A 144179-nucleotide genomic window follows, 5' to 3' on the forward strand; every position below is an offset into this window, starting at 1 on the left:
GTAGACACAGCCAGTAACAGTACTAATGAAAGTTTCTGTGTTTGGAAAGTAATCTAGAATCAAATTCACTGGATAAAAGATACAGTATTTTAACACACCATTATACCATTTATCCTAACTCTACTCAGACTTCTGAAAATATCCAACACATTGGGAGCTTGCTAGGAAATTCTTCATCAATTGTAATATTGCAGCTCAGTACTATCTCTTTTGCATTGCCAACTTTTTACTGGGCTGTTTGGATTGGAGTTGTCGTGATTACATTGCTTTATATGAGAGTAAGTGTCTTCTCAACCAACATTAATGTAGGTAAGGGTAGTTAAGGTCCCTTTTACTCTACCACATAGCCATTCAGATAACCCTTTCTCAGATTCCACTTACTGCACGTTTTTGTGTACCCTATAGTTTGTATACTGATTCTCGTTTTCACTGCTGAAGGTCTAATATTATGATATCGAATGCTAGATAAGCCTAACCCACAGCATTTCTTCAATTGCAGAGGGGAAAGTGGATGCCTTTCAGGGAGGGCTGGGTACAGGAGCAAACAGCTCCCTGAAGGAATGAGAGGGGTCATTGTGTAGAACGACAGAGGATATCTACATACTCTGACTCCCAGCAATGATGTTGGCTTAGAAGGATTTTATGTTAAAAAATATTTTTGTAAGCTTATAACTAGTTCAAAGTTATTTTTGTGCGATTTCTCACTTGCATACGATTCATAGAAATATAGTTAAAATCTCGTATTTACTGAAACAGTAGTACATCCCAACCTTGCAACTTCCTCATGTTCCTAATGCAAATTTCTCTAAAGAAAACTCTTATGTGGGTCATAATCACATTTTTTGCAGCCTAAAATGCAAGTAAATTAAATCGCTATAATAATTTGCACCAGATGCACAACTAAAGGTCTGTAAATAATTAACTGAAAGTCATCTACTTAATATACCTAGTATTTAGCCAGTAGGACAGGAAACATATTTACATACATTTCTAAAAAAAAAGTCAATTACCTTTTTGATGGAGTGAGTCAAGCACATAAAATTTGGTCACAAGTTTTCTGAACCTGTATCTAAGTGAATTTTCAGCAAAGGTATTTTAAACTTTAAATGCTGAAAGCAATTTATCATGCATACCTGAAGAGAGTTGATTTTGTAAGACTTGCGTATTCCTGTTGAATTAGCTCTAAATCTGGTATTTATTGAACACATGGGGTTTTCTGCCAAACCTCATCCAATTTGGTGACATCAGCAGATGTGCCAAACTGCATAACTATACCATCTCCATCCCTTTTCTATCTATTTATGAGAAGCTCTACTAGGCAATGGAAACATGCTTTTTATCTGAGACAGTTTTAACACTTGTACTTCAAATAGCTAAGATAGCAGGGATTTTTGGTTTGGTTTCTTTACTATTTCTTTGCTTCAAAACTTGTAAGGAACGAAGCAGATGTGTTTTTATGAGACTACTTCTTCTTAGAATAAGTTAAGGACTGGCTTCCAAGAGTTATGATCTGCTTTAATTTCTTGTCTAGACATATTTTTATATTGGAAAAGAGAAAAGGAATGCTTATTGTTTTTTTCATATTATGTCAATATTTTGATTAAAGCTCTGTTAAATTAAAAAAACTAAAACCCACCTTCCATTAGCAAGCAAAGTCATGTTCTGTGATGCAAGCAGTTGTTCTAAGTTCAGGATTTTAACTCTCATTGCAATAATCTGATATTCATATGACATTCAAGCACTACTTGCTGAATCTAAGAATAGAATTTTGTCCTGGTGAAACTAATCGGAAGGGAGTGACTGATACTTTTGTCAAATTATACAAAGAGCTACCTCAAAAGTTGTTAACAAACTCTTTTTCATGGAAGAAGAATTTTACTGGAGAAAATTCGATAACCAGATTTCTCCTGAAAATTTTTTCCATACGCAGTGCCTCTCAAGTAATTTCCATTGTCTTTCTTCACATATAGAAAGAAGTTCAGTTCAGACTGTTTTCCTGGACATGGTGTTCTGCTTCAGCTGATACTTGAAAAACCAAATGAGAAAAATGCAATGAGGCATGATGAGAAAAATTTCCAAAGATTTAGAACATGGGTTCCAAAAGTATGGTCCAGATGTAAATTGTCACAGACGTGTAGACCTTAATGGAATTACACTGATACACGCCAGCTGAAGGTCTAACCCAGCATGTTCATAAGAATACTCAAATGTGTGAAACTGGGCTTCCAATCTAGTATAAATTAACTTTCTTGGACAAACTAGGTCCCATTCATTTGGAAAGAAGCTCCCTGTAGTTGGCATTCATTTTAAAAACATTTTTAAGTACCTTTTACAGGGCTTGATTCAAGCCCAATGAAGTCAGTGGAACGGCTCCCCTTAATAGGTTTGGATTCGGGCACATCATGAAAACTGTTTCACCATATGTTTCAATGACATTTAAGCTCCCTCACCCCGTTTGAAGAATTCTTTATTCAGCTACTCACAGCTTGAAATTCTCAGCTCTTTTGACATTTTTGGTTAATTCTGCTCTTGTTTGGAAGAAGCTGGAATGGGAAGAATTTAGTCAACTTTTGAGGCTAGGAAAAATAATAAGCATTCTGTGGTTGGTTTGAGTTATGAAGAAGTACTAATCTTTTCAAAGCTAGTTTAATTATCATTTCCCAAACCTTGATTAAAAAATAGAATATAATAGATATGCCAAAGCTAGAGATCGAGCAAAGTCTGAAAATATTTTTACAAATTTATTTCGTTTTGAAAGAATGAACAAAATAGAACCCAGACCCTACATTTTGCAAGATCAATCCTTCTTTTTGGTATTCACATTGGTTGTGTTTACAAGTCCTGTTTATTATGAGATCATTGTCCTTGGAAATTATGGTAATACACCACTAGAAATATGATAATATTGATAGAAATATCAGTATTGCTAATACTCTTACTGTAATAGCGACAGCCATTTGGTGGACTATTCTGGCAAGATCAGTGTGATCCAGTGGGGAAGCACAGATCTTTGCATATAAACTTTCTAAGCATCAACCCATCTTTAACATCTTAAAATCTCCTGTGAACTGATGAACCTCCAAAAATAAAAACTAGTTATTACTAGAAAGAGTAAATATGAAAGGAAAATAAGAAAAACATGTGTGTACAAAATTCATGTCTGGTATTCGTTTTTTGGCATTACGATGCATTAGCCAGTCTAAAACTAAAAATAAAGAAAAGCTGAAAGGAATCCTAATACGATGGGGTTTTTTGAATTGCAAATTGACATAGATGTGTTATGAGGAAAAATATCTGAGGCAGGCCATCTACCAGTGTGAAACAGTGAGTGTACACTGCCAGTGATATATGAATCCCTTTACACAGGCTCAGTTTGTTTATTCAGTAGAGGTGGATGAAGTTGATTCATGTTAGTTTTTGCTGTCAAATCATTGCAATTTCAAAGGCATGCCAATGAAGCTATACACAAGGAATATCTTCCTGTGAAATAGGGAGCAGTATCTGTGGTAACAGAAATATTTACACCCCCCCCACACACAAACACTTCCTTAAAAAAAATCTCTCAAACCAGAATCGCCCCCCCCACCCCCAACTGCAATAGCCATTTGAATAATAACAAAGAAAGAAAAAATAGTGTGATTAAAGGAGTTTTTCAGCTACTGGCTAGTCACCTAGGGCTTAGGGGTTTTGTCTTTAATTAAAAACAGAGTTTGAAGACAATATTTAAAACAAATAGTTTTTGTATTGTGTTGTTACCATATATGCTCAATTGTGGAACATAGTGCAGAGTTATGAATAGTGGTACTTCAATTTTGCCTGTCAAGGAACCTTTATACTTCTTCACAAAAATGTTTAACACCTAACAATATTCCTATGCAATGAAGTACTTGCACCCAAAACACAGACACCTCACTGTTTTTACGTAAAGATGCCGACTAGCAGCGATAGGATTTCTAAAGCACCTGTGTACCTAACTGGCTCTCACAATCTCTTAGATAACTTCTTCTTCCATAAGTGCTTAAGGCTGCATTGGCGTACTATCTTCCAGGGCAGCTGTGTCCCTATTTCCATAAGGAAAGTCATCGTTTTTAGTCGTGTCACGTTTGTGATCAGTGTGTAAAGTGTTTCAGTAAAATCAAACAAATTAGTTTAACCAGGAGGTCTTTGTTAACCCAACTCATTTGGGTTAGGAAGCAAACTGCAAAAGAAAATGAAGGGTTGATACCTTCCAGCAGAGAGTGGCAATGAGCACCAAGGGTGGTACCTTACTCAGCCATTCCTATTACAACCAGAAGAGGCCATAGGAGTATAGCCTGAATCTTTTAATAAATGCACCCAAATGTATACTCGTGACATACATGAAACTAAATTAACAGTTATGTCTAATGGGAAAGTACATAACTAAAGGGATAAGTTGGTAGATATCAGCCTCTTGTCTTGCTTTGTTTTATGCTGCAGTTAGAAGTCAGTTTGATATGATACAGCCCAGCATATGTACATATGGAATGAAATGTGACACGTAATAAACAAAGTATTTTAAATGAGACTTTTTATATCCCTTAAGAAATAGAAGAAACAGTCACACTCTGCTGGTTAGCTTGTAAAAGTAGACACAATGGCTTGTTTTGTAGGAAATTTCAATTCATGCTCATAAATCAAAGGACAGCATGAGCCATTCTGATTTGAGTTTGTGGGAAAATTTTTAATTGCTTATTTATTTGATTTGTTGTACTAAAACATTGTATTCTTATAACTTGTATTCTTACATCTCATGTCTGCAGAAAGTGGAGATGCTTCTTAAAGGCATTTTTCAGAACGACTTGGTACCAGTCCAGTGTTCTGATGTCACTGAAACAGAAACAGGACTCTCTGTCGGGATTTATTAGAAGAGGAAAAAGCTCTTTTTAGTTTTCTCTGCTTTATTGCATCTTTCTTGACATTAAACTCCAGTACTCAGTACAGCCTACGCCAGATGTAAAGACTTTCTTTAAAATACTGTGCCAATTACTGACACATAATGTCATATAAATTATTGCATACCATTAGATAAAATACACTGATAAAGATAGGCCCATTAAATACTTGTTCCTTCGTTTGGTTTCTCCTTTTAAACAAGCACATTAAAATTATGAAAGCTAATTTAGTTGTTATATATGGTGCATGTTTGCGTAGTAAAATAACAAAATATAAACTTAACTCTCTTTATTACTGGTTGTCAAATAAATTTTCTGATAAAGATAGACTTTTAGCAGCTCCTGTAAGCTTTATATAAGTTTACAAGCTTTCTCTCTACCATGGTCACAAGAAGATGAAGGAAAGAGGTCACAAATTTCTTCTCAAAACAATAATTTCTCCTTTCCCTAAACCTCTTATTTTTATCTGTAAACTATAAAATTTCAACATATACTTTTAAACCACATCCAGGGGTTCGTTATTTCACAACATGCATCCTATATCTCATTTAGTTGGTTAATAATAACTTGCACTATATAATCCCTGTCATGGTGTTGCTTTTTCACATCCTGGAACACATACCTTTATTTCCTATTTTCTATACTTAAAACCAAAACATCCCTATTACATAGCTTACAAATACTTCAAAGCAATGCTCAAATGTAGTATGAGACAAATTGCTCTCACTTACCTGTAGTAGCAACCATAAGACCTTATACTCAAGTAAACCTTTATATATTTATTTCATTCTTGTGTTCAAGGTCAAAACAGTGTTACAGAATCAAAGCAAAACAAAACAAAAATTCTTTTAAGTAGGCCTCTCGAAAGCACAATTTGTTTATGTTTGTAAATCTGTTATTTCAAGAATCCTTAGTAAAAGGAACAAACACCTTCATATAGTCAACAGCATCAGGGAAAACATCATTTGGGATCTCAGGCATGAGATAGAAATATGTTTCCACCAGTCAAAGAGGGTATAGAAACTTTTGGGTTAATTATAGAAGGATTTTTCTTTTGAGATTTCTAAAGCAACGAATTTTGAGAAAAAAATGAGTAAGCTTAGTTTAAATTTAAGATTTACATCTTAGTGTTGAGGGAGTCTGATTCAAGATGCTGAGGATCCTGAAAAAATGGAGGTTCCTTTTGCATTTGGAATTAAATTACTTTCTACAAAAGTCATTGTTTTGTGTTCATGTGTTTCATAGACACACTAGGTAATTGCATTTAGTTTTACACTAGACGAATTACTTCATAGAGCTATCAAAGAGACCACCCTATCACTGGGCCTTCTGAGTTGAGCGGTTCTAACCAGGAGAGAGGAAGACTTGGGGCTGGTTGTTTTTGTGTAAGATCTTATATAGCCTTAGGCTACATAAACATGAGTGAATCATCATTTAAACAGGAAAAAAAAAAAACTAACTATCACTACATAAGTAACTCATTGTGAATCAGTAACTGTTGCATTAACCATTTTGCATTTGAGATAGCTAGAGGTCTTCTAAAGATTATAATACAAATCTGTGCAAGAAGTACGCTAGTAAGATGTTTTAAAAACAAGCAATTAAGAGAAGAATATGAGTTACGATATCCATTCCCCCTTTCTGTCTCTTATAAGTAGGAGACAGAGAAATTACATTTCTTTCCTAGAGCTGCTGCACAAAATTTTTTGTTGAAAAAGACCAAAAGAGAGGCTGAAGCTTTGCATTGGTTAGAGCAGAGGACTCAGTATCACAGTTCCTAGGTTCTTTTTTACCACTTTACTTCAGGTTTAATTATTCCTACTTTTCTTAGCTTTCTTTGGGATAAAAAAAGAAATAAAAGATTGCCACATCTTAATGATGGAAATCCAGGAATTACAGTGTCCATTCTCCCTGCCAAGGTGTGGTTGTCCCACAGGGACTAAAGAGAGGGAAAACTATGATCTCAGTGTTTCCTGACCAGGCTGAGGGCAAAAAGTTGGAAACCTTCAAGGAGTGGTGAAGCACTGTGAAACGTACACACACTCAGGAGCAGCATGTCCCAGGACTGAATTGTTCTTTTCCTATACTCCATAACACTTTTCATGCTTGAGAGTACACAAATGACAAAGTGAAGGCCAGTATGTCCTCAGACACGTCATTTCAATTTGACTGAACTGTACCTTAGAATGCTGTGGGGCTTGATTAACAAATATGTTTAGAGACATTCATCTATCCCAATTTTGTATGAAAATCATTTACACATTGGTGCTGGAGTGTTATATTGTCCCAGTTAATCACTCCAGCTCAGCATATATTAGATCCTGTGGGTTTTCATAGCTTCTGTTGTATATTACTTTTTAATGAAAAACAGAGCAATTAAAGCCTTACACTTCTAACTGCACAAGAAAAGACTAACTAGATAGGGTGCTGATTACGAAACAAAAATCAGAGGAAGGTAAAAGGACAATGTATTCTATTCATCTGAATAGAAAGTATATGTTGTTAAAGGCATTACCTTTAACATGACAAACACCAAACATTCTCAGGGGATAGTCAAGGTTTAACTAATACAGATAATCAATCCCCATGTCCTTCGGACTTGTACATCACGTTTTCTTTTTATTGTCTAACATTTGAACTGAGTATCAGGGCAATGGAACTAACAGTTAAATCCTCCTCAGTTTGTTTGTTGTTGTTTTGGAGAGTTTTGAAGTTGACCACATTGAGCAGTTGAAAATAGGCACTGCCAGGGAACAAAAATGAACTAGCAAACAGCAAAAGGAGAGGGAAATTCTATTGATTCTCCAAAGTTTCTGTTGTCTTCTTGAGAAAGACATGGGAAGCAGATGATAAAAAGAGCCAGGAAATATCTACCTAACTACCGAGCTCATACTTCAGTAGCCTGCTCTGCAACACTGATGCTCCAGGACATTGTATCTGCTTAGCTGGAATCCCTGAAAATCATTTTATAATTTCAGGCTAACAGAACATGGGATATTTTATGCCTTACCCTCCCTCTTCCTTTACCTTTCAGAAGTAAACTGCAAATGCAAAATGCATTTTCTCTTGTTTTCTTTTTGGGAACTACTTAAAAGAGAAAAGAAATCTCAAGTAACCAGTGAAGCAACAAAAGCATTTTTTGTGTTCTGGCTCTCTGAGAAGATTACAGATCTGATCTTTTCAAAAGAAACATTCCTTTAGAAAACAAAAAGAAACTTTCTTTAAAATTCATTCTCTTAAAGCACAGTTATTTGTCACCCTCTTAAATGTGGTTAAAACATTTTCCAAAACTGTTTAATAATAAACATTACTTTTTCTTAAGCATCAAAAGTATGTACCCCTAACATATTCTCTGAGGCCAATAAATACCAGCTGATCAGCCCTGAATCCTTTTAGGAAGTTTAAAACAGCTGTACTGCACACAATGAAGTGAGAAATGCAGTGGGAACAGGCTTTGGCAAGCTTGGATTTGTTCATAATGAAACAAAGCAAAGACTCTAAATTATTTCAGTGCTGGTAGCATGCAAATTGTAACTCCAGCTATTAACTTCTGTGAGTGAATAGCATGCAAAAATGATCCAACAGACAAATGAAATCAGTTACAATAGGGACACAAAAAAGTGATTTTTTTTTTTAATCAAAGTGTTATTTGTGAAATAAGGGTTCAAGTATCCTTGCAAACTTAAAATAAGTCAGTTAGAGCATGAACCCTTTGCATGCTCAGTAAACTGGAAGGAAATTCATCCGTGACAGAAAGTAGACCATGCTTATTTTACTTAGCCTCATCTGTGATAGAAATGCTATTAATATCACTTGAAGACAAAAAGAAACATTTCATCCTAAGTATTGTTTTTTGAATCAGCACTAGCCATAGAATTCAATGTTTCAATACGCAGTTTATAACCACCCAGTGTGCTATTGGGTTTGGCATCATACACAGCAGAGAAAATTGCTGAACAAAAAAAAAAAAAAAAAAAAAAAAGGTAGAAGACTGAGTATAGTTATTAGAAAACAAAGAGATAAAGAACCTGTCCAGACCATCTTATCCTCAATGTCTGCTTTGCACTGATAGGCATAAGCAGTAGCCAGTTGTGTTTAATGGCTTCTTTCTTTTGAAAGTGACAATGGTTTAACTGATTCTCTTTTAACCATATCTTACAGAGGCAGTAAAATATTGTGCTATTGACTTGAATATTAGCTGTGGCTTTGGCCTCTTCTTTTTCCCCTAGATTGATTCTGTCAATGTACATAGACAGTCTTATTTCAGAAAGTTAATAGAAAGAGAATGACTTTTACTTTGTTAAAACTCAATTTCACATCTAACTTCTCCAACCAGTCTTTGAGATAAAAAGAGGACAGGAATCATATTTGAGGTTAACAGGAATAAAAGCCTACAATTGTGGAAAGAAAGAGACAAGTATTTGTCATAATTCTGACCTCTTTCTTTGATATTATTGAATAAAGTTCAAGAGTCATTTTTCATAGAGTTAGTATATGTAAGAAATTCAGTTCCAAGCATTGGCTGGAACCAAAAACTATTCTTTCAATGACTGGGAAACATACACTGCGCTCAGGTTCTCTACAGTTATGTATTGCACCATTCATCCTCCCAGTATATATGCATTCTTCAGCTTAGGTTATTGGTAGAAGAAATTATTTTGATTTTTTTTACAAAAAAAAATTTCTCTTCTTACAAAAATAGTATTCCAGAATGTATCAAGTGAAACGAGGCCAAGTCATTCTTATCATTCAAGCAACCCTGGACAGATATTCATGGATATGTTTCTTGGCACTTTCTGACCTCCTCCCAAAAACATTTCGATCCCCATTGGGCCTCTTGATGAAATGCCCAGGGACAGCAACGGGACCTGGGATGTTACATCAACCTTTTCACAGAACTGTTCAGAAGAAATATCAGCATAAGAATCATGATACTTGGCTTCTCAAAGCTTGAACTCAGTTCATCTTTGTCTGCTCATCCTTGCAATTATCAGCCATTTTCAACAGAATAAGAATTTTGGAGACCGGAAGTTCTGAAATTTTGCTTCCTTGTGCTCTCTCATGATTCCCTCCCACACACCCTGGAAAATTTAAGTGCTGAAGGAATCGTTCCTTATGGAGCAGCTCAGAAGGCCTGTGGTTAGAAGCCACCTGGAGAAGAACAGAGGATGTAAGGCAGAACAGGAAGAGGCAGCAGAAACAGGTCCCAGAGATGGAATAGGGTGAGAGATATTTACCACAAAATGTAAATAGTAAGAGCAGAGAAAGCCTATAGTTGCAGGGATCCTTTTAAGACCTCAGTGCTTCAGTGCTTGATCACATCCAAGTATATCTGAGTAGGACAGTCTCCTAGTACCCAGGAGCTCCTCCTCTGCTCCACAGCTGGAGCCAGCTAGCCACAGCTTTGTGCTCTGTCTCTGACCCAGGTATCTCTATCCAGTTATAATCCTTCATTTCACACCCAGAAGCTCTCCAGTAATACTTCTTCCCAAGCTTTATATCTCACTCCTGTATTCCACAAAGGGAAGTAAGTCCCCTGCCACATCCCCCTTGTAAGACTGGCTACTGTCATGGGCTTAGTTCTATGACAAAACAAGAGAATTAGAAAATTTCTAATTAGACAGTAAAAGATGGCCTTTGTACAATTACCATCTTCAATTTGGAAGGAAAACTGGATGAAATTCCAAGCTGTTCTGAGATAATACGGCCTGCTGACATTTCTGTGTAAAAAAAACATAGTACACCTGTTTTTTATTCTTGACTGGCTAATTTCCATATGATAGCACATGTGTATTTAGCTGGGAAAACTAAAAAATAGGAAAGGAAAGGAAAGGAAAGGAAAGGAAAGGAAAGGAAAGGAAAGGAAAGGAAAGGAAAGGAAAGGAAAGGAAAGGAAAGGAAAGGAAAGGAAAGGAAAGGAAAAAGGAAGGGGAAGGGAAGGGAAGGGAAGGAAAGAAAAGAGAAGGGAAGGGAAGGGAAGGGAAGGGAAGGGAAGGGAAGGGAAGGGAAGGGAAGGGAAGGGAAGGGAAGGGAAGGATAAAGGGAGGAGAAGGGAAGGGGAAGGGAAGGGGAAGGCAAGGCAAGGCAAGGCAAGGCAAGGCAAGGCAAGGCAAGGCAACACCTCTAGGTACTTAGCTGGATGAGGACACTTTTTGGAAAGCTAATACCTTGGGATTTACAGGATCCAGACTCTGACACTCTGCACTTCCAGTGCACAGCTCAGGGAACCCAGAAGTTTAGCTAAGGACATAATAACTTTCGGCTGGCAAATTCAGTTTATACTAAATTTCTCACAGTCTCTGGTCCGGAGGCCTCTTGGTAGAAGCAGGGAGAGGAATTTGCCAGTATGGATTGTACTGTAGCATTTGCCAATTTGTGCCTGTTGCCTGGGATATGTCCTAAAATATTTTTAAGGTTGGGCAGATTTGGGCAGCTGTAAGAAACTGTAGCTCTGATCTTTGTTGCAAAAGTCTTCAGGCAGGAGTTGGAGGCAAAAAAGGACTAGGCTCATTGAGTCCTTAAATCAGTATCAGTGATACAAGGAACCAAGAGATATATGCAAGGATGTTATAACAGAATTTTAAAATAAAAAGACATACAAAAAAATCCTCTTGGATTAGGATGGGAATGCCATTGCTGTGCTCAATTTCTTTGCTAACTTTAGTGCAACCAAAATAAAAGTTAATAAAGTTCAGAATTTTTGGATTTTTACATCTTCTATTAATATATATTGTCAATAATTTATAATGGATGAAATTGCCTGGACAATGTGGTAGTCTCTGATGGACGCATCGTATTTCTTTGGGTCTTGTCTTTGCAAATCATTAGCAAAGTATATAATGTAGATGGCAATAGGCTAACCTACAATAGGCCTTCACAGAAAATAATCAATGCAAAACATGCTCTATTAACGATACTGCTGCCTCTTAGGGAGTTCTTTTCAATATACATGTTCAGTAACGTGAATGATTCAAGCTATAAGCAACACAGAAAGTATAAGTCCTTCTGACAGATGGTTTACTGAAACAAAACTCTCAGAGCTCAGTATTTTAGCTCAAAGTCTTCAAATGGCCTCTGTCAACTGATCTGAAAAAAAAACCCAGAATTGTTAAACATTTCATATTATAACCTTGCAAGAAAGGAAAACCAAGCTTACTGTGTTGATAATCCTAAGTGATAGATTTTTAACCTAGCTAACATAACCAGAAACATATCTGTGTGTATCAAGTGTTAGATTCAAGAATATTTTACAGCGTGTTATGTTGAATCACAGCTTACCTGGGTTATACGTTTGGGTTGTCTTTCTCTTTTTTTTTCTTCGCCCTTCCACTGAATCTAATATATTCAGTATCATCACGGATGATGATGCAGTGACTAAACGTTAATAATTTGTAAATTTGCATTATAAGATATCCATGATTATGGTGCCCTGGCCTCCAGTACACAGTTTGTAATGAGGGCACTTAGCATAACATAAACATAAAGGAGGAGAATATGCTATACGATCTACCTGTCCTCCCAATATACTCATACTTTAAATAGCCAAAGAGACATTTGCACAGAGATATTTTTAAAAAATAAGGATGAAAAGTCTTGTTTGATAGGACTGATGTTCTCAATGGTTAAAAATATCTGAATACAGAAGAGTCAGATGTTTGAATCCTGATGAGGTTTACTGGATCATGTTTTTCCTTTGCAAAGTCAGTGCAGAACACCATGTGGTAAAGCTCCATTTTGGGGAATGTAAAATTCAGGAGCATTGCCCAGGTAGACAGAGCCATGGTGAGCTCTAGGCACAGAGGATAGGGTTTCAGCTCAGAACTAGGACTGAGTGAGCCGTATTCCCTCTCCTCCCTCTACTCGGTGCATGGGGTCCTGCCCTTTTCTAGGCAATGAGATAGGCAGGATTCCTCCAGGCAGCAGGAGCTGGGGGAACCAGGACATGCCAGACCATTGCTTCATTGCTGTTTATCTGTTACCAGCACCTTCAGCCTAGAGTGGCACAGCAGGACCACGCTGTTGGTATCAGTGCTGTCTGGCACCTGGGGCTCCCAGTCTCATCAGAGTGGTGTCCTGGTAGGGACCTTTCACTGCAGCCTTGCCGAGGCCTGACTTAAACCCTGGCATCACTGAAACCAATGTCAGCTTCAGAGGTGCCACAGTTTTACCATGAAGGTGATACTGAGCTCACCTAAAAGTAGCCGTTTGAAAACTAGGTGTCTTCAAGCTAGCTGACAGTGTGAGAGACAGAAGGTATGAGGAGATGATTCGTGGCATCTGAAGATACATCTAAGACATGTATCATCACTGATGATGCTCTTTTCTGTTTGACACTCTTCTTGGACTACAGAAAGAGCTTAGCTAAGTACCTAAGTACCTAACACTGATATTAATGATAGGTGCAAGGTAATCTTCACTAACTCTATACCCTTGCCTTCACCAAGATGATTGATGGAAATAGGATTCATTCATTAACCAAAGACAACTATGATTAAGTTTCAAATCTGTTCCATTTATGCTCCATTTTCTCTTGTAGGAAGCAGCAGCTCAAGACAATGTGTTGTTGTGCTATTCCTGCTGCTATTCCTGATAGCAAAGTCTAAACTGCAAAGATTTACAGATGCAGTTGACTTATTCTATTTTCCTTGAGAAACAGAAATCAATTACTTTGATAGGACATAAATGTTATTTTCAGTAGGCTTATGTCTTTTGGCCATTTGTTATGTGTGCGTGTTCTTTTTTGCTGCCTCGCGACCTTTGCGACATCAAAAGACACTCTTTGTTGCTCAGCCACATTAGCAATTCTAAAACGTATGTCTTGATTGCAGGTTCCTATTGTTCATCATGGCTCTGTATTATGAATTCCACAGTAGAAGAAACTCCACAGTCAAATCTCTGTGGGAACAAAATATGTGTCTTAATTTTAACTGAGACAATGCATAGCCGTCTGCTCTTTAGACTGCAATTATAAGGCCTGAACAAGCATCCATTGAACACATCTCCATTGTTGGTATCCTGGTGAGATCACTTGGAAAGCAAATGGTTAGTGGTGTACAACAATATGCTAAAATGCCCAGAGGAATTAGGACGCTTCCTTAGTTTTGCCTGTAAACTTTTCTTATTGGCTTGCCTTTTCTTATATATGCCACTCATAATTAACTACAGTAAAAGAGGGCCCAGCAAGAAAAAGTAATTTATATGAAAGCCTCTATTCTTTTCTCAAAATGGACGAAGGCTTATTTTGTATTTCCAATTGGCCAGCATTTCCTTTTTGTTTGCAGAATAACGATACGATTATCTCAAATAATAGGAGTGCTTCTAGGGAAGCTCAAAGACGCAATAAACTTACAGTCATCTTTGCTGTAGCAGCTTCCAAAGTGGTAAGGAGTCACTGCCCTTCCTGCTTAGAAGTGAGACTCAAGTATGATCACAGCATAAATTACTGGATATTTCAGTAGCTGCCTCCTGTGATGAAAAAGCTTAAGTAGGAGCTTTGAATCTTTTGGTGAACAAAATAGCCAGTAAGTGGTATCATGCCGTCTATGCTAGGACCCCGCATTCCCTTTTCTGTAGGAAAGTAATTTCTTCCATCTGTTAGAGACAATTTCTTGTTTTCAATTTTCTGGAGAAAAATTCTTAGAACCAAGGAAGAATCTGGACTTACTCAGCTTCCACACATGGCAGTGTTCAACATGGTAGATACTGTCTAAAAGGATTATCTATGTAGCAGGAAAAGGCAAAATATGTTAAAAGAAGCAAAAGACTATGAAAGTCACTAATCAAAACTCCACATAAATTATGAACCCTGAGAGCCAGGTTAGGTAAAAGGCCTAGGCATGACTTATTTTCTATGAGCCTTAAGGAATAGGTCAAAGTAGATTTACAAAAGCCTTGCATTGGCCTGAGGAGAATTCTATTATCCTCGAATAAATGTTACAGATGACTGAGGCTTGGACTTGCAGGAATTCATATTTTCCCAGCTATGTGTTGCTTTTTAAATGATAATTTCAAGTTGCATTAACAAAAGACAAGCACTCATATAGGCACAAACACAACAGATGATTACATTGCTTTCCTCCTAACTGCACCTTCACCGGAGTGTCTACATGTTTGCTCTGGACTCTTTCATCAGTGCCTTGTCCTCAGTGCCAAATGTCAAAGAAATAACAGGGCTGAACAAAAGTCCACTGAAGTCAGTAGAAATCCTTCCAGTAACTTTAGTGAGCACTGGATCCAGCTGTTAAGTTACAGGTCATTGCCAAGATGAACTGAAGAGGCGCCTGCTGCCAGTAATATGCTGCCTTGTGTGCTCATAAAAAAAAAAAAGAAAAGAATTATTCTATTTCTTAAGTGGTACACAAAGAAGTGATGTGATTTTTTCAGACTGAAAGGAAAATCCCTGGAAAATAATAATTATTGAAAATAAGAAATGCTTAAAATGTAGCATTTCTGTAATTAGATTTCTGCCTTGCTTTCCTCTCCTCCTAGAATGTATGTGCTTGCCAAATGTGCAAAAATGCATGTTCAAGGCTATTTTGAAGCTAAACAAATCAAAGGTGTTTGTAAATCTGTAAGCGGTTCCATCTCCTGTGCCCTAAAGTAAGTCTAATCAAGGTTATTCAAACTGAATTTCAAGTGACTGTTTCTGGGCTGAGACCTTCTTCTGCTAATTTTTAGCAATTCAGAGTAATTGTTTTGGCAGAACTTATGTAACAATAAAAACAGAATTTATGTAGTGAAAAGATGACAAACACTCTTGAACTATCACAGGCCTAACAGGGAGAGCTGCTAAAGTACTGACTATTCCAGAGATGAAGAAGTTCCTTCTTATCTTCGAGTTTGCAAAATGACCTGCATTATCTTGTTTTTTTCCTCAGTGAATCATTCAAGCGTTTTACAGTAGGTCATTAAAGGTAAAGAAATACTGTTTAGTGAATTCTTAACACTTACAAAATGTTTGTTTTGTTTAAACGACATTCTCACATAAAGGATGTTTGGAGTCACTGTTTAGCAAAAGGAAAACAATATTGGACAAATGCCAAGATCCTCAGCACAGATAAGTGAAAACTGTAGTGGTTAGCTGTATGTACACTTGGCAAAGACATAGCTTCCAACATATAATTTTCAAGACCAAGAACACCTTTTTCCAAGTCAAAAATCTAAAAGATTTTTCCTAGCATAATTTACATTGTATTTTTAAGTTGTACTTGCCATGTGTTTCTCAGGGGCCACCTCAGCTATCAGACGGCCTTGGCTTATCTACTGACCCAAACTACCAGGTAATAATTCCTTTCACTTAAATGTCTTGGGGAAATGAAGTTTCTGATTGACAGTTAAGTTATCCAGTCCATACCACAGTCACAGTCTTCATTATGACTTTTTATCAGAAAATGGCTTAAAAATCCTATGCTACAGTCTGATACTTTAAAGTGCTATTGCCTTCCATTGAGAGGGCAATATAATGGCTTAAAATTGGCTTTAAAAAATAAATAAATAAATAAATAAAAATAGATATGTTTTTGTTTCTTCCTCCACATAAGCAGAAGGTGGTGTCCTCGCAGTTAAAATGGGCAAGGAATGACTATAAACAAGAATGGCAAACCAAAGAATGCAAAGTTATGGACAACTACCTTCCTTCCATTCCCTCTATTCCAGTGATACTGTAGGGGAGAAGGTTCTGAAAGAAGGAATTTTCTCTCCTATCCACCTAGTGCCTTCTTGCACTGTCTTAGCTATCTGCTGTCCACTTTACCTATGCATTTCTCCTCAGAGTATTTTGTTAGACTTGTTCTCTGCTGTTTGAGACGTTAGAGCTTTATTCACTGGTAGTTATTCAGTTATTCAGCATTTTTCAGACTTTCTCACCTTCCCAGACCCACATTGAGGTCAGGACATTCCTTAGACATAACACCTTGGCACCAGAACTGCATATTAATCACTCAGAGGAACACTGCAAAGCAACATCTCCAGTGGCACTCTAAAGGTGGCAAAAATTGCATGGGTAGCCAGTGAGAAAAAGGAAATGCTGTCACACAGAGCAAGTGAGACCCTAAGCATGTACTGTGTATTCAAGATGAAATTGTTTGTATTTGATAGAATTCCAGCTGAATATGGATGCTGGACAGGCCAGAACTGGAAGAAAGATCATGATGGACATCAGGACAACACCCCTTCCATGAAACTAGGGGTGTTTTCCTGGAGGTGGATAAGGAGCTTCAGCTTCCCACTTAGCCTCGCAGGCAGACAATCCACCAACCACAACATTTAGTGGTACCGCAGCATGGTATGGAGAGGCTGCCTTATGCAAGCTGCAGCCAGGTTGTGCTAAACAAGTTCCCAGAACCCTTATCTTCGCTTTGTGAGTGTGTATGCATGTATCTCAGTACCTCTGTGAATGGAGTACACATTCCCTTCCTCCTGACCTTCAGTATCCCAGTTTAAAAGCAGTGTGATACACTCATTAGTCTTCAGTGTCTGCTTTGAATCTGAGATTGTGCAAACATTCCACAATGCAAATAGGCATTGTGCACATTGTAGGCATTTTTGCAGAAATCAGCCATGCCTGAATGATGTTTCTCATTATTTCTTCTGCACTAAGTGGTGATGTCAAGGGAAACTACCTCTTATGCTGTGTCAATAATAATTGTGCCTAAAGCAATCCTTGTAAGGCAGGTGGGATCTTCAGTTTGGGTATACAGGGAATGCTAAATCTCAGCAGTTTCGTTCTTCATGATTAGCTTCTTGCTTTTTACCAATCTAGGACTATGACTCAAACAGTGTTAAAAGGAAATCAGAGCTACCTTAAATAATGCAAACTATAGAAAGAAAGTTCATAATTGTGCACTTTGGAAAAGGTATGAAAGGAGAGATGAGATATGCTAAAATGTTTGGCTCTTATAAATACTGCATACTGTTCCTAAATTTAGAAAAATCTATTAACTGGATCTTAAATGTATTTATGTGTCATGAAAAAGGGATTTGCCCACTAGCGAAGCCACAATCACTGCTCATTCTGCACTGGGTCATCCCTCAAAGTAAGGGCTTGATCTGATCTTGCATAAGCCATCTGGTTTATGTGCTCACCAGCACAAATGAGAGTCACAGGGCATCATGAGCACATCTTGCTAGCCTTAACACCAGGGAGATGTCTTTCAAAATATTAGTTGCTAACTGAGTTAGACTAAGTAGAAACATACAAATACTAAAAGCACACAGCCCAGTCAAAACACTGAGTTGCTTAAAACTAGTGTATCATAGCTAAATGATAAGACTGCAAGAGCTGGGCCTGTTCAGCCTGGAGAAGAGAAGATTGAGAGGCGATCTCATCAACGTGTACAAGTATCTGAAGGGGGAGTGTCAAGAGGATGAGGCCAGCCTCTTCTCCGTGGTGCCCAGCAACAGGACAAGAGGCAATGGGCACAAACTGAACCACAGGAAGTTCCATCTGAAGCTGAGGAAAAACTTCTTCACTGTGAGGGTGACAGAGCATTGGAACAGGTTGCCCAGAGAGGTCGTGGAGTCTCCTTCGCTGGAGATATTCAAAAGCCGTCTGGATGTGATCCTGGGCAATATGCTCTAGAGGACCCAGCTTGAACAGGGAGGTTGGACTAGATGATCTCCAGAGGTCCCTTCCAACCTAAACGATTCTGTGATTCTGTGATTCTGTGATTCTGTGATTCTGTAAATTCGACCATAAAGCTGTGAGCAGCTGCTGGTGCTTTCAGACGTCCTGCTTCCCTAATCAGCACCGTGGGGGAACATAAAATGAAAGGGCATCACAGGAATCCTTTTTCTTCATCTTTGCTCAGAAGCTGAACTGCACTTTCATTTCTCCATTTCACAGAGATGCACTGTCTATCTCCCATAGGCTATATCACAGGCTTTGTGGGAAGATGACACTGTTCAGAAGTTACAAGATCCATTCCTCCTTCCTTTTGTAGCTACATGTATTCATGTATTCATATATAGCTACTTATACATATATTCATAGCCAGAGGTGACCGTATTGTTGCTCTAATCTGACCTCCTGCGTAATACAGACTGTAGAATACTTTTCCTTGGTAATTGTTACAAGAGGTCCAGTAAGCCGTGACAGAACTACAGTAGACATTTTAGACATCTATCTTAATTTAAAAATGTCAGGTAACAAAGGATTTAGGCAAGTAGTTCCAAAAATTAGCTGTATTCATCTTTCAAAAACTGTGCCTTATTTCTAGCCTGAATTGCTTTAGTTTCAGCTCCTGGCCGCAGATCTTCCTACACTTTAATCTGATAGTATAAAGAGCCCTCTGTTATCATAGACATATTTACCAGGTGGGCATTTCTAAATCCTGCTCTGTTCAAGTGTTTACTTTCTAAACTCTGGCCTTCAAGTATCAATTACAATTATTTAAAAATAAACTGAAAAAGTCAGCTAGTGGGGTATTTAGACTTACAGCTGATTAAGATATAAACATCTAGTAGATATTTGTTAGCTCCAAGCACATAGAGGAGAAATAAAGAGCACCAGAGCTGTTCTAGAAAAGCCTTTTCTTCCTGCCTTCATCCTGATCCTGAAATAGTACTGAGGTTGTTCTGCTGCTAATTGCTGCCTCTAAAGATTCCTGGTTATGTTCCATTCAAGATTCACAGCAGCTATGCACTGCTTAGAGATAATCCATTCTTATCCATCGCATTTATGTTACTAGGATGTTTAATTTATCTTTGACAGAACTCAGAGACTCAAAAGATGAGCCTGAGTAAGAGAACGTAGTTCTGCTAATACCGACTTGATTGAGCCGGAGGTAAAATTTGACAACTATTTAATGCAGTTAATGCATGAAAGTATAGTTTTCTTGATTTTCGGCTACTTATCTGCGATGGGGCAAAGACAGCTGACAAGCTCAGCATGAGGGGGTTGGCTGCAGGATAAACAAATCATATCTTTCACTAAAGCTGTAGATTTGTTTCTCTTTCCAAACTGTATCTCAATGAATTCTGCCACAGGAGAACCAGTTTCCAGCCAAAACCTATACCTATCCTAATACTGCTTATTTATCCTGACACAGAGCACGCAGTGCCAGTCAAACGTATCCATTCAGAACAATATTATTCCAACCCTGCTGCATTTAAATGGATTTTCTCTTTTGTACCACCCTCTGGATTAGACACAACCGTGAATAAAGGAACATACATTTCCAGCACAGAAAAGCGGAAGACTGCAGAAGATTCTCTGTGTCTGAATCACTTTTTCCTTTGAATATGTACATCTTCAGTATTTTTCAAATGACATAGCTCCATATTTATATATCAGCTGTACATAATGCTGTAGTGTTATGGAGAAGAAGGCTTAAAACCTCTACTTCTTCTGGAAAAGGCTGCACATTTTGAAAGTGGTTATTCATGAACAAGTACAGAGCATTAATGTGTATTTCCTCTCTCTGACCACTTTGAAGAACTGCTTGGAAAAAATTATGATAAACCAGATTAGAACAGTGAAATCATGTTGCCACTTTTATATGCTGTCACTGCTTTGGTGGATGAATAGCTATGAAGATAAGTACAGCTATACCAAGTACCCCTGTTCCCTTCTCCAGCCTACCACCCACACTCAAGTTCTGATTCAAATTCAGCATGACTCCTCTGGGGTCTATGCAGGAAATTGCCACCCAGAGATTTCCGTACAGCGTTCAAAATCAACACCACTGAAGGAGCAGATAAAGGTTTGTTTGAAGGGAGTGCCTCAAAATGCCCTTTTTATTCAGTTTGTAAAGGATGCCTGAAGCCTGCTTGTGATCTACCATCTCATCATTGTCAAAGTATTTTAGTACTAAACACAGTCTTTATTTGCTTCCTTACAGTTAATGCGCACATGTGTGTGGGGTGGGGGTATGTGGGTGTGTGCATACATAGCATTTCTTACAGAGAGGAAAAAAAACTTTGCAAAATGAATTATCCTTTTTTTAAAAAAGGGCAGAAGTAGCCCCATGTAATGCCATCATTAGGACTTCTGCAGTTGTTTCACTGCATCTGTATCATGTATTACAGCAACCCCTTTCCACAGTGTCTGTTAGCATATAAGACTCTAGGGTTCTTCCTTGTAATCCACCTCTGCATACATATTAAACTAATCAGGAGATGGCTGTGTGAAAAGCAAGTGATTAGCCTAGGACTAGGAGTGATCCTAGGACTTAGCTCAGTAGTTGGTTATAATTTCTATGAGTACTACAATGAAACCTATACACGAAAAACATACTTCCTCAGAAACTGTACTGAGCTACGTCCAAATATCATAAATGCAGTGCTATCAGAATGCGTCTAAATAATCTTCTTTTAGCACGAGATATTTATCAGGCCACTCAGTGCTTGGGCTGTTGTACAGACAGATAGAAAACTTGGAAAGAGACAGCAGTAGTCACTTTCAAACTCAGAAAGAAAAATGGAAACAGAAGAACAAACCTGCAAAAATCACAAGTACTAGGCTGAGAAGAAAGGGAGATTGAAATGAGTAGTCCATGTGGGAGCTGAGGTAAACCATGCAAGTTTTGGGGAGCCGAGCTTAAGTTACTGTATTTCTTAAGCTGAGTCAGAAATTAAGATTTTGGTAAAAGTCCTTGGAAAGCTATCATGAAGCATGCAAGCTTCTTGCATCAGCTGTGAAGATGATGCCAGCTAATGGGGGGGAATTCAGCTCAGGGAAGCATAGCAATGACAAACTGTAACCTCTCTGCTGAGAAGCTGCTCAGCAAGCAGATTTATGCTCCTTCTTCTCCCGTTAAATGAGAAACCGGTTGCCTCTTTAGCTCTTCAGAGAAACAGAAAATTGTTCATGCAGAAGTAGATCCTACATCTTCTAGTTCTCAAGGCAAGTTGGTGCCTCCTGCTCCTCGGGGACTGGGAAAGGTAGGGAAGGTGGCGCAGTTCACTTCTCCCTGCACTGGGACAGCAGAGGAGGAAAAGTGACGGTGGCTGGAATACGTCTAGCACAGTTAGCTGGTATTAAGCACTGTATTTAGCTGCTCAGATTCTGATTTCCTAGTTTAGATAAGCCAAAGCCGGATTACCCTTCATTTCTCTCAGATTCATCTAACTGAGCATTCTTTGATAACAGCTAGTATCAGTTGTTTAGACATATGTAAAAGCACTCAAATAGAACGCTCAGTCATTATCATATATCATTTTCTTTGCAATATGGGAAGGCTGAGGCCTGAAGGGAGCCTCAGGAGGGTTGTGGCAGGGAAAGTTTCTGATGTTATATTTTATTCTGAATTCAACTAGATTTTCTTTTCCTCCATATTTCAGCTTTCGGGAAAAAAATGGAAAACCAAACAATTAAGCATCTGGCTCCTTCTACTACTGGAAAAAGGGAGGCATGCACTTCTGGTGTCCAGCTCTAGAAGGGCCCAGAAAGAAGGCGGCTCTGGATTCCTATTACAATAGTACTTTCAATTGTCTTCTGGCTCTAGCAGCAGTTAGGAAGAAGAAGGTAGAAAAAATGCATTTATAATACAAATTACATTTACAAGAAAATTATTTGACAAACCTTGAGTATGAATACTTTGACTTCTCATGACTATAAAATCACAAAATACCAGATATGCGTTCGTTACTAATCCAGTACTCCTTACTGTATACATTTTAATGTCTTTATTGCTTATGATTATCTATAAAAAGCATCTCTTTTCCTTCTTTGTGGTGCTCACATCATACATAAACTGTTTCAACTGTTCGTGGTTTATAGCTTTGCTAAAAAACCCTTAATAGAAGTTATGTAGAGATCCAGTATACCAACAAATGTACTCTGTTCTCTATGCTTAAATATATAAAACCACAATTATGCTTCCTAAGTGCCTAAATGTTTTATTCCAGAATAACTGTTTTTCTATGATACTTCATACCATTCTTGAGTGGCAGGAAAACATTAACAGTCTGCGAATGTATCTGCCTAAAATAACCAAGAGATGGCAGCACTCCATTCAGCCCAAATTTGACTTATAATGTACATAACTACAGTACAGCAGGAAGTACAAGTATGAAATGCAATTGAAACTGGGCTGTCAGCTGTAAAGTAAGCCAGGACATACATAATTTCATTAGTCATTCTCCCTATTTGGCATGGGGACTGAGAAACAGAGCAGTGATGGAAAGTTCTTGACCAAAGAGGGGAGAATAAGGGGGTTCATAACAACTGCGTTTCTTACTGGTCCATTGTCTATGGGTGGCAGTAATATTCACTGTGATTCTGATTCTGCTCCCTTGCATTTGAAATCATTAGGAAATTCGCTGTCACCAAGAGGAAGGGTAGTCAGATAAGGCATAATTATAGGGAACACGTTCCAAAATAGATTAATCATCATCTTTGAAACTATGAACACAGAAACATTCACACATACTATAGTAGGTTAAATAGCACAGAGTACTCCTTCCTTCTTCTCCTGAATGCTGGAGTAGAAGTTAACCCCCACACACCTAATTCCCCTCAATTATCATATGCTACTCACTCCAGGTACAAACCACAAATTATTAGGTACTCCACCATGCTTTTCAAAAGTGCAAATGGCAGTGCAGAGAGACCACATTGTCAAGTGCTTTAGGTTGTTTGGGGAGAGAGCTACTGTGTGGAGAACAGAGTGCTAATGCATTTTGAAGTCAGTCTTGAGGAAGCTGTGACATAGTGGTATGTTTTACATATTTTGGCCTCCAGAAATTTTCAGATGCTTTTTAAACTTCATTATAGATGTCCAGGAATTCTCTGATAGTGATGATCGGCATTGAATGTGCTTCTCTGTACAGCTAACATGGAGGCATTCATGCAAGGTAAACTTTCTTTGTCCTTAAATGGCTATGCTTATCCTGCATGTTCAGTAGGTTGTTAGCACTCCAGTTTTTACAGTACGAGTTTGGGCAATTATTCTATTTGGCTTTGGATTTTTTTCCATATATTTCTTCACTGTCAAAAGGTAGGAGGTTATAAATTAGCATGCAATAAGTATCATATTACCAAATCCTAGTGGAGATAAAGCACCTGTCATTTTTACCAAGTCAGCTCTGCAAAATAAGTGCTATAGTCCTTGCTTATGTTTGATTCACTCAGTCTCCATGACAGCAAAATTACAAAGGCGTATCTCCACTCAGATATTACAGCAGGATGGGTTGCTCTCCTGTAACAAAAGCAGTTGCGTGGTAATTAAATCTCTACCTTTAAACACATGAAGGAACTAATGGATAAAGGTCCTCACATTTCCCTTTGTCTCCACTTAGCTCCGTAAGCTACAGGCATTAGTGAATTGGGAATGTTAAAGGAGACAAATGGCTGTTTCAGACAAAGTCAAATTGAATAACTATACTTACCCATTTCAGAAAAGACACAACTCCTGGCCTTGTTGCAAAAATGGTTCCAGTCCCTCAACTGAGTATTTTTAACAGAGATGAATTAGTTGATGGTCCCTTCCCATTACAGTAGAATCTCCCTTTTTATAATGCATTAATTTTTGCAGGAAAATATTCCTTTTACTCCACTTCTCAGCAAAGATTTCATAGCAGAGACTACTCTCAAGAGATCCTCCTTTCACTTAGAATTCACTGTTTAAATAAAACAGAACACAACTAGCAACACTTTGTGGAAAACTACTGAGAGACCGGCAGGATTTCTGATTATCATGGGTTGTTAGGGCTCTGCTTATAGGTGTCTTCTGGAAGGCAGCCTCCAAGCAGCGCTGTATACTTAACACCATGTCAGAGTACTGAAGACAAGTGCCTGCTGAATCTGCCTTAGCCTTTGCATGAGCGTGGACTCAGGAAAGGTCAGGAAGTCTTTCCAGCTTTGCGCTGAGCACGAGCCAAGGAAAAGCGCAGCTGCTATAAGCAAGAAAATGAGCCCAAGGGGGAAAATAAAGGTATTTCAGAGAGGATAGAGGAGGAGACACCTTCAGAGAAAACAAGTTAGGCTTCAGAGGTAAGCTGCTCTAGAGAAAGCAAGTTGAGCCATGCTTTGGCAGAATGCAACATATACTCCCCAAGGCAGTGGCGGATGCTAGTAGGAACAGAGCTCCCTGGAGCACAATCTCTCCTTATGTCACCTTTAGATCTTTTATGGGCTTGTCTGGAGCGATGGCTACCCCCACACATTTCTCCCCTGGGCTTTCTCTGTAGTCTTCACCTTCAACCTTTAACCCTGCTGAGCTTAACTTGCATGTGAAATTGTGACCTGAGGCAGAATGATATATTTGATCTGCATTATCTAAAGTCCTGATTTATTTACCTTGCAGTAGGTGGGGATAGGAGAGGTATTTGAGGGAACCTGAAAAGTTCAAGAAAGCGCTTCAGGATTAATATGCTGCTGGACAGGATAAAAGGAAGCTTGCCAACTAAAACACAATCAGGCCAAGTGTAAATGAATGTTGAGATTGGGCTGAGAGGGACTGCATGGGCAGATAGGGCTGCACTAAGAAAGGGATTGGGGAGCTGGATTGGCTCAGGGGGGTCAAGAAAAAATATAGAAATGAGTGGAAGCAGAAGAAGAGGAAAGGAATGCATCGGCCCACGTGTCAATGCACTGCTGGCAGCACATTAATGTTAAGGAGCAGCTTGCAGTACCTGACTATTTGTAGCCTGATTCTTAAACCAAAGAAGAAATCCAGAGCAGCACTGGATACTAGACTACACCTTTGAACCATCAGAGCTTTCACTTACTCTAAGGAAAATAGATTATTGATGCTGGCAGGGATAAGTACTCTAAAAACAGACAAGAAGATTGCAGTCTAATCCAAATCCAAACAGAAGCAAATTGTCTAACGCCAAATGCCTTTTATAGTCCCTTAATTTCACTACAAAATTGCTTTCCTTTAGGTTTTAAATTGTGTAGTCTCTGAGCCAATCCAGCTAACCCCTTCTTACAAGAGCAGTCTGTATGTGCGGGAGTGGACCTATTAAAAACTCAAAAGACTAATAGTTTGCAGGACTCAAATCTTGGCCCCACTGAAGTCAGTAGGAGGTTTGCCAAGGACTTCAGTGGGGCCAGGATTTTACCTCAGGTCTTTACAAGCAGCAGTGTTGCTCATTAAGAAGCACAAAAACACCACTGTGAATTTCCTGACATCCAATCACTGCCTCTTGCTGGTGCTTCCAATGTCAGATTGCTTTGCTTTGAAATCCAAAGTGAAGAGGCTGAAAAGCGCAGCCATATCCTCTCACTTAAAAGTTGATTCCTTTTACGTGATCTATGTGCGATGTTTAATTCCACTGAAAAAAATGAAAAAGCTTTTCCCCTTTCTCTGTTTCTCCTGAAGCCAACCTCATCCCCCATGGGAGCAGTATAAAGAGACTTCTCTAGGAATGACCTGGCAGACTGCTGCGGGCTCGGCTCAGGAGTACATGTGATAAAGTGTCTGGCGGGTGAGAAGGGAAGCATCCAGACCTCAGGCTGCTCCTGAAACCGCTACAGAGCAGATGACCAGCCACTAAGAAGGTACCGACTGCCGGACACAGCTTTGGGACTGCGTGCTGATTGAAAATAGCAGGCGTTGCGCCTGCAGACTTAATTTTAATATTTGGAAGTGTGTGATCATGATCAATAATGCCCCACTGGAATCTTTTAAAGTGCTCCCAAACACATCACTTCGGTAAAAGATTTGTCAGTCTTTCCATAAACCCTGGTTTTGAAGAGTTTATAGCTCAGCTTGTTTTCATTATCTCGAGGTGAAAGTTGCCATATAAAATTTCAGACCAGAAACACTTTTTTCCCTTGCTAATAAAAAATATCATTTAAAATAAATTTTGTCTCCAAATTTAGAGCCCTGGTAAGAACCACATTGTTCCTTTTCTGAATGTTTGGGGTGTGCTGTTCTGACGTTCTATATGAAAATTAGTTGAATTGAAAAATTAACAAATAAATTGCAAGCTTTCCTGCTGAAATTTTAAACCACTTACTAATACACTCAGAACTCCCGAGTTAGTTTGCTTCTACCTAAGAAATACAGTAAGATTGCATCAGAAACTTTTACGGAGGAAGAACAGATAATGCTACTCTACATTTTTGCCTTTCAGTAGCTGGAACTACAACCTTGTGACAGTTTGTTTTTTAAGGAACAGAATTGCAACTCAGATAAGCTCATAGCAGCTCCACTCACTACAACTATTTTGCAACTTTTATCTATTGAACAGTTACTGCACTTCAACCCAGAAATAACTGAATTTCCAGGAACAGACAGTATTTTTCCTGTTAGATATATTAATAGCATTCAAATTACCTGTACTTGGAGATCACAATGGGAGAAGAAAACTAGGGACACTGTTCCAAACTCAGCTGAAGCCGGAAGTCTATGCCTCAGCCCGACAGACAAAATGTTTCTAATCACCTGAACAGTGACATCTGACCTCTGTTTTGCAGACAATTTCCCTGGCTGCTGAATTGGACCCTCGCCCCTATGCAGCGCAGTGGGCTCCCACTCCTGCTGCTTTCTGCAGCTACCAGCAGCCACAGACGGCAGCCGCTGGCCCTCCTGGAGACAAGGGAGCTGCGAGAGGGAGCAGTGCCCAGCTCAGGAGGAGCAGGGACCTGGGTCTCTGGCAGAGGCAGGTCACCTCAGAAGAGCAGAGGGCTCAGGAGGTACTGCCCCACGTAGGGGCTGAATCTGGTCACTTCGCTGGTCCAATGGTCCCATTACCTGGGAAGCGGGATGCTCTGAATGCTCTAATTCAGCCCGCATGGTAGCTCCCCTTGAACTCCCTGCTACCTGCCTAATGCTGCTGGTTCACCGAAATACATGTTAATATCCATAATAATAATAAAAAAACACAACAGGAAAATGACATAATATGCCTGTGCATGCTGCCTTCACTTATCTATAGTGTGACGGATTAAGATATTCAGTTCCTCATTTATAATCATTAACTTAGTTTCACAAAATGTTCTTACTAAATAGTGGATAAGAACATCATAAACTAATGTCCTTGGGGATTGACACAGGAGGACCAGAAGTGCTGCCATGTGGACGAGTTTATTCACCAAAGCCAAATGGAGTTATACTTGCCCTGAAGCCAAGTGAAGTTAAATATATCCAGCCTCTGAGGGGGTCTATCTGCTTTATCCAAATGTCATATGACCATGATATTCTTGGTAGAATTAAAATATTTTGGATGAATGCTTGATAAGAATATTCATTTCACTTTTATTTGGCGTGGCTTGTCCTTAGGACAATTTCCCTTCAACCAATGGATTTCTACTGTTTTAAGAAAGGATATAAAGTTTACCCTCTATAAAGTAGGGAAAAATCAAAGGGACAAAAGCATATGATTTTTTTCATAGCAGTGCCAGCTTCGTAAGCAGATGGTGAACAGATCATCATTATATTTTTCATGGGAGAAAGGAAATAAGAAAGGAGGATTTGGGGGAGGAGAAAAGAAGGAGACATACTTGCAAATGAAAGTAATAATAACATTAATTCTGCCATTACTGCAGTAAGTTGGAAGTCCGTTGCTAGCTATAGAATAATACCAAGTACAGAAACAGCATTTTTCAGTTTCATTTCTTAAGCAAATGAGGCTCTGTGTATGTAGAAATCACGTGTTTGTATGTGCACCAAAGTGTTTTAATCAGTCACTTTTCTTCCTTAATATTTTCTAATTCTCTAGGTCAAATCAGGAGAGCAGTAGAGCTTTCAAAGATGCAATATTTCTATAAGGGTCCTGAAACCTTGAAGCCCTGCATAAAAGAAGACCCTAGCAGCACTTTCACTTAGGCAAACAATACTGTATGAACTCAGCTGTTTTTAGACACTAGAAAATACAAAAATGCCAATATATATTCAGATGGCTCCAACAGCTAGAAAGCCTTCAGTCAGAGCTGTCACCTTATTAGACACCAGAAAACCTACTGCAGACGAAAATACATAAAATCTCAGGCTGCGTTGGCTGCACTGCTCACAGAACCTTTGCGCTAGAAGGCAAAGGTGATATGCATATTCCCTGTTACCAAAATTTCCTATAGGTTTTCAGTCTCATATATCTTGTAATCTTCACAGGATGCTGACAAATAGACAGCGTTCACAAAAGGCTCAGCCCAAGTTAAGTGAAAGATATATAGGCCCTTACTGAAAGGATTTCCTTGGCATTAAATTCACGCTGTAGCCAATAGACCATACTCCCTTTTCATTTCTTTTAAATTGGGGCCATTTGGAAAGCTATAAATTCTCTGTAGGAAGTAGCTTTTCCTCCAGTATTATTCTATTCAAGGACTGTATTCCTTGGGGCTTTCCTCTAAGTAAATCTCATGGAAAGTGAGTTACCTGTTAAAACCAGGCAAGTAGTTTGCAAATGCCTTGCCCAGTCCTAAAGCCAGAGATAAAATGCCAATATATCTAAGCAATAATCCAAAAGAGGCAGAGAGGTGTGCTTCTATGTTTCATACATTTCCAAGATACAAAAGGAAGAGGAGGAAAAAGACAGCAGTAAGCAGTTCCCAGATTTCTTCATGGTAGAATACATTCCAGTTGTCTACTTCCTGTTATTAACTGACAACTTTATGTCAGCTGATAGTGTACTTTTTGTCATCAGTCATCTCCTCCATGGGATGCACAGCGGGTAGGAGACTGAGTCTTCTATTTTATTTCCAAATCTAACGGCGAAGTATTTGGTGCTCTGAGGTTCTCAGCATGTTGCAGCAGAAGGGCACCGAACCCACACTGCCTCTTGCAATGCCTCTGTCTAAGGCCTATCAACTGCTTTGACACTCTGCCAGTGAGCAGAGAAGCAGCGAAAGGAAGCCAGCTCTGCTGAATGAAAAAGGGACACTCAGGTAGTCTAAACGAACATCAATTTTTATGTACATAACCCCTGTCTTCCTTGTGTTGTCAAGAACAGCAAACAAAGTGCTAATAAAAATGAACAAATCTATCTTGTGTCAATTCCAGCCCCCTTAAACGCAGATCCTCAGATTAATCTAGTCCTACACCAAGTGCTCTGACCGGCATGGATATTAGAGTTTTTCTCTGTTGATAAATAGCCAAAGCAATGTTCCTGTCCTGGTGTAACTGACGGAAATACCTCTGTAAGCAGTTGTCTGTTAGTATTTCCACTGAAAATACCACAGGATTCCTGCTCAGCCTGAAAAAATGGAAAAGGAGGAGGAAAAGAAGCTGTGTTTTAGGTTTATCTCCTTGCAGTCATTTCAGAGTTTTTAGGGGTTTTAATAGCAGGCATGCTGAGAACAAGGAAACCACTCACTCTGCAGTGTTCCTGCTGCTAATGAAACTAAGAAGAAACCTTCACAGTGCTCATGGCCTCACTCCAAATCCTGAGTGTTAAATTACTGCATGTTGTTAGGACTCCACTCATGAAAATTAAAAAAAAAAAAAAAAAAAAAACCTTTACAGTTTTCTGTATGGCAGCAAGCCTGGACATTTTTGTTTCTGCTCCACCATAAATATTTGACTCTCAAGTCACCCACATCCATGATTCATTTTGTTAGCAGGCTAGTAGGCACATTCTGGCAGAGAGCCTGCCATGTGCCAGTTATGTAGAAATATGGGCACATTGGAAACTTCCTTTTTTGACCATATACAATTTTATCTTATCAAATCATAAACATAAAAGAGGACTTAGGGACAGATCATTCCTGGCTGGACTGGGAGCTGGGAATTTTCTGGCTGATCTCAAAGTGCAATCCTTGCAAGAGAGTCAAAGCTCTTGTGACATCTGCTATCTTGCACTGCATATTTGGAGCTGACACTATAACCGCTGAAGTCAATAGGAGATGGCCTGCTCAGTTCACCAAGAATTTGATTACTCCCTACTATGCTGGAGGTCTTAGGGGAAAAGGTGTACAAGGAGATGGGAAAAAGCAGGCAAGCTAGGTGGAAATTAATATCTGATAGTGATAGAATTTGTCCTTTAAAGTTGCTAGTACTCAGACTTTGAAGGGATGCACTGTGAACAGTTAGGTACAATCCATATGAGACAAAGGTCGCAGAGCTCCAAAGCCAACATGGGACCAGACATGGCATGAATCAGCAAGTGCTGAAGTTGAAAAAAAGGGAGAGACAACTCTAAAGAAGGACACTAGGCCTTACCTTGTCAGCCACTGGTGCAACACCCAACACTGAGGAAAATGGCTCAGAGCAGCTGAATTTTACTCTTTCTCAGAACTTCTTTTCTCTTGATTATGCTTAGTTTTGTACTTCCATTGTGCCTCTGTCATCTGAGCCCTTTTCTGAAGCAGAATGAGAACAGGAGCAGAAGAAACAGATGCTGAAGAATGTACATTGCAGGAAGAGGTCTACTGATAAAAAAGATAGCAGATGAAGGAGGAGAAAATAGCAAGTTACCTTCCCTAAGTGCCTGGATGGGTCTTTCTGAACAAAAAAAAGGAAGTGGAATTTAGAACAAACTGGGTTTTTTCACTCCACAGAGACCTGCTAATAAGCCTGAAGCCTGGTCCTTCTACAAGGTATTTTATGTGCCAGCTGTGAAATATCACAAACACTTGTCAAATGTTTAACAATCCAGCCCTGTTATGTTTATTCTTTTCAAACAATACCTTGTTGGGGGCCTGGTTCTGAGAAGCAATTGTGTGCCGAGAATTTAGATTGGAGGAAAAGTAGAATGTCATAAAAGAGAGAAATGGCTTTTACAGAAGCTCCAGAATTTCTGTAGAGTCTATTCTTCCCTCTGATACAGATGTCATTCCCTGGCAGGTGGAATCAGCAGCATTGCTTCAATGAGGAAATGCTTTGTTTTTCAAACTCTGGAGCTGTAGCAAACTGCTGGGGAAATTAATTGGTGAGACTTTGGATTCACCTAAGGGCTGAAGTGCCTGGAATGAGTTCTCAGCATTCAGTTTTTAGAATACGGCCTTGTTAAGAAGGAAAAGAAAGGAAAGGAACGTATGCTGAACAACACTCCCACAGCTCCATGCTTTTGGAAACAAATATTGTGAAGCTTATTTTGCTAGATGACCAGTTGTACTGCATGTGGCAAATAGAGAAATAAATTTGACCTCAGCTGTGCCATAAAAGAGACATCATATTTGCTTTCTCTGGACACTAAATGCCCCTTATTACCATTAAATCTGAAATCTTTACTCAGAGATTTATAGGCTACACTACAGTTCTTCAGAGAAACTCTGCATTACTTGTGTTTGCCTTGCTTTGATATGCCCATAGGGAAAGGAACATGTGTGGCTTGACTTTTCCTCTGTTAGTACTTCCTAAAGGCTTCCCTTTTAGCTTATGTTGTAGGAGGGTGGGAATGTATTAGAGCAAAGTCTTTGATGACTTAAATCCCTTTTAACACTTTTCACACACACTTCAGGTATGCTCCCACTGCTCCATCTCTGTCTTTGGTGAACCCATGCCAAAGAGAACTTATGCATGCCATAGTGTAATCTTTGAGCAACAAAGGCAAAGCCAGTCATAGAGAAAGTTATGCTCAAAAGACAAACTGATCCCTTTTCTACCCGCTTCAGATAGAATAAGTAGCTAGTTACTTCAGTGACCCGCCTACCCAGAACAATGTAAAATCCCATTCAGACAAGGAGATTGGTATCATCAATAGATATTTAGGACTTGTCTCTTCTTTCCAATTATATATGTTGTTCTAATATAAAATGCCACTTTTTCCTACAGATCTTAAATCCTCCCTTAACCTCAGGAACTCAGCGACATTATTCCTTTATTATCTGTAAATTGACAGGCTGAACTAAAGGTCCGGCTGACTTGCAAGCTCTGCATAGCCTCACCTGAATGTATTTGGTCTGAATTAAACAACGACAATTATCTGCCTTATCATGTTTATAATACTCTCCTATCTCTTTCCTAGCTGTGGGGTTTCCAGCTTGAATCTTGAGGCAGCACTACCAGGAGGAGTAAGATGGTTATCAGAAGCCTTTGACGTTATTCTTATCAGGCTGGGAAACTTAGAAGAAGCTAGAAACCCCTTCTGAAGCAAATACTGGAGGCTTTTGCCCTGTGTCTGTGAGAGGGGAGGCAAGCCACAGCTGCACAGCCCCCAGCAGCACATTAACTTTGAAGGTCTGGTCTGACAGTGGGAAAGAAAGATTTCCATACTCTCTTTGGGAATGGAAAAAAAGAGATGGCATAGCTCAGGGGAGCCCTGCTTTTTAAAACCCTTTGCGCAAGTGGGAAGTCATATGTTCGCAAGGCAGATTTCAGCCAGATTGTGCCCTAGCATACAAACTACCAGCCTTGAGAGAGAAATAGAGGGAGCTGCAAAGAAAAGGAGAAAGAGAGAGATGTTAAGGGCATTCAGGCCAGGGAAAAGAGTATAGCAATACTGAACCCACAACCCTACATCAGTAACAGTGGAATAAATCAGTAATAAGTAAAAAAGTACCTGCGCTACTTTTGCTTGGTGCCATCACTGGCACAGCAGTGATGGCAGGAGCCATCACCAAGCAACGATGATGGTGGAGGTTTTACTCTGTAATAGGCAGCTCCCTGCTTTATGGTAGACCAGTTGCCATCTGGGAACCCTGAGTCATACCATTGCTGTGAGGGAAAAAGTAACCCTTCATCCTGTGGCATGCAACCTTAGCCATACCTTCCACTAGGAAAAGGTACCAACAGGGACATGGGTTTGGAGGAGTTCTGTTTCCCGGTACCGTCCCTTTTCGAGTAGGATGACTTCCTACCTTGTCTGAGAATAGAAGAATATCTGGTATGGAAGAGGGAGAAGGGGTAAACTGAGGATTAAAGTACTATAATTGTAAGTATTATAATTTTTTGTAATTTTATAATTGTAAATGTCAGATTGCTCATGGAAAACTACCTCACTCCAAGTTCAAAACAGTGTAAAACTGTTTTAGTCCCACATCTGCATTTCCCTCCCTCTCCCCCCAAGACCTTTACCCAAGACCCTGCCTAACTGCAGGGCACAACCTGGCTGCGGAAGACAGCTTCTCTATTCCAGAGCTTAGTGCCAGGAGGTCTCAAGCAAATAGCAATTTGAAGTTAATGCAAGATGCCCCACTGAGAGCCCATTCAAATAGATCAGTTTTGTTCTTTTTCTATTAGACTACAGGTAAGTCTGGAGATGGGATTAAAGGTTTTTTTTTTAATCCTTTTTTTAAGTGCAGACATTCACTGCAAGCAGCCGAATTCACAGAAAATCAGTCATGAGTTAGCATACCCCTCACTACATACTTGTACCACGTCCAGTGCAAGGGTATCCAAACATTACCGTACTAAAGAGAAAAACCAGGAAAGTCAAATCATTCAATGGACTAATCTCAGTGGAGTCATTTCTGGCTTATAAAGGCAACCAAGATCAGCAGGTACTTGATCTCTGTTTTATCTGGAAAGAGACTAGCTCTTAGCTGGACTTAACAGCTAACCCTCATCCAGAACCCAATCTCAGCTTGACACTATGTAAATTTCCAAGAGCTTCAAATGAGTCAGAAGAGAGAGAACATCAGAAGGAAGATAAATGTTATAAAGATACTAAAATCCCCTGTGTCTCTTCACAAGTTCTTAGTAGCCTCACATATGTAGGCACCATAAGATGCATTTGATCTTAGTTATATTTTTCAATTAATTTTTATTTTGAGATGCCAAAAAATTCAGCCAGGTCATCTGATTTCCTCATTTTTTACCAAATCTGTGAAATTGTTTTAAGTGTACTGTAAGGGAAAAATAAACCTTTTTTTCTGACAGTCTCAAAACAAATGTTCCAATGTTTAAGTTCTAAATGACATTTCATTTGAATCTTAATATTAATTTTATTCATAAGCGAAGACCTAAAAAGTCCCTTAAAATCAAATACATCTTTTCACTTGCATGTAAAGGGAAATATTTTGAGAGCTCTCACCATTTTTTTAATAATTTGGCTTGGTGCAGAAAGAATATATAATCAAAAATTGGGGTCTGGATCCACCAAAACCAAACTGTTCATTCTGGTATTTTCATATTGTAAAGTTATGATTTCTTAAAATGGCTGGATCTGAATTAATGGTTCTCTGCACAGAAGGGAGGAGATCCTGTTTCCCCTGGCATCCATCTCCTCTCTTCTTCCGCACTCCCAGCTGCCTCTCTCACTGGGAGCCAGCTCTAGCACTTGTCTGCCTGCACAGGAAGCTCATTTGAGTCACTAAAATGACCAAAAAAAAATATCCCCAACACAAAACAAAACAAAAAAGTCCCCACCTTCCCAAAAGAAAAAAGAATATTTTTTGCCAGTTAGTGAGTTGGCTTCTCTCGGGCAGAGGGATGCCAGCACTCGCAGAAGGGGTGGGTTATGGGGTTGGGAATTGTGGCTGAGGAAAGTAAGGAGCAGGGAAGAAGGGAGTAGAGGGAAAGGAAGCACAGAGAGCAAGACTTCCCCCTTTTGGCAGCAGTAAGATGTTAATTCAGCTCACAGTTGCAACTTGAAACCATACCCTAACTGAACTGAAAAGGCTGTTTTTCACACAGTTCTGCCTTTCCCTGTCAGATGAGACCTTCTTTCTATTATGTTTGCATCTCTAGCAAAGGAATTGAAACTATCTAGATAGGTAAGTTAGAACTTCACTCTTATAATTTTGTATGGATATTTTATCTGTTATATCTTTTTATACCTCTGAAAGGGATTATTCTGAACAACAGCAATGATGGCCTTATGCAGTTTGTAAGCACAAAGTAATGTGGAGGTTCAGCTGGAGGTTTCTGCAAAAAAAGCCTTCTGAAGAGTCCTTCTAAAACATCAAAGGAATGTTCACATTTGATCACTTCTATAAAGACAAATATATGTATATGCATATGCATATGTGTATGTATATGTATATGTATATGTATATGTATATGTATATGTATATACACACACACAGAATGGTGTAGGCAGCTACATATGAGGAGAGAATCTCTCTGTTTTTGATCTGACCTTTCCAGTACCTGGTATGTTAAGCAGGAAGGAGACTAATTGCTGCAAACCAGAAGCTGTAGTAATTACTCTAATTCAGAAGTTACTAACCTTCAAAAAAGGGAAATGCAGAAATGGAATCATGTTTAAAGGCAGCCTATTTTGCTTTGTTCTTCAACACAGCCCCATTCATAATACTGTGGAATTTATGAGTCTACTGAAAGTGAGGTCTCGTAATGTGCACAGCATGTTGCCAGTTAACTTGAATGAGCTTCTCCTCTGCTTTCTGTCTGATTCCTATAATACTATGCTTGAAAAGGGGCCCTTCCTTTGAAAACATATGTAGTATGATGGAGTATAAAATGAGGCAATAAGTTGTCCAGGTAGTTTTGTGCACTGCATCTAAACATCATTCTTTAAAAACCTGATCTAATACCCCTTGAAGTCAGTCAGAGTGATGAATTTCTGGAGCCCTGGATCCAGGCCTGGGACAGCATGCATCTTTGTATGCCTTCCAGTGCTTCCTGGTTCAGTTCAAGAGAGAAATGCTAGCTTGCTTGTGGGATTTCTGTGCTTTGATGTCCGGTTCCAGATGGAACCAGAAGCGCCAAGGCATGTAGGGAAAAAACCCAAACTTTTATAATCTGCAGGAAAGATGCACAGGAATAATAGAAGCATATCCCTGTATGCTGGCCACTGTTTTTATGAAAGCATCATAACTTTAAACAAAAAACTATAAAGCACAGGAGATAAAATAAGGATAGCAAGTAGGTTTTTAAAAAATCTTTCTGGGGTTCAGTTCTCCCAAAGACATACGCAAGGCTTCTTCTGATCTCAATGGCACAGCATTTGACTCTAAAAGTTCAAGCCACAAACAATGAAGCTATGATTCATCTGACCCTCAAGAAGAAAGGAGTATCCTGTTCCTGTACTACAACACTTAGTACTTAATTATGAATTTACATGCAGTAGTAGAATATCCAACATGTTGTATATTCATAGACTAGTTCTGTAGCACTAGCATAATGAAAACACTTGACTGTAACAGATATTTAAAAAATTATTCATATAATCTTGTGTATATTGATCTTTATTTCAATTGCAGTGTTTGAAAATTGTAAAGCTCCATGTATTATTTTCAATTGTTTTTTTCAGGAATAATTTCAATTAAAATATCTTTCAGTAATCCATCATTACGGATATGCAAAACTCTAGTTTAAGAAATGAATTTGTTCTTGGTGTCTTTTCATTGCACTTTAGACACAAGTGTTCGTGTGATTCTACTTATAATTAGAGATATTTAAACCATTCATGACACAGTGGCACTAACATTTTGAACTTCTTATGCAAATACTTTGACAATTTATCTGAAACTGACAGAAAAGTGAAAAAAAAAGACATTTATAGGAACAAGATTGCTTGATTCTTTGGCAGTTATGAAATGGAGTTTTTCACTCTCTTTTAGATCACCAAAGACAAATTCCAGTCTCCACTATAATATAAATCCAATGAGTGCTTAGTAACTCATCCGAAGTATACTGGTCTCTGTTTTTAGAGAACAAATACAAAGAGAACAAATCATTTCAGTTAAAAGTCCTGCCTTGCTTTCATCATAAGTTTAGTCCTGAAAGGGATGAGACTGAGTTTCTTGAGGCCCCAAATTGCCTGGAGCTGCTGGCTTGGGAATTATGAGGTGCAGCACGAGCCACTGCTTCTGCTTCCCATGGTGCCCCGGGCACAGAGCTATAGTGAGGCCAGCCGCTTCCTGGAGCACAATGCCCTTAGCATACTTATAGATGGTCTCCTTTTTACCCTCACTTCTAGCTGCCGGAGCTGAACGTGAGGCATCCCACTTCACAAGGTCTCCAGCCAGCTGCATGGCCCTCAGGACCTTCCTAGCCATGGAGGTTTTCTCCAGGACTGCTTTACAGCCGCTTTCCCCAAAGTTTGACACCAAGGCTTCCTCTTGCCTTCCCTGCAATAGTCCTGTCTAAGAATCAGAATTTCACCAAAAAGAGTTCAGTTAGCACCATCCCTTCTCCTGTTAACTATATCTCCACCAGAGAGCCAAGGACTAACCAAGGATCAATCCTGTCCTTCCTCCGTAGGATGCTTTCCATCTGCCCAGGCTCAGGAACAGCTGAAGGAGGACCAGCGACTTAACCTAGTATCCTGTAACTACGTTAGGGTAGTGGTATGCCTAAGCTATAAACCAATACTTCTCACCATTACACAATTTTCTGCACACTTCTGCCTACACATATCCTACATGCTGGGGATGTGGGGGCACTGAAGGGATTAATGTGCTGTTGTCAACTCTGATGTGTCTGATCTCAGCACAGAAAGAGGTACTTACCGTCCAGCACTGTTGTGGGTTTTTTTTTATTATTTTGCTTTTTTTTTTTCTTTTAATGACAAGCTCTCATTCTCCTGGCAAAGCTCAGCTTTCCACAAGCTATGGGCTATTTAAACACTGTTTTCCTATAGGTACTGAGGATTTAAATAGTGGACGATGGCAAGAGGGACTGATGTGATTGTCAGTAAGTTCTTTTACAGCTCAATCTCCAGCAGTCAGTGTTTGAAGGAAAGCTATAAATCCACCAGACTGCTAGGAAGGTAAAGAAACAGAGACATTGGGATCCAGTAGCAGGATACTTTAAAATATTATCCAGGTTTGGGGCCCAGGTCTTGCTTATTTAATGCACTATGATGTGCTGCAAGTCCCGTAGCTCAGAAATACCAAATCTAACTCATTTTGATGGCTAGTCTCTCATCTTAAAATTATTTTTAAAGCAGTTTAGGAGTGTAACTCTGTTATTGCTTGCCTATATAGAGAAATAGACCAGAAGAATTATAGCAGAGTAATAAACCACTACAGCTAAGCCAACGTAACTTCCTCTGGGGAACCTATGTTGGAATGAAGTGAATTTATTTGCAGTATAATCAATTATTTTCCAACCAGAAATGTTCAGTTTCTATTGAGAAATCTACATGTCAAAAAATCTCCTACTAGTTCCCCTCTTTGAGATGAAGGTTTACACAGTGTGACTTTTTAAATTACATTTATTCAGATGGTCAAAATTTGTCAGGCCCATGTAAATAATATTCCCTTCATTTTGGCTATGAAATAATACACATGCTTGTAGTGACTTTGGGACTTTTTAGTTAGTTTCTTGGTTATTTTTACAGAATAGTTTTTACAGAAAGAATGAATAGTTAGAAACCCTAACATAAGTTCCTTGATAAAACTAATATTGATAGTACTTGCTTTCCCTAAGCACTTTAAACTTGGCTTTTTTGTTTTTGTTTAGAACATATCGTAGTGACTGTAATGACAGAAGTTGGATGATGATATTATTATATGGAAGAAACTTATTTAGCATTGTCACCCTCACTTTAAGCCTATGCCCAGAACTGTCGGCTTATTATTGATCCTTATAACTGACCTATCAGTGAGTTGCAAAAATATAAATACATATGACAATGACAGGAGGAATTAGGCTTTTTCTGGATGAATTTTGTTCATATCAGCCTGTATTTGAATCAGTGTTCTCTATGCTCAATGTTATATCCCAGTGGGATATATTCAGGATTGCACTTTGAAAAAGGCTCTAAAGACCACAAGCAGTTGCCTGCATTGCCAGCAAGTCATTATTACACTATTCAGTATTCTCAATCTTTCTTCTGTTTCACACAAGCTAAATTCACCTTCTGCAGAAGAACAGTGCAGAGGAAACGTGCAGAGGAAAAGAGGCCAAGGCACCACTTAAATCTCAAGTAATCCCAGATCCTGCACCACATAAGCGTAGGAGAATTTCAATTATATTTCACTGATACCTGTGTCTTATATGTCTTATATGTCTTATCTCTATGATAAATAAAGGATGCCAAAAGGATGTTGGCATGAGATTTTACTTTTATCTTGCCATACCTTGACCCGGTAGGCTAATCTGAGTGGAGCTACTTGTTCTGCCAGCAGTCAACTGCTTCTAGCACTTGAGCTACCTTAGCTAAAGGTGGCTATAGATGAACACACCATATATGAGAACTATATAAAAGGACAAGGTTAAAAGAATGTTACAGAACAACCATTCAAAAACCAAGCAAAGCCAGAATAAATGTGCAGCAGTGTTAAAACACACGTGCATCTGTGATAAAGCAGAAAAACAGGCCAGAAACTTGTCATTAAGTCCTTTATGTAGTGTCTCACAGCAAAGAATTGATGGCACAATCTGGGATCTCTGTAAAATAGAAGCCTAAAGAAATTTCAAGGGAAAATAAAGTTTGGACCGCCCTTTCATTGTTAGTTCTTTCTTTCCTCTGAGTAGACAAAATAGACCATATTGTTAACATTAAAATTAAAAAATCTGATCACAATTACGTTAAGTGTGTTATTTACTAATATGCAAGGCTCTCTTTGGATATTGTCTCTGGAAGTGCTCTTTTCAGCTCTAGAAGGAAGTTCTGTATTCCAGCTCCCTGCAGCCCTTCTTGGGAGGCATGAGCTTTAACTTGTCCTAGCAAGCTAGACGATATTTATCCATTCCAGTTATTCCAGTTAGTTTGTGCCACCGTTGATGAACTGCAAAGACTGTGAGAAAGAATACAAAGCAGCATGGATCTATAAGGCACAGGAGTAAGCTGATAGTGGTTTTATCTGCTTATGCACAGACTTATCTAAAAGTGCTTTATACTTCTGTATGGGCATCTGCCAGAGCTCAGCCCTGATTCATGTTTTTCCAGCATGCAGAATTGAACTAGTCCAGAGGACTGTGTAGGAATAATTGCATTGTCACATCTTTCATGTTTGTGGAAGCAAAAAGGCCAGATGAAGTCAACTTCTGATTCATCTGACTGCCAGGATATCTTGCAGCCTCACCCATTTGCTCACAGAATTCTGGCTAGTGACTCATTAAAGTTAATGCTAATAATGCTCATAAACACATTTTGGGGATGCTGACAACTTTCTTCTGGAATGGTGGTTTGTGAGCAGTCTCCATCCCATTCCCTGCACCAATAATGATGCAATCTGGGTAGGACCAGGCAGTGTCACGTGCTAGAAACCTAATGTGCATTGCAAATGATAGCCTCCTCAGCTGGATGAGAAACCTTTCTGCCCCAGCTTGTGGACCCTCAGGAACTTCCTGCTTTTGCTTTACAAAAATTATCCAGCAGTGAGAAACCTTTGTTTTTTCTTTGTTAGCTCAGTAAGATCAAAACCAAATGAAAAAACAATCAGAAAGTAAATTTTCCCCTTCATCCAAAAACTTGTATTTTAGCCAGCTTTTGTTCTTGAGACAGAATATCCAACTGTAAGTGTGTGTAGTGGCTGAAAGCACCAACCACACTGACGTGTTTTCAGTGCAATCTATTGGCAAGAACAAATACAGAGATGCCTTGAAATTCAGCAGGAGTCCCCAGAGACGTTGATTCAGTATCTAAAGGCACTTAACCAAGTAATTCCCACTATTTCAGCACAGTTAGGTACCTAGGAATCTTTGAGGATGGAAAATTTGTAAGATTGAACATAGAAGCTCTTTCAGCCTTGGCCAAAGATGCACTCCCCTTTTTGCCCGTGCTCTTGGCCTGTTCTCCCATGGGGTACAGGGAAGGCAAGCGCACTCTAATTCCTTCTCCAGGGTGATGGCGCCATGTGGTGCAGTTTGCAGCAATCCTCCCATTGAGCGTGCACAAAGATGAAAAATTCCTGAGTAACTCAGTGTGAATGGAGAGAAATGACACTGAAAGCCCACTTTAGTTCCCCATCCCTACTATACATCCCTGCACATCCATATTGGTCTGGCCTACACACACCCTAGTCCACAGATACCTTAGAATATGTTCGTTGTTCACACTTCCACGATTATTTTTTCATTAAATTGTAATTGGATATCTTTCGCTTTGCCACAAAATTTAAATCCTCCTCTTTTCTTACTATAACTACAGGTATTACTGCTTTTTCCAATATTGAAACATTCAGGAGAGTCCAAATTATACTAACAACACAGTAACTTTGCAAAACCTTACAGAAGAGAGAGTGTTTTGTCTTTGCGGAAGCAAGGAAGACAAAACAGCAGAGCAGCTTTTTCATACATAAAGGCACTATAAACTAGGTCAAGGCCACCGAATGATGAGGGCAAATAATATTTAGTGAGGCAGCACGTTCAACCTGAAAGTTTGGAACCATAAATAGGAACTTGCATTAGGATATTCCAGAGGAATTTAGTAGTGGTTTTGTTTTGTTTTGTTTTTTGTTTTTTAAGATAACTAAAGGTACCTGCTTTTGAAAAGATGCACGTTTAACTTTTTAAAAATTGGGTACCTTGAGGGCTACCTAGATCCTTTAGCTTCCAAAATTGCCAGTCACTTTTAGGCCTAAAATAAAGAATCTGGTTTCCAGAGGCAGAAGCAAAAGCTGATTCCATTAATTCGAAAATTAAAAAGTCAGAATAACTTCAATAAATAAAAGTAGACATAGGTTTTAAACCAATGCAATTATGTTTGGAAAAGTTGATGTCCTTGAAAACTACAGAGATTGCTAAACTACAGATCCAAAGAAATTAAAACCACGGATTTGATCCTGTACGCAAACCTCTTACATACTTCAGGGGAGATGTCCTTAGGTATCTAATTACAAACAGTAAGCTCTTGACATGTGTTTTGGAGGCTCTGAGAGGCAAATAGGTAGGAACTGAGATTTTTTGAATTTAAATCAAGAGAAATTAAGTGTCTAGCTTCTTTTGTGTGCATAGCTGCCTAGAAAATCTCAGTAAACCCTGGCTATATCTTTAGATGTCAAAGCAAGTTTGAAACTGTGATCCCTAAAATCTGTCCTGTTTCCACAGTAGTCTATTAGATATTGTTGTTTACTTCCTTGGAGACAGCATCGGACCCTAAGGTACAAAGAAAATCAATAGTAAAACCTTCATCCACTTCCAGAAAAATCAGTTCATGCCCACGGTGAGGTAATGTTTTTTTTAAAAAATTAATACATTTTTAAAAGCCTTGAAAAAGTAGCCTATTAGGAACGTTAGGGTCTTCTCTTCTATCTTTTTACTCCTCTTTTCGCAGATGGTTCAATTAGATTAAGTGCATTTTAGTTTTGTACAAGAGTTGTTAACTGAGTAATTGCTGAAAGGAAGGCAACAATAAGTGACATATACGGAGAACTTGATCTGAAAAAGGATTCTGTTTCAAGAATTACTGTTGAAATTATGTTGTCAATTTATTTGTATGTCTTTTTGTCCTTGACACAACAGGAAAAAGTGTAGTGATGAAATGGTCTGATGAAATCTGTTGAGGACAGTAATTTGGGAAACACCAGGGATGCAAACAGGAAGAACTTGTGGACTGGACGTAACAATAGAATAAAGTTTGACAGAACAAGTTCTGGGAGCTACTAGCACAACCTCATCCCATAAGTGAGGAGCTCATCAACTGGAAGCAAGTGCAAAGATCAAAGACCTGTGTCTGCAGGTTGACGGCAGAATGACAATGCACTTGCATTATGATATGCCCTTAAAAAAACAAACGGGATATTAAGACATACAAGGGCATTCCTTTACACAGTTCCCTTGTAAACTGCTAGTGAAACCTGATGTGAAATACTGTGCTCAATTCTGTGTTCAGGAAAGATAACTTAACCTAGGATCAGCGTAGTGAACGGATAATCAAAGACTACTGAAAATAAGAGAGATGACTAAAAGAGCTTCGCATTGGCTAGTCAAGAAAATCTAAGGCCTAAACAGAATATAACATTTCTTAATAAACACCATTGAGGGAAAATCTAGGCATAAATAACTTTAAGATGGAAATTAGATTTGTTATCCTTGAAGAACCAGGTTGTTGGAACAACTTGTTTTAAGATTAGTCGTTACAAGTTTGTGTAAAGGATTGCACGGCAGAGCTACAAGTAATAACAAGGGATAGGCCTCATCATTGACACAGAATGTTCCACTCCCGGGAGCTTGTGTTTCTGAGTTTTTAAAAATATGATTACAGCAACTGCTAAGAAAAAAAAAAATGCACATAAGGCTAAAACTCACCAAACTGAAACATTTCCTTTAGATATAATGTAAGAATTTGTATGAATCGTAAACTGATACTAACATCAAGGAAGGTATATAGATTAGCACAAATTTTGAAAAAGATTTAGGTTTCAGCATAGCACCACCTATTGGAATAAAAATTGTAGCAATGATTTTGAAACAGCACAAATGAAGCTTGGACTAAACTATGATTAATTTATAGGCCTACAGTTTGGAGAGCTCTGTAACTAGTTCCGCTTGGCATGCTATCCCTACTAATATAAATTTTGATGATAAATATACTATTAATTTTTTATTTTATTAGAAAGGAAGTTTTACCACAGCGTAGGTGACATAAAGATTTGCTTTGAGTGATTAGACATAACTTGGCACAAAGTGAGGATATTTACATAGCATTAAAGGAGATAAGAATGTATTTCCTAGTAAAGAAAGGCATTGTGCATGAGAATGTAAATGAGCTGAAGACAGATACAGATAAAAAGTAGGTCCCTGACCTATCATTAGAGAACATATCAGCAATTTTAAAATACACTCTGCTTAGATTAATCACCATATTACTGCAATTTCAATGGAGGTGTGCAGGTGTAAAACTGGGATAGCACAGGCCTTTCTCCTTATTTATCAGGAGATTATAACGTGCTGCAGTTCAAAGTTTCAGATGAGCGTTTCAGTGCAGGCATTTAACCTCCGGAAAACAAGATGGAGCGTGTATGGTTCATGGCCACGGTCTCAGGGATCTGCCTCATTAGAGTCCCTCCATTCATCGTCCAGGGAGAAGAAGAGAAGTCTGGCATCTTTTTTTCAGGAATTATTTCTGCTTACAAATTTAGAAAGCGCATTACAGTGAAACAGGTTCTGCTGCTTGTGTGATCATTACACTATGAGGTGTGAAACCTCACTGCCCTTTTCCCCAAGTGTTGTGCAGCTATTTACCCATTCAGAAAGTGGGTGTATAAAGCAATCACGAGAGCTGTGCTATAAACTGCACAGGTCTAAATGATAAGGGCACAGTCTACATCTCACTGAAGTCTTAGGATGGAGAAGGGTAATATAAAAACAGGATAATGTTGCTTTAAAGGTAATGACTTGTTTTAACTTGGATTGCAGTGCCCAGGATGGTTGCAGCAGGAATACTTGGGATGACAAAAGGCTAGATGAAAGCATAAAGGTTGTACTTGTACTTGTACCCATGGGCTGATTGCATGCTGCCCCCCATTCCCATGAGGTGGAGGGATTGACAGGCTAGAACCAGACTAAGTATCCTCTCCCAAGAGGAAAACCAAGCCTACAAACAGGTTTTTGGGTGATGGAGAACTCAACACCAACGAGCTTACATGCAGCCTACAGTGAGCTGAGCGGTGTGCCGTGCTGGTGACTAAACCCCAGAGTGTTTGTGTCGCGCTATATAAAGTGTAAAGCAGGGTTCAGCAGTGAGGGTTTCCTCCAGGTAGGGGAGCACCGAGCAGGGGCTCCATTGTCAGTCATGTAGCAAGGTCACGGGAGGGGGGAGCACCTGCTTGTGCCAGATGTTGCTGGGACAGGGAAGGGGCTCAGTCCACACCTGCCTTGGTAACATAATTGGCCTTTTTCTTTCCACTGACGGCAATACTATTGTGGTGGAGAGTATACATAAAAATCTACAGGCACCACACATACTTAACCAGCACATCTGTGTCAGGTAAGACTGTTGCTCTTCTGCAATTCATAAACATGAAAGCAACAGTTTTCAAGAATAAAAGCAGCACACCTACCTTTCAGTGCTATCGCTGTACTATAAACATGGAGTATATAGTTATGATTCAAGGTGATTGTAATCAAGGTGATACTGGTGCATGATTTAGAATTTACATAGATTTTTATGTTTAAGGTTTGAATTTTAATATTTGAAAATCTTACATTTTATTTAGAGAGTCAAAAAGCCACACTGTTTTACATTCCATAAATGCTTTTGTTTTAATTTAGTTGTTTGCAATATTCTATCGCCTTGTGTCCTTATCCACAGACACAGTTTATGTAACTAGAAGGAGACTTCAAGTGTGTCATTTTTTTAAAAGAGATAGAAGCTAAGTACAAAGTTATTAACAACATTCCTGGTTTCAGAGCATGAGATTTAAAAGGTGTCTTATTTTAAATATCTTAGTCACCTGCTTCTCATACTTTCCTCCAGGACACAAGCTGGAAAGAGATGTAAGTATTTTAAAAGGGATAATATTTTGGGGCTCTGTCCCCTTTTAAATGTCCTTCAGAAATTTCTGTATACCCACATACCTAGGCTTCTTTCTCCCTTTTCCATGCTGCAAAAAGAAATAAGTTTCCAAATGGCCACCAAAGAACTTTCAAGGAAAATATTTTTCTGACTGTGACACTTCTGTGGTCAACAATTGCTGCAAATAAGCATTAATTTACTCGCGTATCCCTGTATGAGCAAACAAAAGACTGAGGATAAGCTAAATATATTTTCATTTAAAAATAATAAGCATAATCACTACTATTATTGTATTTTCACTGTTTAGCTGTGATTTAGTCTTGTTTGTGATTTAGTCTTGCTTCTTTCATTGCATCTTCATGGGTTTCCATGTTCCTCTGCAAATCTCAGATTTAATATCCTATGTATATGAGCGTGTTTGCCTGATCTTAGATTAAAAATGAACTCTCTCCCTCAGCTTTTTGATTCTTCACATAATTTTTCCAAAGTATTTGAAATAAATATTCCTTAGAAATCATTATATTGCTGTTTGCTATAATATAATACAATATCTAGACTGAAACTGTATGTCTGTCTTCATTTTTTTGGTTAGTGATTTCAGCAGGAGACATAGATTCAATTTCAACCCAATCTTCTGGAAGGACACATAGCTTATGCGACAATATGTAGGTCCAATGTAATGGGTTTGCTACATCTCTGTACAGACCACATTCTTGTTACCATGTCTTGAGCTCATGAAATTATAAAAAATTAAATAATGTCTAGGGACTCCTGAAAATCTTTTGTGGCAGTATCACAGCACTATTATCTGTTAATCGTGAGTTGGTTGAATAAAGGAAACATCTGTACATTTGCAGGTTGGCATATGAAGACTCAGACTCTTTCATCCTCCTTCTTTGAATGACCATCACATTGTGTATTATTACCCTAAGCTGGATTTTTTTGGGTCATTAAACCAAGAAATCTTTTCCAAATTTTACTTTTTTCCTACTGAATGAAACCCTCTACATACTTTTTGATGCCCGATTTCTATGTGTGGTGTTCCGAGGCTAAGCTCGTAAATTCTGGTGGAGCCCCGCAACTAAAAATAATGCCTGACTTTCAAAGGTGCTGAGTATCTGCCACTGTTACTTCACTGAGATTTCTGAGTGCTCAATTTTTCTACAAATTGGGCCATTTACAGTAAAAGCACAGATTTAGACAGTAAGAGTTTAAAACTTGGCACAGGTCCTACCTTTGAAAGACCCCAAAAACCACTAACCATTTCTCAATTACATTTCTTACACTATCTGGGGAAGAAGGAGCAAGGGGCAGGGAGAAGCACATAGTTGATTTTTCCAGCTGCAGAAACCTCTGGTCACATCAGCAGTGAAATTCTGAATGCATTTTTTTCCCCATGTTACTGTGCCATAGCATTGGGAGCGCTGTTTAAAGGCTTTTCCAGTGCTACAAGAAATCACTGTAGCATTAGGGCTGTTAACTTCATTTCTGAGCTTCCATTTGTTTTTGAAATTTTTCCAATGAAATTATATTCCCTTGTGTGCTTACTGCATTTACATGGAAATATATATGAATCACTGGGACAGGTGCCCAGAGACATTGTGGAATCTCCATCCTTGGAGATACTGGAAACCCAGCTGGACAAGGCCTTGAGCAGCCTAATGCAATTTGAAGCTGGTCCCGCTCTGGGCGAGGGGTTGGCCTGGGTGACCCCCAGACAGCCCCTCCAATCTCTGTCATTGTGTAACTCTACTGTTCCCTGTCACGGTAGTAAACTTAGTAGAGGTGCTTCCTTTTTCTGCCATATATTTAATATTCTTCTCATTACAATATTACCAAATGCTAGTGTAATGAGATTTCAATGATTTCTAATATTTTAAGTAGGTACAGGAAATAGAAAGGGCTTATTATTATGAAGCAAGCCCAGTATCATCTCTAGTTATCCTTGTATACTATTTACACATTGATTTGTTTTATATGTTTTAAAATACAAACAAAATATGAATTAAAATAATAAAATACTAGACTGAACTATTTATACCCTTCTTTGGATTAGAGAGCATAGGTCCCTGTTCTAAGAGTTTTCTGTATGCTGGGTAAATTAATCATTGACATGGCTTATCCTTTGCTGCAGACAGTAATCGCCAAAGTAAGTCCATTTTGGGCCCAATTTCTTTAACTGGAATATGGTTTGACAGAGACTGTAATCTCCTGGGCAGTCCAACGGACAAGTTGTCAGAGTCAAAGGCTTTGGTTTATTCGTGCCTCTGCCAGTGAGTATGACGACTTGTGCTAATATCTCACCCTTTGTATAGTGTTATGAGATCCTCAGGATATGTGTTAGTAGCATTTGCAAAATCATTTACAAATTAGAACATGACCTAAAAACATTTACGTGAACCTGAATTCTATATCCTCCCTTAGGAAATTGTATGCAGTCTTTCTGGGCCCTTTTCTTTTCTCAGTTGCACTATTACATGAAACAGGACTATCTCCAGAATGAGACTGTCCGCACTTACAACTGTCCAAGAAGTTCATTCTTAAGAAAGGCTGGGGCCTAATCCAAAATGTATTACAACCAGGAGGAAGCTTTATATGGAATTCAGTGGACTTTGTATCAGTGTCCACCATGTGGGTCCTGCGGTTTAGACTGGAGACTGGGAACAACTGCTGAGATCTCCTCTCAAGTCTGATTCTCACTCTCTCTAGCCTTGTGCAAGCACAAATGCCCTGTCTTTATCTTTAGGATAATACTGGGGGCTAGATGCAGCCACAGCGGTGATGAGGAGCAGGGTTGCACAGAAGGATAGCCACTCCGGGTCGTGGGCCATGGATTACGTGCTGCAGTGGATGCTGCTAATGGGATGGCGATGGAGGGAGAATGTTTTCTCCTAGGTAAGCTTTCTCATGAAAATACTCATCTATTTCCCTTAGATGGCTCTCATGAAGATTAATTGCATACTGCCCTCACTGTTGTTGTATTAATTGTTGTTAACGGATAATATTATTGTAATAAAGCTCACAGCAAGGCTTTCTAATTCAGGGAAATTGGAAAATGATGCTCAGCCCCTACCTGTAGGTGCAGGATTGTTTGCTGTTGGCTGCATTTTAACATCTTCATGATCCTGCACTCTCAGAGACATAATTCCACCTGTCTTGCAGACAGGGAGGCACTTGTGTTTTGTTTTGGGGTGGGTTGCTTTTAGTTGTTGCTTTTGTAAGAACTCAATGTTAATAAAATTCACCCTGCAGGTCAGGAAGTCCTCCTGCAGGCAGATGGAATTTAAAAGATTATCCAGAAAGACCATACAAAACTGTCTGTATCTGGCAGTGATGTTGATCATGGTGGGAGAAGAAGATCCTGTTTATATTTTCCTTGCTGTAAGGGCATAAATTATGGGATGCATACGAACCAGACTTCAATCTCTGTGCACCTCTTGCAGGAGGTTTGTATTTATAAATGCATAAACCATCTGTTTAGCATTTGCAAGTTAAACACCTGCTTTTTTGTAATACAAATTAATATCGAGTTCCAGAAAGCTTGTGAGGTCCAATGAAGCTACACAGACTGTTGTTTGAGTCTTTGCAAGGAAAGCAAAATAGCACATAATTAAAGAAAATGCCTGTAAATGGAGGCTGGATTTTCCTGTTTTAGTTTAATTCATACTTTCAAGTAATTAATTGCAGCTTTGAAACAAAAACTTAGTGGTGACTGCAGTCTTTGAGTATGTCTTGTATCAGTTTGTTTATGTGATATTTGTAGCTTCATTGAGAAACAACTGAAATGACCATGCATAAAAGAAAAATAGCCTTAGATATAAATATAAAACGTGCTGTGGATACATCATGCGAATGTCAAACTGACATATCTGCTTTTTCATTTATGGCAAATATCTCCCAGTCACTGTTTAATTTAAAAATCCTTTCCAGCACTAAGGTGGCTACTAGCTTTCCATTTAAAACACTATTTGGCTTGGAAAGGTGGTTTGGCCTCAGAATTGCCAGAGATACTCAGAAAGGCAAGAAGATTGCTTCTCCAAACTTTGAAGCAAAGTGGTTAAAGTAGTTTTGGAGTATCTGGGTTAGCTGGACATTTTACAAAATCTCACAAGGCATCTATTTGCATCGTTAAATGCCTAAATATCTTCTCCAGACTGGCTTTAAATCAACAGATAGATTGTGCTGCAAAAGGAATTTAAGCTTTTTCTTCAGAGTGAAATCAGCCATGTAAATTCTGGCACGTTCTTAAACTTGTTCCATTGGATTCTTTGTGTAACTGTAGGTCTAGTTTTAACAGGTGCTGTTAAAGTTTGTGCTATTTTATGAGGAATATTTTGGTCAGCACCGCTGAAAATTTATGACTCACCAAGAGTCTGTCAATCTTTTACTATATTTTGCTGTGTGATGGAATAGAAGCTAATCTCTTTATCAGTGAGTGTGCTCTGCAAATGTAAAATAAAATAAAATGAAAAAAACAATTTTGTTTGAGAATCCAAAGGCAAATTTTGTTAGCTTACTACTCCTTTATTCCAGGCAATGCAGCAAAAATGTGTCATCATCACAGCTGCACCAGGACTTTATTAATAAATGGCTCTAACTGTCTGATAGTGCATGTGAGGACTTTGATTCTTTTCCCACTGAAGTTAATGGGAGTTTTGCTACTGAGTACAACAAAATATCTTATCCTTGTGTGAACTTTATGAATGTGCCATTTCCATGAATAGCATACACATTTTATTATGATTATTTGCTTTATTATATTGGTTTATTTGATTATTAGTGACTTCCAACTTTATTTATGTTTTACATTGGGATACATTTTTCTCTCCTGAACTATGTACTTTGTGCAGCCTTGGTGATGGAAATAGGATAGATATTGGCACATAAGGGACAATTAAGAATTTATCTGCCAAAGAGGACTTCTCAGCTGATGTAAAGGAAAAATAGCTAACGCTTATGTCTCACTAACATAAGGTCCAAGACAAAATGGTACACAGCCAAAGTCTCATGACGTTCCACTAGTTTTTAGTTTCTAAATAGCCCTACGTCCACCTACCACCCTTTAGCCTCTGAGTGCTTTCCTGCTGCTCATCACAGCCTCCCCCAGTCACTTACAGCTGCAGCACTTTCTCCACCACTTCTTACAGCTCCTTCCACTCACTATTACTGCTGCTAAATGCTGTGAAGGTGATGATGGCTCTGAGCAAGAGCAGGAAGCTGTTCATACTGGGAAGGTGAAGAAGAGCAGCAAGTGACAGCAGAAGGAGTACACAAACAAACATAGGATCATCTGCCCCTTCTCATAGTCCCCTGGTATATGACTCTGCTAACAGTGCTTCTGAGAAACTCCCCTACTCTCTAGTCCTCTCCGACAGTTCTGGTGCTGGAGAGGTTGTCCTGTTCACCAAGGAGGAACTTTCTTCTTTCTGTTCAGAACTATGAGGAAGCTTTGTCATGCTCAGGGAAATGTGTTTTCCAGTTAAGAAGGTGCATGCATATGCAACAACTACACTGAGCTAGCCGCTGAGATTTAAGAAAGTAGAGAGAAAAGCACTGTTCCTGGAGCACCAGTCTGCCTTGTTAACACATGTCTCAAAGTCCTCTATAGCCCCCTGTAAGTTTCCTTGTATCCAGATTTTCCCGGGTGAGGGGACATGCTCTGGCCAGTTCAGAAACAATCACCAATATAACTTACAGTATGTAGCAGAGAACTGTAGCAGATCAAATTAAAAATAGATATGTTACTAGGTGCAAAATAGTCCTAGTACAAACCTGATCTGCTTCACCCATATTTATCTATGCAACACAACCAGTTCCTTGGCCTCAGTTTTACTCTGCCATTACAGAAGCCTCCTTACACTCATGAACATGTGTTTCTAATCAGAAAGTGCTCAAGGACGGACCACCTGCCTACAAAGGATACTTTTTTCTCAGTCCCAGTGGGGGTCTTACAGACAGGTTTTAGTATACAGCAAAAAACGAACAGAGCAAAAAGCTGGAAGGGACAGCCTTCTTCAAATGAAAGGCTACAGTGTTATCTGAGATGTTTGTAACAAAGTTTGAAGAGAAGATATTTCTTAATTATTATTCCTGCTGAAGAGATCATGAATAAGTAACTTAATGGGAGAAAGTAGTAATAAGAAACTTGCCCTTTGCTTTGGCGCTTAAGTTTACTTTGGTTTGTCTAACCAGTTTTTAAGGGAAAAACGTCTGAATGCACTTAAACAGGGAAATAAAAGTTCCTTATGCCTCTTGATTTTTGAGTAAGAGGTTTTGAGCCATCACTGAGCAGTGGGCAGTTAAAAAAAATCAATGCTGCTGTTTCTAGAGTTCTTTAAACATAAGCACAGACACTGTCAGATAAGGAAGGTACTCATCTTTGCAGCCTATGTACCTACCATTACCATCAGGTCAGCAAGATGTTAAAAGCCTCTAAACTGGGAAATTCAAAAAGGAGTAGGAGTGACAATCCTTTGCATTTGAGACTTAAACTAAAGCGGATGTGGTTTAATGTGAGCTCTTTGTTGACCTGAGTCTGACTTGCTTTAGTACTTTCAGTTTCTCAGTCATGTCTTTAAGAATATTGTGAATGCAACCTGAAAAGGGTGGAAATCTTTACCTAGCTGGGCCATCGATATAAAAAAAAATCGAAACCCATTTAGAGCCGGCAAGGACTTTACCCCATAAGTTTGTAATGACAAATAAATAAATAACTCCACTAAGAAAAGATGTCAAAATCTGGAGAAAAGAAACTGTAGCAATTTAGTTACAGTCCAAATCAATGATACAACGCTAAGTGTCTATACTAATGTTTATCGGCACCTAAATAGGCCAGCATATGGGAAAACACCTCCTTCTCTCAGTGCAGTTCTTGATCAGTGTAAGGAATGGCTACAGGTTCTTTTATTCCAACAAGAATAACAGAAAGTGAGAACAAAGACTTCTTCCAGTTCAAAGGGAATCTAAAGAGCTTGTCATCCAGAGACACAAGAGAGGCCTCTGCAGCCTGAGAGTTGCCTGTACTAGGCAGCTGCAGACAACTCTCAGGAAATGGGCAGCGTGCCATATGAGAGGCCAGCGAGAGACCTAGCAGCAAGCCCATGTGCTGCTGCTGCCAGAGTTCAGCCTGGAAGTTGACGGCTTAGTATCCTCCAGCTGCCACGCACATCCTGCGTGTGGCTACAGGTCATGTACTGCAGCCAAATGAGTGTAGGAGGAGGGCGATGTAGTGACATTACAGTCAGACCGCCAGCAATAGGAGGGCTGGTTCCAAAGTTATGTCTCACCCTTACACATCTACAACATGCACACACATACGCACGCATGAGCCAAATTGCTTTCTAATAGCTTTGCTATGTAGCAAAGACGAAATCTGTGGCTTAGGAAAACATGCCTCTCTATGTCTATGTGCAGAACTTTACTGTTTTTGTAGTAATGTTAGCTTACACATTTCTTGCCCATGGGAAGTCTATTAGTGACTCAAAGCCTAAGAACACAAAATAAAAAAGAAAGCTGAGATGGACCATGAAAGAAACAAGAAGTCCCAGTGTTCAGCTGGCTTATTAATGAAGAGGAGGAGCACTGAAAAAAAGAGTGTTATATCTTTAAAAGCCTTTAAAGGCCTAGACTATTACTTACTTTTACAATTGTGATCTATTCCACATCCCTCTCTCACTTCTCAAAATATAAACACCAACCTTTTCCTTCTGAGAAGCTTCTTATCCACTACTAGCCTCTTAATTCCCTTCCACTATGCACGCAGGCCAGTGATAAATGGGATAACAAGAAAGCTCCAAAAACAACAAGCATCCTACCCTAGTGGCTGGTTTTGTGCCTCCATCCAACAGATCTGAGAAGAGAGAATTCATGCAGCCTCTGGTGGAGTTCATGTTAGACACACAGTGGCCACCCAGGTTCCTTGAGCATTTGTTTTCTAGCTCTACCCGGGCAGAAAAAGGCAAGCGAGCAATGTGTATGCACATACATACAAATACGTGCTTTCTAGTCCCCATCATATAGATGAGCAGATCAAGCAATACTTTATGAAAGGAAAATGATGCATACTCAATGATGTGCAAAGTCTTAAGTGGCTTGAAGGTTTGTTTGGGACCAAGAAGGACTTGATGTTCGTCCAAGCCTTATCTGAACAAACCAGATCTCTCGACTTCAAAAAACAGGCCTAGAAACATACGGATGACTGTCTAGTCACAATAGTTCATGTTAGACCTAGCTGCTTTATTTCAAACAAAGATGGGGAGAAAAATTCCTACGGAATAAACAAGACAAAAGTAAGAGGTGGAAAATGTCTTCACTAAAAATACTCTGACTAGCCCACATAACACCATTTTGAACACTTAAGTTCCTCCATCCACTATTTATTTATGTCACGGATGCATACTTCTAAATAAGTAAGTTTGCATTTGATTTAGGATAATAGCTGAAATCTGCTGCTACAGACTGGAAATGTTGGTATAAACAAGGCCTCTGAGTCCAGTTCTCTCTCTGGCATGATACTTGCGGCTTTGGTTTTTGCAATGCTTACTGGAAACATAGTGCCCTAATGATCCTCCATGGTGGCTGGATTAAGTACAAATGGGTTTTTTATCTGGCTTCCCATCTTCTGCATTTTATAAAAACTTCAGCCAGATCTCTTTCCAACCTCCCATTAATTACATCCTTTATCCCTTCTTAACAAGCTCTAATATATGGTTGCTGCAGCTGGGTAATATGGGCAAAAGCAACAGTTTAAATTTGCTTTTCACCAAAAGGCATGGTGACATCTCTGTGCCCGTTTGACCATGCAGTACCATTTCTGTTCAGCTGTTAAATACATATCCAAGACAAGGACTTATGCAAGGATTAGTAGACCATGCTTCAGATAACTACCAGAATTTAATTTCTTCCTCTCTGGGAATGGTGATGGTTGTGCTACACCATATACCTATTCTCAATATTTTTTCTGGCCCATTGTTTCTAAATCTCCCAAATTCATTCTACTTAGAAGGTTTTTGCAGGATATACCCTATCCCAGGATATAAAATGATCTTCCTTTAGAATGAGGTGCTATCTCCAAGGGTTCTTCGGGAAGCCTTCCTTATTTAGAGAGCTTTCATAAGCATCTACTTCAAGTATGTCATAAATAACGTAGGCACTCAGAATTCACATATCATTGTGGTAGCAGCAGTTGCTGAGGGCGTGCTAACAAACTTTCTGAAAGCTATAGTCAAAGCCAAAGGCTATAGCCAGACAGCTGTGATGGCTAACACTGACTTTCACTAACAAAACACCCAAGTGGTTTATGATCTATCCAAATGATAAAGAGACTGACTCCTCATGCAATTATTTTCAGTCCAAAGGTAACAGTTTGACTTTCTCTCTCCAACCGGCAGTAACTTTTATTCTGCCAGTTGATTGTTCCCCAATGCCTCTCATGTTAGGTGTCAGAGCTATTTTTTTTCTATATACCAGTCATATCACAGATAAATTGTTGGTCAAAATAAATACGTAGTATGGAGGTCCTGAGAAGCTTCAATAAACTTTTGGTTCTTCTCCTCAATGCCAGCATGTCTCTGTCCTTAGGAAGCAATGCCAATGATCTGAAAGTGCTAAAGCACAAGAGAAAAAATGCTGAGAATAGTTAAATGAACACATACATGCTTATAGCTGTTATGTCCTAGAGATTTGAATCCTGCTCATGGCTGTCTTCCACAAGATGAACTCCTCCTTTGTCTGTTCTGTCACCATACAAATCCACATTTGTAGTTTCAGAGAAAGCCTTTGTGAATGCCTAAAATAGTATCTTTCTTACAATCATCTTCCAACTAATTCCACAGGCAAGTCTTCTGTTTTTAGGTATTAAGCAATAATCTAACACAGAGTCACTAGGTTTTATAGCTCCTTCAGATGTGGATCGTTTTGTCTGGGTTAATGACAGAGGAGGCTCATTTAAGATATTACACTGGTGAAACAATGTTGGCCCTTCTAGACTGTCTAATTTAACCTCAGGCTTTTCTCTGAGGACATTAAGAGCTGATTTGGTATTCAGATGTTTTGGCCTACATATAAGTATGGTCTTTACGAACAAATTAACCCTCTTCAACAACAATATTATGCACATCCAAGACCTCAAAGGCTGCTTTAAGGTAGAATCTAATTAGAAGGTTTCCCCCAGTTTCATTTTCAATTCTTACAAGCCATCTTCTGCTCAACAGATTTACATTTGATCCTAGGACACAAGGACTAGATAAGGGTCTGGGTTTTTTTAACCTTTTAGGGCTTTTTAATATTTTAGTCTTTATATTTTTGTATTTATCTAGGTTTTTTTATTATCAGTACTATAGTTGTGACCAGGGTCAGCCCTGTTTTGCATTGCTGTTATATATACTAAATGTGACAATAAATGTGTAGCTGAGGTCTCTCTGTCTTCATATCTTGGGTACCAAATTATTTATCTCTGTCATTAGTTGGCAAGGTTTTACTCTCTTTCCTTTCAAGTAGTAAAGGGTATATATGTCTTCCTCCAAGATAAGAAAATCCTCTTCTCTTTCCTTTTCCTACTGTTTTTTGGAATCTACCTCACTGGTTTGAGAAGATGATTGATAGAATACTTTGCGTTTTCTGGCCGAATGCCCAGTCTTGAGGCATTTCTGACACAAGGCTATTTAAAATGTCCATACTTGTGTAAACTGAGTTTTTCCACAGCAGAAATACCCTTCATGAGCTTGAGACTCTTCCAGCACGCTTTGCATTTTTACTGAGCCAGTTTGATTTCCCTTCTGTTCTAAGCACAAATCTTGCAGTATTCCTCACTGCTGCTTCTGTTGCTGATGCTAATTTCATTACTTTAGGCCTTGTTAAATTCTCTTCTGCCTTGAAACATATTTGAAAGCTGTCATTATTCATACAAAGCAAACTGTCCTACAGTATATCCTTTAGGACAGTTCTAGAAGATCAACATGTCAACTTTGTTGCATAGACAGGAATAGCTTCCCTTTGCATCCGGATAAAAGTCTGAACTCTGAATCATTTTCCAGTAACTCCCTCTAAGGGGTATACAGTCTTCTGTTAAGGGTTTTGCAGATCTTCAGAAGGCTTTCTCATGGCTTCTGAGACTGTGGCTCTGTAAGAGGAGCTAGATTTTACTGCTATCTAACTCTACATAACTTTTTACTCCTATCTACCATCTTATTTGCAAGAAATTAGTGGCCACACTTTAGCATAAGATTATAATTTTCACTGGCTGCACTGATGACTTTAATTTTCCCATAAATTTTCATCATTTTCATGTGTTGCTTGTTAGCAATGCTGTTAACCCTCTACCAGAATATTGCAAGCTGGAAATGGCTGCCTAATTTAACTATGGCATGACTGGAATGGGAGTAGGGGGAAAAGCACTACCACTTAGTGACAGGGAGTAAGAGATAGATGGAGTGTTATATTCTGGGGTAACCACATGCTGACTGTAAGCTTGTTTCTGCTTTCTTAAATGAATAGCCTGTGTTTTAACCAGTCCTTTAAATTTGCCACCATGCACTGTGCTGCTCAGAGCTCTTAAGCATTGCTGTTTTATTATTCAAATGAAACTCAGATATATTAGGCTGATTTTTTTTCTTTACACAGAGAAATGCTGCAGATGTCATAAAAGAACATTAGACTCAAGACTTCATGTCTTCTGTCCACTGAATTCTAAAGTAAGGCTCTTAGTGAGGCAGATGACTGATTTATAAGAAAAACTAACTTCCACAATAGTCTTCTGTCTGAATATGGATTAAACCATCTGTCCCTAGATTATGAATGCTATAAACAGCTTAGTTTCAAAATTAAAGGAATGAGAAGGGTTCATATAATGGTTTTGATTCATATTCAGCTTTTGTACCCAGAGATTTTCTTTTAGGTGCTCCAAATCCAAAATAGGTATCTGCAGGCAACTGTAGAAAAATGGGATGGTAGTCTATATCCATCCTTGCATGTGTCTGAAGATCTCAACTACCGTATAGGAATTGGATTGTTTTGCGAACTGTAAACTCCTGCCATCTTTGATTTAGCACAAGTGAACTGGTGACAATACTCTATTGCCATCCAAGAGCGTACTTGACTACTGTAACTTTCTTTCAAGGTCAAAGACTTCTCTGACAGAGGAAATGACTTCTACAGTTATTTAAACATTTCTCTACCATCACATCTCTCATTCAGATTTGCATGCTTCCAGGAAGACATTGACGTTATGTGAATGTTTATGGGCAAATGTGGGCTTAAAGATCTGATGTTTACTGATAGCTATGCGTCAAGAACACTTCCAGACTCAAAATGGAGTAGATGATCCTTGTTAATCACCTACTGTGACTAATCCACACATTCCCATCCTCAGTCCCAAAATGGGACTTTGGCAGGATATCTGCATTTATGTCAAAAGCTATGACTTTTCACCTTACCTTGAAATTGTTCTTCAGCACCTGAAATTCTCACCTTTTTCAAGCCAGAAGCATTTCAGTCCTATCAGGCCTAATATGCTATGTATACACCTCCCCCTGGAACTCACTCCACTTCCTTTGTGCAATGTCAAGCTGAGCTGTGTCACAAAGATGCAGCATGGCAGCTGCATGAATACCACGGGAAGGGGGAGAGCTGCTTCTTCAGAAAGAAGCCACCAACTAGATTCGCAGAAAAGCATTTAGTCTGTGAAGGTGTATAAATACCCTCGATAAGTATGGAGGTGAGGAGAAATATTTGTGCAGGATTTGAGAAAAACATGGCATAAGACAGCATGAGGGATAATTTTGCTCAAGCTTAGTTTGTAACACTTCGGAAGAATGGAAAAACAACTGGAGCTAAACAATATGAATTAACTGTCTCTAGCCAGCCGGAGAACCGGAGGGGAGAACCAGATTCAAGGGGGAAAAATAAGTGAAAGTAAGTTATCTAGAAGGGTTAAGAATTGATGATGGAAGAAGATATGTGTCAAAGAGAAAGTTGTATGTTCTGCATTAGCTACCTGCAATTGAGATACTGCAATGCCTAACTCTATCCATGAATTCAGGACTTTTTCAGTCTTGAAAACTGTATCTAAGAGGTACAGTTATTTAAACCATAAACAAAAAGCAGCACATAACTTAGGTGTCAGATCATATCTAACACACATAAACACACTTTTTCAGTATTATTTGCTAAACTCAGAATGATCAATCCATTGAATGAAAACAAAACATGTAAAAGCATCAGCAAATAAATTTATACAGAATTTGAAAATAGTTACAGTTTGATCCTAGGCAACAAAAAAGACTCTTTTAGTTAACTATATTCCTACTAATCAAATAGCCATGAACAGAAAACCTACTCTGATCAGGTGTGGATCAGATATTTCACATTTCACTTCTTCTATTGCATAATATTAACAGGAAATTAAACCCTCTCCATTTGATGTTAAATATAAGAATTAAACTCATGATTTCTGAATATACAATATGCTATGCATAAACAATCAACCATATCTCTAAAACTGTATATTAGCTCAGAATTTAGCTATGCTAACAAACTTAGAAGAAATAGAGCTTATTAAATGTGTCCATGCACGATAGATACTGCTAGGACCAAATTATGACCTCAAAAAAGATTCAGGTAAATTTGATCTTTCTACATATATGTATGAAAGTGCTGCACAAAATATGACAATTACTTTTCCCTCAGAAAATGACATTTTTCATTTCTGTTTTGTTTGGAAGTCAATAGACTTTCCGGTCTACTTTTTGGAATTTGAAAAATAATTTCAAAATGTGGATATAATCTGTTACCTAAGTCTATCAGAAAAGGTGCCAGCCAGTGTAGAAGGACAGATATTCCGTTTTTGCTTGGCTTTTATTTTCAGTAAATCTTTTGTCTGTTCTAAAATAATATGACAGTGTCACAAATGATCACCTTGCAATCTGAAACAGAGCAAATATTCCATAACATACAATTCAGCAGCCAAATACCACCTCCTCTTGGTGAATTTTGTATTAATAAATAATGCTTATCATTTTAATTAAACAGGAAAATTGTTTTGCAATAATTTTGTAGTTTATTCAAGAACATCTGGTTTCATTATCCAAGACTGGAAAATTGAACTGCTTTGATTGGATGCCTTAATCACAAGATGTGGGTAAATATCCTTCCATTTGGCAAGTATTCCTCCCTATTTGCCTAAAATGTGCTCTTTTAGTAAACATTCCTGAGATAAGCATCTAACTAGCAATGGCCACATGAAACCAACATTTAAAGTCACAGACTAGCATGTTTCAGATGATTAAATGAACAGGATCCCTATTTGACTAATTCCTTCCCTTTTTCATTGATACACTGCAGCAGGAAAAAAAATGGCACACAGCCAACAGACCACTGGAAGTTTTGCCTCTGTAGCAGAATGAGTCTTCTCAGAAAGTTAGAGGTCCAATTATTTTGGCAGTGAGAAGCAGTAACAAAGTTGACCTCAGGGAAACTCAGGGTCTAGCCACACGGCTTTCTTTCCCAGTGAAATCCCGAAGTTTCATCAAAGCCAACCACATTCTGTTTCTTATTCTTAGAGCACGACAATAAGATATTTCCAAGACTCCTTTATTCAGGCCTCCTAGGAAATAGTCTGTAGGCTTCTGGTCTTTCTGTTTAGGCTTATCTGTGTTTACTGGAACAAAGAGAAAACTTCAGGTGAGTTTGCCATTGATGGACTTGCAGTGCTCCAGGCCTGTACCCTCGCATGCTTTTCAAAGACCTGACAAAACGACAGAATGAAAATATTTGGCCATCTGATTGCCACAGAGCTTGCAGGTACAGCATGCATGCACTGCTGAGAAAGGGCTACAAAGGCTTTGCGTTACAGATTTTCAGTGAGCCTTTAGCATGACCTTAAGGTTAATTACTGTACATGTAATTACTGGTGTAGAGAATACGGTATAAAGAAGATACAATATACTGAAGTATCTGGCCTCTTTTGGATTTGTTTTTTTCCCACAAACACTGTGGTCTTAAATCTTAATGAAAAAATCAAGAAAGGATTATGAATAGCAGAGACTAGAGAGACCGGTTTTTAAATTCAGTTAAGAACCAGTCTGCATCCAGCAAAGACAAAAAGTATTTCTGGTGCTTTAAACTAATTTTACCCTCTGGGATTTTCTGTTTATTTTGTTTCTTTGGCTAAACATTTGGAGTTAAAATGAAGATGAAAATCTTGGAAAGAACTTTTAAAAACAAGAAATGTACTCCACCCTTATTACAACATTATTCTTGTTTAGCCAAATATTTTTCCTTTAATAAATGATCTGATATAGATGCTAATATGGAAAAGGCATAAAAGACCTACATCAGCCATGTCTTCTTAGTTGAAAAAAAGAATAAAGAATGGTGAAAAGTGTGAATGAATGGTGAAAAGTGTGAATGAATGAGAGAGGGCAAGGAATTAAAATGAAATATACAGGAAGTAATATGCTTTCTGCAACTAGAACTAATATCTTGTATAAGATATTAGTTTTATGCTTCTTCAAACACATCAAGAGCAAAAGGAAGACTAGGGAAAACGTGGGCCCGCTGCTGAATGGGGTGGGTGCCCTGGTGACGAAGGATACAGAGAAGGCAGGGTTACTGAATGCCTTCTTTGTTGCATTCAGTCTTTACTGCTAAAGCCAGTCCTCAGGAATTCCAGACCGTGGGGACAAGAGAGGAAGTCTGGAGAAAGGAAGACTATCCCTAGGTCGAGGAGGATCGGGTTAGAGATCTTTTGTCCAAACTTGACATCCACAAATCCATGGGCCCCGATGGGATGCACCCACGAGTGCTGAGGGAGCTGGCGGATGTTATCACTAGGCCACTCTCCATCCTCTTGGGAAGGTCCTGGAGATCAGGAGAGGTGCCCGAGCACTGGAAGAAAGCCAGTGTCACCCCAGTCCTGAAAAAGGGCAAGAAGGAGGAGCCAGGGAACTACAGGCCTGTCAGCCTCACCTCCGTCCCTGGAAAGGTGATGGAACAGCTCCTCCTGGAGGTCCTCACTAAGCATGTGGAGGACAAGAAGGTGGTCAGGAGTAGTCAGCATGGATTCACCCAAAGGGAAATCATGCTTCACCAACCTGATGGCCCCCTATGATGGAAGGACTGGCTGGGTAGATGAGGGCAGAGCAGGGGATGTTGTCTACCTGGACTTCAGCAAGGCTTTGGACACTGTCTCCCATCACATCCTCCTAGGTAAGCTCAGGAAGTGTGGGCTAGATGAGTGGACGGTGAGGTGGCTTGAGAACTGGCTGGATGGCAGAGCTCAGAGGGTTGTGGTGAATGGCACAGAGTCTAGTTGGAGGCCTGTGGCTAGTGGTGTCCCCCAGGGGTCAGTCCTGGGTCCAGTCTTGTTCAATGTATTCATCAATGACCTGGAGGAAGGCACAGAGTGCACCCTCAGCAAGTCTGCTGGTGATACAGAACTGGGGGGAGAGGCTAACACACCAGAAGGCTGTGCTGCCATTCAGAGGGACCTGGACAGGCTGGAGAGCTGGGCCGAGAGGAACCTCCTGAAGTTCAACAAAGGCAAGTGCAAGGTCCTGCACCTAGGCAGGAATAATCCCATGCACCAGGACAGGCTGGGGGTTGACCTGCTGGAAAGCAGCTCTGCCGAGAAGGACCTGGGAGTCTTAGTGGACAACCAGTTAAGCATGAGCCAGCAAAATGCGCTATTGTGGCCAGGAAGGCCAATGGTCTCCTGGGCTGCAGTAGACAGAGTGCTGCCAGCAGGTCGAGGGAGGTGATCCTGCCCCTCTACTCAGCCCTGGGGAAGCCTAACCTGGAGTCCTGTGTCCAGTTCTGGGCTCCCCAGTCCAAGAGAGACATGGCACTCCTGGAGAGAGTCCAGCGGAGGGCCACCAAGATGATGAGGGGAGTGGAGCATCTCTCCTCTGAAGAAAGGCTGCGAGAGCTGGGCCCGTTGAGCTTGGAGAAGAGAAGACTGAGAGGGGATCTCATCGATGTGTACAAGTATCTGAAGGGGGAGTGTCAAGAGGATGAGGCCAGCCTCTTCTCCGTGGTGCCCAGCGACAGGACAAGAGGCAACGGGCACAAACTGAACCACAGGCAGTTCCATCTGAAGCTGAGGAAAAACCTCTTTCCTGTGAGGGTGACAGAGCATTGGAACAGGTTGCCCAGAGAGGTAGTGGAGTCTCCTTCGCCGGAGGTATTCAAAACCCACCTGGACGCGATCCTGTGCAACATGTTCTAGAGGATTCTGCTTGAGCAGGGGGGTTGGACTAGATGATCTCCAGAGGTCCCTTCCAACCTCAACCATTCTGTGATAATATTCTCCTGAGACCATGAAGAGGAATTTAAATTGAATTAAAGGCCAGATAGGCTTCCTAGTGGCTCACGTTTTTCAGGGGATATTATGGCTAGTGTAAATAAGCATATGAAGAAGGGAGAAAGTTATACTTGCAACATACAGGAAAAAAAAAAAAAGTAAGTAGCCTTAGCAATAAAAAAGTCATATGCTTAAACATTTAAAAAGTAAAAGTCATAGTAACCTGTATCTTAACCTTCTGAGATGCTTAAGTGGGTGGAAGACATAAAAAGAAATTTGCAATAGTTTCAGGAAGCTATCAAAGATGTGGCCTTCCCTGGTGTTTATAGCTAGGTTTTATAGCTGGAATGTTTCGCTGTTCACTCAAGGTTAGCCGTTTATGCTTTACGTTTCTTTCTTAGAGCTAAACTGCTTGCTGGAGTAGCCTCCTGGGGAAGCAAGGTTTTCAACAGAAAGTAGTGACATACATCACCAGTCCCCTGAAGTCTATATAATTGCCTTTGCTGACCTACAGACAGAGGCATTAGAGCACAAGCTCTCTCCAAGAATTTCCAGAGGATCTTAAAATAGGGACCATTATGTTTCCTGACATTCTTCATGTCTCCCAATACAGTTTTCTTCGAAACCTGATTTGACATAACCTAAGTCCTAGGCAAAAATGCTGTACGGTTTATATTCATTTTTTTCTCATTATGCTCCAAATTGCTTCTTGATCACTAAGTCCTGTTAAACAAGAAGAGCCTACTAAATCAGTGTTGTTTTCAAAGGCTGCTTTGGCTACTATGTGTAATCACCTGTGCAAAAGAATTCTGTCATTCGGCACAGGGAGTGCCAAGATCTCCCAGAGCATACTGCTGGTAAACAGCGAGCCTATTAAAAAACTAACTTTAAAATAAGTCCAGCTTTGAATGGGGGAAATTGGTCCAGATGACCTCCAGAGGTCCCTTCCAGTCTAAATTATTCCATGATTCTGTAATCCTGTGAGTCACAATACTGCCTCAGCAGCATGGTGGGGAGCGGGAGAGGCACAGAAATCCTATTTATCAATAAAATATATATAATCACTCCAAAAATACAGATGCTCAAACAATGTCATTTGATTTCTACAGGTAATCTAGAAACTGCCACTTTAAAGGAGAGGCTTTTTTTTTTTCCTAAAAATGCCACAGCTTTTTCTAAAAAAAATTTACTAAAAGCATTACTACAGAATTTTGCTTGCTAAGAACTACTACTTTTTAAGATTGTTTTTAAGTTAAAAATTGTTCAAATTTCTCTCCCCTAACTGTACTTTAAGACTTACCATAAGAAATTCCATCTCTTTCCAGCTAGCTAACCTTAATCATGATTGTAATGGAAACTGGTATACTGTATTTTTCACTTTGTGCATGTATGAGAATGAATGAAAGCATCACAACCAAAGGAGCTATTATATCAACTGTCAGTGAAGCTGTGATCCTGAGAGAAGCCCGTTTCACCTCTGAGCTATACTATTTGCATTTAAACTACATTAATAATCTGTGAGTGAGGTTAGAAACTACTGCTTTAGTTGGTAGAAGTCAATGTTGTAAAAGACTTGATATAGGAAGCTAAAAGCTTCTCTCACTTAGTGAAGGAAGTTAGTGCTTCATAAAGCTGAATAGTTATAGCCAAAATTTTAAAATCTTTTGTGTGCTGTACAGTCAGTAGCGATGCCTATGGAGCAGAGCACACACAGAAGGGAAAGATACAGACACAGGAGAGAAAGCATTATTCACTTTTAATTTTAGGAGGGTGAGCATCATCCCAAATACAGAGCATGTGCTGAATGGCCGCAGACTCAGTAAATAACGTTTTGTCCTCTTCAGTTTCTCTCTCTGAAACATTGCAGCCTTCTGCTTTAACAGGGTGCATCTGGCAGGTGCCTCAGGCTGCAAGACGAACCTGCAGTTGTTTCCCAGGGCACTAGTTTTCCTGTAGCAATTAGCTCTTTCAAGCTTCTTCCCCAAATTTGATGCTCAATACAAGGTGCCAGAAAAAGCTTCCACTTGACATTTGTTCCATTCAGATTAGTCTCTGCGATCTCACATATTGTGAGATATTGTGTTACATATTGTGTTGCATGCACGTTTATTTTCCACATTAAGGGACCTGGTATTTGTGCAGAAGCCTAGAATTACACCATTATATTCCTTCAGACACCATCCATGTAAGCATATATTTATCTCCACTATCTCCTCCTTGCTCCAGCTTTTTGGCAGCCCAAGTTTCCAATTTCTGTAGCTCTAAGACAATGCATTCCACGGACATCTCCAGGGTTTTCAGCATATGATCACAACGGCCTGCCATGGAGACACTTCCTTACACACCAAACCTGAGAATTTCTAAATTGTTGCTTTTCATCCCATATAGAGATGAAATCTAATTTTATAGTACCAAAAATTCTCTGTGACATGGATGACTGTTTCCACGGAGTTCCAACAAAACACACTCTTTCCAGAACTACATTGGCTAGCTTTTCCTCATTCCGGTATGATATGTTCTTGCCATTTTGGATCCTAAAAATGTTGGTCTGTGGTGTTCTGCAAGACAGTCTTTTGTCTACCAAAATGTACAAGCAAAAAAATGAGTGACTTTACCTAAATTATATTTCTTTGCCAGTTGGAAGCCATCCAAAGAGTGGAATGGTGCAAATTCATTTTCAGGGCAACAGTTTTCACCTCTCATTTGCCTATATCTTTGTAAGCTCAAAACGGATATAATTGTACATAGCAGAGGATTAATACATCTATACCATTTTGATATACCAACACCTAAAATACATAACTGTATCTCCAGACACTGTTATTTTAAAAGATTCCATTAATCTTTTAGCTGTTTTTTTTCCTACTCCTTTTTATCTCCTATTGTTTGCAGACTCTCATTATTAGAAAAATTGGAAATTTTTCTTGTGTGATGTGAATAAGACTTCCTAAAAAAATTTCTGCTAACCAGATCTGCCAGCCCTGTTAGGCTAGCCCCAAGACAGCCTGTAATACCTCTAGATTGTTTATAGTTTTTCTTGCAGCACTGTAACATCCAACTCCTTATATCCAGGTATCCTCCCTGGGGCACCTGAAATCTTCTCAGGTAGAATTCTTATTGCTTCTTACTTGTTTTCTGCTATCATCCTAATCTATTCTTTCATAGAGAGAGTACAGCTTTGGCTTTCAGGATTTCTGAGGCAGCTTGTGGTGAGTTTTCCCTTCTTCTTGCCTTCAGGTCTCAGTCCTTTCCTCATTTCATTCAAAGAGGCTCCAGCTAACACCTGACAAAGAAAACTTTACTGGTACCTGTATTATCAGCCTACGTGTAGACACTTGCAGCTTCATCTCTGCATGTCCCATTGTTATTTGCATGGCACTCTGTAGAGGACTTCAGTATTTTCTAGTATCTTTGCCACTCCCCTCATTGAAACATCAGTCTTCAGTTAGATCACTTGGAATCAGTTTCAAGACTGGGCATGACGATATCATGGTAAAAATCTGAGCATTCTGTAAAGATACGGATAGAAAGTATAAGACAAGACAGTTGTCATCCTTCTTTCATTCTCAGACGTGTTTTTTCATGCACTGTTGATGAGGAGGAAAAGCTGGAGAAGATAGGAAAAACCCCCTAAGATAAGGCCCAAGAAGCCAAGATTACTTCCAAGAGGAGTCCGTCTGAAGACACGAAATACTGTTTATATCTTACCAGACTAACCACCCCTTGCTCGACTGAGACATGAGAGCATCATCTCCCTCACTGATTCACCAAGTTACATCCATAACTAGAAAATCATGGCTTCAGCCTCCAAGTAAATCATGTATTCTTATGAAACAAATTTTTATTTATATAAAAAGAACACGTGTAATTGTTTTTTTTTTTTTTTTAATAAGTCAAGTCTCCCCAGAGAATCTGGCAGGAAACTGTTGTTCTAATTCTTTGGCTGTCTTTGCAAGATGATCATCTTGATAAATTAAAATGTCATAGGATGTTTGCAGGAACAGCAGATCAAATTCCTGAACTGGTGTAAATGGGCACGATTCCACTAGCATCAAAGGAGCAGTGCCCGTTTACACCAGCTCATCAATGTTCACCAATTAAATGGCTGCTTTGTGGTTTATTCCATGTCAGAAAACTTTTAGTGCAACTCAGGCTCTCATAAGCTATGCCATAAAATTATATGATTTGTAATAAAGCTGGAAGAACAAACTTTCTCATAAGAATACCGATCTCAAACAATTATTTAATGTCAGAGTTAAAAACCACATCTTTAGTACTTCAGTAAATGAGTGCGCAAAAAAGGTTAGTGAGCAGATACCCCGAAGCATAGGCCAGATTTGTTCCAAACACATGTGCACACCAAATGAAAATGTGATGCACTTCAACACCTTGATCATACAAATGTATCTTTAAAATCATGCCGGGTAAGGTTTAACCGAGATTAACTAGCTTTCCTAACTAGCTTTCTCTCCCCTGACATTAAAGCACTCTCTTAAAAGGCACAATTTCAGTTTTAAAAGAAAGACTAGGAAGAATATGGAAATACCAGCTTAGTTGAAAAATGAGCTTTTTAATAACCTGAAAAGTAAGAAGGAAGTGCATAACAAATGTAGGTGGATTGTATTATTAAGAACAGATATAAGAGAACAACAGAAAACACACAGGGATAAAATCAGAAAGTTCAAGACATGAGATAAGATGCTTCTAATATAAAGTCTAACAAAGGACATAAAAAAAGCTTTCCATAAAGCAGTAACAGAAATAGAAACATAAAAGACCAAGGAAGCTGTTGGTTGAGCCCCCATACGGGAGGAAAATGTGTCATCTCAAAGCCCCAAAAAGGAAACAGTTTTTACTTCTTTTGCTGCAATCTTCATTAAAAGGTCCAACCTGCTCAGGTGGTTAGCAGAGCTAAAAACAGTGACAAAGAAGAATGAGTACCAGCTATAGTGGGGAAAGAACAAGCTAGAGACCTGCTTTCAAATTATCTGGGCCTGAGGAAGTTTGTCCTGTGAGAATTAGAGAAGTGGGTGAAGAGCCCCAAGAGCACAGGAGCACCAACTGACAATAGCAACATTTTCAATTTTTCTGAAGTTTAGTTTCAACTCTTCTTTGGCTGCAAGAAAAACAACATATTTTAAAAATAATATATTCGTATAAACATACACTTGATATGATATCTATCTACTTATCGGTACATTTCTAAAATATGCAATGAGGCTATAAAATGATGAACTATGGACACTGAGTTTTTCTAATATTAACTTAACATGAAATATATGATATTTTTACACAAAAATAATAATGATGCTTAGAAAAAAAATCTTTCATCTAAGCAGATCCCAAATCACTTAACAAGCATCCTGTGAACCTCAAAACACTCCTCTGAGACAGCCACATAAGATCAGAAATATTGATGGATCATTCAGTCATATTACATGACTTACTTTCTTACATTCAGCAGTGTTAGAAACAGCAACAAATAGTTCATAGTTTTTCTAACAGCAGAGGAGCTGTGAGAGGAAAGGAAGGGCACTATGGGAGGTGAAAAGGAAGGAAGGGTGTGCCTGGCAGGCTTTCACTTAGAAGTGCGGACATCAGCTGTTCAAGGCAGCAGAACACGAAAGATTAGGGATTGTCCACATAGCAAGCCAGCACCTCCTAACCTGCAGTAACTGGCACCCAGAAACATCCCATCCTCTTCTCAGAAGCTCCAGTCCTGCCAATCCTCCCCAAAATCTTGAAGTTCACTTCTGTCATCTTTTCCAACCTTTGGCTTTGCAATCCAAGATGTGACTGCCACTCCTTTCTCCCTCCACACTTTGACTGGTGACTGTCAACTACTGCAGATCCTCTATAGACCTCAGCACCTAGCTGAGCTGGTAGCTTTACCTGGCTCTTTTTACAGGAGCAAAATCCTGGCTGGTGCTCTAGCAGGGATTTCAAAAACATGAACTGTACATACCAAAAATCTAGCCAGCTCAAATTTTAAGGGAAGAAAAGCTGACATGTCTGAGGAAATGCAGTGCATGGCAGCCCAGATCAAGAATCCTGGATCACCTTCCCTCATCAGTATATTCAGTAGTCCCCTTCCTTCTTTGTTAGATGGACTGAGGTAAGGATGCTATTAAGTCTTCGTTTCCTTTAACATATTCATTATGATAGAAAGTTATGCAGAAGTTGCCTGTGTGCTAACCCATCACATGTTGGCTTTTGTAAATGTTTCCAAATCTGCCAAATGAAAAAGAGACTGCTACTATGTCAGGCTATAGTAGGCTTTGTAATATACTACAATAAAGACTTTCCAAGCGTACACTTTCATTAACCCTGATATAAGCAAAGAATGGAAAATCTGTTCCTGATCCCTCTTCCTGTCTTGAAGAAGTGGAAAATCATTCCCATTAATTTACAGCAGAATGAAAGTAACACTCCATACTTCTAGTTACAGCTTTCTCTAAAATCAATAGAAATTGAAAGAGAACGTTCAAAAATAGCAGTCTGCTTAGCATTAAAGACAAAGCTAAAAACAGAACAATAACAGTTTTCAGAATATCCCTCACCAGGAGATAAGAGGCAATGTGGATAACAGCCTGTAAAATGAGCACTGCTGTGCAAAACCCCATGGTATGCCACAATACAGTAAAGAGCGTAGATGACATTTTTTGATGTGGGTCGGATGGAAACAGGTAGTTATTTTCCTTTCTTAAAGTAATTGCCCCCAAAACGTGCCAAAGAATTGTCAAAGCTAGTAGCTCTAGTAACACACTTTACTAGAAAACTATCATATTTACAGGCAGTAATATGAAAAGTCTGTATAGAAAAGATTTCTTTATAATTACCACCAAAAATAGTCTGCTGTAAGAATTTATGCCACTGCAAATACTATTTTGCCTTATAAATGTCTCTTTCTTATGTTTTGCTTCAAAAAATATTTACGGTGAACGAAAAGGGCAAGAAAACCTCTTAGCTTTCATTGCAATAACAAGTAGTTCCTAAAAGACTAATGAACAAAGACAACAAAAATCTGAGCTATTATTCACAGCCACTGCAGCTAAAATGCATCTGCCAGCTCTACTGGGAGTATTAAGCATATGATACATATATATGGTGTGGGGGTCTCAAAGTACAAGTTTTCTGAAAAGATATATATCTCCTGTTGGAATATAAGAAACCATTTGAATTAATTATAGCCAGCAAGACCTTTCAATAAATTAGCGACACATTTTAAATACTATTTACACTGCTCCTTCTTTCCTTTGAGGAAACTCATTGTGTTTAACTGAGGAAAACATCCGAGACGCCAAGAACGATGGTGATTTATGATTTCACAGTAAAAGTCAAATACTCCTCTGAAACTTGAATGAAGAAAGAATGCATGAGCACTGTGAATATATTCCAGAGATACCATTCAGCTTGGTCCTGAAATTGGAAGCTGTTTCTTGTCGGTGGATCCCTATTCAACACAGACTACTCTGCAGAACTGTGGACTTAAATATTGGAAAGGCTGTATTTCTTTTAGACTGTATTTTGTTTCATGTTAGCTTGCAAATGCGTCAGACAAACGTCCTACACTTCTACACCATCTAGCACAACTGAAGGAGCTTCAGTCCTGACTGGATCACTTGACCTGTTGCGCTACTTTACTACAAAATTTAACACAAAATAAAATAATCCTAATTGAAAACACCATTTGGCAGGTTGCTATTAAATATGTATTGGACTCCTGCCTTAGATCCATGTTTTATTTGAATGCTCTTGTTCATGGGTTCTGGTTTCTATTATGCTTTCATTTATTGACTAGGGACCAAGTATGCATGGCCACGCTTTGTGCGGGATCCTGCTCAGCAGTCTCATTCGGCACAGCCACGCGCCCCAGGCCGCGGGGGCCCGCAGCGACCCGGGCAAGGCCAGAGCCGTGTCCGCACCCCGCAGCTTTCGCTCCCAAGCCCCCCAAAAGGAGGGCCGGGCCGTGCGTCCCTTCGGCGCCGGCACATCCATTTTGCAGCCGCCTTTGGCCTTGCCCACCCTTGGTAGCTTTGAAATGGGTGGAAGGAGCTGAGGTCAGGCGGGAAGGCGGGGAGCCCGGTCCCTGTGTCCTGCCGGGCAGAGCCGGGCCGCGCCCCCGCTGGCCCGCCGGCCCGGCTGCGGGGTCTCCGCTGATTGATAGCGGGAGGAACAGCGACATCTACTGCCGGCCGCCATTCCGTGACGGGAGCGTCGCGGGGCCCGCTCGTTTCTGAGGCGGGAAGCGGAGGGGGAGGAGGGGGCTGTGGCGGCGGGTGGGGGGCGCCGGCGGTTACAGCCCGAAACGAGGGTGGTTTGTCACCGGGAGAGGACAGGCGAGCGTGGCAGGGCTGGGAGGTGATGGGGGGCACGGCAGGGGCTCGGGCCGCCCTTCCTCGCTCTGACCCATGGCAGGTCCCTCCGCGGTGAAGGGGGGCCCAGCCCGAGCAGCCAGGCTGCCCAAGCGCTGCTCCTCCAAATCGGTTGTGCCGTCGGCTTGACGTTTTTATTTTCTGTCAAAATAATTGAAGCAAGTGTCCTTTCAGATTTCACAGGGGGGGCTTTGATTTTGTTTTGTTTTTTCTCTGTTTCTGCATTCCTTTTTTTTTTTAAATCAAAAAGCGGGTAAAGGTTTTTATTAAACATCTAAGAAAACTCAAGGAAATGTCTCAAGAAGATGTTTGTTTCATACTAGGGAGCTCTACTCCTCTATTCCAGTTATCAAATAGCACTGTCTGACAGGAAACAGATTTTCAGCCTTACAACAACACTCTCTATCCTAAAATGCTAGTATCAGCGGAAATGTTTGCAATTAGTGCTAAAAAGCCCCTCAGATTCTTTCTTGCTGTGTGACTCTCGCCCTTGAGCATCATGTGGACTGGCGAAGCTTGTCCACAAGCAGCTGCTGGGAGTGAGGTTGTGTTGGCTGGTGGGAACTCGGACCTGGATCTCCATCCTTGACATTTCTATGCTGTATGACGTAGTTGCATTCCCCCCCACCCCCTTTGTTTTTTTGTTTTTGCAGATTTTTGTTCTGTGTCACCTTCAGCACTTTATAGTGGAACCTACTTTCCTTTTACATAATTTAGTAGGCGGTAGCTAATTTAATAGATATTGTATAGTCCTGGCTAAATATACCCACCAGAATCTATAAGATGTGTTGCAGTCCATAGGAAGAGTAAGATTATGTTCTATTCCTTAAACTCTTCCGAAGAATGACCTACTTTAAAAGCCATGCATCTCCAGGGTGTGAGTGAGAAAAGCAGAGAAAAGAATATGATAGCAATAGCTCAAGGATGATCGCTCGTTAAGAGCTCCTTTCTTAGAAAGCTTTTATCAGATTTAGGAAAACGTTCTAATCTTGTTAATCCAAACCACACACAACAGTAGTTTGAGGTCCTAAATTGGTCGTGTATTGTTACTGGATTGGATGGGAAAAAGGTCTGTAAACCTACCAGTGACCCGTAGAGGAGGGAGGACCCAGGAGCTGAAATTCTGGCTGGAAACCTGTGTTCAGGTCTTTTCTTCTTCCCCATGCTTTAGCCTTTATAAAACACACACATTTACACAAAATGTGACTAGCTTTCCTAGGCTGGGAGGTCTCTCAGTGCACAGGTACTGTTTATGAATTGCTATAGATCTTCTTCTGAACGTAATGCAGCTTTTTTTATTACAATCGTCACTTCAAAACTACTGTCTTAACTGGGTAATGTAAGAAAGGCAATAAAATCCATAAAGCTTGCCAGAAGATTATCTGCCTAAATCCACTGACACTGTCATGCAGACTTTCGGTCTCCAAGGAAACTCTTCAGGCTTGAGAGGTAAGAAACAGCAGGTGTTACATACAACCTTCTTTCACAAAGGAAGTGGTGCTGTAATCTCTTTAATCATATGGCATTTCCACCCTATACTCAAAAGATACTTTGCAAGAAAACGAGTAAAAAGGTCGAATATTTTGAAGAAGGGATCATTCTTGTTCTTATGTTTAAGTTTTGAAGAGTGCATAACATTCAGAAGGATTCACTGACAGACAACAAAAGCAGTAACAAATGTATTTCTTGCCATAGGAAGGTCTGCTTTTCCCATTTTTCTCCTCCATATATTAACTAACCATCTTTTTCTGGGATGAGGCTCCTTTTTTTTTTTTTTTGATGTTTTCATTAATGGGCTTTGCACTGGTGGTTAGAATTACTTAATAACACAACCCAGAGGATGTCTCCTTCTCGAAAGAACCTTCTTAAAATAACAGTGCAGTCAGCAAGGTCATGGCTCAGGGCAGGCCCCAACATTATGGGTGTAGAGACATTCATCCTGGCTACTTTTGCCCCTACCTCAGAATAAGAAATGCTAAGGCATGCACTACAGAGACAATTCTGCTTCTGTGTTGGAGCAGACAGAGGTCCAAGCCTCCTGACAGACGCTGTTAATCTGATTGCTTTGCAGCATAGCATGGCACAGTGTAACATCGGAGTTGGCACTGCATTAACCCTGCTCAGAATCTACTTGATTCTGCCCCACTTTCCATTTGACACCATGAGACACCATAAGACATTTCCATCCCACCTCGAATTTCCAGCCATGGTTCCATTATCCTTAAACACTGTGCATCCAGCAATACAAATGTGATTTGGATCTACCTTGGGCACATGACTGCCTCTGATACAGAGTTTGTGCTACTGTTAAGCTTTTATTTATTTATTTTTCTTGGCCACGATAAAACAAACAATACCTGAACTGGAGCCGTCGTTTGGACAGATGGTACGTGGTATGGCACAAAAGGTCCCTTACAGGTTATTAGCATGGTCCCTCACAATATTTTCAACACAGTAGAACTGGCAAAATGATAAATTGCTTTATCCCCTTCTGACATATTACACCTATTTTAATTACACTATTTTACTTTAGTTCTAGAAGCCCTCAATTATGATTTACTGTATTGTGGAATCATGGTCTCAGTTCTACTGACTTTTTTCCCCTCGCAGTTTCCTTCTCTTGAAAGCCTCCAAGCCACTCGTAAAAGACAGCTTGTGTTTCACAGAAATCTTTTCACAGAAAAGTATGTAGTGTTTCCGTATCATGTGCCAGCTCGTCAACTGCTGTAAATCCATTAAAATCAAGGGAGTTGGTTCACAGCTTAATCCTGATGAGGATCTGACTCCACATATTATACCCTTTTACAAACCAACACTGTTTTAGTTCTGTTTCTGTAAAAGGGGAACAATAATATCAAAACCTATTATCCACTTTTAAGCAAAAAAATTCTGTAACAGAACTGAAAACAACTCAATAGTTTAAACAGCTAAAGAATCTGTAATGTTTTCCAGCAAGTAAAAGATGTCATTAATTCAGTGCAATGAAACTCCACACAATGATTAGGATTAAATTAAACTGATTTTTAATGGCTCATTAGCTGCTTTTTTGAAAGAGCTGTTTGTTTATTCTCCCATTTTCATCCACCATGGTGTCCTTTCAGGACAAAGACAAGTTTATTTGGATGTCCTCTGCATTTTCATACTGTTAAATGTTTGGATTTTTTAAAACATACACCTTTCTGTGAATTTCCTGGCTTTTTAGTGTTTGGGAACAATTATAAGATCCTGTTAATACAACTTGCTCCCTGAAGGGACTGATACATGCTTTCCAATGTCACCCTTCTTTATTTTCTGACTGTAAGAATCTCTAGTACTGTTTATTAAATGTTTCTACATCGAAGAAAAAGGTTGTTTGTATCAGAACTGCAAATTACAACATTTCATGCGACGATGAAGTATGTAATAATATGGTTGATAAGAGGCACACTCACCTGATCTTACTGGGTTGTTTATGATAGAAAGGATGCAAATTTACTTGTAAATTAGCCAATTTGTTTCTTGTTCTCTTTAAGCCCATTATTTTTTAAAGGTCATGCAGAACACATGTAGTGTTGGTGTCTGGTGACTATGTTATTGTTAGCATCTGAACATTCATTATTCCATCAGTTTCCCCATTAGCTGGGCACACACCTACAAAACATAAGAATTCTAACTGCATTGAGCCATTAAAGGTTTGAATGGTTGATTACGTTCCCAGGATTGTTAAAATCAATAGAACCAGCTATTCGGCTTAATGGGGACAACTAAGACCATTAAAATCAGGGGCAGATGAGCCAGTACTATTGTTCCCACACACATGTTTTCAGATAAGAGTATCTAATAATTTAAAAATAGGACTGCAAATGTTTTTTTACTAGAATATTCTGGAAACCTATATGGTGTTATTTCATTCATTGGGAAAGCTGTCTTTATTGCCATCTATTTTACAAACATTTCAGCTTTCTGGTGTGGAACAAATCTGTTTTCTTAAAATCACAGCACCGTGTACTACTCCAAGCATCATTCAGGCCTTGACAATACTCCCTTCAAACCCCTGTTTTATTTCAAAGGTAACGTAGCAGAAAGTCTTGCTCTGGCATCCTGCATCCTGGTACTGGACCAGTGAGCTTTTCTGTTAGTGACTCTTTCTTTAACCAGCATTTTGAACATGGAGAGTTTTTATGCATCTGTTTTAACTTTATAACAATTCTCAGTGTTACAGGTAGAATTACAGTAATTTACACTTAGTTGTGGTCTAGAAAAGCCTGTGATTCCACATGGCCATTTCTTGCATGTGCGAATAATCGCTGGATAGGAGTTAGACAGGCTCCAGGAAGCTGAATGAAAACCTGCTCATGATGTCTGGTATAGGGAGAGAACTGGCCTACATTTTAGGGATGCCTTTCCAGGTCTGTCTGCACAGATTAGATATGATAGAATGATATAGGCATAGCAGACAACCTGTAGTGCCCATCTGAGCTAATCACATTAATCGACTACTGACAACTGAAAACAGAAAATGCTTCCTTTCACTGAATGGGTCCTAACCTTTGCAAACTAAAAATTGAGAGTGTAGCACACTTACCTGCTTCCTGCTGAGTAATTTTTCTGTTTATCAGTGTTAGCTTTCAAATGAAAGTACTAAAGAGCTGTAATGATCTGTACTGAAGACACTTTGCAAAGTGCTCATTAGCAGCTGAGATGAGCTGTAAAAGAAACGCATAAAATGTCAAGCTAATTTAAAAAATCAGGCTACACAGGGGAATGGGCAATTAAACGATAATACTTGTACAGCACAGACAAGTGGAAGGTCTGAAAATGAGTATAGCAGAACAACAGATGCTGCTATCATTAGAAATCCGACTCAACTCCCATAGCGCTTAATAGAAATCAAAGTCCTAGAAACATAGAAAGACACAGAGATCCAGTGTGAAGACTCAACAGCTAAGGCCTGCACATGAAGCCTGCAGTCTAGAACATGTAAAAGGGCACTATATCTTATAACAGACAATACTGGATGCCATGTATATCCCCTGATGACAGGTACTCTTAAACAGGCGTGCAGTAATAGAGCAGGGATGGTTATAAGCAGTAGTAATATTACTACCAGGTATGTGGGGAAACCTGTGAGAGAGTGGAGGAGACCAGAGAGCACACATTCATGAGCTGAATACATGAAATGAATCCTAACTTGAGAACATAGGTGCTCAGATTTTAAGCATCTGTTGAAGCAGTTCTAAAGTAAATAGCTATACTCCCGACACAGTCAATGAAGACCTCCAGATGGGAAACCCTGTTCCAGCTCAGGTTTAGATAAATAGGTAAGGCAAACCGGGTGCCGCCCTGTGTTTTTCACTTGTACTCCTTGAACTATCTATCAAAAAGCTTTAATTAATTTCCATGGGAACAAGAAGCATCACAGAAAGACTTTGAATTACAGAGTAACTCACGAAGGAGACTAGGAAGTGTTACTTAGTCCTAGCAATTTTGCCGTTAGCTTACACTCTACACCCAAGTGACCTTTCTACTTCTGTACTCATAATCTTTTGTCATGGGAGTTTCCTAATCTATATATCCTGACATCACTGTAATTCAGAATGCATCTAACTTTTATTTCACTAGTGAATTGGTCATATTAGTGAGCTGCTTTGAAGATTTTCTGAAGAATTATTTGAATATTCACAGTAGCTTTTGGAAATACAGTGAGAGCCTTTTAAAAAACGCAGACCATGTTCCTGAAGTTTGGAAAAATACTTCCACCAAAGGGCAGATTATCAGGCTGATTTTTCTTAGATTCCTGTTGCTTAGTCAGCCTTAAATCAATTAAAGAGAATGAATATGTGGTGGGGGTTTACTACAGGCCACCTGATCAGGAAGAGGAAGTCGATGAGGCCTTCTACAGACAGCTGGAAGTAGCCTCACGGTCACAGGCCCTGGTTCTCATGGGGGACTTCCACCACCCTGACATCTCCTGGGAAGACAGCACAGCTAGGCACAAAGAGTCGAGGAGGTTCCTGCAGAGCATTGATGATAACTTTTTTACACAGGTGGTGGAGAGGCCAACAAGGAGAGGTGCAATGCTAGACCTTGTACTAACAAACAAAGAAGGTCTAGTTGGAGATGTGAAGGTTGAGGGCAGCCTTGGCTGCAGTGACCATGAGGTGGTGGAGTTCAGGATCCTATAAGGAGGGACCTGGGAGTCCTGGTGGACAACCAGTTAAGCATGAGCCAACAAAATGCGCTATTGTGGCCAAGAAGGCCACTGGTATCCTGGGGTGGATTAGGCAGAGTGCTGCCAGCAGGTCGAGGGAGGTGATCCTGCCCCTCTACTCAGCCCTGGGGAGGCCTCACCTGGAGTCCTGTGTCCAGTTCTGGGCTCCCCAGTCCAAGAGAGACATGGCACTCCTGGAGAGAGTCCAGTGGAGGGCCACCAAGATGATGAGGGGAGTGGAGCACCTCTCCTCTGAAGAAAGGCTGCAAGAGCTGGACCTGTTCAGTTTGGAGAAGAGAAGACTGAGAGGCGATCTCATCAATGTGTACAAGTATCTGAAGGGAAGGTGTCGAGAGGACGAGGCCAGTCTCTTCTCCGTGGTGCCCAGCGACAGGACAAGAGGCAACGGGCACAAACTGAAGCACAGGCAGTTCCATCTGAACATGAGGAAAAACCTCTTTCCTGTGAGGGTGACAGAGCACTGGAACAGGTTGCCCAGAGAGGTAGTGGAGTCTCCTTCGCCGGAGGTATTCAAAACCCACCTGGACGCGATCCTGTGCAACATGTTCTAGAGGATTCTGCTTGGGAGGTTGGACTAGATGATCTCCAGAGGTCCCTTCCAACCTAAACCATTCTGTGATTCTGTGAATATGGCCTTTAGTGGAGCTACTGAATAATTAGAATGCACAAAACCTGTCTTCTTGTCAACAACAAATCATTCATCTGCTCCTGAAATATTAAAAATGTACAGATAGACTCCCTGTGATTTCATGAGAAATAAAATGTAGAAAAATGCAATAGGAGTACTGAAGTCTTTGTGTTTTGCTCGCTGTTTGTTTGGGGTTTGTTTTCATATATTTTTTCCAGGTGTTACTAACATTTCTACATAAGTATTAAGCTGCAAATCCTGTTTGGCAGTAAGATATATATACATATATTTTTACCATAAAACGAAACACCTTGCTGTGGTAAGGCACAACTTGCTGTAGTTGCTATTTCCCTAGGTATTTGAAGAGAGCTCTTTGTTGTAGTATTACTGTTAAATAGAGCTGTCCAGTGGAGCTGATCTAATACCAAAAAATGTTAATATTTCTTTGCTCAGGAGAAGTAACTAGTTGGAAGGATGACACTTTTTCAATTTCCATTTGAAAAAGCAGTAATTAAAACATAAGTGCAGCATTTAAACTTCTCAGACCAGACTGTGCCTGTTCTTTGAACGAAACTTTGGCACTATTAAACTCCCATTGATATCAAGGGCCTGAAATTTCATGTTTAAGTTGAAATCATTATCTTAAAGCACTATGAGAAAAACTCACAGAAAATGGTGTATGTGGCTAAATCAATAAGCATTTCCCCTGAATATGACAGAGAAAGCAGAAGAAACCAGATAATGAAGAAAGATGATAGAAGAAAAACCTACCAAAAGTAATCATGGTTTTAAAAGCAGAGTAGAAGTGTAAGAGCGGAACTGGACAACTGAGAATAATAAGGAGCTTTACGTCATAAGTTAATTCTGATCATATTGATCCCACACAGCTGGAGAACAATTAGGTAGTTATATTAGTCCTTTATGTACATTTTTATTCACATCTCAGGAAGCTGCAGTCTCTTAATACAATAGTGATGGTGAAGAAGAGTAGAGAACATTACCGTTACTAAAAAAGAAGCCAGGCCTCTGAAGGCATGTTCCGTTTTTAGTTGAAGGATGGATTGGGCATTTTTGAAAGGCCAATATTCTAAAACAAGGAAAATAATAATGATATGTCAGCTGTTCTAAGAAAAATGATGCTGACAGAAAAAGTTTCAGTCATTGAAAATAGTCTTGAAAGCAGATTCTGTTGTTAGATTTATTAAGGGTTATGTTTTTTTCACTTCTTTCTCTGACAGTAGTGTGGAAACTCAAATCCAGCATTCAAACTGCAAAAATGACATACAAAAATAAGTATTGATGCTGCTGAAGGAAGATATTTTTGAAATAGCTGTGTGGCTCAAGCAGACAAAAGCCCATACTTAAGTATTTGCAACACATGGGATACATTTGAGCTTTCTTCATAAAGTACCACCAGCATGTTAAAGTGCACTCCAAGTTTGAGCTAATCCCAAATGCTTTTCTTTTTATGAGCTCCCTGCCAGTTAAAATAATAGGCTCTACCACACACACATATATGCATTTATACACTGTAATGTATAGGAAACTGGTTTTATATATTCGTTCTACCTAAATTCTTTTACTATTTTAATATATGCTTTAAAAAGTTCTTAATATTGAAGTGAAGGTGCCCTGGTGGTATATAAAGTTTGTTCTATCTATCAATTTGCTGTCTCTCTTAATAGAAAAAAAAGTGCAGTGTTCTCTTTGGGGCACCACACAGCAATTCACAAGGTGTGCCTTTCATTTCTGGCTCTGCCGTTGACTTCACGTGTAACGCTTGACAGAATATTAAATCCTTTTGCTTTGTATAATGGGAATAAGACTTTGTAGTAACAGCAGGAGTATCCAAAGGAGTGAGGCAAGACCAAATACTTACAAGTTCAACAGATTTTGAAGGCAGCGAGAGGCTCAATACAACAGCATCTCCCTACCCCAATGCCAGAGCAACTTTTAGTTGCAATTCCCCACAACCTAGGTAGTGGGAGTGAGGGGAGAGACCATCAAGGGCACTATATTCTTTGCTTTTTATCTGATTTACCTACTTAGATTAGACAGCCTAGGCAATCATAACTACCTTCTTCTTAGATACTAACTTGTAGGAGAAGGAGGGACATAAATTTCTTCATGGGTCTAAGTCCTTGGGGTATGGGCATAACCTCACCATATGTCCACATGTTACCTAAGGCACTGGGACTATAAGGCAATACCAAAATGGGAGAGAAATAAAATAATAAACGCTATAATCAGACTAATTTAAATGTCATTCTCAGGGGCGACAAGCTGCCTGTAATTCTCATAAACCAGAATTTGATTTTATTTTTTCCTTGTGTCTCTCTTTCTCTCCTTAGAAAATGCAACAGTATTGCTGTGTAGTTTTAATTTAATTTAATTATTTTTAAAGTAATGTTCTAGCCCACTGCATCACTGAATGCCCCTCCTGTCTTTTTTGGATTGTTTGAAATAATAAGGCCGAAAAATAGATATTGTACAGAAAGTCTCACATTTCAGTATATCAAGGTGTATTTTACTAATGTCTGTTTTTGCAGAACTATTGCACTAGTATCTCTGAAGAGATCTGAGACGTAGCAGGTCTTTTAGCAGGTCATGATAGAGAAGACGTATAAGCAAGAGCAGACATATATTAATTGGGGTGAGCCTATTTGTTAATTCTGGATTTATTATTCCAGCTTTGTCAGAGTCAACTACTGAACTGAGACACTCACTAATGGCAATGCTGATAAATAATAGACCAAATAATCCAGAAAATGAGCCTCCCTTTTGTGATAGTTCTTGCAGCCTGCAGCTTGCTATTGCTATCCCAATTTAATACTGATTAATTTTTGCAACATTCCTAGGGAAAACTTAGCATAGCCAGGTCACCCAAATCACTAGTTGTATTCATATAGCACTGATGGTGCTGTGTGCTGACTAGGAAAAACCATGCATGCATCATGCCTCCTATGCGTTGTCCAGGATACTCACTAAATGTGTAGGGTTTATCTGGGATATACACAAGACTGTTTGCATTGAATCCGCTTGACGTGGTGCAATTCCTGACCCTGACATTGGCGAAAAGCTGAGGCTGAGGGAGCAGGTCAAGTGCTTAAGATGTTTTTCCTGGTGCTCTCTCAGCTTCCCCAGTGTGTGTTATTTCTTGAGAAAGGGAAGCTGAGGTGGCCCTAGAAGAAAGGAGGGTCAATCCAGTGTGCGGTGCTGCTGGGACCAGGATGCTGGGGGGCTGGGGCAGAGGGAGAACCCCACCGGCAGCTGTGGGTGGCAGGAAGGGGGGGATGTGAGGGAGGGTGGAAGGGCAGAGCCGCTGTAGGGAGTGGGGCCATTGCCCCACAGCCGGGCAGGCAGCCTGTGTTGGCAGCTGGGGACAGTTTTCATTCCTTTGGGGGCTTTGTTAGTCACTGCAGACTCTGACCAGGCCCCTCTGGTGCCCAGAGGTTTTTTTCTGGCTTACTGACTGTTCCCTGGTCTGTTCCTCTGCCAGACCAGACCAGAAGGAACTGGGAAGAGTTTGCTGAGACTCAGAAAGTCACTAAGTGAATTAAAGTGAAGCTCGGAAGCAGGGATTTGCTTTCAGAGTAAGTAGGGGAAGAGCTAGATATAAGCAATTCCTGTTTCCGTTCTGTCTGTCTTAGCCACTTTAAGTTTTTTCTATTTACAAAGTTAATTATCCTGTTAGATATTTGAATAAAAAGTGGCTTTTTAGTCTTCTTCAGCGAGGTCACTGTAAAGAGAAAGTGTAGATCTTCCTCTGAGCTCTGGCCAACTTTTTCTTGTATTGCACACTCATTTTGTTTTCTTGTCTTAGGTTCTTGTCTTCAGTTCACTACTGAGGCCCTCGTAACAATTTGCAATACTGCATTAAGCAGTATTACCACTGAAATTGAGCTAATTGCTGAACAGGTCATGGTAACACCACTCAGCAGTGAAATGCATTACTAGATTCTGCTCTTAGTTGCACCAGTGAATTCAAACATATTATTCAGTAGCTCACAGGAATGCTCTATTGATTTTCCATCTCCCAGGGAGTGTCCATTGCAATGTAGGGCTTGTTTGCTTTCTGCTGAAGACAATTGAAGAAATATCAAGTCTCCCTTGAAGCTGTGGGCTGTCATTTACCCCTGCTAGAGGAGCGCGGACTTTTACCATCAGAGAAGACTCTCTTTTGATGGTTTCTCCATTTCGTGCTTCCAGCTTCCCTGAGCAGCTGCAGTTGTGAAGTTAACACTGCTATTTTCTGTGTTCTTCACATTTGGGGAGACTAAAGCATCTCCAAATTGGCAGTATTCTTTTTAAAAGCTATGCTAAGTTGATGATGAAAGCGAAAGGTTCTAGTAAAGAAAGACTTTTGTTCTTACTCTCACTCGTTATTGAGTTTCCAAAATTCTAGATTATTTGTACCGGCAACAGTTCTTCCCTGGTTGCCCCTTGAGGAAGTTAAGCAACACATTCTCATTCCCCTAAAAAATCTGAGATCTTCTCTGCCCTTTTGTTCTAGTGTACCTTTCTTCTCTCACACATGTTCTTGTTTTCACACTGAATTTACTACAAATGTAGTTAACGAAGCCCTAATCGTTGCTATGAGTCGTATGACCTTCTATATGGTCACAAAACTTTCAAGATTATTGCAACATTTTATGAAGTCATGCATCATAAGAATGAAGGTGAAGTGGAAATACTCACTTGCTAATCTGAAAGTGCCAGGGAAAAGAGAGGTTCTTTACATGCATTGGCATAGCCTTCGTACTCTATGAATGCTGCTCTTGCTCAGCGTTAATATTCTGCTCAGAAACACAGTGAAATCTTTCTTGACTCCTTCAGGGACAAGGAGTCAAGACACTACTGCCATGACACCACAGTGGTACATTACAGCCATGTGTATTGGCACTGTCCCTATCCTACCTTAGATACAATACTGTAGAATTCAGCAGTTTGTCAAAATCAGGTCTGGTCAAGGTGAATTTTCCTCAAAGAATCTTTATTCCTTCTTAAACTCTTCTGATAGATTTAATTCAGAATAGTTTTGCTGTTTGATTTCTTGGTCCCGTTTGGGGTGTCAATCTCCCACTTCAGTTTACTACTTGTTTTGCTACCTCATGGTTACTCTCCTTCCCAGGCTCTTTTGTAGGTCCCTGCTGTCTGAACTTCTAGATTCCAGGTGTTCCAGCTGTGTCACAGTCTTTACGGTGACCTGCCACAACTGCAACTGCAGCAGCTAGGTTGTATCACTGAGGTATGATTGGTCTGGTTCCTTTTAGGAGGTATTTCTTAGCTGTCACCCTCCCCTTTCCCCGTCTGCCACCTGGCTTAATCTGTTCTTCAGCAATATTTTTCTCCCTACAACAGTTTTATTTGTGGAGCCTCTTCCTCACCCTGAAGACAGCTAGACAAGGTGTAGTTCAGAACAGGCTTTTGCCTGGCCCTTTTCCTTTTTCTTTCAGGAAATAAACAAAAAACTATTACAAAGAAAACACTCCTCTCCCGGAAAACAAACAGCTCCTTTGTATCTAAGATGAGGCTGTGCTGTTGGCACAGAAGTTCTTGCTAGCTAGTCCTTGGCTGAAGAAAAATGATACTCCAGGCCTGATTCAGTTGCCTAAATATAGGCATCTAATGCTGTTTTAAACACCATAGGGAACCTGGCCTCCAGCTACTGTCTGCCCCAGAAGGCCTGGGTTTCTCATAAGTCCTGTGTCATGTCTGCTATCCATGTTTTGGATACTGTACGGCATCTCATATGGTATTTAGCTCCTATATTTAGGCAACTGGATCATTTTCCTAGCAGCACAATTGTTCTGGGATTAAATGAATCACTCCCTGGAAGACGCATCCTGTGCATTGACTAAAGAGGGAGCCGAAACTACTGTACTTGTTTACATGCCTGGCTTTCAGACAGCTAACCATGGGTGAGATGAACTCTGGTCTGAAAGTATGTCTGAGCATCAAAATGAAGGGTGGCTGTAGAAGATGCCATGGCTAGCCTTATCTAGTTCCCACAAGTAAGAATAGCGGCAAAGACAACATGACATTAGTCTAGCATGTAAAAGCCTAGCTAGCTAGCCTGTAAAATGCCACCAACCTAGATCTCCTAGAGAGCTCATACTCTGGTTGCTAATATATGCTAGAGCCCATGCTGTCGCATCTTAGCAACTGTTGTTACCTGTGCTAGCTTAAATTAGGTTAACAGTAGTATCATAATACATGCTACAAATGTACCTTTGCTTTGCTTATTGACCCTTTGTACTGGTTTAATTTTCTTCAGCATTACAAATTTTATTTGAACGTCACACAATCATCTTTTCCTCCAGAGAAAATGTGGACATATTTAACAATCCATGATTATTTTCCAACATTTTTTGCATTTGTTTTTTATTATACTGATTTGCCTTCCCAGTCTCTCCATACAACTCTTTTTTTGGTTCATTCCCTATTTAAACATTCTGAATCTTTCTACAGTAATATTCTCAAAGCATAGCTACTCAGAAAGATTTTACTGCAAGGTCTCTGTAATTACCATACCAATATGACAATTGTACACTGCAGAGTTTTTGGATGATTATTGAGGATTTCTGTAGCAATTTTAAATAAGGATAGTTGGTTTGTTTGTCAGTTTATTATGTCCTTCTTTTATTGCCACAATCACATCTGCAAACAATATTCCTTCTATTTTGTCCTCTGAGTGTTCAGTTATGGTTCATGAAAAGTTGCCATTTTATTTCTCTTTTCCCACTGCTCCCATCTTATAAACTGCTCCATTATTTAGATCAACTTTTCTCTGACTTCTGTTCACATGTGTGTTACCCTGAGTTGTGATTTCTCTACTAACATCTATTCTTCTTGCACAAATGTTAAGTGTTAGAAAAGGATTTTAGTCAGAAATCTTCCATATCGTGTTCATCTGGACTACTGGGTGGACAGAGTGTCTAAGCCAGCTGCTGGAGGGATCCACACTGTACATATATGTGTATATATGTGTCCCACTAGCGGACCTTCGTCCTGACCGGCCAGAGAAGTGAACAGGATGAGGATGTTGGTGATGTCTGTCTTTGAGTGCATGCTGAGAGCATCTATCTAAGTTGATCTGTGGGGCTGGCCATGTATATGTATATCTAGTGCTGTATATGTGTGTTGATGTGAGTGCCTACTGAGAAAACATGCTCAGCCTAGCTAGTGGTTGGACACAGGAAAATGGAGCTGTGGCAGCCCTGCCTCATGGGGCAGCCGGGTTTGGCCTCTTTACCTAAACAAACTTGTTCTTCTGATTTAGGTCTCTTTGGAAAAATGGATAAAAATGTATCTATGACTATCTAGCTGCATCCTACAGATTTTTCTGGGCATCTTCCTAACATTAATTTATGATATTCAGTATCTGTAAACCATCCAGAAGCAGAATCTACAGCATGGAAATGTTAATAATATTTAAGCAGTTGTCAGCAGTACAACGGGTAGATACTTGAACGGGTTCAAGTGTCGGAATATCGTCCTCTTTCTGCTGAGAGAGCACATGACTCAATACCAAACTTGCTCTAGAAGCACAGCAATAGATAGTGCCACTGTACTCTTCAGTAGCTTGAAGTTAGTTTAGTTAGGAAGCTTAGAAGAAAGACTTCACAGCAGTGAAGCAAAAGGAGTTACTGAAGACAATGAAGAATAAAGGTGCAATGTACAGAGCAAATATGCAAATGTCTGTTTCAGTTTCAAGCTTCATTCATAAAAAAATCTTCTAGTGCTGAAAGGTGGCTTCAGTTAGAAAGCTCACAAAAAAGATTTGTTCTTCCTCAGAAAGCCTTGAGCCTTAAGTAAGACAATCCCTTTCCATCAGATGACTTCAGAGATGTAGTTCCCTGAACTGGACTTGATGGAGAAGCCTTTTAGCTGCCACAGCATACATTCCAAAGTATTAGTGTTTAAAGAACATTCGTAGAGCTAACAGAGTTCAGTCTGAAATACTGACCTAAGGTAGATGAATGCAGATTTTCTGAAAAGAACGAGTTACCAAGTGTTTGCCATGTGCTGATATCAGCCTTTCTCCGATAGCTCATTTCAATTGCATAAATATATCTCTACCCCCAGATTCAGGCTGATTTTGCAGAATAGCAAGTTTGGTACAGGCTTTAGTATATTCCTCTCAGGACAAGAGTTTGAGGAAAGAAAAAGATTTTTTTCCTCCTAATGACTTCCTTCTCATGCCTTGGAAAGAAACATTTCTAGTGACTGCCATGGAAAGTGGTCTATCCCTTCCCAATGACTATCTAGGAGGTTTATAACTGCAATCTACTGAAACTACAGTAATCCTCTTTAGGGAGAGTTGCTTTCTTAAGATGATGCTTATGTAGCCATACTGTCTTTCTGATATCTGGCTGCAAACCCTCTTTCCAAACGGATTTGAAGCTCTTGACCAATTTCAGTGAATTTAAAGGAGGCATACAAATCTCAAAATTCCTACAAACTGAATGCAGGGTTAGGGAGAAAGGCCCAAATTAGTGTCGCCACTGAGGGACGGCAGGCAGAATTCATTCCATTTAGCCACAGCTTCATGGCCAGACCATACACGTTTGCCAGCAATCAGACCACTTATGATGAATAGCCTCAAATGCTGTCTTTGACCAATGACCCGAGTATACATGGGACAAAAGACAGTGTGTAGGAGACTGGACTTCATTAACTTTGCTGCTCACAGCACAACTGGCTGTTATAAAAGTGCAAGACAAAATTTAGAAAATAGGAAAAAAATAAGAAAGACCATTATATAGTCTGGCTTGAGATTGGTGTTCAAGTTGTTAGTTTAAAACAGACATTCAGTTGTCAGCACCTCATAAACAGATGAAAAAGTAAAAGGGAAACTTACATTTCAAAAGCGGTGGACCTGCCTCCTAACAGGTTGATTTAGGTACACACTTGAAGATTTAGATGCTGATCCATTTTTATTGTATCTGCAGAATTGCTGTGGAAATCTCCCAAAAGCATCCTCTTCTTTCAAAGACTATCTGTCCGGTCTCAGCTGAATCGCAGAGACTTGAACATAAAATTAATGGGCCATGAGAGGAGTTAAATTAATCACATTTAAGCTCTTTAAAATTTTTGCTTGTTCTGATTCGCACACTTTGGATTTTCAAACTTCCTAGCTTACAGAATAAGATTTCCTTGAAAAGGACCCAGCTGCATACCAGTGCAGGTAGGATAGGTACAAAGCACTTGCTTTGGAAGAACTGTGCTACTGACTTCAAGGTGACTGGGGGCTGGATCCAACGTTTTTCTGCAGATATCTGAAACCGGGTATAAGGGCTGTCTCTTGCTTTCAGGCAGGTAATTTTCAAACAGATAAATTATTAATTTTTAGGAGAACAAGTCAAATGTGATGAGATTGTTGAAGTCGGCAATGGGCTGGAAATGAAGCACATTCCTGTAAAAAGGCAGAGGGACTGTCAGAAGCTGCCTCAGCAACTTTAAAAAATTGTTCTGAGTGGGAAACAAGAATGCAAGGAGGCCTCCAAAGCAGAAAGAGAACCAAAATTCTCACACCGCACTTTCTCCTCTCTCAGAAGACTTTGCTTCTGACTCTTGCCAATATGGATCTATTTGGAAATATGTTTTGCCAGATCACTTTAATTCTTACTTTCTTAAAGAAAATTGAATACAAAAAGTAAGCGTAGTCCTATGACAGTAGCAACATAGGTGGAGTGAATTGCCCCTTACATAATACCTTATTTTGTGTAAATTCCTCTAATCTTTTCATCCATACATATATTTTTTACATATTCATATATTGCTTCTAGGCATCTTGGGGCAGATTTTCAGCTTGTCTGCAAGAACCTGTTAGACTATACATTTCATGTTGTACATCTAGGAAGAAAAGTAAACAAGGACTTTGGACCTTGATTTTTCAGCTTGGGAATACACCTGACCCACAAAGCTGCAGTTCACATTCAGGTCCTGAGCTGTGGAATCTATGGTAGTATTTGCAAATTTGAAGTTAAGCATATGCTATCATGCTTTGTTGGATCAGGATCTAGAGTTAAGGCAAATCTGAGCCAAGAATCATATTTGTTCTATTAAGGGAACAGGGACAAACCACAAACCTTACATCTGGATGCTAATTTGTACTTCCTTCATCTTCAAGAAGGAGAGATCCGAGATTTGATTGAGATCTTTCTCTTATTCACTATACTGGGAACTTATTGTCTCTTTAAGGACATGCGGTATTTTCCCAGCTTATGCTGATGCAATTAGTAGTACTTGTTTATAAAGTCCGCTGTGTTTATGACATTCTTATGCATAAAATATTGTCAGTAAAAGGAACAGATAGTCATGCTTCAAGTTTAGATTAGTGATGAGAACTGAAAAAAAGAATTGTCTTTTGTAAAATAGATTTAAAGTAAGAAACTGTGAATCAGAGCTTTTGTTTTCTTCTTCTATTCTGCCTAGAATTACCTAGATAGAAGAGTCCTCTTAATTCTGTTTTTAATCAGCTTTTACACAGAACGTTTCATGCCAAAAAAAAAAAGAATACTAAGATGGTAAGAAATAAATATTTTTGAGTGTTTTGATGAAATACAAGATTATGAAAATATTTGTGAGGATAATTTAGTATGTTTCCCTTTCCTTTCCTCTCCTCTCCTCTTTGCTCCCTTCCTCCTACCCTCTTCCTTTCCTTTCCCTTTCCCTTCCTTTTCCTTCCCTTCACTGTTACACACCTCACATTTTTCCTAATCAGTGAACTATCTATTAAAAAAATATAAAATAGTAGTAGGCTAAGGTAACGCTGATACACGTTAGGCAGGTAAGGAATTTTTTTCTTCCAATTCCATATTCTTTTAATTGAAAGAACAAAGAGGAATACAAAAGAACAAGAGGAACTCTTAGGCAGCTCAGTGTCTAAACTCCTGTATCTAGTGCTGTAACAGGAACATTCACTTAATTTAGGGAAATAATCATGTGATATGGCTATCATTAGTTTTGGAAATTGTTTAATGTGTTTTTAAGACACTTTGGTGGCTGCTCAGCACCTCTGAAAAATAGGAACAACTCGGACCCTATATGTCCATCAGTGCCTGAGGAAGAATTAGTCCCATCTATCTTTGGATTGGGGCTAGTAATGGATGTTAGAATTAAATGTGAACTAGTTGGTGAAATTAAAGTGAAGCCTGAGTCGATTGTGTGGGACAAGGAAAATAGAACAAAGTTCTGCGGATTGAACAACTGATTCCAAGGAGCTGCATGTAAAGGATGAAGCAAAATCACTGTAGAATAAAGAATGTAAGGCAGCAGCAGCAGCAGTGACAATGTAACGCAGAGGTTAAGTGTCTTATGATTGCTCAGTGTTAAATGCTAAATGCAACACGTTGAGAAAGCCTTCTGCATTCACCAGCACAGATCTAGAAGCAGGAAAAGAAAAAACAAAACAAATGACAAAGAATTTGCATCAAGGGTGACGTCTATGTTGCTACTAAGTGTGACTCACATTTGCTTGTGTGTCAGATATTTAGGAAGCAATTTTATGTGTGTTAAGCAGTGTGTTAAGCAATTTTATGTGTGTTAGTCGTCCAGTAGCTAATTTGTGCTCGTGTGCTTTTTCCAGTGGGTCCAGAGCACTCAATGTTTTTAAGAACTGTTCTGTTACAACAAAGACTGCCAGGATTGTTCTATAATATAGACCAGAGATAATAATCATAATACTAATCTTTGAACTGTGTTGAGCAGGAAATGTTATGAATAAGAAGGCAATCAAGAAGTTGGCTGTTTATTAATGAATACATGTGAATGTGGAATTACTCTAAAGCTTAATAACGAGAAAAAAAGAGTGCTACAGTGAGAGCCTCCTTCACTAATTTATCTTATTTTATTTCTCATTCTCTAGGTCTTGTCTGGAGTTGATCATGCACAATAGAAGTGTTAGTGTCTCACACTTACAAATGAGAGATTAAGGAACCTGATTCTTCCAGAGTGACCAGTTTAATATGGAAAGATCTGGGAGCACCACTGTGATTTCTCATGTGCTTTTACTCAGGTGTCCATATTTTAACATCTGGACTAAACATCATATGCTTGGTAAGAAGCAAATATTACCATAACTATCCTCAAGTACTTTTTGTTTTCATAAGGCTCAGCTGTAAAAGGAATGTCCTTGATGACCGAAGAAGCCTCTTCCAATACTTTGAGCCATATTTTTCTTTTCCTATGTGTTGCAAATCTTGTTTAAGGGCTCAAGGTTTGGGGCTTCAACTTGCAATACTGAGATTTATCAAGGTACCACATATCAGCAGAAATTGCGTGGGTGCACACTCTTAACCCTCAAAATGTACAACTTAGACTATGATTTTATAATAACTAAATCAGTTATGTAGCTCGCTAAAATCAAAGGGGCTTGTCTTGTTTTCTCCTGGCCCATTCCTCCATCTCCCTGCCTTTGCCCTTCTTCCACCCCTGTACCTTTTCTCACAACTCTCACAGGTCATTTCTCTGAGCAAATTCAACATCACTGAGCTGACAAAAAACCATCCGCTTCTTTTTGTAAGGGTATTTTTTGGCAGTGATAGTAAGCTAAATCCACTCATGGCAGGATCTGACAGGTGCTGCAGCTGGTGCACATAAGCATTGGGAGCACTGAGCGAGGAGCACTGAAAGGAGTGGAAAGGGAGAGGAAGTATGAGCTGTTGAGTCAATTTATCCAGCCACATGAAATTGCAATCATGGTTTAACTCACCATCCTTGTGAACTAAATGACTTCTACCTAATATCGAGAGCTATGCAAAATATTAATGTCACACACAAATTGTACAACCTATCTTACTCCCCCGTCTCTATGGTGTCACTGGGGTGTAGCATATGTATTTTCCCTACTGTACCATCATAAACAATTTTCAGAAACAAGATCCTCAAAATCAACTTCTGGAGAACGAGGATCAAAATGAATTATCATCATTGCCTGTTACTGATCGCTGCTGTTTAAAATAATCAAAGGAATTGATATGCCTGACTTTCTGGATACATCCTCAATGGAAGATTTCAGAACCATGAGGAGAACCCCAAGCTAGCTGTAAATAGACTGGCCTGTTATCAGAAATACCCTACTTATAGCAGAAAGGAGCTTTGAAAGACCTGTTTTACTCTACTTTTCAATTTAATCATCTCTGGAGACCTGAATCCAATTCCTGACAATTTCAGCAGCACTGCCAAATATGGCCAGTCCAAGGAGTGGGATCTTGAACTGAATAGCAGTGCAAAGCACAAACACATCATCAGGCTGGCTCTGACAGAAGTTTTCCATGTTTTCCATCTTCAAAGCAACACCACTAATACTCGTCTGCAGCAGTGGCCTTGGAGAAACTGCTTTTTTTGTTAGCTATGGAAAAGATATTTTAAAACGAGAAGCTATTGGCTCAGCTCACCCTCATAAGGACAATCAGAATGGCAGCCTAGAGTCAAATGTACTATTTTATAAACCAAGAAAAGATCTTTTCACTTGGCTGTAGCCAGAACTTCATTTACCACTGGCTTCTGGCAAGCATCTTTTGCTCACTCCATTTCCATCCCTTAGGTTTATTTTCTCAAAAAGCAGAAAAGCAGAACTTGGCAAAACCTCAGCGTGCTGGTGCCCCCTTTCTCCTCCACTGAGCACAGCTACCTGGAAGGGCTATCTGTCAGTACTTGTAAAGAAGTGATGTGATAACTTTTTGTTTTGCAGTGTTTTCACACATTCCCAAATAAGTCCGAAGCCTTGCTCCCTATATCTTGGCTTAAAGTTCTGTAAGAGAAATCCTATATATCTTAATAGCTTGAGCTCAGAGCATTTTAGAAAGGAGCTCTCTATCATCTTTGTTAAGAGAAAGGGGAAACGAAGCTTGCAGTTGAAAAGCAGTTTGTCACCCAGTCAATCGGCAATGCTGAAATGCTGTGAACCACTCTCTTTGCTCAGACACTGCTGCTTTCACTGGTTTGAACACTTCCTAAGAGTGTTTGGTGACTTTTGTCTTTCTGTAAATGATATGGAGCAAGTCACAAATGGAGTAATAGTGATTTACCATGGAAATTTCAGTGAATACTTCACTGAAATGAAAACAAGTCACTGCATAAGTCCAGACCCACAGAGTGTTATACATTTCCATAAATGTAAGTGTCTGGTGCCGTAGATTATCCAAGACATCTACAAGGGGCTGGCAGATAAGACACAGGATGTATGGGAGACCTGTGACCTTCTGGAGTGGCATCTGGATGTCATGCAGTGTTTCTTGGAGCATCTGAAATGGCAAACACACCCATGTTTGACTAACTGAATTGAGACTATAAAATATGCCTTTGTAATTTCAGGATGCTGCAAAAGGCAAGAGACATAAAAAAAATCTCATGTCAGTGCTTATATACAATCCACAACTTATGTCTACAATATGTGCTTTGTATAGTCAACATTTGCCAAGAATTACCTCTTCTGAGAAAAGACAATAACTTTCATAACTAATATAACTCCAGGCAAATCCTGACTTTACAATGAGACCCATTGCAATTGTACTGCCTTCAGGGTTTTATTTCTTTGGGTTTTTTTTGTTGTTTTAATTATTAAGTATCCTTCATACAATACTGGGAGAAAAATCAAGCTAGAAAATGCCAGTATGTATGTCGGTTGCCCATGCAATCTTAAATCATCTTCCTTATTTTACAGTGAAGGCTTTAATTACATGATCATGGAACATTTATATCACAAATTCCTTGCCTCACTGAAGAAAGATGACATATAAGAAACAAGTAAGGCAGGGTTCTTCATCATGTTTTCAAGACACTTGGTTGTATGCTTTTTTAAAAATACTGGCCTGTAACCTAGAATTTGCTCTGGCACACCCACCTTCAGTCACACATGATTCACTCAAAAAGTGTACCACAATGGAACGGGATTAAGATGATTTGAGAACCTGAATTTTCATACCTTCTGCCTCTGGCTCTTTAGTTTGAATTTGATCATTGTTCTTCTGTAGTTCTTTTATCAATAAAAAAACAAAGCAAGAGTAGTAAAGTCTCTGACAAAATTATGCAAGAATGGAGTGTTACTGAATAATTACATTAATCTAATAGTTTAAAAACACAATTTTTAAAGTGTCTGCTTACTGAGGTTTAGAAATTGATCTGCTTTAGTGACAAATGCCTAAAAGCCCTTTTACAAAAAGCTGGTTCTATTATGCAACCTTTTCAAACGCAGCAAGATAATCTTACAAGATTACTCTTAACAAGAGTTTTTCTCACAAGTAATATAACTGGGTTTCTGTTTAATATGCTTCTTTTTTGGACCATTAAACTATATACTTGCATTAGGCATGTACATACATTGTCTCAGTATCTGCTTGTGCGTCCTTGCCATCCTGTCTTTACCCACCACCTGTTTTTTCTTTTACATATAGACTATAAAGGTTGTTAAGGTGAAGACCATCCTTCTGTCTTATTTTTGCACAGAACTCAGCCTAAGGAATCCAAGATTTCATTTGTGAGGCACCATCAGAAATAACAGAAAATTATCTGCACTGTAATCCATTTAGGAGTTAATTCCTAATAGACATTTCTCCAAAAATAGTTGAGCGAGGGTCTTATCATTATTCATCTTTGCTCTGAGCCTTATATTGGACTGTTCTGTCCAATGAAGCCTTTAAGAGCAATCGTCCAGCAAATACCTATTGCTTTCCAAGGGAACACATCACCTGTTCCTCCTGTCCATACTCTAAAAGACAAGTTATTCTGTGCATTTAAAAAATCTTAAGAATTGCATAACCATAAAGTAAATCGTTACAAAAGAACCAATTAGTGTATAAGATCCAACCACAGCTGCAAGAACTGGAAAGGGAATTCGTGTAAAGAGTTTGTGTTTATCCATTCTAGATAAAAGCAGGTACAGTGATCATATTCAGACTGATGGCATTTGGCTTGTACAAAGCATAGTAAGCCCTTTGTTGTGATACTGCTGGATCTGGCGTGGGAAGAACTGCTTATTTACTGAGACCAAATTCTTATGAAACTGTGATAGATTTGCTTCCCAATTAGATGTGCTTAATTTACTCTCAATATACTTTTTTGTCTGTAAAACATGTCCATCCATCCAGAATAACTGTTTCTATTGTGTAGAGTAAAACTTAACTGAACATATAATGGGAGGTGTTCTGCATCAGTTTGTCCAGTTAAAGACAAACCAAAGGACTCCATTATTTGCCAGGACCTGAGTTCAAGGAGCTTATGTTCTCTTGCAATTGTTGGCAGTGTTTTCAGCAATAAAGGAGTGAGGAAAACTGTATCTTTTAAGCCTAAGGGTTTAAACTGTGCAGACCTGTGACCAGTGGTGCTACCTGCATGTGTATGGACAAAATTGTGCATCATCCTTCCTGTCATCAGGAGAAGAACTCAAATGTAGTTCCTAAATGATTTTGTCTGTACGAAATAGCTACATGTATTATCAGCATCAGCCCTGCTGCAAAGAGGACTCAGTCACTGGCGCCTCTGAGATGATAAGAGCAAAGCAGTTTCTAGTTATTGCTTGTAACTCAGGTGCCAGAGCTCTTGTCTATGCTTAGATGTAAGACTTTTTCTTCCAGAAACCTAAAAATAAGTGCTCCAGACCTCTCTTTTCCATTTCTTATTCTACCAGTCCCATACCACCACTTAGACTGAGGTTGTTCTGCACTCTTTCTTAGAATTTGTCCGGAAGGAATATGGCAGGAAAGCATACGAACCACCACATATCATCAACAGAGTGCTATAATTCTTAGGAAAGCAGTAAATCCCTTGAGACTCTCTATACATATAAAGTGACCTTTCCACACCTGTGAATCCAAGATTTGTGCCTGGTGGGGCTGAAAAGAATCAGTCTTACCTTTTCTCTAGTGTGTCTTGCTGTAAGGTTGCACTAACTATAGACCAATGTGCCTTTCTCAGCAGTAACCTGTCTCCTCTTCTGGTATGTTCTCGTACTCGGAAGTGGTGATCTGGACCATTCTCTCTGGCAGGCCCTTGATGTTTGTTTTTCAATCCCTTTCTTGTCTAGATTGCATTACAGTGATCTATCTTCCTTACGTGTTTTTGAGGATGATTCCAGAGCTTTGGGTAGGGGAGTACTTCTACCTGCATGCATCCTGAGCAGGAGATATATACTTCTACACTTGTCCTGTTAGCTTCATCCTGATGCTGAAGTGTGGAGCAGTCGTGATGTTTTCACCTTATTACTTGTCCCCAAGAGAGTGTGCTGGTAGCTGGTAATCTGAAGCTGGGCTTATTCTTTGTTCAGTGCACACATTCCATATGACTTTCACCTATGCCTTAGTGATTTGGTTTTGGATGATTTCCCTAATGCTGGTGAGAGCCACAAGGCCCTTATGGCACAAATCCACGGAGGGAATAACTGCTATGAATTAAACCAGACATGAGATGAGCAGTGAATGAGCAGTTGCGAAATGAAAATGCCCATTCACAGAAGTTGGCCTGCTGTTCCCCATTAACTTCACATAGAAACATGTCTGTTTTCTTGACTCCCTTTTGCATATTGTTCTCCTGTTCAGTTATGCAAATTAAAGAGTCTTCTAGGAATGTCACACTAGATTATTAAACTTCATGGGTGTTTAAATTGAAAAACTTTGGTCTTGCCAAAAATTTTATTATACAGTTTATTGCACAGCCATTAAAAATGATCTATGTACCAAAAAGTGCCAGACGTGAAGATAAGTAGACATTTTAAATGTTTCTCTTGTTACTTGCATTGGTCAAGGAATAATTAACATAGGCCCCAATTCCCTCCTCTGTGTCAAAAAAATATAATGAGATTGTTCCTACGCATTCCATTTACTTATTCATTTTTTGACAGTGTCTCTGATTATAAGAGAAAAAAATCCTCTGAAATAGCAAAATAGGGTTTGTAATCTTTGCCTCATATCAGACCATTTTTCAGAGTCAGTACTTGACATTTCCTCCCTCCTCTATGAGCATTTCCTGAAAACTTATTCTCTTGTAAAAAAAAAAATATATATATTTATTTAAAGTGCATTTTAAATACCCAATATACTTTTCAGTATGCATCTTAGTGATCTGCAGTGCATTCAAGAAGTACAGAATTTTCCAGGAGTCTCCTCACTGAACTAGCTGATTTAAGCACACCAGATAAAATATACGTAAGCTCTCCTGGACAAATGACATTATAAGATTAATGTTAAAAATGAATATGGAGCCAAATCAGTTCATATGAGGAGGTGATCTCTGAGCTCTCTGTATGGCTATGATCATGATCTTGTTTTCACAGGCCCAAAACATTATTTTTGCACATCTATGCTTATCTGGAGCTGATTTTCAGATCAGAATTGGAACCTTATTATGGAGTATATGGTGCAATATATCACAATACAATTAAATTAACATTAAAGCTAAGGTTTTAGGAGAGCAATGCATGTGCACCTACTGTCAGGGGGGATGTCCAGGTCCTTCATAACTCAAAGATATGTTCAAATGGAGACATTATCTCAGTGCAGTGTCAGCAATTGTTGGTGTATTATCTTGCTTGCTCTTTTGCAAGGAGCAGTCTCACCTATTCCTCTGCTGTAGGAACAGTAGAGGCGAAATCTGGCTAATCTAATGTTGAATTTGAAGTTTATGTGGGAATCTAGGATTTCACCAGCCCTCCAAAAATGATATTTCTGAAGACACAAGGAAATGTTATAGATTTCATTTTTGGCTCTAGCTCGATTAAAATGCAGAAGTCTACAAACTGTTCTTTTGCAGCAAATCTGTTTTGGCTGTCAAAATAAAAGAGCGAAAACATTCTTGCCCTGAGGAGAACACATGACTCCCATCCAAATTTCTCCATTTATACACTATGGAAATGTAATCCTTGTGTGTAAGTGCTGATATTCAGAAATACTGTTACTTGATGAACTCAAAAGTAAAACTGTGCACTTACACAGCTTGCTTCTCTCTTTCTTTCTCTTCCCACCCTTCTCACAGCATGAAAGCAGCTCGGGAGAGTGCCTCACTCTCAAGTTCTAAGAGCAACTGCAAAGAAGTGAAACAACAGGCCAAAACATATTGTCACATCTGCCATAGCTGTTTTTTTTTAACAATAACTTATGACATGTTTGTGTCTCGCCTCAGAGGTTCTTCTACTTTGTATAACATATTGCTCAGTCAAGTCATAACTGTTTGTGTTTAAGAGTGATAGAACACCATCCCGTCCACCGGAATGATGAAAAGCAACATGTTATTTTTCTAACAAAGTTCTCTTTAACTGCTTGAACTCACCTTCAGTTAACCAATATTAAGCCTGGCAAAAGAGAGAGGAGAGAAGGCTATTAGTTGATCGCTTAACTTGGAACAAAGGAAAAAACGTCCTGAGAACAATAAAGCCCTACATTTCTGTGCTGAAGAGACACTGCTCTGTGGAGAATATCCTTGTCTAAATAGAATGACTTTTATTGATTTAATTTAAAACTCTCTATTGTCTCATCTAAAGTGAATCGAATAGAACTGCTTCAGCTTATCACACCATCAGAGCATTAATTTCCTAGATGACTGCATCTTGGAATTACATAAAAAACATAGTTTCAGAAGTTTTTAAAATAGGAATGAACTTCAGTGAGACCACTGAGACAAGGCTTTATTCCAGCAAAGAATCTCTAAATGTATGCACTATTGTCTCCCAAGCTGAAAACGTCTCTAAAAGATGCAACTGTGGTACATATCTAACCACTGACATCTGGGTTAGCTGTTAAATGGGAGTACTTTTCCTGTAGTAGCACATCTTGAGCTTTTACAAATCTGATGCATATTAAATTCCCAAGAAACTGGCCTCCAACATCTGTACTCTCCTGTGGATTATGCCTCGTATAATATCCTGGAAGACTTGAACAGAAAGATATAGAATTCCTTTATTGTTTCATTTCGTTTTGTTTCATTTTGTCGAAAGTGGCTATAACATAAAGCAGGTCTTAATAGTGCAGGTAAATAGTGTTCACTGCTGTTCTCTAATCTTAAGCTCTTAAATTTGTTCGTAGGGATAAACAAACAAGTTATGTGTCTATATAATATGTGCTTCATCTAATTGTATCAGCTAAGAACAGCTCATTTACATGAACAAACTGCTGCCAGTCTCAACTATTTCTTTTAGACATGTTTTCTCAGACATTTTGCTTTGGTCAAATACAAAATATTTGGCTTCATACTCTGATTTCAGGGTAGAATTTTAAGACGCTCTGAAATATAAGATTTGGGCTAAACTACATAATAGCCTTTTCTCACCTTTACTTTTAAAAGTCAGTAACTACTTTCAGGAAAAGCACTCAGATAGCATATCTTCCTCTCTCTTAGCCAGTTTCTTCTTCATTTGAAGCATCTTCTCTTTTCATACCTTCTTATTACCTTATCACATAAATAAAAAATATTAATGCTGGTTCCCCCATGAATTGTGAGCAATGATATGAAGGAAGATATTTGCCACTACAAATCCAGAAGCTGTCGCATTTTTCTTTTCAAGAATATATGTTATATATCTAAATAGCAAATCCAAAAGCAACTTAAGAGAACAGACTGCACTTTTGACATATCTAACATCTAAAATGAAATCTTGACTGCAGTTATCTTTAGAGGGATTTAACCAAGATTTATTTCTTATACGTCCAGACAAAGGATTTAACCAGGATTTATTTCTTATACTTCCAGACAAAGCAGAATATCAAGGCTATCAGCAGTAACACTGGGCATCAAATCACAATACTGTTAGAACAATGTCCTCTTCTCTGACTTGCAACTTGGATTTGACTTAACTGTACTTTTCTGTCTATTTTCAGTGCACTGCACTTGCTGCATGGGTGAGTAGGTCTAACTACTCCTCAACATATCAGATAAGGTTTGTCCTCCATAGGCAAATGATAGGCACCACACAGGCAAGTGTGGGACTCAGGATAGTGCAGCCCATAGAAGAGTGGTTTGCTCTGGAGTGCTCCCCAAGAGTTTAAGAACCCTGGGTACACCACAGCCAGAGCCACCACCCACCACTGTGAGGTTGCTGTAGCCCTCCAGCGACCCCATGAGTGCAGAGCAAACCTAGTCAGCAAAGAAGTGATAGTGCAGACTCACACTGTAAGCACTAGGTACTGTGGAATTTCATATTGGATTATTTGTTGAATATGCGTACTGTTATTTGTTGACCGTACTGCTGACCATCCTGTTGACCATCCTGTTGACCATCCTCTTGGTATCCGTACTTACCCATACTGTTATTGACTGAGACCATCTATTCTATTATCTCACTGTGGTCTAGCATTAATTGATTGGATAATGAACTAAGTTCAAGAAGCATAAAAGAATGTAAGCCACATACCTCTGGTGTGGACTTGGACTCTCCGTCAGCTGGCCTGCAGACTTGACAACCCACCCATCAGTGAGGACGCCCCTGATGCCAACTGCCAGGGACAACCCAAATCTTCTTGGCGCAGCTTGAGTGTGGTGAGAACAACCCAGAGAAAACTATGCAAGAGAGGCAGCCCATAAGGACAAGGAAAGGAGAAAGCAATCATTATACCATGCATCTCAGAACAGTCATTGTAATGTACATCTGTGGCTTAACCATAAAGCTCTGATATATGTATTCTATTTTTAGCTCTTTACTATACTTTTTAGCTTTGTTATACTTGTAGGTTGTGTGCTGTGTCTGTCATGTGTGTAGAACTGCTTAGCTCTAATAAATTATTATATCTGACAAATGATGATCTCTCGAGTTCAGTGCAACTAACCCCAGAATCTGAAAGAATCCCGGATGCCCCTCTAGTGGCACATCACAGCAAATGGTATAATCAAAAGGATTCAGGGACACGGTGAGCTTAATGCACATGCATAACTCTCTTTGCATACATGGACAGGAGATCTGATGTTCTCTAGATGCCCCAAACTTCCTGCACAGTGGACAGACATATATATTTTGGTCAGAGAAATCTCAGCTTTGATATGTCATACTAATTAGTCAACTACTATCTGTACCTATGAAAGCTTCTGAACAGTCACTGAAAATAATTCAAGATTTCCAAAAAAGGGAGCTTGTTTATAAATGAGATCATTCTTCCAGGTTAGAGAGCCTTTCATACCATCGGCTTGGTAGCCACCTGGCCCTTGATCCAAAGCACATGAATTCAACAGTAGATTTTGGCTTGAGTTCAGTGGATTCAAATCAGGCCCAAGATAAAAAAAGACAATGGGAAACTGTCCTATTGGCTTATGGGCCTGTGGATGTATCTAGGACCTTGCTACATTAAAGACATGAGGAAGTCTATTTTTGCCCTGAAAGACCCTAAGATGTCTATTAGTTGAAGGAAAATACCCATATATTTTTAAAGAGTTTTTAATGAGTTTTGAACTAAAGGCACTAAGACTCAAATTTCTAAATTACTCTTTCTCTGAAGTGCTTCTGTATGAACATGTAAAAGTATGGAGCCATCTAACAGTTACTTTTATGAGCCTATCTTGCTGCTCGTATTTCAGTGGTCTTTTAATGATGGTAGTCTTGTTTCAGCTCTTAACAGCACTGGAAGGTTTTAAGAATTAATGCTTCATAGATTTGCTTTACCTTTTTGAGCCCCAGTAAATTTTATCAACTTTTTCACACTGAATTCATTTACTGGCCAATTTGAAAACTCGCCCTAGTAGACATTTTACTTTTATTTCTTTTCCTGTCAGCACCAGATGGGATAAATAATGATGTCAGTGAGCCCAGCTCTAACTTCAAGGACCAGAAACTGTGCAGCACTAATCTAGAAAACAGTGGTGTTCTTAGAGAGAATTGGCTTTACAGCAGTAAGATGTTTGAGCTTTGCAAGAAATTTGGAACAGCAAGATGTTTCTCGTAATGTACCATTCTTCAAACACAGTATCTCAGAGGATATTTGGGTTTCTCTTTCATTTGTCCCACAGGTAGTTCTTTCCTAAGATGTTTATTCAATAAAGCGGCTCGGTATAAGCTTAACTTCATAAAAAGTATGAATAGTATAAATCCTTTAGAAACAAAGAACTTTGTGTCATGCAGAAAACTCTGATAATAGAAACTATGCTCTGGGATATAATATATGAAACAGAAAGTCCCAAGTAGATCACTTTCTAAAGCTTTCTCTGCGTTGCCCTGTCTTGTGGTATATGCCAGCTCATTAAGAAAGCTTAGGCATCCATACATTCAATTCCTGATTCCTTTTGCTTCTGCCATTAACTCTTGCCCTCAGTTGTCATTATCTTTACATCTCCTGGCATTGGTGTCTTGTGACCCAGCAAGGAAACGACACTTCTCTAAGCTGGAAGTGGAAGCTATAAAAGGCAGAACTATTCCAAAATGAGGTAATGATAACAATAATAAACCAGTTGCTCACCTCTCAAGGACAGCAGAGGTAGAGAAAAATCAAAACTGAAATGGGGTAGTGGAAAATTTTTAAGAGAAATTTTCCATTTCATACAGCATACGTTTTCACTCTAGAAATATGAACCACCTGTAGAAGGCCCCCAAGGGAATAGTAGTAGTGCAGATTGCATATTAATCTCTTGGCCCCCCTCTTGTTTGCGATATGTCTCAGGCAATCTTTTTTCCTATGCACATCCGTGATCTCTTACACTAATTATTTGGAATTCATTTATAATAAATGCCTTATGTCTCCTTGCAGTGAGGCACGCATACTGAATGTTCACCGCTTTTGTGTGTAGCAGAATGACTAATACAATAGAATTCCAGACGGAGAAAGATAAACCTTTGGTTGAGTAGTGTTTATTTTAAAAAGACAAGGAAATAAAAAGAGCATTATTTGGGCTGGACTGTGTGGCCAAACACATTTCCGTCAGGGATGCTTTCATTTCCTATTTTGCTTAGAACAAGAAACAAATGAAAAATTGTTCTTGGGACAATTTAAATTATCTTTGGATGAGCCGTGCAAGGTTTCTAATGATTTATTTAGAATCACCAGGCCGTTTTTCTGCTTATTTACTTACTGCTTACTACTTACTGTAATAATTCATCTTAATATTTTAGGAAGACTTTTAAGCCATTACCTCCTTGCTGAATTTTGTAATGGAAAGACCTACACAAACTTTGAGAAAACTTTTTTACAAACAAATAATAAGTCTACATATTATGTATGCTAAAATGCATTAGAAGCCGTTGGCTCTGCATGAGAAGAGATGCAACAGTGACTAGTCTCGTCTTCCTAAAGCCCAAGCACGATACAAACGACTAGCATATTTATTGTATGTTTTATGGGAAAAGTAAGATATGATATTGATTTTTAACTATTTTGAACATTTCTGAAATCCTTTCACTATTACTGAATCGGAATTTGGGCTGTTATCAGTACCACCATCTTAAAGTATTCTGCCAGTCAGTTCAGTATCAGATAAACTCTGCCATCCATGACTCTCTAAGAAAGTGAGTGCAAAGTCGCTGCATATTATTGTTACATGCATTGTTTCTATTCAATTGTTTTATCTAACTAAAATGCCTTTTTAAGCTTTATCATTCCTTTTGTGAAGACAATAACAGCAGATAGGCTAGACGCACACTTTACTTCTTTGATCTTAGCATAATATTGTTCTTCTTGCTTTTTCAAAGGCATTTAAATGTTTCTAATATGCTGCTACTTTATCACAGCAAGAACAATCAAGGAAACTTTCTAGTTCCTAATCCATATAGCTTTTGTTGAAAAAAATAATAATGTAATATGAATTTGAATGACATTTCTGCTCCTTGATAAATGTAGAACTGCACAGCAAAAGTAAAGCCTGTCTAGGTGAGACACTGGGCAATCCTGGAAACTGGACTGAGAACTTTTCTCCCCCTAGGGGCTGAACATCACACAAGCTGCCTGCCCCTCCACCTCAGCTATATGGAATGGCTCTTTCTGCTTGACTTAAAGAAACAATCAGTAAACAGATAGATACATCCTAACCCAAAAAATCAAACTTCAATCAAACACAAATCTAATTCCAGCTCCCTGCATACTCACTGAGGACATGTGAGGGGAACAAGCGACGTATGTCACAGACATTTTGTGCTCTACTGAAGACAAATCAAACACTACTTGGATGATCACCCAATAATCCACCTAAAATGGAGTAGGGAATAGAGCAAACCAGGCAGTAGAATGGGATCTGTTGTAGCATCTCATCCAAACCTCTCTCCTGAAATAATGTTTAATTTTACCAAAGGAAATGCATGGTCACATATGTAAGGCAATTAGGGACCCTGTACATGATGTTGGGCTCTGCCAGGTGCCAGAGCTTCACATTAATCACAGAAAGTTAGAGGCCACAGTCTGAGCCTCTTCTTAACTTTGAGTCCAGGGTGCATTTAATCCCTTTTCTACTACTAAGTTATTACAGTTCTGGTCAAGGTTTCCAAACGAAGGTGTCATCAGACTGTGGGTTGTTTCAGAAGATGAATTAGGGAGATGAATCATAGTCCATTGACCCTGTCTGCTATGCAGCCTGTCTGCTCCAAGGTTCCTTAGGTCTCAATGGATGGCACCACAACAATATCCCCTTCCCAGTATATTGTCGAGGACTTTCCGTCAGTTGCCCCAGTGTGGGGTGGTTAGCTAGTGCTCTACTGCAACGAATGAGCAAGGTTGCCTGAGCACAACTAGGTGCTGGTTGCACCTAACTTTGATTGTACTCTAACTATTCTTCCCAGCCATAGTGACTTGAAGTTCTTTTTCTTTTTTTTTTTTTTTTTTAAATGAAAAACAGAATTTCTGATGCAATTCCAGTACTGGCTGGAAGTACTAGGAACCTGGCACAGGCCATGAGTACCTATGTGTCCATCCAGCCCTGTGTTGCATGAGAACACATCCAACCAGGTTGCGTGAGAAGCTGTGAAAGCTTCTCCCAGATTAGTCGCACACAAAATGCTGTTGCTATCACTTCAGTTGAGATTTACATCTGAATGAATGTGGAAGCCAAGCATAGAGTGTGCCAGTTGCTGCTTTTAGCTCTTAATGCAATAGGACATAATTCATTTCAGTGTTTGACAGACTGGGATCTTTAAAGGAAATTGTTTAGTTCTATATTATTGGAAGTGGCATTTATATATTCAGAATGTTTTCTTGTGGTTCTTTTTTTCTCTGTAGTTTAGTTCTGGTGGTAGTAATAAGCTTTCCAGAACAGAAACACAATGAAGTCAAGCAGTGATTTACATGTTAAAGCAAAGACTGTTCTGATACTGAAAACTGATATATATCTTTTTTTAACCTGCTTTTCTATAAACAATAAGGAACTTACTGTATCATTTTTTTAATCATTGAAAGCTTGATCCAACATGCACTGATACCAGCCAAATACCTATGGATTTTGGATCAGACCTTTAATGGTCAAATTATAGGGCAGTATGAAATACACAGAATTTATATTTTCTTCTTATATGATGAAGTTCCTGCTGTTGCAGAAGTGCTGTTACTACCATCCAGTGGCATTATTGGCACATCTCCATCTTATTGTTCACATTCCCCCAAGGTTTCTTACACTGGTATTGACTCTTTTTTAGGCACTGTTTCCATTGCTTGGTGTATCTAATATTGCACTGTGGTGGTACTTTGACACGCTTCTACATTTTCCTTCTGTGAGGCCAGGGAGTCTCTCAGTTCTCCAGAGTGCCCAAGCCCAGACCCTTGTGTTAGTCTCCCCAGTCTCGCTTTCCCCAGTGCCCATTCTTCTCTTTCCTCCTACCTCCCCATTCCCTCGCCACCGCATACAAACCCCCGCTTTCCTTCCCTTCTCTTCAGGACCATCTGCCTGTCTACCTCCCACTTAGACTTTCCCCATGACCCACTTCTCAGCCTTCCTGGAGACCACTACTCCATCTACCATTCATAAATTTATTTTGCCTGTCTTTCTCTTTCACAGTGTATTGTAAAAGCCAAAGAGAAGAGCTAAAACAAGGGACATTGTTCTGATGGAATGTGTTAATAGTTTGCTGAGACTAGGTCTTTGATCTAGAGACAATTAAAGGGCTTCTCAGTCTACTAACCAGATGCCGGGGGCTCTGTGTGTCCCCTCTTTTCATCCTTTAGTTTTCTGATTTCCACCCAAATCCCTAGGATTCTGCCAACTGACGCCTAGAACATTTCCTGTCCAAGTGATTGGACATGGCATTCAAAAGTTGCTACATTAGGTCCAAACTTCCAGAACAGAAATCTCGTCAAGTTGACTGCAAGCTCAGCCAAAAAATGGCACTACAAGTTCCCCATTTTTACTGTCTCTCAGCGATTTCCCGAGCAAATGTATTCCATACACAAGCAAAAATATGTTTTTGTTTTTCTAACTAGTGACTTTGCAATCACAGGCTGGAGCTTGGCAGTCAAGTCTGAGTTCTTTCCTTCTTATGCGTCAACAGCAGTAACAATGACCCGGCAGATCAAACTAGGCCCTGTTCAGCCTTGTAAGAACCACTTTATTCCCACTGTGTTCTCCGTGACTCCAGGGCTCCCCATTTACTTAGCAGTAATGCCTTCTCCCAGCATTCAGCAACCATGAGTCTTAAAAATAAACATCATGAGCTTAGCTTAAAACTAATTTGTGTCTTCCTTTTACATTTAAAATGCATGTGGGTTGCCTTCTCAAACTTTTGTTTACCACTGTGAAAACAAACAGAATTTAAATGTTGCTACATGTAAACACTTCATTATAAGTGGGGTCTTTCAGAGCAACACCAATTAGTGTAAGGGGCTTTTGCAGTGATGCGCAGAACTTAGTCTAAGTGGCTGCATTAATCTGTCATTCTGCAATTGACAGACTAGGTGAAATTAAATCCTTGGCTCACTCAGGCTATAGGTCTGTGATCACTCTAAACTGACATAAGTGGGGGCTGCTGCCAAAAGGGGTGGTCTCATTCCTGCTACTTTTGTTGTGCTGATGCTACTTTTCAGTGGCTGCCTGATAGCTGGATAAAAGAACTAACTGACTGGTCTTCCGACAGGTTAATTTTTAGCTGGACCAGTTCTTGATTCAACTAATTATGTGGTTGCATGAACATTACTAGCATTAGCCATCCATAGCCATCCAGAAAAAGCTGGAATGTGAAGCTGAGGAAAAGTAGTTAAATAAGGAAACATTTTTACAGCCGTTCTTCAGGCTCTAAAAACACTCTTTCCAATCAATCTTGCTGCATTTTCCACACCAACTTAAAAGCTGAACTTGCCTGCTTAAATCAGCTGTAGTTCCAGTCTAGTTCTGCCAGAGGCTTCTCTATTCCTTACTCAAAACGTCAGGCTCCCGTTGCTTTACTACCATCGTAACTAATGGATGCTGCGCAAGTGTCTTTCAGCATCATCTATGAGTCATGAGAGCACTTAAGCTAAACCTACATTGCAGATGACAATCAGCAAATAAAGCACAAGGATTCTCACCACTGGCTTTTGCTTACAGTGAATGTAGATTTTATATAGATTCCACCATCGAGATACACACTAATGTGTGCCTATTATTCATATAGTCATTTTCCTTAGGGCCAAATTGCTTTAGGATAGAATATTCTATAAATCTTCTTCAGAAAAAATACAAAGACAAAAATTTTAAGTGAAAAGGTTCTCTAGGAAGCTTGTGAAGTATTTTGAAATGGTCTTCATAGATCTCACTCATATTTTAATCAATTATTTAGAGTTTAGGGTTGGAATAGTTTTCTAAAATTTACTGTACTTCTCTGAAGATGTTTTTAGATAATTATCATTCCCAAGGCTGGAAAAGATTACAGATGTTAGAAGGCTCTTTGACTGAACAATCTTTACTATGAAAACTTCTGTATGATCCTTTTGATATGCCATTTTATGGTGTTCCAGTTATTTCTCTATAGACTGATGTTACCAAAGATTGCTGCGGTATTTAAGACATTTTCTCTGACTTGGTCACATTTTGCATAAATATATTTAAAATATTATAAAAATATTATCAAAAATACGTATTAAACTTAAAATGTAGCTTGAACCTTCTTAATTTAAATTTAATACCACAATAACTCTTCTTGAACAGCAAAGTCACCATTTCCTCCCATTGAGGAAGTAAATTGTGTGTTCATGTTGACAGAGAACTTGGCTCTTCTCATTTCCGAATCTTCCAGAGGAGTTTAGACATTTGCTTAATTATATCCTCTGGAAAATATCTGACAGATACTTCCTGATATCCTTAATTCAATGTTCAAAGATTTCCCTCAGTTGTAAACCCTTTAAAGTGCACAGATTTATTAACAACCAGTGGAAGGAAATGGTAAGCTTAGAATTGAAAATCATACAAATTTCAGTTCCTACTGCAGAATCCCACAGAGCAAAATCTCCTCCAAGAAAAAGAGTCAGACATATTTTTTATTTTTAAGAAAACTATCTGCTGCTCTCCCTTTGCCTTCTTCAAAGAAAGGGGCAAAAATATTTTTCCTAAGTTTCCCGAGAAATTTAGCCTGAAAGTAAGAGCAAGCATGGAAAATTCCAACTTCCATGATTATGGTGATATTGTAAGCAAGTGAATTCATCATATGTTATGTTCCCTTAGCTATAACTATAGCTATATCAGCGTGACCTAAAAAAAGATTAAGCAGGGGTGACCAAAATCCTGACATAAAATGCCCGGTGTAAACATCCAGGTATACCTATGTAAGAGTAATATAGGATGTGTAAACTAGGAAATATATAACTGTGGATACTCATATGCTATCCTTCTCTAAGGGCTACATGACACAATGGGCTCGTTGGTGTGGCTATATTCTTAATCTGTCCTTTAACTTTCATTGCTATTAGATTCAACAACACTCCGCATAATCTTTCAAGGAGATGTTTTGAAATGCAGATATTATGTAGGGATGGGTGATATTTGTTCATAACAAGTATGGAATGGGGTTACTCATCCAAAATCTATTAAAATTTACAGAAAAAACGTCATTAATTTTGACAGAATCTGGGTTAGCCACTTCTAGTAAATTGGCAGGGTGTACTATTAGCTTACTCTGACACATCGTTGGAGCTGCAATCATACAAATATTAACCCATTCCAATCCCTGACCCTCAAAACACTTCAAGTCCCATTTCTGAGTACCATGTCAAGTGACATTTAATAGTTCCTTTACGTATAAGAATTCCAAAGGAAAACACAGCTAGGGAAACACGACTATTAAACCAAGCCAACGGCTTTCTTGAAACATAAAGCAATGTGTGCTTACTCTGATACAAGTGGATTCAAGACAGTCATCAATTAATCAAAATGTTAATGGATAATTTCATGATGCTCAAATGCTTTGTGCATTATAATATTGTGACTGAGAATTTAGAATTGTTCCAGATGTTGAAAATATCATTTTATTAAAATGAAAAGAAGTTCAGAACTCTACTGTGTCCCATCAGCCTCTATTCAGGCCAGCTCTCCTAGCACTGACTCTAAATCACTGATGTTTGGAGCCATTCCAGGAAAACAAACTGGTCCCCTGCTAACTTCTCCTTGTCTATGCAAAGTTGGATATTTCCAGTCAGAGAATCTCCGAGAATGAAGTCAAGGCACCGTTTATAAATTGGAAAAAGCAAGATAATTTTCAAATAAGTATTCAGATCCAGATAAAGAGAATATATAAATATAAATGTAAACATATATATATTTATATAAGGGTATGTGTGTTCATATGTTCATATATGCATACATATATTTATATAAAAGCTAAAAGTAGTTGAATCTGGTGAGCTACAGAATCCAGGTGGATGCCTCCTGTCCCAGTCCCAGGGATGCAAGGCTGCGGTGTTCACATATCCCCAGGTCAAGCAAGTAGGGAGACTGAGCATGGGTTCCCAAGCAGCACACGCTTGTTTGCACACACACACAAACATGCGTATGTGAACACCGGTTTTCACCTTCCCACAGACCCCTGGAAAGGTCCAACAGTAAGTTGTACACAGTCCCACGTTTCTCTTCCCTGCACCCCACAATAAGCCCTGTCCCCCCAGAGGTAGTAACCCCTATCAGCTTGCATGGTGTTGAAGGGAGACAGCTCCTCTCGGAGGGTTTTCCACAGGCTCCAGCTGTTTTTCGGTAGCCCTGGGAGTGGCCAGGTCAGGGTGCTCAGTTTGCACTGAATAGGCTACTGCTGTTCCTCTGCCTGTCGTTGTTCCTCTGATCCTACCCAGGTCTTTGTTGAATGTGATTGGCCTTCAGTCACATAACCTAATGTATTTTTTTTCTATTTTTAATTTATTTAGTATATTCTCCCTCAACATGCCTTTCTCTCTCCTTTTCACCTATACTATAGTTACATGAGTACAGTGTAGAAAAAAAGCAGCGTATCACAAAGATGAACTACCTATGGCCTATATTAATAAAGATCCAGCTGTAGCAGCACAGTGTCCAGCACAAGATAATTCATCTCCTTTGGTAGCTTTCACACTTCTAGCAGGCTTTGACCTGTTTCCAGCAGATACATCGAAACACTTCCCTATTCCACAGTGTAGACAGACCCTTTGCAGAGATTTGTTTCTACTCATTTTCCTTTCTTCCACTGCACTTTTATCCTTTATCCAAATCAACTCACCACATGTTTTTAAGTATCCGCTCTGTATGTGTCTCTCCCATCAGACTATCTGCATGTTTCTCTGTTTACCTCCCTCTGACTACCCTAAATCCATTTGAAATATGGTGCTGCGAAAACCAACCTTTCCCAAACTGTCTCCCTCTGTTTCCTGACGATTAATGCCAACATCCTCCCCTAGTCCCAGTCAGTTTACAGTTTTGATGACATTTTTATGTCCCCTCCCTATTTTCTCTCCCCAGCATGTCTTCCTGCTTTGTACTCGTCCATGGCCATATATTCCTCTTCTCTGCTTGAGTTCATCCTGGCTCTTATTATCTCTTCCTTTTTGCTGCAGCAACCGCTTCTCCAGCAGGCTCCCATGGCTTTTGTTTTCTTACTTCTACAACCTATCTGCTGCCTGAAAATCATTCATGTTTTCTAAAATCACTGCACATCCCTGACTTCCTTTGTTTTGTAAACAAAGCAGCATTTCTTTTGACAACTACGTAAGAAGCGAGTCACTTTTGACAAATCTAATGCATTTCATAGTAGAGCAGTTATGGAGTCTCACACTTTGTACACTGCTCCTGTTTTCACCAGCTATTTGAACCTTTTCATTGAGTTCTGCTCAACCCAAAGTCTAGATTCTTCTCATCCCTGAGATGAGAGGTAAACTTACATCCCTACTGAATGCAAGAGCAAAAGTCTCATTGATGTCTAATGGGTTAAGACATTACTTGTGTCTTTGTTGCTGACCAGCTTTGGCTTCATTTTCCTTTTGTCCTTAATTATTCTTTTCCAATCATTCTGGTGCCTCAAGATAACTTCAGCATCCATTTTCTTCATTTTCTTCTTTCATTTCTGTTTCTCTACCAGCTACTGGGTTTACACTGTCTCTTTGGGATAGCCTAATCTGCCCGATAGCCTAATCTTCCCCGTATCCTCATTTTACCCTTTATAATACACTTCTACCCTTATGTGCATAAAACTAGCGATCCCTATAAAGGCTTTAAAAACTGCCCAAATGCATCTTTTACTCTACAAGCACTAAATATGGTAAATTCTTCCCATTACTTCCCCCTTCTTTCAGCATCTCCTTTCTCTACAGGCATGTTCCTGTAGCATCTTTCTGTAGGCATGGCCCTGACCTTGTCTGCATCCCCTACCACACTATGTCTTTTCACTTATTTAGAGATAGTGCATGCATAGGCAGAATTCAGATGGGAACCTGGGGTCTTCTGGCAGAGTAAGATATTCGGAAATACTGGGATGGCACTTACTTTTAAGTTTTGTTTTGAAAATTCAGTAATTTTTCTTGTGACTAGGTACGTCAAGGGAAAAGTGGGAAGATGATGAGAATAACACTAATTCAGTATTTTGCAAAAGGTACTGTGATTTGAGGCATTCATGAACTTGAACTCCCTGTTAGCGTGATGCGTTCTGACACCTCTTAGCAAACATTCATGGCCCACTTTGTGGTTTGTCTTCTGCAGAACTTTGGCAAAAAGCACGTTTAAAGGCTAAGATTCATAACCAGACTTGGCAGCCTTTTGTAGCTGAGTGAATTAAGTCAGTGAAGTGAAGGAGGTGGGCAAGCTGAAACTGTTTCCATATGGGAAAAGAATTTCCATTTCCTAAGGGGATGTTAAGCCTAGTGGCTGAGCCTTCAAAAGATTTCCAAAATTATAAATGTACCTTTGCACTAATGCCTGAGAATTATAGCCAAGTTCCCTCAGAAGCCTGAAAACCGGTATGCTATTGGCATCATATATCTTCAGCCATGCAATAGCTGAGGTGATAAATCTACAAAAAGGAAAGCAAAGAATTAAATAAAAAAAGATCTGATAAAGATTAGGGGGGAGTATGTAATATTTTGTACTTAATCAATAGCTCTCAAGCAAATAAATACAGCTTACAGAATTCCAAGTCAAACTGTGGTGGTCACAGACCAGTGTGGGTTTACTTTATCCCTTCCAAAACCAAGAAGGTGTTGGTTCGCCAGGCATGAACCTAGTGCTACAAGTTTACTTGGCACTTCCACCACTACGGAAAGTATCAATTTCAGGAGGATGTTCATGAGGAAGAAAAATGCAGAATCATTATATTCAGTACCGGTTGAGTCCTCAATAGCTGAAAATTTGGCAAACAAACAATTTTAAAAATGGAGACTAATAACTTGCAAACAATACTATTTCTGATAATAATAGTCACTCACCCATATATATTGATAACATCTGGGATTATTGTAACTCACACTGCAATTGTTATGCTTCATTTACATAGACCTTTTTGTGTATACCGAACATTTCAGCTTGTACACAGTGAATATTTCCTCGTTTTACTGCTGTCATTTAATGATGCTAATAGCTTTATCTTTACTTTATGAGGCTGAATATATTTGCCTACACAGTTTCTGGATGTGACAGCTTTATCACCAGCTATCACAAAAAAATACTATTTCACTAGAAAATAGGGATTAAAAATCTCTGTAGTCTGGATAGGTAAAAAGGTGTCTGAAAATTCTGAGGCAAAAAATGGGTTTTAAATGGACTGTGCAAATGTTTTAATCAAAGGATTCTTTTGCTTCACTTTTTCTTCTTTTACTTTTTTTTTTGCTTTGCTTTACTCTCAGATTTCTGGGCAAAAGGGAGGAAGAAAGGAAATGAAGCTATCCATCTCTTTTCATTGTCCAAATATTAATGCAGAATAGGATAATAATTTATAATTATAGCCTCCTGAGTAAAATTCATTGCAGGCTTCTGGTGGAAGAAAAGACTTCAGAGGAGAATTTCAGGATGAAACCTGGCACTTGTGTAATTTAGCTGTGCAGTTCTTTGTATAGACTATCTTCTTGTCACTTTAATCTAGACTAGTTGAGGTTACTTTTTCTTCAGTAAACTGGGCTGTATAGCTTGCATACCTGATACTGATAATAGGTATATATCTTAACATTCCTTTGCATAGTAATTATCTCTTACCTTTAGGAAATTATCATTTCTGCTGCCTCCATGAACCCATAGAGCGTGTTCAGCCTATATCTGCTAAAGCTGTATACCAGAGGTAAATATGCAGAATGGGGAAGCAATCTCTCATAGTTACATGATGATATTGTGTTCTGCCAATTAATCTGCAACAGTCAGGTGTATCACTGACTGCTTTTCTTGATCATGTGGGAAGTGATTTAAATTAATTTGGACAATGTGGAATACAAGCCAGTGCTGGCTTTGTGAAAATTATTTGTGCTTAATCACCTGATATATTTGAAGGAAATACAATTTCATTATAGCCTGGTTCTGGAGAGGATAAAGATTTTCACATTACTCAAGGAATGGCAGTGAGGAGCCACGGGAGTATACGTTTACAGCCAAACCAAAGATATCCTTTCGTGTTCCTGATAAGATGGGTATATCAAAATGATTAGGTGACAGAACTGAATTCCATGAGCTGAAATATAAATTCCAACCTAAAGGTTTTCATTGGCTGCAGTAAATGTCCTGTTGATGTAACTGAAATATTTGCATGGAGGAAAGGCAGACTTTGTATCACTTAGATGCCAGTTATTTATGATCAGTGCAACAGCAGAGTGTCACACTCATCACCTGCCAACGGGAGACAGTGCCTGCATGACCACAAGTAGTTTGCTTACAGAGTGCCTCTATTTCCCTTTCTTCTCATCCTTATTTCTCTTTTCTCTGTCTTTCCTCACTTTTTCCTCTCTGCTTTCTCCTTCCCTAAAGCAGTTCTGAACCTTTATACCTAGTTTTTCCTTTTATCCTCTTTCTCATACCCACTACTAAGATTATGATCACAGAAAAAATGCTAAATGTGACAATTACAGCATCTTTGTAAGGTTTGGTAGCTGAAATAGCTTCAGTTTATCAAAGGCTCAGTGATTTCAATTACTGTTTCAGGCCGATGAAGACTAGTGCATTTGAAGGGTTTGCTTTATGTATACATTCTAGCTACGGGGTCTAGGAAAGCTCTTTTTTAAAAAAAAAAGGTACCTGGAAATGCAAAGTCTGCGAAGTTGTCATAGGCCAAAACATTTTCTTAAACTGGGCAATATGCAGCCTGAATGTTTGACATCTGTGGGTTCGGAACAAGGCAGTCTGGGAAGAGTCTTCAGATTACAGAAATTGTATCTCTGCGGGTATCACATGCTGAGGTCTTAATATATTCTCTTAGTCACCGAAATTTTGACATCTCATAACGAATCCACAGCTACTAAAGGATGGGTTCCTAACAGTTAGCAAATTCTAATATATCTTTCTGCAAAAACCTGCACTATTACATTCAGTTAGTAATGGTTTTATCTCAGGGGGAATGCTTCATTACTTCTCAGTAACAAGGTTTATAGGTTAATGAAAAGGTACATCTGCTAGTAAGTCCAAAGAATGAGTTGGAAAAAAAAAAAGTAGAAGTAGGTGCAAGCAAGCTGAATCTGCTCATAGATGCAAAGTGGGTTGTTTCTCAGAAATACATGTTGTCAAGTAAGGTTGAGTACTACCAGGGTAAACTTTATAAGGTGCTGTGTATTTCTCATGGGTGAGATGGCAGGAAGCTGATATGAATTATGAATTTGGCAGCAAAGTTTAAAACATCGATGCATCCCTGTTAGAGCAGATAAACACAGTTAGTACAAGTCTCAGTCCAGAGCTGTGAGGGCTGCCTGGGGTGACCTTCATAAGGATGACTTCCCCAGGTGCAAGCAGAGAAAATACATATAAAACAGACAAACATTACCAAGAGGACAGAATAGCACACCAGTTTAAAGAAAAAACAGAAATACATTCATCAATTTATCTCTCCATCTACATTTTGGTTAAATTTATTCGCTTGTCCTCTCAAGTTCACCAGAAGACATATACATAAAATTACAAGTTCATGAAAATTTCGTATGGGCGACAAAGTATACCACTTTAAATAGGCTTTTATTTGCTCCCTGACACTTCTTTATAGCATAAGATGACATTTTATGATACTTTATCAGTTTTATGTTCACTGTCAGATTTTTTTTATGTTTTACATTTAAAGGTCAATAAAATCTCTCCGTTTACGTCTTAGCGTGTTGATATGACAGGACAATTTGCAGTGCCTTTATCCACTCAGAAGCTTATTTGCCAGAATGCAATGCATATACGTCCCCCGAGGATGTGCTGGAATCGCTATGAGCGTTCTGTACAAGAGGTGGCACTGGGGTTTCAGCTGTCAAGTATCTGCATGACAGAACATCAATATGTAGTATTTGTTTGCAAACACAGACTCAACAATTGCATAAAATAGCTGGGTTTCCCTTTTAAGCCTGAAAGCTGCTGCTGAATAAACAACGTTCATCTCCATGACAAAAAGCTACTTGAAGGTCAGTACAAACAGGAGCCATTTTTTTGTCAAAAATACATAGCAAAGTCCAGACCTGTAATCCCGTGCTGGACTACTGTTGAGCATTATGGCCTAACATTGTGTAAATACTGAGCCCTGTAATGGTCTAAATATACAAGTACCATCACTGTTGCCTTTCCAGTGAGGTAGGTGAACCAAACGCTACAAGGGCTGCTTATAGTTAGAGACAGCAGAAGACAATCCAGAAAGCCATGTAGTTGGTGTCTTAATTTTTTCATTCTTCATTAAAAAGATTATATTGGCAAGGTCTTTGAAACTTTGGTCTTTCTATTCTTTGAAACAGATGAAGATTAAGAAGTATCGAGAGTTTGCTGCCACATGTGACCTTCCTAGACATCCATCTAAGCAGATGGCAACAGAGGGAAAAACAGGCTTACTGTGTTAACTGAGCAGAAGAGTTTTCCAGAATGCTGTTATGACAGCATAAAAAAAAATTAAATTACAATGTAATTTCAATAAAATAGATTATATTTGAACTTCTTGGTGAAATATTAAATGGATGAAACTACTTCCTGGAGCTGAACAGAGCATTCATTAAAAGGAACTTTGAGGAAGAATTTAATTACATTTATTGCCACACTAAAAATTATTATTCTGGAAAGAAATATCTTTGGAATGTCATTGACTTGGCTGTGCTAAGTTTCCAGACACTGTCACTTAAAAGATGCAATATGCATAAAATTAACTGGGAGAGTCTTTCTGAGTATTCACGCTTTGACTCCCCACATATTCCTTCCTCAGTCTTTGCAAAGAGTCAGCTCAATTCTCACTCTGTCAGTAATGTGCAGTTTTTGCACCTATAGTGCTAGAAAAGACAGAAGAGAAAAACTGGGCTCTGAACATTAAGGCAAGAAAAAGGCTAATGAAATTCTAGAGCGAATTAGGAGTTTGTTAACATTATGGTGCAAAGAACTAGTAAAACTGCATGGCTGTGGTCAGCCATGCTAAAGAAAATGGAAATCAGACATGATTCAGAAAAGCTTCCTGGGATGCTCTGAAAGTTGGAGAATCCATCTATGAAAAGAGTGCAGAAAGGTTTTACTTAGCCTAACAAAATGAGGTCTGAAAATATCGCCTCTTGTCTATATTTATGCTGGGTTTAAGAAGTCTGTAAACATCATATAAAAAGGAGAGTTGTTTGAGCTAATAGGCAAAGGTTAATTAAGTAGAACATTTTTTCTCTCAAAATTAAAAAAAAAAACAATTTTTTGAGCTAAAAATGAACATAAATTGGGCCAGAATGACTTTAGTCTACATTCTCTTTCATTAGATGAGCTACCAGGGCCGTAGAGTAGCCTCTATCTAGGATATAGTCAGAAAATCTAGATAATCTTAAATGGAGGCTCAGAGAATTTAGAACCAGGATTCTGTATGATAGCAGCTTGGACTGGTTTTTATGCCATTAAGAGAGCAATTTTGGTGCCCTAACTTAAGCATTAAATACCATTTTGGACAATATAGGCTACCTGAGAAATCTTCATGAGGCTAGCATACAAGATATATAACCTGCAAGGAACCTGCTGCTTCCAAGGTGGCAAATGGAGAAGAGGAAAGAAGAATTATTAAAATTTCTGAAATGGCCTTGACGCCTCTGTCTAAGAATTTGGACTAACCCCAAGAGGGCCCCTCCAATTTTAGTTCCTAGTTGTCCGATTGAGTGAATGTGCTCTTGATCTCCTGGGCTAGCTCTGCCTTCCCTACAAGTGCTAGAAAATACAAAGAAGATAAGTCAAGCTTAGGTGTTTCCTCCAACTTTTTTCTCAGATGTCAACCTTCAACAGGCTGCTCCAAAATGTGCTAAATCAGCAGTCTGCTAGCATTCCTCTGGTCTGGGAATGAGTCCGAAAACCAATTTTGCATTAGCTAATATAATTCTTACTGGATTACCACAGCCCGGATTTACATCAATATGATACCTAGACTCTTTTTCAAGATGACTGTAGTCAATTATTTTATTGCTTTGTGGTATTTAACCATTTACAAAGCATTTAGCTGATGCAAGCCCTTACTGAGGACAGGACAGAGCTTTTGTGAAAAAAACAGAAAGACCTGAGGAGAAATGATCGAAATGCACAGTTACAGCAGGACAAGAATTCTATCTCTTTTCCAGTGATCTCTCCATGTTTTCACGGTTTCAGGGAATTCAGTTCACTGTTGCTGGTAATAAAACTACCCTTAACATTCTTGAATGTTTGGTTACGAAATATTTTCTCAAGTAAGGAAAAAGCAAGTTCCCAAGCAAGCAGGTTGAGGGTTAACAAAGAACCATTGCTTTCGCACAGCTGCCTTTGGAATAATGCCACATATAAATAACACCTGAACTTCATATGGCATAGATGCAAAAAGCGAAATTCATGACAGCAAAAATCTCTATTTTCTGCACATGATTGTCAGGATTACCGCCAGTCCTTCTAACAAGGAAGGAAGTCACACCCCTTGCCAGCCTATGTTTTGAGCACACAGGACAGTGCAGGAAGCAGAAAAGTGGGAACTTTCAGAAAAGACACGCTAGAAACTACGGCAAAGGTATACTAATGAAAAGGGATTTGCAGGGTCATTTTCATGTTAAATTCTTTCTGTTCAAATGTACCAAGCATTTGTAACAAAGTTGGTAGAGTCTCCTTGTGTTCCAGGATTAAACTGTGCGACACAAAAGCTTTCTAACAGGTCATACTGGCTAAAAAAATCCCATGCTCATGTGCTTTCTACTGGTTATCAAAAATTAAAGGTATAGTCACTTTAGACTAAAGTAGCCCTGAAAAGTCGATTTTGTAGGCACTATGCAACTGAAATTATTTTTGTGGCTTCATCTGTGCTGCATATTAAGCACCTCTGAATATCGTAATGTCTTCAGCTATAGCTTCCTTTCATGTTTACCTATCCTTTGCATGCTCCATTGACCCTTTCCACAGGGTCCCAGAGTTCTTGCTTCCAGCTGATATTGTCTAAGAGAAAGGACTAGGATTATACAAAGATATGATAGAAGACCATACTCACGCTACCCTTCTTCTGCCTTCTCAAAATTTGACATGGAAATTAGCTGATGGCCCACACAACTCAAAGGTATGATAGCTTTTAGAAACCTGTTCCAAATACGCTACTCCTATGGATTCAGGAGAGCACAGGCAATGGGAGCATATGCTGGAGCCATGTTTTAGAGTGCAAAGAGCAGGGGATCAAGTGAAGATAACCACCTGTGATGCTTGGAGAGAAGAGAGTAGTCCTTTCCCTGAAAGGATTCACTGATTCACCTTTCCCTGAAAGGATTTCAGGGATTTCCCTGAAATCTGCAGGCTTCAGCTATAGAGACTAAAGCCCTTCAAAATCTGGTAGAAGGTCACCTAAAAGGTGGGGGAATGTGAAATTCCAAGAAAGGAATTTTGTAGACTACTCCTTTCAAAATCTTCTATGGGGACAAATTGTCCAGGGGAAAGCCCTGAAGTGAAGTAAAAGGATGAAAGGAGGGACCCCGTGCGTACTGCGAAAGGGTTAAGGGATATGGCAGAGACTAGCACTGTTATGGGATATGGAAGTAAGAACTCTAAATACGGTGGGAGAATTTAACAAGGTGCGAGGAAAGATGGAACTGGTGTCAACAGAAGGGAGAGAGGGAATAAGGAACATAAGCTTGTGATGGTGTGGTCCTTTCCCCCCCACCAATGTGCTGCTCTTTTCCCTCGGCCTAAGCATCACCTTGAGATGGTGATGTTCTTCCTCCTTAGCCTAAACATCATCTCCTTGTAAACAGCACCTGGAAAGGGGCTAACTGAGCATGCACCAACTGAAACCCATCTAGTATGCTAATATGACTGTGAGTCAATCATCTTACCCTCATAAATAGGGGGTAGTCCAGAGCACACTGAGCTCCTCTGTATGGTGGTGAGCTGCACTGCAGAAACTCCTCTTGAGCAGGGACACCTCTCAAGGCTACTCCTTGAGGTTGAGAGATCCCTTATCAGTGACAGATCCTCAGTAAGTGACACTGATAGCATGCTAGAACTTTGTAACTTTGTTAAGTTACCTCTCTGATTTATTGTGCATATAATCCTTAGACCTAATCCTTAGGCACAAACCTTAGGTACAAACCTTAAACTAAGAGCGATGTGGGCAAGAGGGACGCCATAATCAACAAAGTAGGGCCAAAGGGGGCCTACCCGATGTTTAGGCACAGAAATAAGGAAGTGACAAGGAGACAGCATTTAGGGGAAGGTCTCACTCTTATTCTGTGAAATCAGCATGAGTGGGTGCCTCTCTGTAGTGTCTGTAGTATATGTAGCATGCGGCAAGGCAAGCAAGGAGGAGGAATTAGAGATCTGTGTGCAGTCACAGCGAGGGTGGTCATGCACTGGAACAGGTCGCTGAGGAAGGTTGTGGAGTCTACATCCTTGGAGATATTCAAAACCCAGCTGGACACAGCTCGGAGCAACCTGTTGTAGCTGACGCTGCTTTGAGCAGGGAGGTTGGACTAGCTGATCTCCAGAGGCCCCTTCCAACCTCAGTGGTTCTGAGATTCTATGTCCTTCCTCTGAGACTGGCCAGTCCTTCGCTGTCAAAAAAGCAAGCAAGCAAAACAAAACTGTAGTTCTCACAAGCTGTGAAATGTTATTTGCAATTTTTATGAGATCAGTGTATTGTAGTGCTCTTATTTTAACATTTATCACAACAGACACTATTCTTAGACAATACTTATGTGCATCCTTTTTTAAAAGTTTAGCCATAATATTTGACTGGAACAATTTCCTGTGGTAACGAATTCCACAGGTGAAGTCCACACAACGTAAAGATGAGATAATTCCTTTTTTCTAAATCTAGCAGTCAAGAATATAACTGACACCACCTATTCTCATGTTGGTTCACTTTCATGATATCCCAAAATATATAAATATACATGCCAGCAAGACATTTTAATACTTGTTCATCTCTTTGCTTTTTCTTTTTCAACTTGAAAAGAAACACAAAGACATATGAGAGGAAACAAATCAAAGTGCAATTATGAAATTCCAGGAAGTACATTTGGCAAATATTGCGTATCTTTTGACAAAACAGGCCACATAGGAATGTAAACAACTGAGACAGAGAAAAATTATTTGCTAATAAAAAAGTCTACGAACAAACTCACTTAATACTTCTTTCACTTGAAGAGTGAGAAAAAAAAAAACCACCTCCTTTCATTCTATTCAACTGAACAGATTTAGGTTTGAAGGCCCTGTGCCTACAGTGGGATGTGCACTTGAGTTTTCATTTTGACACACTTTCCTATAGGGAACAGAAAAGGAGTTGTATGTTTTTTAATTGCTGTATAATTACTTGTGTTTTATACACACTGGACTACATATCTGGTTAATCCAGGAGAAAAAATAGCAACATCAGAAGCAATACGTTGAATGACACATAAGCTAAAGTCAAGCTCCAATGTGAATTTTGAGACTCCTGAAATTTGCAGAGATGTTCAGCATCTCCCCATTCTCTGGGTCAGAATGCAGATTTTTAGTACTTAATGTTCCATATATCCTTCTATGTAAAGTGTATGAATTTAAGCAGCCCAACTTTAGGCTTTGAAAACAGAAGGGAGCAGCAAGTGACGCTGTTGCAAAGGCTTTCAGCGAATTAACAGATAATCGACATCTGCAAAGCAGCAAAGTTAGGTAATATTTCAATGGTGAAACCAAACACCAACTGTTCCCTTCATATGTGGCCAAGAGCAGCCAGGCCAGAATCAGGGGGCAGAAAAAGAATAAACAAGAGGGAACTCGGTGCTTAGAGCATGTCACTGGGAATAGGGAATCCCTGCACTCTGGATCATTTCTGGGGTTTGTCCAGTGCCTGCCTAAAGTGAACTGCCTTAACAGTTCAGGGAGCAGAGGCCAGAGCCTATAGCTATTTTCTACTGCTTTTTATTGGTAGCAGAATGAGCAGCAGCAGCAGCAGCACCACTTTTTCCTCTTTGACCCTGCTTTTGGAAGAAGGCCTTCACAACTGCCTCACCTGATTTGTGAATTCCAAAATGTGCATGAGGAGGAAATAGTCACCTGAAAGCTCAGTTTATGAGCAGATGCAGTAACACCATCCAAGCACATATAAAGCTTAATCACTTCAATGTTATCGCAGGCACCTACGTGGCTTAGGCAGTAAAAACCATCTTGAATTCAAAGATCTAAATTTCACCTAATCTGTGCTTTAATTTCCTAAAAGCTATTTTGGAGGTTATTCTTAGATATGTTTAGAAAGTCCACAGTTAGAAAATTAAATCCATATTCAGGCATCTAAAAGAGTGCTTGATTTTCAGAGACACTAAGCAGCCAGAGTAAAGTTTGCAGCTCCCATTAAGAGCAGAGCCAGTAGCTGTATATTTGCATGTTAGGCAGAGGATGGCATCAGCGTTTAACAATGTACATATGCCACTGGGTTTCCAGTAATAAGTTTTTCAGGAAAATAAGGTGTGTAACATATGACAACACTTTAAGAAGGGAGGGGAAATGGTAAAAGGAAACATGACAAATGATGGGAACCAGCTTTATGCTACTAGTAGGCAGCTGGGTAATAAAACTAAAATCTTTTTCTTATATAGAATGAATCACTGTATTTAAAAAAAAAAAAAAAGATACCTTTTTATATATTATTGGTGACATATTTCTCCAAAGAGAGTAATATAGCTTCCTAAATAGCAGACAGGTACAATATCAGGTTTTTTCCAACAGTCCTACACTTTTCTCCTTAACTCTTCACTTGTCTTCTGCTTTTCCCTTTGCATCTTCTCTGTTGCATCTTAAGAAAAGTCACTTTTAATACCATTTAGCCCATCAGCTTTAACCTCTATGTTCCTTTACTTTTTAGCTCTCATCTCAGTATCAATGTCCAGAGTTCTTCTCCGATCCTAGATACCTCTCAGTCTGGTAGTCTATCAAATTTATGCTGCCTGAAGTCTCTAACAAACCAAAGCTCAGAAGCACTATTCCATCTCCTCTCTTCCTGACCTACCAACTCTGTTGTTAACGTCAGCTGTGCTAGCACCTTTCTAGCACCTCTTCCTCCTTAGATTTTATATTTCTGTCCTTTGTTGTCTTCCTACCACCCCAGTCTTTCCTTCAGGTCCTTCTTATTACTCCTCTTCCTCTTTCTTTGATTTCAGTCTGTCTTCTCTTGTTCTTCATCACCTCCTCATCTTCACTCTGGTAATCTTTCCACAAAACCAGATTCAAGTGCCACCTCAACCAAATGTCTCTCAGATCTACATTTTTTACTTGAGACCCAGCTGTTTCTGCCCAAATTCGAACCTTAGCCTCTCTCTTTGACGTCTTCTCAGTGATGGCTAACTGTCCGCTCCAATGCCTAGCTGCCATTGTTAAAACAGAGTACATAATACTCCTCATCATGTTCTCTGGCACTTTTTTTTTTTGAGTTGTTATGGAAAAAATCACCAGTTAGCCTTTCACTTTGGCATGTCGTCATGCACAATTTTCAGTCCAACTACAATTAAAGCAGCACATGGAGGTGAATATACTGAGAATTCTTTCTACATAACTTCCCGGAAACATCTTTAATCATGTTGTGCCTTGGTTAGAACAACATCCATTTTTCTGGCTTTAATTAGGATAGTTTTTACTTTTACCCCTAACTCACCATTTCGCTAGCCTGTCATTCTGACCATTTCTCTGCTGTCCTTTGTTGTAATATCAAACAAACATCTTTTGTCATATTCACAGCCCATCATGTCTTTGTCTTGCTCTTCCTACTGCATATACATTCAATACATCTAGGCTGGAACTCGTATTTTCTCTTTTCTGAGAGGAGGATATTCACATGAAAATATATAATCTGATTTTTCCAAAACTAAACTAAAATTTCATGTTTGTACAGATTATTATACATTTTCACACATGCATTTCAGATATGCAGCCTCATTCTATAAAGAAAAAAATAATAAAGCTATACATAATCATTTATAAGTAACAGTTAATAATATATGCTTATTTTATATGGCATTATTCAAATAAAGAACCATTCTGTCAAAAGAAAAGCTTTCCAAAAAAATAAAAATATTTGTCCATTGTGACATCATTGTTCTTTGCTCACAAATCTTTTTCTTCAAGGTTTTAGACCCTGCCCTGCAGACATGATTCTCCATATATTTTTTCTGGAATTCCATCTATTCAGGGAAGTCATCTTCTCACTTGTAAGTTAAGACCAAGAAAATTCAGACATGTCCAAGATGTACAGTATGTCTAATAGTTCAATAATCCTCTAAATTTTCCTCTCGCAATGTTCATCTGATATCTGAAACTGCTTGTGAACATAGTGCTTTAATGAGATCTCTAGGCTCAGAAGAAAATATGTGATAAAGCACCTTGATCTTTTTGGACTTAGGATGATCCATTCTATCAAAAGAGCACTGGAGTTACAGCATGACCAGAATAAAATACTGAATGGAAAAGACTACTGCTTCAGTGGTCCTGCTACAGTGAAACATCTCTTTTTCCCTCAGCTGTGGTAAGCTTCAAAAACTTACAAAAGAAATTTCCTATAAAGGATACAAGGACATACAAAATCCATCCTCAGGGATTTTTGTTGCTCTTTGTTGATTTTCTCTTGGCTCTTTCCCCCTGAGGTTTTTGGACCTTGTATGCCCATATAAAGTGTCTTAGTATTGGATGTAAAGGAATGATGGTTCAGTGGTTGATATTGTCATAGCATTACCCCTGTAATTTCCCTAACAAGTTCAGCTTTGCAAAAATAACAACAATGTCCTTTTTCTAATTTGGCACAAGTCACTTCGATGACTCCAAACCAGTTACTGCTCTGCTGTTCAGACTGAAATTGGATTAAAGAAGCAATGTGGGGACATCGGAATAAATTAGAACGCATAAGAATTCCAGTAAAATAACAGAACAAGAATGTTATGTCTTGCCTTAAGTGGATTAGTGGAAGATAAAAATATTATCATTAAAAAACAGCTGATGCTGCATGGAAAAGTTGGAAAAACATTCTGTTTAGAAGTAGGTCTACACAAACAACTCTTCTCCCCCGTTCCTTAATGTCATCACCATTTTTGTCGAGTCAAGAGGGGCCAAACACACAGATTCTAACTGTGGACCCTTTGCTGATGACAGTGTCTCAAGTCTGTTCTTAAGCTTACGCTACAATATTGGTCCCAGTTGGACTGGATATGAGAGTGATCCATTTTCCTCCCAGTTGTGGGGTTTCAGTGCTGCCAGTCTGAACCTTGAATTCACATGTCATGAGCAGTATTCTTTGGTCATTCTGAGCCTAGAATACAAAATATGTGTTTAAAGTTCTTCTGAGCTGGTTATACACAGATTCTATTAGCTTTGTATCATTAGTAATCTCTGTAATTTTTATAGTCACTTATAATCAAAGAAACAAATGCATATGGATGGATTATTTAACAAACAGTGATTTAACAAAATGTGCATGAGTTGCAGACGTTGAACTGAAACACACCGTATGCAATGCTGGATGCAAAACGCTTTCCAAAAGAAAAGAAACCTGAAAGAGTATTGCATTCCCAGAACACTCACCTATTTTATACTATCAAAAGGGCAGGCTCTCAGCATATGGTTACACATTAGGAACATGTGGATATTAACAATAAACGAGAACATCCTGTAGGCAACTGGTATGACAAGTGAAAATAAGAATCACCGTGTACTGAGAATTGCATTGTGCTAATATAAATCCTGTAAAGGAAGTCAGTGGCTGTAACAATAATCAATACAGCATTCAAAGTTACCTGCTGCTCAGCTTTGGTTCGTTCATTTCTCACTATTATATCAATGCTTTCATTTAAAATGTAATATTAATTATAATTATCATTGACAGAGAACTTTTCACATCTTCTGTGCTCAATAAAGCCAAAATAATTAATTCTTGCACAGCAACTGTAAGATAGATGACTGCAATTATCCAGTCATTCTTATTCTAGCACACAAGGGCATAGCTTTAACTGACCATAACTGGGCCTAAAGATAAGTTAAAGTAATAAGCTTCTCTCCACAGAGACGAATATAAAGACCCTGTTAACACAGAAGACATACGTAAATGCACACTATTCTGCAAGTATGGGGTAGCTGCATGAAAATGTACTCAACAGTTGTAGCTAAATTGGAAAATATCTGACCCACAAAGATTACTTTCATCTTCCAGTCAGAATCTTATAACTTACTTTTCATAAAATCCATGGGGAAATTAATTGGGGGGAGGGGGAAGAAGCAGAGGTAAGAAAACAAACTAAAATATTTATAAGGATCAGACAACCAAGGATTTCAGAATAGTCACTTTTTGAGACTTGTGTCTCACTTTATGTTATAGCATACATAAGTCTCAGAAAAGCTACATCTCGGTAGTACTGAAGCGTGATTTCTACTGACCACCAAGGATGCTGCTCACAGACAAGTCTAGTCACAGGCTGACAACACTGAAAATACATCTGATAGCTTTATCTGCAGAAGCAGACTAGCACAAGGGGAAGTCGCAGAAGCTTTCCTCCTAACGGTTTGCCAACGTGTCTCCACACTGCTGCAGAGGAACCATTTCTAGGGATCAACAGACAGTCTTTGCGCTCATTCAGCCCATAACTTTTCTGCTGAGAATGCGAGCTTAAGTACCTTTCCAAGACCCTCTAACCTTTGAAGGGTGTTTTTGAAGCAACAAGTCATTTCTAAGAGTTGCACTCTAAGTTAGAAAGGAGGTAGAACACCCTTGGAGAGTCAGAGCTAAGAAAAATGCAGAATAGTACTTTGGCAAATTTTCTATATCACTGCCACTGAATTAACTCACTGTTTATCGTATATTCTTTCAACGGAGGGGCACTACACTTAATTTCAAATTGTTTCTTTTCCTACTCTTGTATACGTCTGTGAATTTTTTGAAGGACCGACGCATACAGACAGAGTCTCGGTCCACCTTTCAGAAGCTTGCAGGAATGCTTAAAGCTGCTGCAGCACGTCTCGCTTGCAGATTGGTTTCCTGATTCTTTTTTTCTTTTCACCTTTCTTGTACGCCTCCCCAGCTGAGTTCACCCTTCATCCCTTGCCAAAGCCTCAGTGTTAAGAGAGTGTACTCTTATGATCACATTGCTAACACTGTGACCAAAAGCTAACCATCAGCAAAAGCTGTAGTTCAGCTTTGAACCTCAGTCCTTTCCACTCTTTTAGAATACAGAAGTTTTCTTTTGCTATCCAAAAAAGAAATCCTCATTTCCTGAAAGTGAAATTGCCACAGAGAAAATAGTGCATTCAGTTACTGTGCAGAAAAGTGACTGAAAAGAGCAATGAACATACTGAATAATTTGCCTTGACCTAAAATAAGACAGACAGAAAATGGTACTTTATTTGACAGAGGGGAAGTTATAAAATGTTTTACTTTTGTCATTGAAGGTGGTATGTATGTTGCAATGATGGGCATATACGTAAGGCTTTTGCTTCTTGCTCATTTGGGAGAAAGCCATGTCATATCACACTTAGGATACCATGATGAATCAGTTTTATCCCCCTTTTTTCCCCCTTTCTGCCTCCTCTTGCTTTCATTTTGATTCATTACCGAAATGTCAGGGTTAATAAATCTTCTTTTCGTTTTGCATACTTGTCCTGTTGTCCAGTATCCAGGAAGTAGTACAAAATGTGATTTTTGCCAAGTCACAGTATCCTCACATCGTGTGAGTGGAAGAGTTTCCTGGGGAGATGGATAAGCAAAATTGCATTACTAGATCTCCCAGACTTTAAGCTTAGCAACAGCTTTGTCCCAGAGAAAGTTATTCAGCTTGAGCTTCCCTAATGAATAATGCAGAGGGACTTGAAGTACCAGAACAATCTTCTTGCCATTTATGGATGCTAAGTTACGCAAGACAAAAAGCAAGATGCTAGTTTTGTAAACAGCTGTTCTTTGGTAAACATTTTGGAATGCCTCCTTTTTCCACCCGTAAGCAAAGAAATCTTCATTGTGCCTGTAAAAATAGAACCATCTTAGCAAAGAAAGTCTGTGGTAAGTTCCTCCGAAGAAAGAGCAAGAAAAAACTTTGAGATGTGCTTTGAATCAGAAAAGAAAAGTGAGATTCTCGGATTTGATCTACAGGGCAATATTTTGCCAGCATCCAAAATCATTTTGTACACTACTTAACAATAGCTTTGCTGACCAAGTGGAGGCGATCTCTGGGAAGAGCATGAAGTGAGTTGGAATCAATCAGACTCTTGATATAAGGCTCCACTTTAAATAGGCTGAGATTTTATTTCTGGAAAACACTTCATGAGGAGACGTGTTTTGTAACTGTGAGAGTTTCTTTGCTGTGGAAACTGTGGGCGGCCCGGCCAGTATGACAACAGGAACGCAAAGATAGGTATAGCGTGTCATTGAGGAGAGGCGTATTCACCATTGCCTGAGAGATCAAGGTCATTTCAAGATCATCTCAGAAAGAGATGACATCATGTAGGTCATGTTTTATTGACCCATACCTCTATTTAAGTGGGAAGTAGTTCTAAGCATAGAGTAGAGCACGCTGCAGGGGTGTCCCACGGCTTAGTATTCACTGTTCCTAATCCTGAATCAAAGGACTTATTTTGAGCAGCCCTCACACTAAAATTTCATGCACCACTTGCACAGCATTGGCAGAACTGTGCTACTTTTTAGAGAATCAGTGCCAGCATTCCCATCTAGAAACATCCCAAGCTGTAAGTTAACGAACGGATTTGTGTTGTTGCATATTTTGATAACTGCAATTTTTTTTCCCTCCTGGTTTTGGCTGTGCCACTACATTACTGGAATGTGCTGACTGGGCATTCAATATATTACAAATGTACTGCACAGTACACTGTGAGAAGGACTGGTCTCATGAGATGTTAGAGTAGCAGTAACACTCCATCACTGTTTCGGTTTAAAACAAATCTTTTATCTGGCCAGCAGCAGAACATTTTGAAAGCATTCAGAAAGCATGGCAAGCACTTTGAAAGCTGTCAGCAGTGGGCAATGTGGCACATGTGGCAGACTGATCTTCCTTGCTTCCAGAAATGTGACTTCAGCAGCGTTAACACTGATCTACAGCTTGATTCTGCATCAATGGTTTTTTGCATCAGTGCGTGTCTGGTTTTTCCAAGCTGATCGTGCAAGTCAGATGAGAATTAGGCCCAATGACTTCCCTCCCTGATAAGCATTTCTGAAGGAGACTGTCCTTTTGATGATAGATTTTCTAGGTATGAAAATTATTTTTCATCTATTCCAAAACCACCTACAATAGGCTTCACCTCAGGATTTTGGAGTTTCTCAGGGTTCTCACAGATGACTGAATTCTTCACGTTATCTTGTAGGGAGATCTGCGTAACTATTGTAGCTAGAAAATCCTGTTTTGATCATATGTACATCTCAATAAATCCAGAGAGATTTTGAAGAATTGGGAACAGGATCTCCTTATTAGTCATAAAGAAAAGATGGAAAGTACTGAGAATAATTTTCCTAATTTGTATGTTCTTTTGGCAAGTATAAAACTTTCTCAAAGCAATCTAGTAAAACCTTCAAATTTCCGTACTTCTTTTCACGAGATACCTTAAAGGAAACTTGTTGCTGAGATACTGTGGAACATCCTTTCCCATAGATATAGACTTCTTTCAAATATCTCAAACTGGATAACTCCAAAAATGGCACACCAAAGTCTACTAACTGTTATTGAAAAATTCTGAGTCACTTTATATTCAGATTGCTTCTTTAAAATAGAAGACTTCTTTAAAATGACTAGCTGGCATCTGGCATTAGGCAACTTTTAAATACATAGTTGCAACTGTCTTGGGAAAGGAGGCTCCGTATGACTATTTGCATTTGTTGGACCTGGAATTTGAATTTCTTATTTTACATTTGATATTGCTGGGATTTTTTTTTTTTTTTCAATTGCAAATGGATAGTTCAAGTTTGAAAACTCTGGAGGCATGGGTCTATGAGTACTGAAACCGTAAACCACAGGGCATAATAAATAGCTTGGGTATATAATATATAGTCTAGCAGCAGCTGAGGTGGGAACTATTGTTGTGTTCAATGACCACTCAATACGTAAAGAACTTGAAAGAGATATCCCTTTCTGTGGCTGTGCCAAAGACAATAAAAATGAACAAAAACTGTCCAGAAAGCCCAGCCTTAAAGACACAGTTATCAATACTACAAACACTGCCTTTTCATCCTGCTAAAAAAAATGCAGCACAGTGAGTGTCCACATATGGTAAAATAAATATAAATCAGAAGTATTTAACATTGACAAGGAAAAATTTAATTTCCAGTTAGTGTGCTTCCTGGACAATGAACTACTTCAAGGAACAAGTGCCATTATTATTGTCACTGTTGTAAATTGATTGTTTGCCCCAAGCTGATACCAGAAGACTCCTCATGTTCTGAAGCAATCTCATTTGAATTGGCATCATCTATATCTCATCTCAAAGCAGGATAATTCTGACTCATGAAAAGATTAGTTTTCAATCAGCTAGATAATCCAAACAGAAGGATGCATCCATGTCCCAAAACCAAACAGTGAATTAATAGAGACATATGTAAGGAATAGTAACAGCACAATACGTTAATGAAAATCGTACTCTGATATATAGAAGTAACTTGTCTTCCACAACAGAGATGCTGGGCTGAGCAGTGAACATTTCTTAACATTTTGTTGACCTGTGGCATCAGTAAGAGCTGATGCCTTTCCTAGAAAGGAGAAAAATCAGTCCCTCTTACATTATTCTGTTGAATCAAAGTGCCTGATAATCATTTATTGGCTTATACATAAGGATTTGGAAAAAATGCTTAAACGTGTTAAAAATTAGACTTCAGTCAGGTTTAGTCAAGTCGGATTTGAGAGAGAGGGAGGGGGCTGTGCTTTAACAGTCTCTTTAACTAGAGAGCCAGAGTAAGAGAAATTGTCTGACAAAGGTTTCTGTAGGAGGATTTTGTTGGAGACTTGGATTCTGAAACTCTTCAAGAGTGCTCTGATCCAATCTCTTGATCTGAAAAAAAGTACATAGAAGAGAGTCAGAAATCTCAGATAAGATTCAAAATTCCACTATGTTCCCTTTCCTCTAGTTGCAAAGTTCACAAATATTCAAAATGGGGAGGTTACTCCTGATTCTTGGTATTTACCGTCCCATGTTCTCTTACTATCACCTATATTCAGTGCACTTGTAACTTATGGTTGCAACTTATCTTTGCAGTTTTTGCTTGTAATTTGTACTTTTTGAGAATAATCAAACAGGTTTACACTGGAGCAAAAATCAGGATAACAGAGAAATTAACTGGCTTCGTAATATATAAATGTAGTGCTGTTCCTTCAGAGTGGAATGAAGGTGATGTGCAAGCAAAACAATTGGGTCAGAATCAAAGTTTAGCCTGGCACCAATCCACTGACCTCGGTGAACAAAAACAACATGTTCTGCTCTGCACGGTACATAAAAGAGGGAAATCCCATTTAAATGACAAGTATTGCTGTATCCAAAGAGTTTAGTGCTCACAAAGCTGCCAAATCAGTACTGTGGAACGTACAGACATACAGACGCTTGAAAATGCAGGTTATAGTAATCAGAGAAAATCTACCCAGCAGAGTCTCAGTCCTTTGTTTAATCCTGCAAGAGAAAGTGGTTCTTCTAGTCCTTAAAGGGTAGATCGTTTTCCATATTCAAGATTTTGACTCTTCTAGAACTGACAGCAACTGTGTCAATTATTAATTGCTAATGTTTTCTAGTTTACCATATGGTCATACAGTACTATTTGGAAGAGTTGCAATTCACTCCACAAAGGACATTCTTCAAATTTGTTTCCATCTAAACACCTTACTTCAGCAAATACTTTTGGTTTATGGTACACAAAAGAGATTTTGGATACTTATTTCTTTTTATACACATTAAAATGTGTCTAGTTTCTGAAAGCTAACCAAGAGTAACCAAGAGTAACCAAGAGTAAAATGCTATCCATGAGACTATGAAAATACTCTGTTAAGCAAATTTAAATGACTGAGAAAGCAAAAGCTAAGTGGGCCTTATGGGTGCAACCCCATTTTATGATACGGGTTGCAGCTGAATAGGTATTAGATTATGGTGTGTAATAGAGCTGATTTACAGCTCTTGATTGTTCAGTTGTTTTCAGTGTTGTTCAAATTTTGCCTTTCAGCTACTCTCCCACTGAGTGAACTTCCACAAGAAATGTGCAGTGCTCAATATGGTGGTGTGCTTTTCCCCATTATTTCTGTTAAATCAACAAGGATGACACATTTCATTTAATTTCTGGTGGTACCAACTCACAAGCCAGAGATTTTTTTTTGTCCTGTGGTATCTATAAAATGAGCACCTCATGATTCAGGGACCAAATTTTCACAACAATAAGTTTGTGCTTCTGTCTCTCATTTATCCTGATACTATTCCAGGTGAGCTATCAGCTCTTGCCAGCAAATGAGTTCTGAAGTAGATCCAATTTTTTCCAGAGCTTGAAGGTCCTTTTTTCTCCTCTCAGAAGGTAAAACAGACCCCGTATATCTTTTGGCCTTTGTGGTTTCTCAAAGTCATCTTTAGTTTTAGATAATTTTTACTTTTTGGCATAAGCTCTATGAATGAAACTGGTTCCCAGGAACATAAAACCCGGATAGCTCAATTCAGCCTGATAGATATTGTCCAAAAAATAAACAAATTGACATGAAAGGCCTTCTGGGAATACAGCTCAATTGTAGCACAGCTGTTCAGCTTCTTAGAGCAGATGCATCCCCTTCTATCTTTTAGAATTTATTTGAGTCTTTTTATGTTGGATACCCCATCTGCCCTCCTCACTGCAAGTGAGAAAAGCTGAATAGTGACAGAGATAAACTACTCTGTCTCAGCGCATGGAAAGCACTGCCAGCGTGCTCGGATGAGACTCTCAGGGAATATGGACTGGCAGCCTGGCCTCCCTCACCTTGAGGAGGTAATGGAGGGGCCTCTAAGTAGAGACTATTTATTCCCGGAGTTCAGGAGCCACGGAAAGCACCAAACCCCTTTCTACCTTCCAGAAAATGCAGAAGGTAACTTTCCATGGAGCAGAGCAAGTTGTCACCCCAAGCTAGGTCTCAGGAGGGCAGGAGTTGCTGGACCCATGTTCCTCAGCCAAATGCAGGTACTCGTCCAGGACATGCACGACCATGACTGGTGCATGGCCTGGGGCTGCAGCCCCTGCTTTCACTTCCAGCTTGCCACACAGAGGGTTCTTCTGCAGTGAACTTGTTGGAGCTTGACTAACCCCTCTCGGTTGGCTATATAACAAGTTTGCATTGCACAGGCTCTAGGGAACTCACACCCATACTAAGTGAAACAACAGTGCTCCAACAGGCTCTCTGCCCAGATTTAGCAATGACTTCTCCCAGTAAGTTTTGTCAGTTTGTTGGCTTTTCTTGCTTAATGATTGCGCTTATAGAAATTCTTTTCATTTCATCTGAGGTTGCATACACTAAAATACCTGAATCACATGGTCGTTAGATGGAGTCATTGCAGGACAGAATTAAGGGTTTTGGTAACCTTATTCCTGAATTGCCATTTCTGCAAAAGTTTGGATAGTTTTAGTAACTCTGAAATCCCTGCCTAGTTATAATGGCTATGTAATTGTAGTATGGTTTATCTTCAGTTGCAGATATCTATTCTTATTCCTGTTGCTGCGATAATGTTTTTTAGTTATTCTTGTATCTGCTTGCCTGAGAATTTGCTTCTACTTTAAGCCTACTGTATTTTCCTAAGAAAAAGTAAGATTTCCAGAGAAAATTTTTGAACAATAATGCAATGGACACAATCCAGTGGAATAGGTTTCCAAGAGAGAGTTATTCTGCAATTAAAGTTCAAAGGACAGAGATTTTAGAAAAGACACAGTTCACATTGGACTCCTCTGTTCACTTATCTTCTAAAAACCCAAAAGGTATGACCATATGCTTGGATGTAAAGCAGTCCCAGGAGCATGCTGCATATATTTTATGATGTTGGGAAACAATAAGTGAAACATGTGAAAAATAAATAAAGCCCTGAGCTTTCTAAGAGCTCTATAAACAATCTGTAAAAAAAATCATAAATAATATCAACTGATCATATTTACCAGGGGCTGAGGACATAAGATGATATGGCCAGTAAAAATAACCGTGTAGCGGGGTTTCGTAGAATTGTTTCCTATAAGAGAATGTATCTATACTATCTATCCTGTGTAGCTGTCGTTTCGTTGAAGTCTGCTAGTTAGGAGAGGGTACACAGCTCCTCTCATAGACAAAGCAGGATGCGGTTGAGAAGAGAGTTTGCTCACACAGTGTGCACCCGACAGGCAGCATGAATGGATGTCCAAAATATTGTCTTCCAACATATTTTCAGCAGTCCACATGTTCTTCTGGGGCTTTTACTGCCATGTGCACAACGTTAACCCCCAGAATAAACATCTCACAGTAGCTTTAGTTGCTCGTGATTTTGGCTGATGTCAGTCATTTCTTCACCTGAACTCAGAGTCATTCCTTCCACATCTCGCATCCCCCAGACAACCTATTCCCATTTCTTTGCCAGTTCTCAAGTCCAGCATTGTCTCTGTGTCCTCCATCTGCCTCCCATTTCTCATCCTAGATTCATTGCTGCAGCAGTTCTAAGCACTGGGCTTGCCTAAGCTGCCATAAATTTTTATTTTTTAGCCAACAACACTTTGGCCATTTCCAAAAACTTAACTGTGGGAGAATTGTTCATTCCAGTTCTTGACATCTTTACTTTGTAAAGCAAATGTTAATGTTAATGGCATGTTAATGCTGCCATTAACTTTTAAAAACTCAACATTTAGAGTTTTTATATTAATGCTTGAAATGTTTATTTGAAGAAATGTGTGCATCTATACAAGTGTATGTGGTGACTGCATAGAAGAGTTGGAAGTAAAACTAGACAAATAGCAACACAGAATCACCGAATCACAGAATGGTTGAGGTTGGAAGGGACCTCTGGAGATCGTCTAGTCCAACCTCCCTCCTCAAGCAGGGTCCTCTAGAGCATATTGCCCAGGATCACATCCAGACGGCTTTTGAATATCTCCAGCGACGGAGACTCCGCCACCTCTCTGGGCAACCTGTTCCAGTGCTCTGTCACCCTCACAGTGAAGAAGTTTTTCCTCAGGTTCAGATGGAACTGCCTGTGGTTTAGTTTCTGCCCGTTGCCTCTTGTCCTGTCACTGGGCACCACGGAGAAGAGGCTGGCCTCATCCTCTTGACACCCCCCCCTTCAGATACTTGTACACATTGATGAGATCACCTCTCAGTCTCAGACAGGTCATAAAGTCTCAGTTTAGGCTCTGCTGTCTTCACTATATGATTATATCTTTCAATATCAGGCCATCATTTTTTAATGTCTCTGCAGTGAAACAAGGTTACATGTGAGGCTCAATCAGAAGAATCCTAATGCCAGTTAAAGTGTACACTATCATGGTTTTGTGGAAAAATAAGGAAGAGTAAGAAACACGGAAGACTAAGAAATAAAATTCCCTTTCCCTATCCTAGCATGTTTAGTTTTTTATATAAAATCCCAAATGCAATGAGGTCATCATTCTTTAAGAAACAGAAAAAAATAGCTCTCTAAACAGCTATGAAAAGCAAGATTCTTTCTTGATTTACTTAATATTGTTTAGTCAATGGAGTTAAGAAAGTAAAATTCATTCAAATAATAGGAGTTATGAATGTCCAGAATGTCTTTTCGTGCTACTTTGCCTCATTCCCCAACCTGCTCCCTCCTTTTCTTCTCTGCCTGTTCTCTTTTTCCTCTCTTCCCACGCTAAATATGTAAATAAGTGGTTCTGTGATACTACCAGTGCCTGGTATCCTACAGATTTGTGGCTGATGTTTGATTGCCACTTAAATTAAAATTGTGAGCTGCGGCATATTAGGCCCTCTGTGTATTCTCCTTCTGTCTAGTGATTTGTGCTTACTTTGTAGCTTTTCCTTCAGATGTGGCTTTCAATAGCAGCTCTATTTTCTTCTAATTGTCCTAGTTTCAAACAACTTGCAGTATTTTGAGAACTTTTGGCCCTTATTTAAATGGCCCCCATTTATGTGATGCTGAACAGCAGGTTCTGCAGTTGTTATGCACAGACAGCCTGACAGATACACAGAAAGGCTGGAATGGGAAGATGATGACCGGAAAGTGAATGACTAAGTGGAAAAAAAAGAATTTCTATCTGTCTCCTCACTAGAGCCCTAAATTGGCTGACTTGTGGTACTAACTTCAGAGGGCTATCTATGTGTACTAGACTCAGTCCAAAAATGCTTTAAAAACTGTGCTCAGAAAGCCGAAGGAGAATATGAGAAGGATGCTAGAAGAGAAGAAAGATGGAAAAGATGAAGGAGAAAAGTGAAAAACTAGGCTATGCCAGAAACTAAAAGAGAAGCTCGGTGGAAGTGAAGCAGCAGTAGCAAAGCAGGGAGCTTGGAGGGGGTAACTGTCTTTAAACTCATCACAACTTTCTTATTTATGCAGTTTTGTTTCCTGAAGGCATCTCCACGTTTTGAGAGGCTTTTCCTGAGCTCCAGATAGGGTGTTATGCTCTGCCACAGGCAAGGGCTGCAGGACTGCAGCAAACTGCACTCAGGGCAGAGGAGCACCTTTTGCAGGAACTATAATAGCGTTCAGTCTTTGCCCCTCAGAAACCTGCCAGCTTTAGGAACAACAAATGCCTAGGACTAGGTTTTGCATCAGCTGAGCTCTGTCTGATGTTGTGACTTGTTATTAACAGTATCTACACAGGGACGCATTCTGCCCGTGATTAGAAGCCTGCTCTGACACATCTGTGTCATAGGTGGCAAAGATTATGTGTGCTTTACCTCATCCCTTGGCAAGACTCCACCAAATAATTAAACTAGCCACTTGCATTATGGTAAATCTTAGAAACTACATGAAAGCACCTTTCACACAAGTTTCTTTGCTCTGACTTGTCCTTAGGAATGCACTCCGTGCTCTAAGCAGCTTATTGTTCAGCAGCTAGACACTATGCTGCTGGTATGTTAGCTGGTTACTTATTAACAGACAGGCAAAATTCAGTTATTCCGTTCATTTTTATTTTTCATGTACCACATTACTGCATCTTTACTAACCTTTCTGTTTATCCCCTCACTATAGTATGTTAATCAGATCCACAAGAATGATCTACTTTAAGACCGTGATACTTGGTAAACACCAGGATTTTTATGTGGTTTAGAAAGGACTCAGAAGAGCACTCATTCAATACCAGGTGCCACATGTCCAAGGAAATCACATAATACAAGTGGCATTTGTAACTCCTACTGTCGTGCCTTTGGCAATTTTTTTTTTTTAATATTTAAATCTTGTTGTATTAATGATAATGATCAACTATGAGGCATAGCGTGTGTTTCTAGTTTATAGCAGTTTTATCTAATCTTTAGGCCCAAGTGTTCAGCAGTTTTCAGCACGTTGTGCCTCAGCTGATTGGTGCTAAGCTTTACAAAACAGCAGTCCTGAGTTGGCACTGTTGATACTCAGTGTATCAATTACTGGATCAATTCAGGATTGCTTAGTGACCTTGGACACCATGATCATATTCCAGCTCCTCAAGTTTACTGATGGAAAATAATAAAATGGAGGCAATACTGCTGATTTCCTTTGAAAAGCATGGTGAGGTCTGTAGATGAAAAAAAAAAAAAATACTAGTACTGCTGGGCCTGACTTTTCATGATCTGAACCCTATCACCTCCCATGAGTGCTCTAGGCATTCAGCACTCTCTGAAACTCAGGTCCTATATGAGCACCAGGAGCTGAAGTTCAGATCTACAGGGTAGAAGTCTACACATGAGGTAATTGTTTTAACTCTCTTTATAGTCAACGAAGAGAAATAAGAACCTCTAGGGGATGATTTACCTCATTCTAAAATAGTAAGCTAAAATGCTCAGATGAATCCCATCTTGAAAGTGTCGGTTTGTCTGCAATGACTATACAAGCAGTTGAGGAAACTAGCTCTTAAATAAAAATCTACAGTACCAACACATAAGGATCATTAAAACAATTCCTTCTGAAAGTGTCTGCTGGTCACAGGAAGGACATTTGTAGGCTGTTATTAGCCTCTGGTCTTTCCGCATACAATGAGCTTTCCTACTGAAGGACCCTTTACCTCTTGCAGAAAGGCAACCAGAAGAGAGAAAGAAATTTGCAATGTGCTGTCAGTGTGCTCAGTATAGCGATCTTGAGAGAAAATTGCTGTCCTTACTAATACAGCAGAAAATTTCCCCGTACCTCAGCCCCCCACCTCCCCACTTAGATCTTTTTTTGAAGCATCCATTGAAAAGAAACTTCATAATCACTAACATGGAATATTAGTAAAGCTCCAAATACTGGCTATCGAGCTAAGATATATGCTACCGTTACAAAGACACTTGTCTTTACATGCTGTACTTATTGCAGAAGTCTCTAGGGAACTCCAGTTTGATCGTAGCTCTACTGTACAAGTGCTGTGCTATCAGCTGGAGACAGTCTGCACCACAAAAAGCTACAAAGACAAGACAATCAAACAAAGTATTGTGGTCTATCCCTTACAGATGGGGTACTGAGGCACAGGGAGGTTAAAACACAACTTGCTCAAATTACAAAGGAAATCTGTGGTGAGACCTTAGTTCTCCCAAAGTACAGTCTATAACCACATGCTTCTGCTGGCATGCAGCAGTATTGCTAGTTTTGGAGTTAAGTGACTCTTTTCTAATAGGACTGCTCTTGCAGCTGCTGTGTGATTTGCTCTTTCTGTAAATTGGCTTAATTTCTTGTAAGTGAAGTGTTTTACAATCCAGCGCATAACTGCACAGTCTCAGATCCTATCATCTGCTCAAAACTGAGCTGTTTGGCCAGGAGGGAATGGCAGAAATCACTTGAGTGACTTTCAAGAAGTTTCAAAAGACTCCACTCCTCAGCCAAAGGTTGTGGATACAATTAAGGCTATAATGATGATAGCTTGAAAGCTAACAGGTTGCTTGGTAGTATTCTCAGCATGGAGCTAAAGGCTTAAGGTTAGACATATGTAGGACCAAGCATGAGCTGCAGCTAAAATAAGTGTTCAGATTCCAAGCACGGAAAATTTACATAAAGTTTATTTGCAAATGCATAAAGCTTCCAAAATTATACTTTTGGATTTACAATTAAAATCCAAGCTCATAAGCAATAATTGCTGTTCACTGATGAAAAACATATGACTTTTCAGGAAAGATGGATTCTTTTCTCTCTGTAACAATTTGATCAAAAAAAAAAAAGAAGAGAAAAGAAGGAAAGATGTCTCAGTTGCCAAATGTAAATGAACAAAAGTTCAGGAGTAAATTGTATTTGGTTCTGAAATGCTTAGTAATGAAGTGACTCAATATTATTGTGCAGTGGTGATCACATACAGTGATTTTAAAAGACAAGAGCGAATCTCCACTTCCGGTACATATATTAATCTTGCCTCTCAGACAGAAACTACATTAATCGGATCCCTAGCTTTCACACTTTGAAATCATTATTTAGAACCAGTGAGGGTATTATCTATGGTTTTTCCCACACGAATCAATGCTTTCTAATGGCTGTTGGGATATCAGTGATTACCTGTTATTCATTCTGCAGGTTGGAATTTCCAATCCTGAAAGCTCTTCGTAGATAGAAGTCAGAGATACATCACCAGAAATTCCATAGATAGAGGAAAAGCACAGTTTCAGGATAGTTTTCTACTATGACTGCACCATAGAGTTTTGTGTGTTTTCCTTTCACTTTCCATAAGTCCTATTTTTAACATTTTTTTACTATATAAAATAAATGCCTTCTCTCCCACACAACTAATTGATTAATATTATGATTTCAGGATGTAATTTCTATATAACATATAACCACTATTTGATTTGGAATCTGGGAGACTATATCTAGCAATGAATAGCAAAGACAAAGTCAGCAAATTTTCCATTTGTCTCTGCAGAGAACAAGAGAAGGAAAATTGAAAGATCGATTTAAGGCCAGCAGGTAGTGCGCCTCAAGTAGAAGATGGTATCAGTAGCTATGATAAAAAAACTGCTATGGCTAAAACACTGCTTCTCCCCTAGAAAGCACTATTTTGCTAAAACTGAAAGTGTTTAGAGGAATTATATTTTCAATTAACTCTTTCTGTGAGGAGGCGTATCAGTATTGTGGTAAAACTTTTGACTTAAGTGTGGAGTAATAAACTGCTAGGAACACAGAAGAGTTTATGCCCTTCGCTGGCATCCTGTCTATCCTCAGCTTAGTGGGCCCAAGAAGTCCTGATCCCATTCAATCTGCATTCACCTCTCCATCATGTGATTTCTTGATTTTACATGGAGTCACTGGAGTTGTCATGGGGACTTTGCCACAGAAAGATTTAATAATCTTTTCTGTGATTATTAAATCAAATTTACCCTTTGCAAAGACAGTAAAATAATTTCAAGGAAACTTTATGTAACTTCCTTATGTGGATAAAATACCCATCCTTTCCTACTGCCAATGCCAGCAGTGGTTCCTGGTCTGAACTCTCTTTGTGATCAGCCATCGGTGCCTCCAGCATTCTAAGCTCTAGGCGCAAAAATCCAGATGTTCACCATGCCTGATTGCTTTATTTTCATTCCCACAGCAAATATTTCCAAGGACAGCTTCATGCCTTGCCCTATGGCATTCTCTTTGAAGATAACATGCTCCACACCCCTTTTCCCCAATCATTCTCTCTCTTTGGACGGAGACCTCCACCACACAAAAGCCTGGGCCTGTGCCTGTTTCCCTTCTACTTGCAAACCACCGAAGGTAAGCACTTGGAAAGCCAAGGATGCAGGCTTGCTAATTACTGAAACATTGCCCTAGGATGTCAGCCTACAATGTTCTTGTACTGCCTTTTTAGAGGACTTTCATGCTTTTCTCCCATACTCCCTTCTCCCATGCTAACAAGGAGCATGCATAGAGTTACCTCATTGTATTTTCAGATGCTAAGAACTTAAATCCTCTGCAATTGCAGGCAGCCAAGTAACTCGTATTTAACCCAGAATCCAAAGAGCTCTGCAGTACATGATCCCAAATACCAGAAACCACAAAACACCCTGAAATCTTTGGAACGATCTTAAAAGATTTAGTATAAGAAAGACCCCCCACAAAGCTAGCCGGTGCCAAAGGAGGAGATCAGGCAAAAGCAAAGGCATTGCCACATCTGAGGTCTCTGCCATAGATGGAGGTTTATTACATGAAAATAAAACATAGGAAGCAATTCCCCCCACACCAAAATCCAAAACCCAGTGGTCTTTGCCGTTAATGGTCCATTAGTGGCCTAAGAGAAAATACAGTGCAGTACTGAAATATGATGACCGCTTTTAGTCTTGAGGGCATGATTAAGACACATGAACCCAAACATCTAACTATCTCAAGGACTTTGCAAATTGTCATTGACATATGAGAAGAAAGTGAAACCCTATTTCTCCCTAACGTCATGTTTTGCACTGAAGGGGAAAAAAGGCATTCTTCTTTGTTCTTGCATTTACCTGGCAGAGGCTCTGAAGCATAATTAAGTACAATATCAACACAGTGCAAACATACAGGGTCAGCAAATGGCCATCAAGCCTTCTTTCAGCCTCTCTTACAGATATCAGCAAGTTTTCATTGCCAGAGTATCATGCCAGAAACTGAAGTTCCTAACTCCAGGATCCTCCCTACACTGCCATAAAACCTCTGCTCGTGCTTCATCTTGAAGCAATTTAGTTTTTTTCCTCTTATGTCCCATGCTGGAAAGCCATTCTCATTCTCTATGCTTCCAACAGATATAAATCTTCTATATATTTCTTTTTAGGATAAATTTATATGCATTTTGCTTTGTACTAACCTTAAATTTAAACAACTATTTTCTTTCCCAGATATTTACCCATCTCTGAAATGTGTGTATGACTAGAATCTCACCCTTGGTTTTGCTAGGCTAAACAAGCATGGCTCCTTTTGATCTCTCATCACAAAACAGATTCCCCTATTTCTCATTTGGCATTGCAAAAAACCCTTGATAACTAATTTCCTTACTTTCTACTTTGCTTGTTTATGTATGTATTGCGTCTGATTCTCTGTCCAGATTATAAGCTCCTTGGGTCACAAATCATTTTCCTGTTTTGTCTCTGTAAGTCTCATAGTGTGACTGTGACTGCAGTTCCTAGATAGTTTATTACATTGGTATAAATATTCATAATCATATGATCAAATGCAGCAGACTGATCTCAAATTCCACTAAAAAATGAGGGGATAATGGCATTATAAATCAAATTTTCCTGAGTTTCCTAAAGTGTTCATTTTGATTCAATGGAAATGCTTTATCCAGAATTTTCCTTTTTAACCAATACTTGCTCACCCCTTTCTTTATCCAGTAAAAAATTTGTAAAAGAGAATAAATAAATTCACAAACTGGTTTCTTTCTCTAGTATATCTTGAATGCTCTGACATGTTTGCTCTTTTAGAGGAAAGAAGTTGAGTCACCTGAGAGAATATAAGATAGGGAGGTGGATGAGAACAGTAGAGAAAGCATCAGCCAAAATAAAATGCATCTGTTTTTATTGCACTGAGGGAGTCATTTGAGAGAGGCACTAGATATGGAAACAGTACAAAGAATATTTGTTTAATATTATATATGTTTCATTCGCCTTCCGAGTGAATAAGTGCTACCTGTCATTGTCAGTACAGGGACAATGTTAGATCATTTCTAAGCTCTGTCTCTACTGTAGACTTTTGTCTCATGTGTGTTGGTTCGATCCCTGACCGAAGTAGCTAACAGAAGCTCTTAATGTTCAGACACTTAGCAAACTGTATGTCTCTTTTCAGGGAAGGGTTCTGTTTCTGTGGTAGAACAAAGCCGACCTAACTGCACCCACACTAGGAATGTTTTACCTGTAAGTCAGCCTATAAGTAAAGCAATCTAAGTATAAACTTGGCCTTAGCTACCAGACCCCTGGGGAGAGGTGTGAAGAATTAAAATGAATATCCAATTAAGGTAATGATAAGTATTGAAACTGCTGCTCTACATGCCTGATCTGAAGCTCATTAACGCTAAATATTTTATGTCATTCTGGTAGTGCAAAAAGATATTAAATAGATATAAATTAAATCAACCACTACATTTGTGTTTTCTTTTAACCCCCACCAGAGGGGTAGAAAAAACATAGTGTTAATGAGAAATTTGCCTTGTTTTTAGTTTGCTGCAAGAGAAAATAAGTGCAGAATGCAAGGGCATTTACACATTTAAAAAAATAATAATCTCGTGCCTTCAGGTGGAGTAGGTAAGAGAGAAAATGAATTTTACTTGGTGAATTTTTATCTTCACTAATGCAACTCTTATCACATGCTTTCTCCTTTTGCTCGTCTAGAAAGAAATGGAGCCATTGATATAAGTGGTTTTTTTCATGTAACCTGCAAAGAAATATCCTTTCCAAGACCACTTAAAGAATTTTCCTGCCTTAGACACTGTAAATAGTTCAGTGGAGAGATTCCAAACAATAAGCTTACACAAGAAAATGAAAATAAATATTGAGTTTCACAGAATTTAATAAAGCGAGTATCCCTGAGCAATGTCTCTATAGTTTTGTGACAAAGGCTATATAACAAACACTCAGTAATGACATGCTCCACAGATTCTGAGGTGATAATTACAGCTGAATCTACCAAATGGTTCCAAGAGTGATTACAATGCAACTCAATTTCTGGATCATAAGGATTCAATTTTAAAGCTGAGGTATTCCATAGTTACCCCATTGCTTATGGTCAATAGATAAATACAGTTAATTCAGTATAACTCAGATGAAAAGATAATGCTGTTGAACTAGATTTGTATCCTTGTAGGAGATCTGATGCTTTAAAACAAATCAGTTAAAAACTGTGCTGTGATCCTATTATTAGTTCCCCAAGACAGCAGAACAACCCTTTATCTCGGTTCCTTTCTGATTACATGCAAGAACTGCTGCTCTGAAATAGATTCCTTCCCAAACAGAAGAAACAGAAAGAAGAAAAATCACTAAATGCTCACATGATTATAGTGTATATAGTAGTAGGTTTTACCATAAAAGGGGGAAAAAAGAACAAACGCTGTGTTTGTGCTACTTATGAAGAGATATTTCCCTCAAGCACTGAGATGCTATGATTATCTTTATGACTCTTTGTTTGCGTTACTGGCATTTGTAGGGTCTTGTGCTCTTTATTCCCACAGTGATATCTGGCACAGGGATAAAGAGTCCCAGAGTACTGAAGAACTCAAGCTCAAGCAAAGGAATTGTTGACAAAACAAGAAGGTAAGATTTTGGTGAAAAGTCAAACAGGCTTGAAAAGTTTGTCAAGTGTAACTGAGTCAGCCAAGAATGCAAAAAAGTCATAGTCCTAAACAATACAACCAGGTCTGCAAAAGAAGTGGTAAAACTTGGTTGACATTGCAGAAAGCAGTCTTTCTGCTAATGCTGATAATTCTCTTTGAGGATACCAACAGAAGAACTCCTCCAGGCGTAAGGAATGTCATCCCTAAGGACATTTTTTGGTATAGTAATTCTAGGACAGCTTTCCCAACAAACTCCTCTCAAGTATAGAGAAACCCCCAGACAGCCCCTTGTAGCTGAGTTATCAAGAGCAAGAGATTGGGAGGGGGGTGAAAAGTAAGCAAGGTAGCTAACTATATCACTAGTACAGAGTAAACATGGATAGACTGTCCCTGAGTATATGTTTAGCCTCTCTACCTGAAGTTGCTAGGACGGCCGAAAAGCCTGTGAAGCAGCTCCTGAACCATAACAGA

The 144179-nt window shown here is 39.2% G+C and overlaps 1 long non-coding RNA gene across 1 annotated transcript; it reads left to right on the forward strand.

The window, feature by feature from the left end:
- Positions 1–35305: 35305 nt before the first annotated feature.
- LOC138066571 (uncharacterized) lies at positions 35306–98518 on the forward strand. The gene is made up of 4 exons (XR_011139883.1): positions 35306–35394; positions 48739–48887; positions 90375–90565; positions 97475–98518. It is a non-coding gene; the product is annotated as an uncharacterized lncRNA (long non-coding RNA).
- The last annotated feature ends 45661 nt before the right edge of the window (positions 98519–144179 follow it).

This window comes from Struthio camelus, chromosome 3, assembly GCF_040807025.1.
Source record: "Struthio camelus isolate bStrCam1 chromosome 3, bStrCam1.hap1, whole genome shotgun sequence".
NCBI lineage: Eukaryota > Metazoa > Chordata > Aves > Struthioniformes > Struthionidae > Struthio > Struthio camelus.